Consider the following 144,179-nt stretch of genomic DNA (forward strand, 5'->3'; position numbering starts at 1 on the left):
GGGGAACAACACACTAAAATGAATAAAAAGCAGGTGTAACTCAAAAGAGATGTCGCATCCCACCCTTTTATAGACTCTGTATATCTGATTGAATTCCTGAGAGAAAAACAAATATTTCATGACTTACATTCCACACGTGAATTTACAACTGAAATGAGAAAATCTAACATAACACAAACATATTACCTTTCTAAATGTGTAGTAATGAACTCCAACAGGCATTCTCTCAGACAACTCCCTAGAGATACCAAGGCTTTGTATAACGTTTTTTACTCATGCGGCAGCTACTTTTCAAGACTCCAAACAGACTGGATATCTAATCATTGCTGCAGTTCCCCTTTAAATGTATAAACTGTACTTTCATCACCAAGTAAACTGCCTCCCTTCATCCAAGCATGCAAGTAGGTAAGGCTAAACAATTAGTTCATAGAAATTGAGGTTGGTTAATCAATCAATGTTTGTGGATAACGTCAAAAGAATACTACCTTTTTCCAGTACCTCTCTGAACAATCAGTTTAATAAATAATAAGAATAATATGTAAACATTAAAAAAAAATCTAGGAGGAGAGCGACGTTCCTAAATCTGTCAACTTCATTACATCATTATGTCTGCTTCAACTTTTAAAACACTCTATTCACTCGACATGTGTAATATATATATATATATATTTTTTAACTTTTTATTTTAGTTTTTTTATAAATAAACAGCCAGACAGACAGCACAATAGTAGTTGGCAAACAAATTAGGATGACAACAATGGGATTCTAGTTCGACACGATACAAAAAAACAAAGACAAAACAAAAAAATTAAACAAAACAAAAAAAAAAAAAATAAAATAAAATAGACTGCGACAGGAAAAAAATCAACAACAAAAAAGAAAATCTAAATCTAAAGGCTCTAAGTCCATTATTAATAACTTAATGCAAGAGTAAAGATCAAAGAATGTACACAAATGGAACAAAAAGACCAAATATATAAAAAAATAAAATAAAATAAAATAAAATAAATAAATAAATAAAACATAGCACTTGTTGGTCAGTCAGCCGCCCACTAATTACAGTTGAACACCACAGGTCCACCACCCTGTTGTACAAAGACATCCGGCATGTCCAGCTCCTGTATGTACTTGTAGAAGGGGTTCCACATCTTGTGGAATTTCCCCAGGGAGCCCCTCAGTATGCACCTTATTTTCTCGAGTTTGGCTGAATTTAAGACTTCTTTTAACCACAAGGTGTGTGAAGGGGATGTTGGAGACTTCCACATGAGCAATATCTGGCATCTGGCTAGTAAGGTAACAAAGGCTATGAAGGCTGACTCCAGAGAAGAGAGTGGCCATGTGGGTGGGGTTACACCAAACAGTGCGGTCATGAGCGATCGGTTTTCCAGTGATTTCTGACAGTGATCTAAAGATGTCAGTCCAATAAGAGTGTAAGACCGGACAAGACCAGAACATGTGTGCGTGACTCGCCGGTGCTTGGCTACATCTGTCACAAGTTGGGTCCACCTCCTTATATATTTTAGAGAGCCTGAGTTTAGTAAAGTGTGTACGATGCACTACTTTGCACTGAATCAGTCCATGTCTTGCACAAATAGAAGATTTATGTAGGCTACTTTAGCGAGTGCTTTTTCCCAAAGTTCTTCAGAAATCTCCTCCCCAAGATCTGTTTCCCAAAGAGATTTAATGGAGTTCAGGGTAACCAAACGAAGAGAATAAATCTGAGCGTAAATACACGTCATCATTCCCTTCAGAGTAGGTAACGGCCTAAGGAGTGTGTCTAGCGGCGAATCAGTTGGGTGATTAGGAAACTGAGGAAATCTATTATTAACAAAACTGCGAATCTGTAGATACCTGAAGAAATGTTGCTTAGGTAGTGCAAATGTATCAGATAGCTGTTAGAAAGAGGCAAATGTGTTGTGAATATTTGGTTTTTGAATGTTTTAACGCCTTGGTTAAACCAAATAGTAAATGCGCCATCTACTAAGGATGGAGGAAAAACATGGTTTGCAGTTAAAGGGGCTAGTGTAGAGTATGTTTGGAGATCAAAGAAACGTCTGAACTTATTCCAAATGTTCAAGGTTGCTTTGACAATTACATTTTTAGTGTAAGCAGAGGAGGGGGTCTTAATGAGAGAGTGAGCCAATGCTGAAAGAGATACTGGACTACAGGAAGCAGCCTCCATTTCAAGCCAAACAGGCGGAGAGTGCTGTGAGTCAGACTGCAGCCAGGACTGTATTATTCTCAGATTTGTAGCCCAATAATAGAACCTCAAATTCGGCAGAGCAAGTCCACCCCGCGCCTTTGGTCTCTGTAAAAATTGCTTGCTTATCCTTGGGGTTTCTTGTTCCAAATAAAGTTAGAAATAATAGTAACTAGTCACTTTTTCTTTATGCATATTTTACTAATCACTCCCATTTTAAACTGTATTTTTGTTTTACTCTCCTATAGTATGAGTTGGAATTATTTGTTTTTTTATAATGATCATATAAAAGGTGTGCCTTGGAAATACTTGTTTACATGAGATAACTTAGACTAAAGTCAACGATCTAAACACTCAGAGGGTCCTTTACCTCCCTGAGCTGACGTTATGAGATGTGTCTGACAGGAGAGCTCTCTCTCCTCCTACTTGTTGTAGAGACAACTCCTTATGTACGTTAGCGCTCGCTCTCTCTCTCTCTCTCTCTCTCTCGCTCACACAAAATGCGCTCGTGCCACACACACAGCCGAGCTATGACACTCAAAGACCCAGAATAACTTTTAATGCTGTATCCTGTTCTTTTCGATGGCTTTATTGTATTATATAACACTGACAGATGAACAGATCGTCACTGGGTTTACAACTGAACACACAGCTACGCACAGAACGCAGCATGTGCACGGCTCTGAGAATCTGCCTTGGTACAAAGCAGCAGTGAAAACACGGTACGGATTTTCATTGATTTGGGCATTCTCTCAATAAGCAAGTAGAATGGATTTGACAATGACGCACTGACACAGCGCTCTACAAAGAGCACGGACTTTTCACGTGGTAAAAGTGGGGGGGTCTAAACTAATCATTTTAAAAGGTTGGGGGGACTTCTCATATATTGGCTGCGACGCCCACAATACTGAAGGACTTGCATACGCCAGATATCGACATGTCTGCTCGCGCGCGCGCACACGCGCACACATATATATATACACACACACACACACACACACACACACACACACACACACACACACACACACGAAAAGTACTTCATCTCATATCAGGTAACCTGGCCCTACATTTTCTGGGAGTAAACAACTCCAATAAAAGTACTTCAGTTCAGACAGACTAACATCTGATGCTAAATCCAGCACAGCAGCAAGTAAGCAACTAAACCACATCAGAAACTACAAACATAGCTAACAGGTTGTCCAGTAAACAGTAGCGTAACAAAGAGAGAAGGGGGGTGTATTTAACTAAGACTACAGTTCCGGAAAAATAAAGAGAGCACTGTGGTGACTCTAGTTAACCATAATTCACTTTTGGGTCACAGTTCCTACACGGACCTTGTTTAGTGTAACACCGTGGATATAGGTTGCCAAGCTAGAGCTAGCAAGGCACTCAACTTGACTCTCATCACTGAGTACATGTCTGATATCACGCCTCCGACTCCTTCTTACCGGCACTACACTGGTGACCCTGCATTTTTCGAGATAGTTTCCGAAAAAAAATGGAACATGGCTGAACGAGATGTTTTCGTTAAGCTGCCGGAGTTTTGGGAGCATGCCGCGGAGGCATGGTTTGCACACGTGGAGGCTCACTTCGCTTGCAAGCATCTCCACGACGAAGAGCTGAGATATTACCACGTGGTGGCTTCGCTGGGGGTTTCAGCCAGCTTAGTGGGTTTCATCGCAGCACCCCCACGCCTCGACAAATACGAGGCTATCAAGGCTCTTCTCCTGAAGACATTTGGTTTATCGACGAGAGAAAGAGCCCGCCAAATTATGGACATTCAGGGCCTCGGAGATGGCAAGGCATCTCAGTTGATGCAGAAGATGCTAAGCCTGCTAGGAGGGGAAGATACCCAGATTTTGTTCATGGAGATGTTTCTTCAACACTTACCTCCCCGGGTCCAGACGGCGTTGGCCAACACACCCATCACGGAGCCCCGCGCGCTGGCCGGAGAAGCGGACCGTTTCTTCCTGGTTACACGACAGTCTGGTGCGGAGGCGTTGTCTGTGGCGCACAGCGGCCCTTCGGCGGGCAAGAAAGCATGGCGGAGGCCGGACACAGCGGCGCCTAGTCGGCGAAGGGATACCGGTGAGTGCTTCTACCATGCACGTTTCGGGACGATGGCAAAGAGGTGCATCGCTCCATGCAGCTACAAGCCTCCGGGAAACGGGGGTGCCGACGCTCAGTAGTGGCTCTGAGTGTCGGCGGCACGGGCAGGCTCCTTTTCGTCAAAGACAGTGTTTCAGGGAACCTGTTTCTGTGCGACACGGGTGCGCAGCGGAGTGTGGTTCCCGCGTCGAGAGAAGACATCACTCGAGGCGGGCAGGGCCCACGGCTAACAACGGCTAACGGCGGGCCCATTCGCACGTATGGATTACGGCTTATGTGTTTGTGCATCGGTGGACAGCGTTTCAGCTGGGAGTTTGTAACAGCGGACATTTATTTTCCTCTTCTTGGGGCGAATTTTTTGTGTGCTCATGGGCTGTTGGTGGACATTAAAAATAAACGTTTAGTGGATGCCTTAACGTTTTCTTCTCTCGTGTGCACACTCGGCAGCGCAGCGTACGACGGGCTGTCGGGCTCGCTGTCGGGGGAGGACATTTTTCTCAGACTTTTGGCCGAGTTTCCTGATCTGTCGCTGCCCACTTTCTCCGCACTCACCACCAAACATGGCGTGGAGCACCACGTCACCACCGAGGGGCCTCCAGTCTACGCCAGGGCCCGAAGGTTGAACCCTTCTAAGCTAGCCGTAGCGAGGGCGGAATTCGCAACCATGGAACGCCTGGGCATCGTCCGCCGTTCCAACAGCCCTTGGGCCTCTCCTCTGCACGTTGTGCCCAAGCCGAACGGCGGTTTCCGCCTGTGCGGGGATTACCGCAGACTCAACGATGCCACTACACCTGACCGCTACCCGGTGCCGCACATACAGGACTTTTCAGCGCATCTGGCCGGCACGAAGGTTTTCTCCAAGGTGGACCTGGTGCGTGGATACCACCAGGTGCCCATGCACCCCCTGGACATTTCCAAAACGGCAGTAATAACGCCTTTTGGACTCTTTGAGTTCCTGCGGATGCCTTTTGGGCTCAAGAATGCCGCCCAGACGTTCCAGCGCCTGATGGATTCGGTGCTGCGGGACCTGCCGTTCGTGTTCGTGTACCTGGACGACATCCTCGTCGCCAGCGTTTCAGTGGAGGAGCCTCCGGACCCTGTTCACGCGGCTCAGCGAACATGGATTGATCATCAATCCTGCAAAGTGCCAGTTCGGGGTGTCTGACATTAACTTCCTCGGGCACCGCGTCACCAAGGACGGTGCAACACCCCTGCCGGCGAAGGTGGAGGCTGTTGCGGCTTTTCCTCGCCCGCTTACAGCCCGGTCGCTGGCTGAGTTCCTGGGGATGGTGACTTTCTACCACCGTTTAATCCCCCGGGCCGCCCACATCATGCGGCCATTGTATGAGGCTCTGAAAGGCAAGACCCCCATTCAGGCGATCGACTGGACAGCAGAGGCGGAAGTCGCTTTCACTGAAGTTAAAACCGCGCTCAAGCGGCTTTGCTGGCACACCCTTCATCCACGGCTCCTATCTCCATCACTAAGGATGCTTCGGACTACGCAGCCGGCGCGGTGCACGAACAGTGGCTGGACGGAGCTTGGCAACCGCTCGCCTTTTTCAGCAGGCAGCTGACACCGAGGGAACGCAAGTACAGCGCTTTTGACCGGGAGCTCCTGGGTCTTTATTTGGCTGTGCAGCACTTCCGTTTTCTGTTGGAAGTTCACGGCGTTTGTAGACCACAAACCGCTCACCTTTGACATGGCAAAGGTGGCGGAGCCTTGGTCGGCACGTCAGCAGCGGCAGCTCTCCTACATTTCGGAGTTTACCACGGACATTGAACACGTGGCTGGCAAGTCGAACTTGGTTGCCGATTGCCTCTCCAGGGTCGTCATCGGAGCCGTCCAGCTGGGCCTGGATTATGCTCGTATGGCGGCGGACCAGGTCACCGACTCCGGCGTCCAGACTCTGAAGACGGAGAGCGCTGGGCTGCGCCTGGAGGACGTGGTGTTTGGCGACGCGGGCATCACCCTTCTGTGCGACGTCTCTACGGGCCTGTCACGACTGGTCGTCCCCGCCAACTGGAGGCGTCCTGTTTTCGAGGTGGTGCACGGCTTGTCTCACCCTGGCGTTAAACCTTCGGTGCCCTTGGTGGCCGCAAAGTTTGTCTGGCGTGGGCTGAAAAAGGATGTAAGAGCTTGGGCCGGGGGGTGCGTGGCTTGCCAACGCGCTAAGGTGTACCGCCACTCGAAGGCCCCTTTGGAGCGGTTCCTAGAGCCAGAGAGGAGATTTGATCATGTTAACATCGACCTGGTAGGTCTGTTGCCCTCCTCTCAGGGTTTTTCATACCTCCTCACCATGGTGGATAGGATGACCCGTTGGCCGGAGGTGGTTCCTCTTGTGTCGACTTCAGCCGCTGACGTGGCTAGGGCTTTTATCGCGACGTGGGTGTGTCGTTTTGGCACCCCGTCAGACATTTCCTCGGACAGGGGCTCACAGTTCACTTCAGGGCTCTGGGGCTCGGTTGCAGACAGTTTGGGGGTCAAACTGCACAGGACTATCGCTTACCACCCCCAGACTAACGGCCTCTGCGAGCACTTCCATCGCTCTATGAAGGCGGCGCTCAAGGCCGGCCTTACGGACGGTAACTGGGTCGACAAGCTGCCCCGGGTGATGTTGGGACTGAGGACCGCGCCTAAGGAGGATCTGCAGTGCTCCACGGCGGAGATGGTTTACGGTCAACCCCTGAGAGTCCCAGGGGAATTCCTACCCAAGGCAGCAGTTCCTTGGTCTCCTAAGGCTCAACAGGTTTTCCTGCAAGATGCGGCGGAGGCTTTCGTTCCGGCTGGGCACGTTTTCATCCGCCACGACGCGCACAGGGGCCCCCTACAGCCCCCTTACGATGGGCCTTTCCGGGTTTTGGAGCAGGGGGACAAGCACCTGGTGGTCGACATGGGTGGCAAGGCGGAGACCGTCTCGGTGGACCGGGTGAAGGCTGCTCATTTGGACTTGGAGCAGCCGGTGGTGTTGGCCCGTCCACCACGACGAGGTCGACCCCCGTCTTCGATTCCCGCTACATGTTTGAGTCCTGTGGTCCCGGTTCCCACTTTGCCAGGAACCGCACGTTCAGGAGTTGTTTTGCCTGAGTAGAGGGGGGTCGGCCTGTTGTTCCTCCCCGCCGCACGGACTTTGTTTATCTGTGAATTCTGGGGGGGCTTGTGTGGTGACTCTAGTTAACCATAATTCATTTTTGGGTCACAGTTCCTACACTGACCTTGTTTAGTGTAACACCGTGGATATAGGTTGCCAAGCTAGAGCTAGCAAGGCACTCTAACTTGACTCTCATCACTGAGTACATGTCTGATATCACTATTGCTTGATGGAAAATAAAGAGTGGAAATCCATCTTAAATACTCCGCCTCCGACTCCTTCTTACCGGCACTACAGCACTCAAAATGTTTCTTAAATTTCAATCTCTACATGTTTGGCAGCCATTCCTTACCAGTGTCTGTTGAGATCAATGTTGTCTGTTGTTAATAGAAAAAATAAATAATAATCACACATACCTATAAATAGTAAACTAGATAATGCTGCAGTGGTCTCCAGAGCTGCATGTAGAGGAAGGCACCTCTCCTGTCTAACCCCCTGATCCCACCGGAAGCGTCTGCGCTGCGGTGTTTTTAGCGATCGCGGCCACTCTAGTCAATGGGTGCTATTCCACCAGACCCGCTGCGCTGCGCCGCGGCTCGAAGCATCCCAGAAGCTCCTCGCCGCAAGGAATTTCTAAAATATAGGATGAATCCTATTTTTGACGCGGCGCAGCGCAGGCAGGAAGTGGAACATTCATCCGAAAAATATTAGTGATGTCGTTGGCTGTCCAGCCTCTGCTCAGCCACGAGGTGAAGAAAATCACCTTGTTTTCTTCTTTGCTGGTTGAGGGGGTGCACCCAAAACCGGCTCCTTCTCCTCCCCCCACCCCCCGTAGTCTTTCAAGTAGGAGAATACATGCCAGCGTTCTCCTCCGGTTTACAGGCACTGTAAATTATGTATATATAGAATAATTATGATGATGAATGTATATTTTTTTACCACTAAAATACAGCAACACATCTCTGATTCATGTCGTTTATTATTAACTGTGTCTGTTGTCTACAACACAACAAAATAGGAAATAACAACAATAAACACGATTTAAACAGACACAAACATAAACCATGCAACTACGTAGCCTAACTACTTGTAGAAGTACAAATGTCCAGGAAATATTCCAAAATCAACAACAACTGTGAGGCTGCACACACGACGCTCCGCGTCCGCAACGTTTTGAAACGCGCCTGGTGGGTTATGACGCAGGAGGAGGTCGCAGCGCAGCGCGGCGCAGCGCAGCGCAGACGCTTCCGGTGGGATCAGGGGGTTATATAGTGGTGAAGTGGACAATAATCATACCGAAGTATTTCCCACCGGCCTTCAGGTCCTCCGCAACTTTAGATGGTTAGTTAGCTAATTAGCTGTTTTGTGCTAAGCTAGCCACTCAATGCAGACATCATTTTCATAATTAAAAGTCAGAATCCCTCCTCTCTCCTCTCAGTGCGAAGCTCTCGTAGTCTGTGAGTTGGCCTGCCACACCATTTCATTTGGAGTTGCTATGTAATTGAGTAAAAGGGATTTATTTTTCAAACTCCAAAACTCCACTCTCCATAACAGAGCATGAGAATGTTGTTCCTTGCTGATAACTTAACCCTGTTCAAGTCAAGACATTCGTCTAGTGAGTGCAATACCGTGTTTCATCAACAATTCACGGTAACATTTTAAGGGGCGCTGTTTCACTCTTTGTAAAATACTCTGAAAAAAGGGGAGAGATGGCAGCACAGAATAATTAACCATAGGCCTACTTATTTTAATTAAAACGATAACTACGGTCTCAAAAAACAGGGGAAGGCTTCCCTTTGCCTCCATGAGAAAACGCCACTGATTTGACCTGCCCCTTACTCAAAAAGAGATGGGCAACTCAAAGTTAACATGGACAGCACACTTCCTTAAAATAGAACCTTTATTATATAAAAATGCTTTTGATACAAAATATGTCACAAGTGTAAATTATACAAAGCATTTTTAACTGAGACAACAAATACAGGCTTTAAGGAGTTTTACTGACACAGTGGTTTGAGGCGGGGCCTTCAGCCCTTAATATGAAAGAGTTCCTGCTGACACATTTAGACATCTTTCACCAGACTTCAGCTGTGATTCCCCTGCAGAAGAAAGTACATCAGCCAACAGCAACAAGTTTACTGCAAGTTACAACAGTTCCAAGCTCCGATGTATGTGCTTTATTAGCTCTTCTGGACATCAGTCCGCTCCAGAGAAGACACAATTTTGACTTCATGCTACACTCACAGAGCGATTGGTATTTAGTTCCCCATCACACATTACCGTGTTACACAGATGGCATCAAGGAAAGCTTAGAGGATGGCCCCTAAAACCATCTTCAGATAATCAAACCTGCCTTAAGGTCGGTTTACACAGCCCACACCCTCCTTCTTCATTTATATCCAGGGGAATATTAATGTTTTTTTTATCGTAAGTGCATTAAATGTTTTCCCACTTTTCTAGGTTCTGTGTTGATAAGATATTAATAATAAGTGCTAGATTTCCCTTAAAAACACAGTTTTTCTCCTAATCGCTGATTAAATAAAACAAGATAAAGGTTCAGTGATTCTCATTAGCTTCTGTCAGTCCTCAGGTGGAACCACACATTCAAAGAGATAATATTGTAATAACATCAAATTCTAGATTTAGACCTAGAGTCAGAGTCATTTGCTGACGCTTTTATGTGACTTACATACACGTCTTTAGTGTACACATTTCTATGGGAGTTATTTAGGGTTAAGTATTTTCCCCAAGGACACATCGACTGCAGGGGCTAGCAATCAACCTACTGACCTACTGGCACTCTGACTGGACCATTTACCCCCTTAACCAGCGTCACCCTTACTATTTGGAGTGAAGTATATACATTGTTTTCCAACCTATAGTTGACATGGCAGCAGCAGTGATTAGTATTTCCAGAGTGAGTTGAGTTATTGTGTCCAGACAAAACAAACGTCTGACATTGTGCTTAGCTCACTGTAATGATTGGGCAGGGCTGGATGACGAGGCAAAGATAGATTAAGGGTCAGAAAGTAATGATCACGAGTCAAAACTTTACATGTTGGTTTCTTGTGTGGGAAAGCTTTATATAGGAGGTGATGAGCTGCAAGGCAGCAGGAGCTTCAAACCAAGTGCCTATCTGACGGTTCCTAAATCCCCTTTTTAAACCCTCTGCTGTGATTGGACAAGTGTGGATGTGTGGGAGTGACATCACGATGACTCTTGGGACAGCTCTGAATAAATGTCTCAGCCGGTACTCTTTGTATTTCCAAAAAAGACTCCTTCAAACCAAACATGGCGAGCGACACAAAAAACATACATATTGATCTACACACAAACAGAAATGCCAATAACAAAAGTCGCTATAAGAATTATTAACTGTAAAATAGCTTCATGTTCTAATGTCAGTATGAGAGTGATATTTTGGGCTTCTCTGTGTAATTATAGTAACTGATATAGTATGAACACAATAGCAGCAAACATACTTTTGGTAAACGGGACGATAAGGGTAGAGAAAGTGATGGAAGAGGTTCACGACGAAAAGCACAATCATTGACTTCATTACACACACAGTATGTACAATAGCTTTACATGTTGATATTCATTTGGTATGTTGGTGATGTGACGGGACACAGAGGGGACTGTCTCGACTACTAATTATTCACAATGTGAAATGTGAGGGATTTCAAACAATGTACAAAAGATTTTTGGCCCTGTTCCATCCATCCACTCCTTCACTCACACTTCTACGCATGAATTCAGTCATCATCTATTTCCTACATATGTCCATGTTTCATACACACATCCAGCATGCATACACCCACTCATCAGTGTGTCCCTTGCTTTGTGTGGAGCGGTGGATTAGCCAACTGAATAAAATAGTAAAATAATTCCTCTGATTTATTTTTCGTTCATATTATTTTAACACTATGTACAGTCCTGTCGCTGGTCTGCCAACAAGGGAAGGGAGGAAAGGCTTCCACACAACACTGGCACTCTGTGAGGGGGGCTGTTCAATGCTTTTCAGGAGCAGCACAGGCCACGAGTCAGGTTACTGTGTGAGGACAGATGGAGGGCTTCATATTTAGTTGAAGTGAAAGATGGAATGAAAATGTAAGCGGGAGCTGCTCTCATAAACTCCTGCATCAGGGTGGGGGGGGGGGGGCTTTGAACCTGCAACCTGTCCTGACTGAGTGAGTGTTCAGAGCTCCGATAAGATGAAGGTCACCCTGAAGGCTCCAAGATGACTGGAATGATGAAATGACAGATGTGGGACGTGGGGACCTTGAGCAAGGCACGTGAGCCGTAGCAGCTGATAAAGGCAGTGGGGGGGCCGCTCAGGGAGGTTGGCACGTGAGTTCTCTCCCTGGGAAAGGGGGTTCAATTGAGGCCAGTTCTCTGCACCCTGCCTCCTCAGGGGGCTCCTGGGCTGCTGCAGGGTCACGAGGAGTCGGTGCAGGGTGAGGGAGGGGGGGGGCACAGGTGGAAGTAGGAGCGCTCGGTGGAAGGGGAGGGGGGGCAGCTCTCCTCAGCTGACAGGTACTGGGAGCGGGGGGTGGGGGGCGGTGGGTAGGGGTCCGAGTCCGAGTTTAGGTCCATGTAGTACTTGTTGTGTTTGCCGTGGGCGCCGTGGCCCGCGGCCTTCCAGCGGCCAGCTGAGGACGCCAGCCCGGCCGGCGGGTGGTGGGGGGTGTAGTCGCTGTCACAGACGTCCGTGCTGCAGGGGGTTGTAGGGGGGGCCGCACCACGGACTGGGTGGTAGGGTCTAGAAATGAGAAGAGACAGAGTGGGTTAATATTACATTTCATCTACACTCAGTGTATCTCAAACTACACACTACAATATGGATCGAATGTGCTGAATCATGGTTTCAGCTCTGTTGACCTGGGGCCAGGGCTCTCGACTAACTTTTTTCACCATCCTCCCGGAACCGTCCCGAAATACAATCTAAGCCATCCCGAAATTAATGTGGAACGTCCGAATTTAAAATATGAGTTTTTCTACATTATCATTAGTTAAAATCATTCAAAGTGACCTTTAACATAAATAAAACATCATAAAAATCATTAGATGATAACTCATCAACCTTTTTATTTGAGTAAATCAGTCAATCACATGAACAAAGGCCAAATATATTTAAACAAACACACAAACGAGAAAATTACTTTAATATTGAATCAAATCAAGTCCCATCCAATTAACAAAAAAATCCAACACTCAGGAGACCTTTACAAACTGCCCAGCCCCCTCGCACACAGACGGGAGAGAGAGATCTCGTCTGGATTGGAAAGCTCGAAAATACATCATAGACGCATGTTGTAGTCTTATTGCATATTAGAAACAGAGTTGGCAAAACTAAAACTGCGATATAATGTTTATGTAGCAATAATACATATGACATATATTTTTTAAATGTCTCCAGTACCGATGAAAAGTCAGATAACGTCGGAGCTTAACGTTACCACTGTCTTCAATAATTCCGGCCCGGGCGGAGCCCGTTTAGGACCGGGGCTCGGTACCCATCCATACATGGGGAGAAGCGCAGCATATTGCTAAGGACTAAATATGATGGGGGTTCTCATCTCAGCCTTATTACCCATAGGGGATGAAGTGGAGTAAGTAAATAAAGAGGCCGGCGCTCCAGGGTCTGGTTCTGCTGTGCGTTTTTGTGATGTAACGGTAAAACATTTCAGAATTCCTCCACGGGATACCGTTGTCATTTTACATCACTCAACCCGCGAAATACACACACTCAGTACATAGCCTACTGTAGCTAGACCCGCGAATTTGCGGGCCAGGAATTCGCGGGCACAGCCAGCTGTGCGGCTGGCTGACAGCCGTGTGTGTGTGTGTGTGTGTGTGTGTGTGTGTGTGTGTGTGTGTGTGTGTCAGGTTGCTAAATGTTTTGTGCGTGTGTGTTTATGTTGACAAGGAGGTTTAATAACTGTATGCTACACAAAACGTGCAGTCGGTTTCATTTTCGTCGCCGTTTGTAGTAGAGTTAGCAGGGTATTTTTATTTTAACTCTCGTCCCAAATTCGTCCCAAAATTATTTTTTATCCTCCCCGACACTATTTTTTTCGGCGGGACGTCCTTAAGCTCGAGCCCTGCCTGGGGCCATCCCATTATAATCAGCAGAGGTGGAAGAAGTACTCAAGACTTTTACTGAAATGAAAGTATAAATACTTGTAAAAATACTTTGTTACAAGTAAAAGTCTTTCCCATCCAATGATAAGAGTTCACATGTCCAAGCACCAAAAAGTGGGATCAGTTAGTTGTTCATATTTGCAGGAGTTATCGAGTCAAACCTCGATCCAGCTGCCTCAAATGTTTGATGGTGAGTGTGATACGGTGTGTGTGAGACTGTGAGTGTGTGTTACCTGTACGATCTGGTGGTGGAAGGACTGTTGGAGGAGTAGAAGATCTCTGTGTTGTAGAGTGAGCGGTCAGTGGCCGGGGACGGAGGAGGGTTCAGGATCTGCAAAGGACAGGAACATATGTTATTGTGTGCATCTGTGCGTGTGTGTGTGTGTGTGTGTGTGTGTGTGTGTGCATCTGTGCGTGTGTGTGTGTGTGTGTGTGTGTGTGTGTGTGTGTGTGTGTGTGTGTGCGTGTGTGTGTGTGTGTGCATGTGTGTGTGTGTGCGTGTGTGTGTGTGTGTGTGTGTGTGTGTGCGTGTGTGTGTGTGTGTGTGTGTTTGTGTGTTAGGACTCTCCCGAATACAATTTTTCGAGCTCCGGATATTCGGTAGTAATCAGCAGCGAATATTCAGATATTCGTTCCGCGTGGGGGGGGTGGGGGTGGGGTGCGTAGTAATCAACAGCGAACCGCTTCGACGCGAGTATCGCGATTTATTCACGGCATTGTTTTTGTTATTCTACAGTATTGTTGTTTTATAGTTATTTGTTAATGTATACAACCTAATTTGTATTCTTTGGAATTGAAAAGGATATTGCATTGTGTGTGTTACTTTCGTTGCAGTTGTATATGTCTTCAGTGTAATTTGGCTTGGCTTCCTATTTTGTATGGACATGCTTTTATTATTATATTATATAGGAGAGTTAGCGCTGTTGACAGGAAGTTGTTGTTGCTATGGAAACAACGTGACGGAACGTTTATGGTTAAGTGTTAGCAGCCTCCGAAGAGGCACAAGCTCTTACGTTGATATTGGAGATTTCAATAAATAAATAAAGAAAGAAAGAAAGAAAACGAATATCCGAATAACGAAAATGAAACCCGAATAGTACTCCAACGAACGAATATTCGGATATTCGGGTACAGCCCTAGTGTGTGTGTGTGTGTGTGTGTGTGTGTGTGTGTGTGTGTGTGTGTGTGTGTGTGTGTGTGTGTGTGTGTGTGTGTGTGTGTGTGTGTGTGTGTGTGTACCTGAGGGTAGAAGGCTCCCTTGTTGGAGGAGGAGCTACTGGAGGAGGCTCCGGTCACATGGTTCCTGTCATAGAGAGGAGCTCCGCTGCTGCTGCTGCCCATCAGGCTGACTGAACTCATCATGGACTTCCCACAGGAAATAGCTGCAAACACACATTTTAATATGAATAATAATCGTTATGTGTTTATTTTCATTTTTTGTCAATTATTTTTTTGGGAGCGAATTCAACAGGGCTTTGCTGACTCAGGCCTTGGGTACTAATACAAATCCTAAGGTTTTGTTTTCTGTTTATTTTTGTGTCAACTTGTTTTATTTTTTTCTCCAGATTGTTTTCAAAGTGCTTCGCTGACTCATGCCTCGTTCGGGGGCCCTAATAGTCCTTATCATTTCAATAATGGCCCTTTTCAGAGTTTGGTGAAAAGTTTTGTATACATCTGTTCTTGTTGTTATGTGTGTGATCCTCGTTGTTGCTATGACCGATTGGTTTCCTTGTTTTGTTTCGATTATTTTTCTCTAGTTCATGCCATTGAATCAGAATCAGAAATCAGAAACAGGTTTATTGCCAGGTAGGTTCACACATACGAGGAATTTGACTTGATGTCATGGTGCATACATAATATATAAAACAAGAAATCTAATATAAGACAAAAAATCTTTCAGGACACCGTAATACAATATAGTTAAATAGCAATCAAATAAAGCAGTCATTTACATGGAAATAGAATGCTATGAATGAATTATAGGATATCAAATTGTGAGATAGAGTTGAACTGTTATGGCGTCATACAGTGGTGCAGTGACGAGTCCTAAAACCTGGAAGTGAGTTAGCATTTCACCACTTCCGCTTCCCTCGTCTCAGAGCCAATGGGATTTCTCCATAGCATTTTGGAAAATATCTGGAAATAAGGTCTGTGGTTTAAGAGACGGATCACGTTTTGTTCTACGACATTAAATCCATCAGCAGTGACCCCACTGGGGATTTTTTAAGAGTTTAGGTGTCTGAAAAACGATGGTTGTTACCAAGTGGCTGAATAGGACTACAGAAGTTGTTGAGGCCGTTGTACGTCATTACGCCGAACACGTAAACACTCCCGCTAAGTTTGTTTGCCCTGTTCTGCTTGAAAGCAAGTACCTGCGCTCTTGCAAACTGTTCAAACAAACACTTCAACTCGTACCATTTAGAATCTGTATTTTTGAATATGGATCTTAAGTTGGTGTGATGGTGAAGTCGTGCGACCCTGCTGTAGTTCCTTTATAGCATAATGTTAGCATTTTGCTTCTGGCCATTAGATTTATGATTTGAAAAGTATAAAAGTAGGGTCGACATGTGGATATTATCCGGCTGAACAAAACGTGCATTTATCAAAAAGATTCGTTTTCCACAGACCTTATTTCCAGCTATTTTCCAAAAGCCTATGGAGAAATCCCATTGCTTTTTTGTCATGGGAATACATGCGCAGCTTACTTCCGGGTCGGCCAAAATAATACGTCATCCCTGCACCACTCTATTAGGAGCTACAATAAGCATGATAATAATGAACATTAGCCACCTTTAGTTTAGTGGTGGTGACACACCTGGAGATTATCATGCTGAACAAGTCCTGCAAGTGTCATAAATGTGTGTTTGCCACAGATATCATTTTTCTGCAATTTTCCGAAGTCCAATCGAAAAATACCATTTCTTTTTGTGTATGTACCCCATGCAATGCTAACTTCCTGTTAGCTAACATCCTGGTCTACACATCTGTAATCACTGCAGCACTGAATCGTAAGCTATCGTAGAAGCCTTGTGATCGTTTTGAGAGCAATGGTAGAACTGAAGTTATATCATTGTGTGGTAGAAAATAAAAAACACCATCACTGCTGCTCTGGCTCTGATCTCACCTTGGAAGGGGCCATGCTGCGAGCTGCTGGGTGCGATGAAATTGAGTGGCACATGGGGCGTCCCACTGATGTACTCATGAGGGAAAGTTCCACTGGGGCCCTTGTAGCGTCGACACACCACCCGCTGGCAGACAAAATAGGCTCCCCCGATTACAAAGACCAGCAGGATGATGGCGATGACCGGGCCGATGGTGTTGGGCCCTGTGTTAGGGACAGAGGGAGGAGACACATACTCTACAGGGAGCAGAACCAAAGAGACAGAGTTAGGGACAGAAACAATACACGAGTGTTAACACTATAATACTTTGTATGAGTATGTTGATGTGTTTACCACAGGCGAGCTCGTCGGAGCCGTCGGGGCAGTCAGAGTAGTTGTCACACTGCTGCTTCTTCGTGATGCATTGGTTGTCTCCGCAGCGGAACTGGTTAGGAGGGCAGATGGCTGCAGGAGGAACACACCAGGAGATCTACGTCAGTTTTGACTCATGAAAAGGTCTTATACGGCAACGTGTTGGAGAAAAGCCTCCAGCTCCATTTCATCAACAGTTATATCATTAAAGATTGATATATCCAGTAGGGCTGCAAGCTAATTTAAATGTTATCAGAATCGCTAATCGCATTAAGTAATTTTTGGCAAATGTGAAAATATCTAAATAAAGTGTTGTGGAGCTGCAGGGAAGTCCTGTCTACAAACGGTATTCCACAGTTTTCATAAAAAATCCTTGGTACAGATTAGGGCTGAACGATTAATCGATTTTAAATCGAAATCGCGATTTTAAATGATGCAGTGTTGTTCTTCTTGTGTGTCAGTCATCAACACCAATCAGAAGTGCTGTGCTCCACATGTACCAGTCATTGTTAACCAATCAGAAGTGGCCCATGATAGAAGGTGATAGACAGATAGATCCAATCACCTGCCAAGTAGTTTTGAAATACTTTTCCAAATGGCTTCCAATGGAGCTCTCCTAGATGGTTTGGTGAAACAAACCATCTGAGTCAGGTTAGTAATGCTCCATCACATGTTTTACATCTATTACAGGGTGAATCTTAAACTGAAGCTTGACTTTAAAGCAACCCAACGGAAGTTTCATGTAAGTTTAGTTCTTTCACTTGTAGCTCGGGCTGCGGGGGTGCTAGAGACGGGAGTACGTTGATACGACCTTCCTAGCCGGAGTTATGGCCGCATTTTACAATAAACATCCGTTGGGTCGCTTAAAAACAAAAATCGCAAATCGAATCGCAATATCTGTAAGAAAAATCGCAATTAGATTATTTCCCCAAATCGTGCAGCCCTAGTACCTTCCCCTTCAAAAAATGACACTTTTTATAATTTAATTAAAAGTATCTGTGAATGATGATTAATTCCTTTTTTAATGGAAGTCTGTCAAAGATGAAGACAGTCACTTGCGGAGTACTTCAGGGTAGTTGTTTGGCACCACTTTTATTTTCTATTTTTACAAATGACCTACCATTAGTGTTAGAAAAAGCCAAAATTGTAATGTAGGCAGATGACTCAACAATATATTATGCAGCATCGACTATAAGAGAGTCGACAAATGTTATGAATTAAGATCTACTACTGATATCAGAGTGGGTCAAAAATAATAAGTTGGTACTTAATGCTGTAAAAACTAAATCTTTATTAATAGGATCAAATCATCAGTTAAAAGGTGAACCAAAATTGCAACTACCGGTACATTTAAACCATATTCAAGTTGAACCGGTCAAGGAGACAAAATTGCTAGGTATAACCCTGGATCATAAATTATCTTGGTCTAAACAAATTGATAATGTTGTATGTAAAACGGGAAGGGGTGTGTCACTTGTAAAAATAATTGTAAAATATTTGCCAATGGATGTCAGTAGACAAGTTCTGGATGCTTTGGTTCTGTCGCAGCTTGATTATTGTTTGGTTATATGGTCTAGTGCTGCAGAAAAAGACTTAAACAAACTACAAGTAGCACAAAATAAGGCAGCACGATGTGCACTGCAATGCTCCTACAGAACCAGAGTACCTGCAATGCTGGAGACACTGAAATTGGTCAGACAGAGGTCAACTTATATTTTGTTACATTTTGTCAGAAATATTACAGTGACTCATTCACCGCATATATTATCACAAAGGTTTATAGCGCAGCATGCTCAACATAACTATCAAACACGACATACAATACAAGGAAGGTTTGTATTACCCAAATCTAAATCAAATATGGGACAGAAAACAGTCATGTACAGAGCCATGGCCAGCTGGAACTCTTTACCCGTCCATATCATTCAGGAACCTTCTCAAGTACATTTCAAAAGGTAGCAACATTTTTTTTTAAGTATTATAAAGTACATTTGAACTGTGCCTGTGGCTATGTATGCATATATTATTATGTACATGAAATTAGTTTACCGAGAGTTGCAACTGCAATTATAAGTAATTCTTTTCAAAATCCTGCAGCCTTTGCTTAGTGATTGCTAACGGTGTCATATTAAAAACATGGATTGTACATTTTATTAACTATATTGTAATGTATAAACATGTACTTATAGTGCTCTCCCAAAAATGTATAACTGGACTTACTATAAACAAAAAGTAAACAGTACAAATAATATGCAGCTGTTTTTATAAAAGGAAACAAGTTGCACTAAAGGAGCATTTTTAGTATTATTCTATGGTTATTATAAGAGTGTCTTAAGGAATACTTAAAAAAAAATGCTGATTCTAAACTTTATTTATATGTATTAGTGACAAAACCACTTTATGGATGAACGTTTACTGAGCTAACATTCTCAGTTCCAGTGTGTCCTGGTGTGAACCTACTCTCACAGTCGTGCTCATCAGAGTGGTCGGCACAGTCAGGTTCCCCGTTGCAGCGCCTCTGAGCGTCGATGCAGCCTCCTTTGTCACACTGGAACTGATGGGAGGAGCAGACGGGGCAGCTCTCCTCGTCGCTGCTGTCGTCACACTCTGAGAAGCCGTCGCAGCGCCAGGCCATGGGGATGCAGTCGATCTCTCCTGTGGAGCAGGTGAACTGCTCTGTGGAGCAGGTGGGGGGCTCTGACAGAGAGAGAGAGGGGACATATTATGAGGCTACAGAGATCCCTCTACAGTCAGACAGGCAGAGGGGACAGGAAGTAGTTTGGGTTGGGCCTTAAACAAACACTTCAGGAGATAGTGTCGGAAAGACTGGAAAAGTGCTATATAAATGAGGTCCATTTACAATTTACCACATAGTTGCTCATTACACAGGCTTTTATCCATCTCTGCGGTTTATTTTCATGTACACGAAGAGTATCTCCTTAATGAGGACATTATCCCCCTCCCGGACTGGACACTGGCGAGCCTTGGGACTTTATGTGTCAACATCAGAATGATTTCAGCGCAAAGGAAAGAGAATGTGGAGCGACCCTGGTATGGACTGCACGATAATTCTGAGGGTGTCTTTGTGTCTCACCTCCACAGTGCAGCAGGTCCTGCAGTAACACCAGGTGCATGGGACAGGAGCAGCGGGGGGTGCCGTCTCCCTTAGCGATGCAGATGTGAGAACAGCCGCCGTTGTCGCGAGAACATGGGTGGGATGCTGGAGAGAGGAAGAAGTCATTACAAACTTTCCTGCCAAAACACAAACTGAACAAAGCCCCACTCAAACAGTCAATCAATCAATTATTTTGTAAATGTGAGTAAGCGATGGGGGTCCGTACCAAACTCATGTGGGTCCATCTCCTCCACAGCATGGATGGAGGTCAGGTAGGAGATGCGGCCCTGAATGCGCGTGCGCCCGTCTCCGGTCAGTTTGTCCACCCTCTCGATCATCTGCTGCTGCCGGTCGATCCAGTACAGGTGGTCTCCCAGCACAGTAACCCCCGTCGGCTGCAGGATGTTGGAGTCCTGCAGGACGATGCGATTGGCTCCTGGAGTAGATGGAACGATGTCATTAGAATAAGAAAATAATTCCACCAATTCAATTAAATAAAAATAAAAAAGAATACTTCTGCTATTTGTTTTAAACTATACTAATATTATTGATAAGGATCTTTTCAATTATATATGTTTTTTTAATTATGATGAAGTTACGCACAAAGCGGATCATTTTGCGTATGAAAAAGAAACATGTCATGCCCTCTGACGATGGAGACCTATTTGTTTAAACAAATTAGATGAAATAAATCATAAAAACATTAAACAAGCGCAATGCAAAACAAACATTCTGTCATACTGTCTGGCAAAATAACTGAGTTTTTTTTATGATTTTGTAATATCTCCTTGCATATTTTAGATATTATATATTATATTTGAATATATATATATATTTGTATTTGTATATTCTTTATGCATGTGTGAAGCATCCTCCTCAGTTGCACAGAAATTGAAATATCCCCTAATGTAGGCTGTGATTCTCTCTTGTCTAATATGTATCTCATCCTCTTGACCAGCTTTCATTTAGTGGACAGCTTTGCCTTAGAAAGAAGTTGAATTACCCTTCAACTTAATGTGAAACCACAGCGCTGCTCTGATGACAAACAGTCAGCAGCCGCACACCACTATCCCTGCTGACACTGCTCAACTTGCTTTTTGATTTTCTACTGCTTCATGTTGAGTTATTAACAACAAGGGAGAACGCAGTGAGAGCAAACCTCATAGAAACAGTAAGATGGTTGAGAGAACAACACAAACATGTTCTTGAATGAGGCCCAATGATTCCAACCACAAATACATCTCTCACATTTTTGTATTGACATTTCTTATTGCTAACATATACTGTTTGGATTTCTATGGCTGTGGTTGGATAAGCCAAGTAAATAAATACAGAGGATTTGTTACATGAACAGTGTCACCAACAGAATACTTTTCACCCGCAATGCAGTGCTGCAGTGCCTCTGTGTCCCTTGGTCTCAACTCAACAAATACTATCGATCTGTTTGAGGCCTGGCTTCACTAAATCTCAAGTTTTGTTTGCAATGTAGCTGCGTGTGTCTATGAATAAACCATGGGAGTGTGGTCTTTTCATTTCAGTCGTACCTGCATCTAAATCCTATAACAGAAAAAATGTGTTTGAACTGTAACAGACAGCTGACAGTCTACTAAAGTTACAAACAGTGTCAAACTATATACAAATATCTTTCTTCACTTTATTTAAATGATTTTTTGTAATCTAACTGATAGCGATTGATGCTGTTGATTCATTGGATGGACTATTCATTGTTTCTAAAGGTGCTTATTTAGACATGAGACCGACCTGTTAAAGTGACATAAGATTCATTTAAATGGCTCAATACATGTAACCTATGTTTTTTCATATCATTATTGCGATATAATTGTTTATTCATCTTTAAAATTGTACATTGGATCCATCTTTCAGTTCATCACATGGCTTGGTTGAACACTTAATTGTGATTGGTCAATTTGGACATTCAGTGGTCTGCTCTTTTTTGTTAGCAGACCGCTGCTAAAGACACCTTGATCAGTCATTGATTGTGCCGTCATATTAATTGGTAGAAGGAAGCTGTGGCAAAAAAATCCGTTCTCGCTGCATATTACTTCACTTTTTTACATATTTCATCTTATTTAAAAACATTTTTTAAATGTAATTGAGTATGCGCATGTTAACATACTGTATTGTCCCTTGCTTGTCATACTGTGTAAATATTCATCATTTTTGGGAGTGCTTCACTTAAGTCATTGTATCGGTGCATTAACATGCTAATATTTATTTACTTTATTGGATTTTTTCTGTTGATGGTTACCTGTCAGGTCGCTGCTCTCGATGCGTTTGAGGTCTGCGTCGACCCAAAACAGTTTTCCCATTTGGTTGTCCAGAGCCAGAGCCACTGGCCTGATGAGTCCGGTGGTGAACAGAGACTCTCTCTCCGTGCCGTCCAGAGAGGCTCCTTCGATCTTAGCCGAGCGGTCCTGCACTGTGGTGAAATACATGTACCTGCAGGGGGGTGCACACAAGTTAGTTCACAGTAATACATTTCAAATCCCCCCTTTAGATGCATTCATTTTGTTTTATCTTTGTAAACCAACACATATAAGCTCACCCTTTCTCAGCGTTGACCACGATGGCCCGGGGTTTATCGGTGTCGTCCTTCAGGACCACGCCCACCGTGTGGCCGTCCATCCTCTGGACGTTGATGGTGTTGGTGGTCTCACAGGACCAGTAGATGTGGCGGCTGTAGGGGTCCAGGCTCAGGTCATGGAGCTGGTTGTCCGCTGGCTGAACACTGCTGCTCACGATCATGGAAGACTGGAGACACACAGCGAGGACACAAGTTCAGCATCTGACTCGTTGTGAGTTTGGGCAGGCTCTGTCTTAAAGTGAAGATAATCTATTAAACTGCATCTACTTCATTTTTCTATGAAGCTGTTTAGGGTTATGTTTCTTTCAGACAAAACATGATTTGCTTGCCGTTTAGCTGAGTGCACATCACAACGTGCAGTACCCAAAGTGAGGAGGGAGGGGGGGCTGTGGGTCAGTGGGCATCTGACCCCCTCCCTGTGGCGCGCACTGGGCCCATAAGGGGCTGGAGGACTTTTTCCCCCTGCTTTAAGGCAGGAGGGGGGAGCCCTCCACGTCATAGTCCATACACGCTCTTCACGAGGTAAGCGTGTCTGAGTGTGGGACATGGGGCACTTGCGCTCTCCCCGTGATCCTTAGGGACTCGGGAGAGGTGGTGCATAGTGAGCCCATACAGGGCTGGGGACTCTCTCCGTCCGCCTATGGGCAGGGGGCGGAGAGCCCTCAGCGCTGTTTTCCGAGCACACTTTCGCGAGGTAAGCGCGTCAGAATGTGCTCTGTCAGCCACAGCCCCGACTTCTCCACGGTTACGACCGAGGGAGAGGTGAGTGAGGCGCAGCGGCTGCTAACCAGAAAGCTGGTCAGAGACAGTGAGATAGAACAGTGGTGTTGTTGGACGACAGCGCGTGTATACAGACTGAAACGCCTGTGAGAGATATAACGAGGGGTTACGTATGGTAACCCTAGTTATATAAGCACAGGCGGAGCCCTCTACTCGGGGCACTGTCTGTCCTATGCCGCTCGCTGAAGAGAGGTGTAGGATTATGGTCCGGAGGACGAGGCCTCCTTTTATACGGTGAGATGCACGCGCATTCAGGTAGGCCCGCCCGGGGCCGGCTACGTTTATAGAAGTTTCAGTGGATGAATGCTTGCATGATATGACCAAGGGGTAGTACCCATAGAGTCCAGTAGAGGGCTCCGCCTGTGCTTATATAACAAGGGTTACCATACGTAACCCCTCGTTTCAGACCGGTGTCTAGTTGCATCTGAAAGGACTTAAACATCTTTATAGAATGTTGTTAACAGAGCAACATTTATTTATTTACTTATTTAAATTAGGACTGTCAAACGATTAAACATTTTAATCAGATTAATCACATCTTAAAAATTAATTAATCATGATTAATCACCATTCGAACTATGTCCAAAATATGCCATTTCTTTATGTAGGCTATATTGTTGTGGGAATGGAAAGATAAATGAAAGAAGGCGGATATATCCATTTCACATAGCCTACAGTATGTATGTTTATTATAACATTTTTCTGTGTGTCAAAATGAAAGACAGCACACACACCTATTAATCATCAAACCGTGGGGTCTTAATTCATGACGTGTTGATTTCTATCAACGGGGGAGTACTTCAGGAAAGTCGACGGGGGGGACGGGGGGCTAGTGGAGTACTTCGTGACCACAGAGCGTGAACGTTGTGATCAGCTGTTTTAGCGCAGTTCTCCAATGAAGGGGGGGAGTCTCCCTCCGCAGCCGGTTGGCGTAGTTTTGGCACAATTCCGTTGTACAGACCGACCTTAACAGCAGCCCTGTCTGTGCACACGGAGACCGACTCTGTCGTCCGGTGATCTAACCGCCTTCTGGAAAAGCTTCACAAGTACGTCGGTACGCAAATGCGCTTTGTGACACAAGTAACGGTACGCATTTCAGATTAGGCACATAACCTGCGTACCAGTTATGTTCACCCCTGTACTACAGCAAAAGTATTCTCCGTCGGGACTTCCTGCAACAACACCACGCCGTTATCTTGATTCTGATTGGCCAGAAGACATTATCAAAGATGTTCTATTGAGAAGACGATCACTACGTGACAAAAGTTTTCAAACCCGTTTCTGGTCTTCGGTATTTCCAGACAAGTGGCTACTCAAATCAATCTTACTAACTGCTGTCTGTGCAATTCTCGGCGCGAGTTGGCGGACTTTATTTAGCTTACTTTAACATCATTTTTCATGGTGGGGCTAAGCCATTTCTTGGTATGGGTGTAGCCTACCTCAGCCATACCCTGGCGCTGCCACTGGTGGGATGTATGGGGCGGGCCATTCTGCACATGCGTTAAATGCGTTAAATATTTTTAACGCAATTAATTCAAAAAATGAATTACCGCCGTTAACGCGATAATTTTGACAGCATTAATATAAATATATGGAGTTTAACTTGCCAGGGGAAGACATTAACCCTTCGACAGTCATCCTACTGGTATGATGACATTTAGTCTGTGATACTACGATAACAGGCCGAATAGATAAGGTAAAATAATTAACGCAGCCATGCCTTTGTGTAAGATTTGTTTTGGCAGAGTTTGAAAACAGATGTCTATAATTAACATAACAAATATGTATGTATTTACCATTAGACTATTTGCTGATTGTCTATCAAATTAATCAATTCAATTAATACAACCTGTAAGCTCAAGTATCATAGAATTGTCCAAGTGGGTGTTTCAACACTTGATGCGATTTATATTTTACAGTAAATCCAACTGATAAAAAACAGATTATTCCACCATTAGTTTAGGTCTCAGTGAGGAGAATCCTCTGTTATCCACTTTGTTTGGTGAGGATGATCATTAGCGCTCTGAGGGAAATTCTGTTGTAGGCCTCATCTTCAGCTTATATGTACACTTTATTATTGTTGAAGGACTTGTGTACTGTTAGTTTGCATGTTTCAACCATGGCAAGTATCTCAACTCAAGGAAAAACATGTTGCTGTGTGAACATTCAGAGTATCGGGGCAGTGTTACCATGGCTCCGTCGTCCCGGGCCCTGCGTATGTTCTGTCGTCCGTCCAGCCAGTACACCAGGCGGTCCAGAGGGTCGTAGCTGACCGCCCGGACGTTCCTCAGCACGTGGATGGGCAGGATGATGTCCGGACTCTGCTCTCCCAACACCATCCTGCTGATACTGGCCTTCTGACTGAAGAGCAGGAAACTGGAGGGGGCTGCAGACAGAGGGGCAGAGAGGATGTGTGAGAGATGGAGAAGAGAACACAGTGTTTTTTATTATGGCAGTTTGCCATATGCATCTTGTGAAATACAAACACGCTGGTTCAAAACACAGAAGGCAAAGTCTAAACACACACAAACACACATCATCCCATCAGAACTGCTAATACTGCTCTGAGGGTCCCAAGAGCTGAGGAAGAGTATTCTGTGTGTATGTTTTATACATTTTTGTGGCTTGGTGTGTGTGTGAGACTGAGATCGGGAAAGCTGAAAGTCTGCAAATCTTCTGCTTCAGACTGAAAAAACACTTGTTTCAGCTGCTTCTTGGCAACAAATAAATATATATATGTTCACTTATGCTTATATTTTACACTTAGAAAGGTTTGGCTCAGTTGAAGCCAACGCAGAAGCATTAACAATAATTTGACTTATTTAAAGCTAAAGTACTTAGGATTATTGCTTGTTTAAAATGGTATCTGGTCACTTTGGATAAAAGCATAAACTAAATCAAATGTAATGCAATGTGTGTGTAGACCTTTGCATAATGTTTGCCACCTGTTTGGAAAGAGGAAGCTGAGGTTATTTACTTAACCTAGTATTTTATTTCTGTTGCAAACTCTCTGCAATTATTTGAATCACAGCTTTAGTTTGAGAACACCATTTCAACTGACACTTGGAGGAGACTTATTAAAGGAGGGGATGTTTCTTTCCCCGATGATGTGATGCAAACACAGGTATGGTGAAAAAAGAGAGAACTATTCGAAGCAGAAAAAAAACTGTGTAATATACCACCTGACAAAGGCCTGTGCTATAATGCTTCAATTAACTGGCTATTCTTTATAATATACTCAGATCAATAGGAGACAGAGATGTTAAGTTATAAATCAAGGGTTTTTATTATTATTTACAGCAGGGATGGGGAACCTTTTTCCTTTCAATTTTTACAACATCCTCCGAGGGCCGTACAAATTATTGAACTCAACCTCTGCTTAAAAAAATAAAATCACAGCCCATTCATTTCGCCTTTCTTTCATGTTGTGCAAAGAAAAAGCAATCTCTTAATCCAGGTATCTCACCATGACTCATGTATGCATGCATGTGCACGGTTGTGGCATGACCACCAAAACAGAAAGATATGGACACAAGATGTGTGTAAATTAGGGATGTGCATCTCCATCACTGTGGCCGATGCGATGCGCATCTCGATACGTTGACACGATACGATACATTAACGATACATTTGAAACACCAGGCGATGCGATACGATACGATTCAGCTCTGTAGCGATACAGTTCGATACGATTTGATTCAACATTATGCGATTCGGGGCGATACGATGCAAAAATAATGATACTTCAATATGGTACGACAGAGGATTTTTGTTTTATTCCTTATATGCAGCAAATCATACATTAACAAAAAAGTGCTTTACATATTTGGTACTGCACATCCCATCATGCCGTTCATTTTTTTACCTTTAAAAGCTCTCCAGAGTACAGTACAATTGTGTAACACCACACAGTTAAACAATGTAAGGATGCATTGCTCATGATTAACAATGTGCAAATAACAGCTACCATAGTGCAATGCCCATACAGCTGCCAGCCTGATGTGCTTAACACTCATTCATAGGCTAACTCACCATTGAGCAGACAGCAGTGGGTTCTATATGAACAATAAAGAATACAAATAACCTTTCACAAACAGGTATTTCATAACTGCTTACAGTAAGGAAGACATTTAAATTATTATTGGCCATCACAGGCTGCTGTAAACTAAACACCACTCTCTCTGACAGAACAACTCACTGAGTGATTTAACTCATATGTCTAACTTTCAGGTTTCTCTTTTCAGCCGCAGACCCCATGTCGCCTCTTTATGTGCGTCGCTAAGTTCCTCGAACTACTTGTGTACTTTAAAGCGGCTCGGCATCGTTAACAATTTGCGAGCGATTTTTCAAGTTGACCGTCTTTAGTATATAGTGCCGCGCACATATACCATCAGGATGTTACTGAAGGGGTGAGGCTGCGGAGTGATACTGTGTGTATGCAAGTCCGCATCTAGGACGGATCTATTTATCATGGCTGTAGACCTGTTAAGTAATAAAGATACCTCATACAAAGGTCTACGGATACCTTATTACTCTCCATGACCTGCGGTCAACTATATAGCATAAATGACTATTACACCGTCTTTCTTGAACAATCCGAAGTGTTGCCAAACGTTTGATTTGTAGGTATTTTTCGGTGCGCTGTGTTTCTCTTTCTCCTCAACTTCCGTGTGTGTTGATAACTGAGACTCTCGGCCTCCGTAGTGGCGAAGCAAATATCAAAGATCGTCTCTGCTGAGCGTTGACAAGATGAGGGGATTTTATATGAATGAATCGTTTTTTTACCGATGCAAAGACGCTACGCAATCGATGCATCGCGAGTTCAACCCGGTTCAACCCAAACTGTAGCCGATGCGCACTCTTTCAACCGGTGCACTCGCATCTTGAACGTTTATGCCGGTGCACCCGCATCTTGAACGTTTATGCCGGTGCACCCGCATCTTGAACGTTTATGCCGGTGCACCGATGCGAATCGGTGAATCTTAACATCTCTAGTGTAAATGTATTTAGTATCCTATCCATGTGAACATGATTTAAGTGTGGGGGGGGGACCTAACCTCCTCTAGGGGGGGTCCGGGGGGCATGCTCCCCCATAACGAAAACTCTTCGGTTCTCCACGAATTACACAAGTCACCCAAATCAGCGTTAACAAAGCGGGAGGCGCCGAAAAGCGACTAATTTGCATCACTGTTTCCCGTATTTACAGACAGAAAACATGCTTGAGTTTCTCTCCTCTTTACTTACAGCTGCAGTTCCGTCCGTCGGGGTTCAGAGTGTAGTGGGAGGCGCAGCGGCACTGGGCCCCAGCGGGCGTGGCCAGGCAGAGATGGGCACAGTTACCGTTGTTATGGGAACACTCGTTGGTGCCCTCCTGACGGGAGGAGTGGAACACCAGGATGTCCAGCATCAGCTCCAGCTGGCCCTGAGGACAGTGAGGGAACAACCGTGAATGCCTTAAATATAGTGGTGGGAAGTAACAAGGTACATTTACTCAAGTACCATACTTAAGTACTATTTAGACATAATTGTATCTTATTTGAGTATTTCAATTTTATGTTCTATAATTTGACTCCACTACATTTTGGAAGCAAATATTATACTTTTTAGTCCATTACATTTTTTAACACTGAAACTACTAATAACTGAACTGTACTACTAATATATAAATACTACCTAAAATTGGCTCCTCATTGACAAATTACTATATCAACAAGATCTGCCATGTGTTTGTTAGTGATAAAAAACAGGATAATATAATATTCTATGATAATATAATACTTGTAATGAAATATTTTAGGACAATGTTATTAGAAAGTACTTTTTCCAGCAAAAACATTCCCCTCATATAAAATTAACAACCCAACTGTTTAAGTGTGTCCCCCAGATTTTAAATACAAGTTTTAAAAGAGCACGTAATCAGCAAATAATGGTAAAAGACATATTTAAGCTAATACCTGCAGCACCACAGTGCGGTTGAGTCCACTGCGTTTGTCTGCCCGCTCGATACTGCGCAGGTTAAAATCGGTCCAGTAGATAAAGTCCCGGTACTGGGTGAGGCCGAAGGGGTGAGGCAGGTCGTCCACGATGATCTCCCTCTGAAGCCCTGCACAACATACCACAACATGATTACCCCTGCTCTTCAATATCAAAACATCAAGCAACGCTTACATCATCCTTAGGGATTCGTATACACTTACACGTAGTTTATCTGTGTGTACAACATTACACGCAGCTAAACTTTAACTGAGTTACCTCGTCAAAAAGCAATGGGATTTATTCGGAAAATAGCATTTAAAAACAGTCATTAAAAAGCAAAGATAATAAAATAAACATTAAAAGAAAAAATACATGAATAAAAGTTACAGTGCAGTTTAAAATATGATCCTTTGCTCTTTACACTAATTTCTTGCCCTATTCTTTGTTTTTCTCCTTTCCGATAGGGTCCCTGACTCCTATTTTAAACACTTCGATAGGGTCCCCGACTCCTATTTTTAACACTTCGATAGGGTCCCTGACTCCTATTTTTAACACTTCTTAGGGTCCCGGACACCTAAACCATGTGCACAATTGTTAAAAGCAGCGGTAAAAAGATAAGTCTTCAGTCTGGATTTAAAAGTAGTAAGAGTTGTAGTGGACCTGCAGCTTTCTGGGAGTTTGTTCCAGATATTTGGAGCATAATAACTGAACGCTGCTTCTCCATGTTTAGTTCTGACTCTGGGGACAGAAAGATGACCAGTACCTGCAGACCTGAGAGATCTGGATGGTTCATAATTTAGCAGAAGATCAGAAATGTATTGTGGGCCTAAACCATTCAATGCTTTATAAACCAGCAGCAGTATTTTTAAAATCTATTCTTTGACACACAGGAAGCCAGTGTAAAGACTTCAGAACAGGAGTGATGTGATCCACTTTCTTAGTGTTAGTAGGGACTCAAGCAGCAGCGTTCTGAATTAGCTACAGCTTTCTAATAGGTTTTTTAGTGAGACCTGTAAAGACACCATTACAGTAGTTGAGTCTACTGAAGATAAAAGCATGGACAAGTTTTTCCAAATCCTGCTGTGACATTAGTCTTTTAATCCTAGATATATTCTTTAGGTGATAGTAGGCTGATTTAGTAACTGTTTTAATGTGACTGTTGAAACTCAGGTCAGAGTCCATGACTACACCTAGATTTCTGGCTTTATCTGTTGTTTTGAACATTTCAGACTGAAGTTCAACGCTAACTTTTATATGTTCTGCCTTGGCTCCAAAAACCATTACCTCAGTTTTATCTTTGTTTAATTGGAGAAAGTTCTGACACATCCAATCATTGATTTGTTCAATGCATTTACTCAGTGTTTGAATTGGAGCATAGTCTCTTGGTGAAATGGTTATGTAAATGTGTGTGTCATCCGCATAGCTATGGTAAATTATTTTGTTTTTTTTCATTATCTGAGCCAGTGGTAGCATGTAGATGTTAAAGAGAAGAGGCCCCAAGATGGAGCCCCACATGTCATATTTGTCAACTCAGATGTGTATTTACCTATAGAAACAAAGTTTATTCTGTCCTTTAAGTAGGAGTCAAACCCATTTAGAACTGTTGCCGAAAGTCCCACTCAGTTTTCCAGTCGGTCTAGTAATATGTTGTTGTCAGCAGTATCAAACGCAGCACTGAGATCTAATAATACTAACACTGAAGTTCTGCCACTGTCTGTGTTTAAGTGGATGTCATTGAAGACCTTTACAAAAGCAGTCTCAGTGCTTTGGTTTGGATGAAAGCCTGACTGGAACACATCAAAACAGTTATTTAAATGCAAGAAATTACTCAACTGTTGAAAAACAACTTTTTCAATGGTTTTACCTAGAAATGGGAGGTTTGATATGGGCCTGTAATTGTTCATTACTGAAGCATCTAGATTATTCTTTTTTAAGAGCGGTTTAATGACTACAGTTTTCAGTCATTAAACCACTGATCATGTTTTGTTTAGCAGGATAATCTCTACATTTTAACATAGTTGTGTGATAATTGAAGCGTAAATGTTATCTCCAGACGTAAAACGATTTTGTTAGGCTAAAAACTAACTACATAATTTTCGCATTACTGCATGTCACCACCACTATGTGGATAAAAAAATCAAACCATTCCTTGAGGTATTTTATTTCTTGCAAGAAAGTTCAGTCAGTCCTACAGAGAGCATACGGTCAGCAGAGTGAAAGACGAAGAGTAGAGTTTGCGTGTCATATTTAAACGCAGACAGGAGAAAAGGGGGGTTAAGCCCCTGTCAAACTGTCCTGAAATTGACACCAGATGGACACACGATAAAGGAAATGTTCAAATTGGGCTCTGATTGTAACAACATCGGGCTATTCGTGAGGGCATCTTAAGCCATCGTATGACCGCTGATGGAGTTTCTCAGCAACTTCGTGAGCGGTGGCAAAATCTGCCAAAAATCGCCGAAGGACCTTGCGAAGGTTCATTTTCGTGTTGAATTTGTGTGTCCATTTTGCCCTTCGTAAGGCCAGCATGAGGGCATCTTGTCAAATCGTGTCATCTTCATCTTTACTTTGTGTGATCATCGGTGCCATCGGGCATTTTTCGCCTCACGAAGACAATACGAAGGAAACAAGAAGCTAACCGATTGTCTTAGGAAGGCAACACGACTACGTGAAGCCTTCGCAATGCCGTCGTGTAGCCATCGTATTATAGTACGATGACATCGAGATTGCATTTATTGCACAACAAAATCATATAAACATATTATGTAAATAACCCAATTTGTGTTCTGTGAAACTGAAAAGGATATTACATTGTTTGTGTTAATTTCGTTGCAGTTGTATGTCTTAAATGTAATTTAGGTTAACTTCCTGTTTTATTTAGATGCTTTTATTTTGAAGGCGAGTTTACGGTGTTGACAGGAAGTTGTTGTTGCTATGGAAACAACATGAAGGAGATAAGTAATATCTTCTTATCTACATATAAAGACGGAGAAAGTAAAGAATAAAGTGTATGTTTAAATGTTAGCAACCCCCGAAGAGGCACAAGCTCTTACATTGAGTCTGGATACATTCTAAATCAGTGGTTCTCAACTGGTGGGTCGCGACCCCCCACGGACCCGTTTGCCAATCAGAATCAAGATTGTTGCCGGAAGTCCCCACGGAGAATAACTCTGCAGTAGAACTCTTCTTTATACATCCATGGGTACAACTTCAAATAAAAGTGAACACATAATGAAATATGACCCCTGGTTTGATGATTGACAGGTCACAGAACAATGGGAGCTATCTACCCTTAACCACAATTTAAAGTAAGTCACACAGACTATCTACTCTTTACTCTTCTCTTTGTGTGGAGCAGCAAGCTGTCAGAACAAAGTGAAAAACAAACAATGGCATAAAATATTATGAATATGTCGGGTAGTAATAGATTAATTTATTTTCTTCTCAGAGTGTACCAGAATGCATAGTTTATGTTAGTATTTTTAAAAATCTCCTGGGGGAGAATCCCCCCAGACCCCCCTGCTGGAGTTGGGTTTTCAGCATGTGTGCCTTTTTATATAGTTCAGCTTTGATTCCATCATCTCATTAAACCTTTTTTAAAAGCATACTTTAGTTCTGTGAAGGGATATAAGGGATATATGCACTGTACTTCATATTGTATACTGAAAAGCGTATATACAGCACGTTTTTTTGTTGAATAGATTTGATTGCTTCAAAATGTTGGGTCGCGATTTATTCACCAAGTAAAAAGTGGGTCCCGAGGCCTGACCAGTTGAGAACCACTGTTCTAAATCATCAGTAACGTCTACGACCATATTTTCGTGTGTGGTTTGGGTGCCATCGTGTGGCCTTCTGTAGGCATCGTACTTGCTTCGGCTGTTGCTTGGCTGTTGACCAAGTTCGGGGCCATCTTCGTGCGAAATTCACAATTCCATATTCGTGTGTCCATCTGGTGTCAATTTCGGGGCAGTGTGAAAGGGGCTTAAAGTTTAGCGATTATGAAAGAAGAATTGTGGAAGTTAGGGAGGCAGTATCAGGAAGTTCTCAGCTCAACAGAAGTTGAAGGTCATACTGTTGGTGCACATAGCACAACTAACAACATTGCAACAAATCTTCTTGATGAGAACATTTCTTTGTGTCAATTGTTTTTAGTGACAAGCTGACAAAAAAATAAAGTATCGAGCAGAGTGAGGTCATGAGGCAGAGGTGTGTGTGTGTGTGTGTGTGTGTGTGTGTGTGTGTGTGTGTGTGTGTGTGTGTGTGTGTGTGTGTGTGTGTGTGTGTGTGTGTGTGTGTGTGTATCTGTGTCCACACCTTGCATGTTGGTGCTTTCGATCATGCATGTGTCGAGGTCGGTCCAGTACAGTCGATGGTCCACATAGTCGATGGTGAGCCCGTTGGCCCGGCCCACTTTGTCCACCAGAGTTGTGATGGTGCTGCCGTCCATGTAGGCTCTGGCTATCCGAGGCCGACCCCCCCACTCCGTCCAATACATGAAGCTGCAGAGACAAAACAACACTGGTTCAGTGGGACACACGCACAAGCTATCCAATCATCCAAGTTACTGTGGTTCTTCTTTCCAATACTGGGTTGTTCATGCTCAGCTCTCTGAATATATTTTGCAGATGTCTGCACAGACTTAGACTTAGACATACTTTATTGTCATTTCAACAAGACACAGAGTGTACTATTAAAACGAAATTTCGTTGTACTGGCTTACAGGAACAGGACAATATAAAAACTTGCTAAAATTGTACATATAAATAAATAATAGTGACGTGGTGCTGATAAAATTAAAGAAAAAGTGTGCGTTTAAAATATAAAGACTTACTATACATATAAATAAAATAGACATACTATATAGAAAATATGTGCGCAACAACAGCCCTCCACTTTCAAATATAATACACTGTACTCTGTCATATACTGTCATATATTCATTGTCCTAAGTTTTTTTGTATATTTAAATTAGGTGTATATACTTGTCTATAGTCTTTTTTAATACTAAATAGTTTCTTAAAAATACTTTCTTTTTATAATTGTTATATTCTTGACCTACTCTCACAACTTTTTACAGCATAATACACCAAAGCAAATTGTATGTGTAAACGTACCTGGTAATAAACTTGATTTTGATTTGTATCCGTTACGATATTTATTGGATCATCTAAACTTAAGCAGGAGTTGAACCGGTTTCCACTTTGTATCTTTTGTTTGGTTAAGTTCTGTGTAAGAACACATCTTTGTTGTCTTTATTAATGAGTGAGCATGGTATGTGGTCATAAAATGACATTGGACGCCTCCAGGCACGAGTGTTGACAGCTCTATGCCGTGACATCATTAAGATACCACCGGTGAATTGAACACGCTGGCACATGACTTACCACACACACACACACACACACACACACACACACACACACACACACACACACACACACACACACACACACACACACACACACACACACACACACACACACACACACACACACACACACACACACACACACACACACACACACACACACACACACACACACACACACACACACACACACACAGACAGAGTGTCTTGGGGAGTTTTGGCCAGGGATGAACAGAGATCAACAAACAGCTATAAGAGCGTCCTCTCTCAGCTGGAGGTGAAGGGGGAGGGAGGGAGGGACACTGGCTGGTGTACCTACATACCAACAGTGTGACATGGCTCCACTCTCACTCCCTCACACAGAGTGAGGAGTCACGCTACATGAAGTCATTGTTTGGCACCGCAGCCTTGAAAGACCCGGACCTCCAGCATCAAACAGGTGTCTCGCAGTGACTAACCTCCACACACTGCTAGAGATCTTTGAATTAGCAATATTTTCCTTTTTTTAGTCTTTATTTTAATTGTTTCTTTATTATTCTTAGATAACTATATTTTTTATTTAGATTATTTTGTATTTCTTTTTTTAGATTACTTCTACTGAGTTGGTCATCTTTTGTTAGGTTTCAAATGACTTTATCTCAATAATTCTGTTGCCCATGTAACCTTATTGTAATGATGTATTTATGTAGACATGCTGCATGTGTGCTCATATGCTTTTATTAATAATCAAAAGAAAAAAGATATAAGGGACGCCAAGTGCTCAGGCTGTAGAATTTCCATTAAATCCCACTCATATGTGGAGCAGCTTTTACACATGATGGTTGTGTTCCTACCCGTTGGCTGGGTCCAGGGCGAGGGAGCGCGGGTTGTCCAGCGAGCGCGGGTTGTCCAGATCCTTACAGACCAGAACCTGCCGATACTGTCCGTCCAGCCGGGCCACCTCGATGCGGTTAGTGCCAGTGTCAGCCCAGTAGATGTTACGACCCATCCAGTCAACCGCCATGCCTTCTGGGTAATCCAGCCCGAACTCTATGACATGTTCGACAGAGCTGCCATTCATGTACGCTCTGCTGATAGTCTGAGAGGAAGAGAACGGAGTACGTGATTAATTAACAAAGTTCAATATAATCAACTGTTTAATTGAAGAATGGAATGTAAACAACAAACATAAAATGTGTTCTGACTAGGGATGGGTATCGTTAGGATTTTATCGATATCGATACTGCTTATCGGTATCGGTATTTTTCGATACTCTTATCGATACTTTTCAATAATTTGGAGCTCAAAATTATAGACATGAATACAAGCTGTGAAGATTAAACAGTCATTTTATTGTAATTTTCTTGCAGAAATAACTGTATAACTTATACATTAGCTTCTCAGAAGCAGAAAAAAAAAAAAAAATCACTTAAAGGGGCCTGGCTTGCCCTGTCATGCTTTTTGGGGTTTTCCCTCAGACAGAGGATGAAAAGAGGCATTTTTTAACATTTGTAAATCAGTTACATCTTCATCCAGACATTTCAAACTGACAACCTAGCTCGACAAGAGACCCTTAAAACATTGTCCAACAGTGACATCATGCAAAACTGTGATATGAAGAAATTGGTAAAAAGGCTAAGATGGCAAAAAGATAAAGGCGAGTACGTATATTATTCTGGATTTTACTTTTAAATCATCACAAAATAAATGATGTGCTGAACTGAAACATGTCAAAATGTGTCTGAAGGTTTAAACATAGAACAACGTATTTGAGCTTAAAATATGTCAATTCCTAGTAAACAACCAACAATTGCTGAACCATACATTGAAACGTTGACCTTTAACAACATTTAAATGCAGTTTTCCAATTCCCAATGACATCTGTAAGTTTAACTGGTTTATAAAGCATTCAATGAAAGGCCAAATTATTATAGGTGTAGGAGCTCACATTCATACACTGTCAGTGTTAATGAACTAAAAAAAGACAAGGCGATGTGCCTGCGAGCCTTCGCTCAGGTCTTAACGGTATACCGATACCGTCCAATCAGGTACCGGTATTTACTTAGTACCGGTTCTCGGTACCCATCCCTAGTTCTGACTATAATACTTAACAAATACATTATACAACGCTATTCATTTTGAATACAATCTCGTAAATCAAACAGTATTTGTGTTAAACTTAAACTTTTCACGTTTCTCCCGCTCACCTTGGCCTGTATGTCCGTCCAGTAGATTCTCCTCTCAGAGACGTCAAAGTCCAGAGCAGAGGCCTCTTTCACTCCCGTCAGAGGGATGGCCACGTCGTTGCTGTTAGTACCCAAAGAGATACTCCTGATGTTGTCCCTGAAAAAAAAAAACATTTGGCAATTTTAATGCCAAAGACCTCACCTAAACGACAGAGGCGTGCTAAGAATTCCAAACTAACAGTTTTGAGATTCAGAAAAAAATGGATTTGAAACCAAGGCCAGATTTATACAATGAAGGAATTAAAAGACACAAAAACAAAAGTGTAGCTCAATATTCTTCAACATGTACCCATGAGGAGTAATCATGCTGTTAGTAGAGCTGCTTCACACAGGCACAATAATACAAATTGTATCTTAATTGCACTAAACGCAATTAGTTATATTTTCAAAATCGCGCCGCCTTAACAATCAGGTACATAAAACACAAGTCTAAACATGTATTGGTGCAAGTCAAATTAAAGCTGATACCCAGTGGGTGTAAATGGATACTGGATTACTAAAGAAGGGGTGTTTTGGTTTGGACATGAATGTGCATTCGAGGAACAACAGAAAAACACATGTGCCTGTGTAGACAAGTTGTAATAATCACAACTGCTGGCACAGAACAAGACAAGTATGAGTGGAAAGTACCAGACCAGGGCCGGTGTCAGTGTGAGATAATACAAATAAGAAGAGATTGAGAGGGAGATGACATTGGTAGTCAAACTATGTTGTTTGGGTGTTGTCCCCACCCTTGACGTTGTTATTTGATTTTTAATAGGGATGCTCCAGTTACACATTTCTCAGCCAATGTTTTTCTGTTTATTTGTTTCCAAATGATTCCACTTTTTTAACAGGAAAACAAATACAAAATATAAACTGCCTTTCAGCCCTTCATCACACTAACCTTAAATGAGCACACATTTCCCCAAACCTTTTGTGGGAAATGACTTACTCAATTAGATAGCCTATATTAAAAATACGGAATGTTTTTGTATGCGTTTATAAGGGCATGCAGTATAAATATAAACAGACTGTGGGCTCACTTTTTATGTCAACACACACAAAGTGGATGAGAGAATTTGTTTCCCTGCAGTCAATGCAGATGCCCCTTTTACCCATTAGGCATTGTGCTTAAAGATCCCATGTCATGCTTTTCCGGTTATTACCCGTCCCCTTGTGTGTTATGAAGGTTTTTATGCATGTAAACGGTGTGCAGAGTCAAAACCCTCAAAGTACACCCTGTAACGAGTAAAACTCTAACACAGAAAATACCTCCCCAAGACGCCTCGTTGGAGATACGTCATTGTCCATATTTTACTTCCTGGGTATCGTGACGTAGGAATGGCCAGTAGCCGCGCCCAGAGCTATGACGCGATACGGTCATGCGGTACCCAGAACCAAATGGACCAATCCGTGGAGCCGTTACGTTACGTCCGCGGAGCCGTTATGTTAAGCCGCTGATTGGTCCAAATTGACCAATCCATGGACTCCCTCACACTAGGGCTGGGCGATATATCGAGTTTACACGATACATCGTGGATTGCACTCCATGCGATGTCGTAAATGACCACATCGTGAACATCGAGTATTATGTTGTCAAATCAATTTCCCGCCGCGGCCAAAATGAGCTTTCCTTTCTCCCTCAAAGACACAGTCACACACGCAGGCACACACGCAGGCCCCGTCTAACTTGCACACAAACATTACACACATGCACAGTGACAGAGAGCAGGGCTCGACATTATAAATGGCCCGCTGGCTCGGAAGCACTATTTAGACACCCCGGGCCAGCATAACGTACTTTCCACTTGCCCGCTCGGGCCACTAAAAATATTGCTTAAAAAAAATAAAATTGTCCAGTGGTATAGGTACTTTGACAAGCAATTTTGTTAAATTGTTTCGTTTATTAACGCTACAACATAGCGTTTCGTGAGGCGGTTGTCGTTGTTTGGTGAAAGGCAGCAGAGCCAGCGCGAGCAGGCTCCCGTTTGCCCGTGAGCGCCGGGCAAAAAACTATCTTCAAATAAAATAAAGTCACCGGAGGAGTTAAAGGAGAGTGACAGGGAGCATGAGAAGAAGAGGGAGAGAAAGTTTCAGCCAGCTTGATCGATGGAGTTGGCTTCTAGTGGTGCAGCGACGCGTCCTAAAACCCTTTTATAATCTATCGATTAGAGTTATGATTCGAAAATTATAAAAGTAGGGTAGACATGTGGAGATTATCCGGCTGAAAAAAACGTGCATTTATCAAACAGGTTTGTTTTCCACAGACCTTATTTCCAGCTATTTTCCAAAACCCTGTGGAGAAATCCCATTGCTTTTTTGTCGAGGGAACCAGCAGCTTCCTTCCTGGTTTAGGACGCGTCACTGCACCTCCCAATATGATGCCAATATAAACAAGGTCTTCTGTCGGCTCTGTACATCAATGCCGACCTATGCTGACAAGTAAGTGAAGAGTAGAAAATATAAAAGGTATTGGCTATAGGGAAATGTCCCAGCAGTTTAGGAGAATGAAGGTTATAATCTAATCTAATACATAGCCATTACATGTCTAATTCCTGATAATGACAGGAAGACAGAAAGCGCATTATACTACTAATAATAATAATACTACTCATAATAATAGCAGACATTTTTGAACAATGACCACAATATCATTATTTTAATAAACCAAATATGAACAATTGAGGAAAATGAGGAAGAACTGATGATTCAAATGTTGTAGTACAAGTAGTAATGTAGTTAGTGCATAAATTACTATTGCAACAAATGTGTTAATTTTCTTCATTATTAGTCGATTTTTTTTAATGCAGACATATGTTGCAGGGACTACTAGAATCATCATACTGGCGTGACTGTAAACATCAGGGGGTTAAATAAAAAGATTTAAAAAATAAAAAAATTAGAGGACATTTCAGAATATCGCGATATATATCGTAAATCGCAATATAGTCAGTAAATATCGCGATATCATTTAGAGACCATATCGCCCAGCCCTACCTCACACACACCTCAGTGCAGGCAGCTCTGCTGATTTCTCCTCCCTGGCTGCAGGCTGATAACAGACAGTTAGGATCGCGTTGAAATTCTCTCTGCAGACCCATTCTTACAGCGTTTATCAACCTTTTTCTTAGGCAAGGCAAGGTAAGGCAGGGCGAGGCAAGGCAAGTTTATTTATATAGCACTTTTCTGTACGCGACAATTAAAAGTACTCAATATCAAGCCACACTTATTGTTTTTACTTCGGCTGTGACTTTGTCTGTGCTCAGGACGAGTTTGGCTGTGTTTCGCTGTCGCTAAACAAGGAAACAACACCTCCACAGAGCTAAGCGCGATTCACAACGTCTCGACCAATCAGAGCACACTGTGCTCAAAGGGAGGGTGGGGGCTGGAGCTATTGGAGCTACAACGAGCCGTTACAGGCAGAGAGTGAAAGTCAGTGAATACACGTAGTTTACAGAGATGCTGTTTGAGAAACCAATGTGAGTTTGGAAAATTGCACAATGTAAATCTATTCTAGTAGACCTCAACAATGGAATTATGATCAGTGGAAATGGCCATGACATGGGACAAATATGAACAAATACATTTGACAAAGGTAGATTTTGTTTGTCTGCCTTGAATAGACAAACTTGTTGGCAAAGACTGCTGCACTCTTCTGCTAATCTGCAGACTGAAACGGCAGCGCCACTACATAAAATCTTTGAAATTAGAAAACATTTTTCTCAGGGAAATGATCAGAAATGGGCACACACTCCAGAAAAACCTTGCTATAAGGTTATAGCGAGATCGCCTCAAAGAGAGGATGGAGGAGATGTGTTGTGAATGACTTCAACCGGGAATGCTTTAAAAAGTCAGATGGCCCAGAAAAACAGATTAACATCGGCTGCCCAAAATGGCGCATGACAATTTAAAAGTATGGCTAACATCGGCCAATGTTTGGCTGATGCATTGGTGAACCCCTAGTTTTTACACATACTTTAGCCGCGTTCACACCGGAGTACTTTTCCCCGTACTTTTTGGCTGGGCGAATTGCAAACCACGCCCCGTAAAACTCGGAAAAGTTTTGTGAAGCCGCCATTGTATTTGTGGCATTAGCATTATTAGCATTAGCCCCGCGCACCAACGGAGAGAGACTAACTTATGGCAACACAAAAAAAAACATGGGAGCGGTGGAGATGAGGAGGTGTCGGCATTCTGGCGATTTACTCGAAAGGCTTCAGTCGAAGCTGCTGGGAGTCCCAGCAGCTTCTACTGAAGCCAGTCCCCAACTCCGGGGACTTCCGGCCGGGGACTTCAGGAGGTAGTATACGCCGTGAAGTTGTTTGCGGCCTGCCAGTAAACCCAAAGCAGAAGAAGAAGAAGTGACGTCAGCGGCTCATTTGCGTAATCTTCCCTCGGGGAAAAGTACTTCGGTGTGAACGCGATTGGTACTTAGTGCCCTGGGGTTATAAGTGCTGAGGCACTAAGTGCCGGCACTAAGCACAGCAAAGTACTGCAAAGTACTGCAAAGTACTGCAAAGTACGTGGTGTGAACGCGGCTTTTGTTATGTATATAAGCAATTTGAATTGCTCATTTAGCAGGAACAGTAGAACAGCAAGCTGATCTGTTCAGCTCCACTGCAGGCTGACGGGTAGGCGTACCTGTTGGTGAAGAGCAGGAAGGCCTCCGGCACCACGCAGGTCTGCAGGTCCGACAGCAGCTCCATCCCCATGGGACAGGCACAGTTCACCGCCTGCCGACACCAGAAACACAGGTGGCTGCACCCGCCGTTATCCTCCGCACAGCCATTCGTACCTGCATTTAAGAAGGGAACGTTTTAACAACTATTTCATTCAGTTTCTACTCTTATTTTCAGTCTGAAACCTGTCCTCCTTACCATACGTCTCCATCACTTTTGTGGCCTTCAGGCCCATTAAGTCTGGCAGCTGATCGATGATGATCTCCCGCACAGCCGTGACTTTGTGCACCCTTTCGATGCTGCGCCTCTGCCAGTCAGTCCAGTAGATGTAGTCGCCCAGCAGAGTAAAACCAAAGATGTGAGGCAGTTTGTCCTCCAGTAAAATATGTCTGTTACTGCCGTCCACATTGATCACCTGAGGAGGAACAGAAAGAGAAAACCTTAAGAGACTTTTCTCAAGGATGGAGTTTATATTTATACTCATTCTTACACCCTTACATTCATAAAGAAAGCTATGAGAGATTATGATTTGATTTTAACAATTGTAAGGAAAAAAACAGGTCCTCTAATGTCCCAAAGACTGTGGTGACAACTTTACTGAATTGTCCTTGAGCAATAAATCCAATCTACCAGCTCAATGGTTGCTATTCTGTGGCTGACCTGACCTTTGACCTCCGGGGAGGGGACCTTTCCATCCAGAGAGTAATAAAGTGCACATATGATACAGAGACTGTGAAAGAGAAGTGCAGGAGGAAACAGGATGGGGAGAAATATTGATTGATGAGGCAGAAATCAGAAAACAGGAATATCCACAGGAAGGTATGTGTCCAAATGTGACCAAAAGAAACAGGACAAAATAATGGAAACACGAGCTGAGGAGTGATTTTCAGCAGAAAGGGCAATTCCATTCATTTTACCAATAACATATTTCTTTCTCTGCCAAGAACTGCCTATGTGAAAACCAGCTAAAAGTTCATCTTCACAGGTGTGTCGACCGAGAGGGACTTTTATGACCGAGAGAGCTCAGATTGACGAGTAGCATTTAGAAAAATTTTTCAAGGGGTTACTAAAAAGTGAAGCAAACATACATTCCCATTTCTATTTTGTACATCCTAAATTCCTTTCCTAGTCTCCTTCCAGAACGAGAAAAGGAAAGGACCAGGAGAGAAAATTGTACTCTACCCCAGAGTCCTGCACGGGTCTGATTTTCAAGACCCGCTCCCGCCCTGCACCGTGCAATACCGAACCTGCCCCGCTACCCGCACATATTGCCAATTAGTTCCGCAACCCGACCCGTCGGCACAAGATCCGCAAACCGACCCGAACCCGCATATCCTATGAGCAGTGAAAACATGCAATTATTAACACACGCAGTTGCGTATTTGTCTCAAAAAGCGTGGGATGTTGGTTATTTTCTCCATCTAGGATGACACCAAAAGCCTCCCAGACGTTGGATTTCGCTCTTGAGGAAGAGATATTGAAAATGCTGTATCCTCCGGCTTCGCCTCAGCCATTTCGAATGTGGCGCGCTCAGCAGCAGATTGATGTGCTGCAGATGTTATGACTATGCGCTGTCCCGCTTGAGAGAGGTCTGAGGATTTAAACATTAAAATAAATTATTATTATTTGTAATATGTTTATTATGCAACACCCGCGACCCGACCCGCCAGTCTGAGATCTCATCTTTTTACTAACATGCATTTCACTACGGGCTGCAAATCACAGACAAGCTGATTACCTAGTTAGCCATCCAATTTATACAATTCTACTAAAGAAAGTGTATAACAATTACCAAAAATGTATTGAGTTGTATTGTGCCATACGGGTTCATGCAGTTATGAGGGGTCCTCACCTCCCCATCTGAAGCTATTATGCGCTAATGCGGTGCAATTAGTGTAAGCGCGCCACAGTTTATTCGCCACCGCGAGGTTTCCGGCGCTCGTAGTCCACTAGCACCCCCCCGCTCGCGACACAGATTGGACAGACGGCCCTCATGTGGACTTGGCCATATTAAAAGTTGCTCCCAAGCTGAAAAAGTGTGGGCACCCCTGGTATACAGTATACTTTCAGTTATACTATCTGCACAATAGAAGTTGATTGCACTGGCAAACATCCTGTCCCTATTGAAGCAGTTGAATTGAAAACATGACTTAGATCCAATGAAATAAGATTGATGAATGCTGTTGGAACAGTGCCACACAAGGTGCTCAGACAGCTGAAGGGCAGAACGTTGGTCCACAAATGAAATAGCTACAACCTATGAATACAAATGTAGCTGTAGGGTCCTGCCATGGTTTGTACTTTATTGCTGCTGTATGTCACACCTTTATTAACCTTTGGCTGGTGAAAAACTTTCCAACTCAGCAAAATGCAAGGACATTGCTCCTTTCAACCAAACTTTTCATGTTCCTGATGAGTAGGTACTTTATATCATGTCATCTTTCACTTTATAGAGTTATATAAAAGTATATATAAATATAGTCAGCTCTTTAACAATCAAAAACACTTCTTTATGGCTGTCATTAGCAGGACAGGAGGAGGACAGACAGCCTCGGCATGTCTCCAGGTGTCATTTAATAAAGAGACTCTATCAACTGATCTCAGATCACAACGCAGAAGGAAACCAGGACGGAACAAAAGCTGCTACGTAAAAGTCCAATAATAAAAGTAATTTACAATATTTTGTAAAATTGCCATTACCATTGTCAGTAACAGATGAGTGTGTGTGTGTGCATATGTATATTGGTCACAAGGCATCTATTACTAGACCGCTGAAAACTGATACTGGCACTTCTGCCAACAAACCCCCCGCTGTGTGTGTGTGTGTGTGTGTGTGTGTGTGTGTGTGTGTGTGTGTGTGTGTGTGTGTGTGTGTGTGTGTGTGTGTGTCTGTGTGTGTGTGTGTGTGTGTGTGTGTGTGTGTGTGCGTGTGTGTGTATGTGTGGTTATGATTGTGCATGTTTCTACGAGCCGAAAGTGAGAGCTGCAATTGACAAGGCTGCAATTAGAACTTGTGTCCAGCCCTCCTCCTCACCGCCTGTGCTATTACTGGACTGGCGTCGACTGAAATAGACACACACTTTTATTTTAGACACACTACAGTCATCTGCAGCCCCTGTGAGGGTGTGTGTGTGTGTGTGTGTGTGTGTGTGTGTGTGTGTGTGTGTGTGTGTGTGTGTGTGTGTGTGTGTGTGTGTGTGTGTGTGTGTGTGTGTGTTTGTGTGTGTGTGTGTGTGTGTGTGTGTGTGTGTGTGTGTGTGCGTCTGCCACACACTGACTGACTTTCTTCAGCGTGCCATTCCAGAGATTTAGAAATGGCAGGAATTCTGCTGGACGTTTTGAGACAGTACAAATAGATACGTATATGAATATGGTATGCTTAGTGCGGTGCGGTGTATAGCAGGAAAAATGATGCCAGAAGTTGGATGATAACAGGCTTTTTTTGAAGTGAAAGCACAAGGAAAGAAAGAGTGATTCTTACACGTGGTGAAATCCCAGGCCAATCTATGAAATGGAAGTGTATTTATCTGTCTGTCTGTGGCCTGGTACATGCAGTATGAGGGTATAAGGCCATGTTTGGACTGAGCAAAGGGCTGATTTTGCTGCAATGCAAGGCAGCATCATCCAATCAAATGCGGGCAGCCAAAAGAAGGTGAGGTAGGTATATATTCAGATTTTAAAATATTTAGAAACGGGACATTTAAAAAGGAATGAAGGAAGGACAAAAGTAAGGTTCATATTTGTAATTAATTTGACTTTTCTTTTGAGAAGTATGACTGATTAGATAATGTCACCATGTTAGACTGTGTCATTGTCATTATGTATCACTACATTATGCCTGTGGGGTACACTGAACTTGTTAGTTGTGTCATTTCAGTTTCTATGATTTCTATGATCTACCACCTTTTGTTTGTATACATTTCTATTTTTTTTAACTCTAAAATGGTGCAACTGTCACCAAACCTTATTTCCTCAGGATAAATAAAAGACTGGCTCTGGTAATGATAACAAACCTGTGGCTAGTATAAAATCAGTCCTTCTTTTACACTCTTCCATTCTGTTTACTACCTACAATATACAGGACTGTCTCAGAAAATTAGAATATTGTGATAAAGTTCTTTATTTTCTGTAATGCAATTAAAAAAACAAAAATGTCATACATTCTGGATTCATTACAAATCAACTGAAATATTGCAAGCCTTTTATTATTTTAATATTGCTGATTATGGCATACAGCTTAAGAAAACTCAAATATCCTATCTCTAAATATTAGAATATCATGAAAAAGTATACTAGTAGGGTGTTCAACGAATCACTTGAATCGTCTAATTAACTCGAAACACCTGCAAGGGTTTCCTGAGCCTTGAAAAACACTCGGTTCAGTAAACTAAATCACAAGTATGGGGAAGACTGCTGATCTGACTGCTGTCCAGAGGACCGTCATTGACATCCTCCATCAGGAGGGTAAGACACAAAAAGAAATTTCTCAAAGAGCAAGCTGTTCACAGAGTGCAGTTTCAAAGCACATCCACAAAAAGTCTGTTGGAAGGGGGAAATGTGGCAGGAAACGCTGCACAACCAAGAGAGATGACCGCAGCCTTAACAGCATTGTGAAGAAGAGTCGCTTCCAGAATTTGGGGGAGCTTCAAAGACAGTGGACTGAAGCTGGAGTCCAGGTATCAAAAGTCACTGTTCACAGACGTGTCCGGGAAATGGGCTACAATAGCCGTATTCCCATGCTCAAGCCACTTCTGAACTCAAGACAACGGAAGAGGCGTCTGACTTGGGCTAAGGAAAAGAAGCACTGGACAGTTGCACAGTGGTCCAAAGTCCTCTTTTCAGACGAAAGCAAGTTTTGTATTTCATTTGGAAGTCAAGGCGCCAGAGTCTGGAGAAAGGCTGGAGAGGAGCAAAATCCAAGTTGCTTGAAATCCAGTGTGAAGTTCCCACAGTCAGCGATGGTTTGGGGAGCCATGTCAGCTGCTGGTGTTGGTCCACTGTGTTTCATCAAGCCCAGAGTAAATGCAGCTGTGTACCAAGAGATTTTAGAGCACTACATGCTTCCGTCTGCTGAAAAGCTCTATGGAGACGAGGAATTCATTTTCCAGCATGATCTGGCACCTGCCCACAGTGCCAAAACCACCAGTAACTGGTGTACTGACCATGGCATTACTGTCCTCGATTGGCTTGCAAATTCCCCTGACCTGAACCCTATAGAGAATATGTGGGGTATTGTGAAGAAGAAGCTGAAAGACACCAGACCCAACAATGCTAATGAGCTAAAGGCCGCTATTGAAGCATCCTGGGCATCCATAACACCTCAGCAATGCCACAGGCTGATTGCCTCCATGCCACGCCGCATTGATGCAGTAATCCGTGCAAAAGGATTCCCAACCAAGTACTGAGTGCATTAATGGACATTTTCAAATGTTTGATTGTGTTTTGCTGTTATAAATCTTTTTTTTTTACTTGGTCTGAGGAACTATTCTAATTTTTTGAGATAGGATTTTTGAGTTTTCTTAAGCTGTATGCCATAATCAGCAATATTAAAATAATAAAAGGCTTGCAATATTTCAGTTGATTTGTAATGACTCCAGAATGTATGACATTTTTGTTTTTTTAATTGCATTACAGAAAATAAAGAACTTTATCACAATATTCTAATTTTCTGAGACAGTCCTGTACTTGTATTGACTGAATGTTTGCTGTTTTGATCTTCATTCACATTTGTATTGTTTTATTGTACGGCTGTTTCTTAGCATAGCATCAGACTACTACAGAGAGCATTTTAGCCTTCAGACACTCCCATGACTGTAAAGAAGGATTAGTTGATAAGAGCTGGACAATGATTTACACTGACTTCATAAAGCATTTACTCAAACAAACTACACATTTTGATTTATTTGTTCCTTTCATAGCTCCCTTTGGTTGCTATGAACCCGTAGATAATGCCTAGAATAAAAAATGCAGCATTAGAATGAGTGTCGTTTCTGTGAAGAGGGGCAGTGTATCCAGCTATCTGTTTAGTGAATACTCATTTGAATATCCATTCAGGGGGTGGGGGTGAGCAAACAGAAAAAATAGACCATTCACTTTGATGGGCCTCTGATCCAAGGGAGGTTCCTGACCCCTCGACAAAAAACCTATTCATTTATCACTGTGACACAATTAGACATGGCCATCCCAGTGAAAAGATGGAAGGGACAGCCTCTCTGTTCCCTCTCCTCCTCTCCTGCCTGTTCTTTTTCTGCTCTGGCTTTTTCAGGAAGAGTTATGCTCTGGGATTTTCTTTTTTCATTTTGGGTGTGAGAACATCTCATTTGTTGATGGACACTGGGGGACAGAGGACAAAAAGGCCAAAAGAGAGCAAACAGAAAAGTAACAAAGGTCTGATCGGACACGCAGGGAGAAGTCAGCGCGGCGCAGGACAGTTCACATACGCTCCGCTCTGATGGACATGATGAAACACACAGGCTGAATGGAATCCTGCCCAAAACAGGACGCTTGCACAGTTTTTCACCCACAGCCCAAAGCCCCACACACCCAGGGTTCAGACCTCTGACTGCTTATTGTGTGATGTAGAACTCCAAGCTGTTTCATTGACTACTACTTTCATTGAGGAGTAATAAACAACATAATTTCAAGTTTTGGGAGGCTGTTAGTGCACCGATGAAGAGCTCCAACAAAAAACAGTTTTCATGTTGCCCTGCTCTGTTAATAGGGCTGCATCATTAATCCAAATTGTCACAATATGGACTAGTGCAATATCCAAATCTCAGAGGGCGAAATATTTGGTAAAAGCTAAATATATCCAAATATTTGAACACAGTATTCTACATATATGATAACAAATAAATACTTGATTGGTACAGATCTTGTTAAAACAAATATTTTATTCCCTCTGAATGTTTTATTCCTTCTGAGTCATTTCGCAGTTGAAATAACATTCAAAATAATCGCAATACGTTTTTTATTCAGAACTTTGCTCTAATTTTAATTCAAATGTGGTCGGTCCTTAAAAATTGAAAGTGGGAAAGTCGAAGCTCCAACCCCCAGAATTCATTCTATTGGTCAAGAAAACTCTCCTGGTGAATTTTGTCCTCAATCTGACAACATGTACCCCTCCCTTCTCCACCTTGAAGTGTAGCCTCAGTTGCAGCACCGTGGCAGCCCAGCAGGAGCAGGAGCACTAAGTCGGACTATGTATTTGAGGTAGAAAGACATTTTGCTTAAGATGTTTGTTATAGTTTAATACATTTAACTGTCTAATGAGGTAACCATTTATAAAACTCCATTGCAATGATTTATCTTATGTTGTTGTTATTCATTATTCACTGTTTTGTATTGTCTGCACTTGTGAGAAATTATTTACACTGTCGCACTTAAAAAAAAAAAAAATAGAATCGGAGGGATGTCATTTTCTTATTGTTTTTACTTTTTTGTATATGTATATTTCTTTTAAATATTTATCTTGTTTTTTATTTCATAGCTAGTTTCTTAAACAGCTTTTTAAATGGTTCTATATTCACTCTTTTTTTTGTAGAACTTAACTTCTTTTATCATGTTTATGTATGCACCATTTTAAACCAAAGCAAATTCCTGGTATGTTCAAACTGATTCTGATCAAACAGATGTTCATTAACATTTTGATAAATAATAAAAATGTATTTTTTGTTATTAAATGTTCCTTAAGGAATCAAAAACATTCAACTTCTCAAATGGTAACATATCTATTAGCTAACCCTTATCTTAAAGGGTGCTGGTCTGTGGATGAAAAACACACATCATGACACACACCCATAAACAAACAGCGCTGCTATCTGTTTCCTACATTAGCAAACAGAGGAGGTGAAGACACCCTGGGAGTGTTTACTTATGTGTGTGGGTGTTTCATAATGGAGGAATGTCTCAGGAATGTGCAACCTGAGAGCAGCCAATGTGTGACAGATGATACACGCCAGCCATCCAAGAAAAAGACGGCTTGATAATAACAGCAGCCACCGTGGAGTCCCTGTGGCTTTTGACCGGGGCGGAAATGCACCTTTTATCTACAAGTCATCTTTAAAAGCTAATACATTTGATTTCTACGATGATTTTATTCAAACGAATCTCCTGTCCAACATATAATCCAATATAGTTTGTGTTGCTAGTGCTACTTTTAAACAGAACCTTTCCTGTTCCTGGTTTCAAGATGATCAATCATCTTTATTGAGTTTTTAAATGACATGATTTACATGTACAGTCACTTTTATTATTATTTCACTGTGTATTGATCCTGATCCAATTCTATAGTCTTCTTTGCAGTCTTCTTTTTCTAAAGAAAACCAGTATTATGTCAACCTGATGGCCCATCAATCAGTTAATCAGTGTTCAACATCTGTGACACACTCCACACCCTGAAAACTATATCACGGACCATTGACACACACACGCACACACACACACACACACACACACACACACACACACACACACACACACACACACACACACACACACACACACACACACACACACACACACACACACACACACACACACACACACACACACACACACACACACACACACACACACACACACACACACACACACACACACACACACACACACACACACACACACACACACACAGGACTCCTTTGTTTACTTGCGTAATATAGTGACATCACTATGTAACGCAATTGCTTCAATTGGCTAGCGACTCAACACATTGTACGTGATAGGCTGAGGGGCGGGACATCTCTAAGCGGTTGACCAATCACAACATAGTCTGCCAGCTAACCAATCAGAGCGGACTGGGTTCTGGTTTCAGACAGAGGGTGAAAAGAGGTGCTGCAGCACAGTATGCGAAACATTAAAGCTTGGAGACATGTCACAGTAGACGCACTAAATATAAATATGGACCTGAACATAAGCATAATAGGGTCCCTTTAATGTCAAAAAGTTTCTCAATGAGATCCTAAATGTAGCAATCTTAAGTAATCACAATATCTTGAAAAAAATGAGGAAACAGATTTGACTGTCTGGAAGAATTTTATGTTTAAAGACAATGGTGAAAGTAACAAGCACAGATAAGACTATCAGTATGTTATCAGTTTTACCCTGCTGACACCTCTAAGTTAAGACAGCAGCATATAACCATCACATACAATGATTCAGGAAGAAAACCCAACTACAATAACATTATATACACATAAAGTGTACAGCTATTTTCTAGTTCACATCTAGAGAGGTGTGGCTCATGAGCGCTAGTTCGGAGACCCTACTCAAAAGGATTTTAACCTCTGATCTATGGTTTATTATTGATCAAATGTAATATATTGCTTAGCTCTACTCCACTGCTGCTCTGTTGTAAATCTGCAGTACGCAAGCTTACCTATATAAATACCACATTTACATTTCAAATCAAGGTGGAAATGTACACAGAGTTTTAAAGATTTAATAATTTGTCAGTGACACAAAATGTAAGTTAAAAGTGTGTTGCATGAACACATGACTGTTGCCACTAGGAACTCTTGTTAAATATCTTTGGACTCTCTTGCCTCTACGTGTCTTCACAGCTCTAATTTGTAGTAGCATGGAGATTACACTTTCAAATTGTTTCCCTTATTATTTTATGACCCTGGTATAACTCGTAGTAGTATAACATCTGCTTTTATTATTACTGTCTGTTGCTTTGTAAATAAGGGACTTAAGTTTTTGTTCAAATGTTTTTGGGTTGTTATTGGTTGGAATTTGTTGTCAGAAAAGGTCATTTTAAGGATTTAAGTAGCTGCAGTTGTATAGAAAGTTAAGTTGACCTCTGTTGTGTGTCATCCACACGGGACACAGCAGAAACAAGAACAGCCACAACACACACACACACACACACACAGACAGACAGACAGACAGACAGACAGACAGACAGACACACAGACACACAGACACACACACACACACACACACACACACACACACACACACACACACACACACACACACACACACACACACACACACACACACACACACACACACACACACACACACACACACACACACACACACACACACACACACACGAGCCAGAGGCTGATCTCCCTGAGGAAATGAGACACGCAGCTACTGTCAGTGTGGTGGTAGACAGGGAGGAGAGCAAAGAGCAGGGAGACAGACAGAGGAACAGGATGGAAGGAACAGGGAGGAGAGCTGGCAGCACACTCTGGAAACTCTGAGCAACAACAGGTGTTTCTGTTATTTCTCTAACCTGAGAGATAGAAACACACAGAAATCAGGCAGGATTTATGAGAACATGTCAAAGCTGCATCAATCAGTCATTGTGTTATGACCAGAAATACATGGAAACCTCTTAACTTGCAGGTTGGTGATTCTGGTGATTGATACAGGGCAGTATATGAGATTATTGGCAAAATGGCAAAATCTGATTTATTTTTGTTGAGGGAGCATTTGCGATGACCTTCAACAATATGTCATGACTTCTCCACTCTATAGGCAATGTATAATATACTGAATTAAGTTCAGGAGGCTTTCACTATCAATGTAAAGATACAGTACTAATAGCTGTATGTTTAAGATTGCTACTGCATGTTGAGTAGGATTGAGCCCCCACTGTTAACGCCCTGTAATCCTCTTTGAGACTGACTGTAATAATGGACAGTATAAACAATCTTGACTAGACTTGATCTGACTTGCCCTGATTTTCTCAGTTGGAGTGTTGGCAGGACTCTTGCTATGTCGAGGTTGTAGTCTGTTATACAAGTGTCATATTGCACAAACACTATATGAGCTAAAGCAATACTAAACCCACTTACTATAGTGTTCTTAAAATAGTTCTCTATCTGTGTTTTTTAAATCTTGTTTTACTTTTATGTACAGTCGGGGTTAGACATTAAGTGTCAAATTCCACAGGCCCGTAACCACTGGCCCGGAGCATTCGTCCAAAGAATCGACTAATAATGAAGAAAATGAAAACATTCGTTGCAATAGTAATTTATGCACAAACTACATTACTACTTGTACTACAACATTTGAATCATCAGTTCTTCCTCATTTTCCTTAATTTTTCATATTTGGTTTATTAAAATAATTATATTTTGGTCATTGTTAAAAAATGTCTGCTATTTGTATTATCATTATTTTGAGTATTATTATTTGTATAATGCGCTTTCTGCCTTCCTGTCATTAGGAGTTAGAAATGTAATGGCTATGTAATAGATTAGATTAGTACCTTCATTATCCTAAACTGCTGGGACATTCCCCTAAAGCCAACACCTTTATATGTTCTACTCTTCACTTACTTGTCAGCATAGGTCGGCATTGATGTATAGAGCCGACAGAAGACCTTGTTTATATTGGCATCATATTGAAGCCAACTCCATCGATCAAGCCAACTTTCTCTCCCTCTTCTTCTCATACATACTCCCTGTCACTCTCCTTTATCTCTTCCGGTGACATTCTTTTATTTGAAGATAGTTTTTTGCCCGGAGCTTGGCCGGTTACCGCGAGTATAAAAACATGTTGGCGAATGGTTACGTGGCGCGACAGTCTGTAGTGAAGGAGCGTGCTCCCGCGCACGGGAGTCTGCTGCGCTGCGCTCTGCAGCAAACAGCTAATTGCTTTTCACCCAACAACGACAACCGACAACCGACTCACAAAATGCTATGTTATAGCATTAATAAACCAAAAAATGTAACAAAATTGCAAGTTAAAATACCAATACCACAGGACTATTTTTTTTGTTTTTAAAGCAATATTTGTAGTGGCCCGAGCAGGCAAGTGGTAAGTACGTTATGCTGCCCGGGGTGTCTAAATAGTGCTTTCGGGCCAGCTGGCCATTTATAATGTCGAGCCCTGACAGTATATGCACCACGACACCAAGTGAAATTCTTCGACCGTGTCAACCTACCTATTACTAAACCCGTTTCTGATTCTGTTCCTCCCATGCCTACACATAACTTGTGTAGTTCAATCCAACTCTCTTGTATACAGTCATACAGTTTAAACAAGACGTACCACTTGCAAGGATGAGCGGCTTGCCTGCATACGTTTCAGGCTGTTTCAACTTGACTGTTTTAAATAGTAGTGTTTTTGTGAAAATGAATGTGTGCAAATTAGTGATTGAGAAATTACCAAATCAATACTTGTTCTCCCTTTCTTCTTTGTTCACTTTGGAGGCACCAAGACAAACAAAGTTTTCATCAAGAATAAAACCTGACCGGACTGGAGCCACGTGCCTGTCCCTGCCATTGTGTTACGGCGTATAGAGATGAGAATGCATGTTTATCCATATCATTACGGTAAAGGTTCCTCAGATTGGCCAAATAGCTGCACCTTCCTTTCAATGAAAATGTCTCTACGACATTGTTTTTGCTTCAAACCTAGGATGGACACATTTAATGGGACCTTGACTTCAAATGAGTGAATACACTCTTTTAAACCCAATAAGCAGTAACACTGGTGCCACAATGGAAGAGAGGCCGTCCAAAGGTTTCTACTACTGGAGACCTCCACACTGATACTACTCTCTCCTTAGATGCTGCACAAAACACAATAGGAACAAGAACAATCAATCCATTTAACTAAGTCAATATAGCCCCACTTTAGGCTTCATGTGCACTGTCCGAAAAAAGAAGGTGGGAAAGTAATATTCAGCACCGTCAGATCAACTATACCAAAGGTCTCAGAAACTGGGCCAAGAAAAGCCTGGGATTACATTAAATTACATTATTACACTGCTTGGAAATTGGCTAGCACACGCTGCTAAGCATAACATGACCGTTGCTAAGGAGTATCAAGGGACAATGTGCAGTCATATCAATCCACGGAAAGATGTCAGCTGTGGACAACAAACATTAGTATTCATCCATCAGAAAACACCATGGAGTACTTTTTGAATTAGTTTATGGTTGAACTGTCCCCAGAATGAAAAATAAAAACAGTGCAAGGAAAGGAAAGAGGTTAAGGACAGAGAGCCGGACGTCAGAGAAATCAAGAGAAGAAGACAGACAGGAAGAAAACACTGTATTGGCTCAGGAAGTGTTTAAAGAGTGTTCATGAAATAGAACACTTTAACAGACTTGGACAGTTACAGAAAACCTTTATCAGTGCTGCATTCATTTTAAGTCACGTTGGCGTGCCGTGGAACAGACTCTTTTCCTTTTAGCGGATGCAATACGACCACTTTTAAGTCAATACAATAGTTTTAAATCAATACTGTGAGTCAACTCGTTGGTTTAATGTAGTATAGCAAAACTCAATTTGACTTCTAGCAGCAGGAGTTGTAATTCATATATTCCTCAAGCATCTAGCATCCAGACGGGGTTGCTCAAAGCAGTGAACAGCCAACGTAGTTTTCTTGCTGCCTGTCAGAGAGTTGGAGCTGATGTGTGTGTTTGCCTGCTCCATTATAACCACTGCCAGTGCTTTAAAGAGAAGCGCCACCATCTCACAAAGCTGCCACAAATCGTCTTTCACGGCCCTCACAGAGAATAAGGCATCAGGGCAGCACAGAGGCCAACGTCCACACAAAACTTCATTTTGATCTTTTATCTAATTGATCCATTCAGCTCGGCCCCATTTGCCAGGCAGCTTCAAATGGGGAGAGAAAGACCTGATCCAAACCACTGATATGCACTGTTGTTGTACGAAGAACACTGACATAAAAAGTGAAGTTCAATGTATCAACGTCAATGTGATGCATTTGTAGATTAATTAATGTTCTACTGTTATTCCACACACAACATGTCCTACATGGCAGCACATACTAATACAGGAAGTAAGTGAACACACATTTGTTGAGAATTATTTGTAATATTAACAGGATTCTAATTTGTTCCATACTCATTTTCTTTCAGTTGAATTATTCACCTGTAGAAGAACTTGGAGCGTGTCCAACTCATCTCGAAGCTCCATCTCTGAGGCCCTCGGCTGCTTTGGCAGATATTTTCCCTCTCTGAGGTTTTTATGTGCTCCTTGTTTTCTCGTTGCATGGTTTCATATTTGTGCCTCGTAGCCTCCATTTCAGCGTAGTACTTTTCGGTTGTGGTTTTGAGTTATTTTCCAACATTTTCAACTGCAGCTTTGTGGACCCTCTTTTGAAGCTTCATGTTTTATCGAACCAATCCATAAGTTCCAGTGAAACCTATGGATGCTGTTCCTGACTCATCTCTGCTTTCAGGCACCTGTCAGTTAACAGCTCTGAGTCAGTAAGAAACTGACGTTTTTAACCGCTAATGTAGTTATAAGCTGCTAGAAGTTATTCTGTAGAAGAGTATGTTTATTTATCAGGCTCTTTCCTATGTTTGCAGTGGGTTGGGTTATGGTTTGTTTCATTTCAATTTTATGTCAGATTTAGAAAAAACTAAATATGGGATGGCTTTTCCCAGATGACAAACACAGTCAAAATCATATCTTATCTTAACTGTTGTTGTTGTTTCACACTTGAGTTTATTTTGTTAGAATAATAATTGTGTGGGGAATTTTAACATTATTTAGGAGGATGCTTTAAATAAGCCCAGTGGGTTTTCTGCCTTTCCTGCACTGTATATCATTTTGTACCTGTTATTTTTGTGTATTTTCAAATTGTGCATCAAATTAAAATAATCAAATGCATCAAAATGATACTTAAACTCAGCGCTTGTATCTAATAACATTCCACCATGGACAGAAACACACGTCGCAGTTGTTGTTGTTGTTGTTAAGCTGGACCGCTACAGAAACAAGACACAGGCAAGAAGAGTTGCTATTGAAACAAGGTGCAGGGCCTTAAGCAGGGGAAACTCCCTCATACAGACACCTCCTTCTCTCCACCTCACACACACACACACACACACACACACACACACACACACACACACACACACACACACACACACACACACACACACACACACACACACACACACACACACACACACACACACACACACACACACACACACACACACACACACACACACACACACACACACACACACACACACACACACACACACACACACACACACACACACACACACACACACAAGCAGTTACCATATGGCTGAGCAGTGTGATTGAACCGTACTACACACGGTCAATCTGCATAATCACAACAAAGCAGCCGTTTTGTTTGAGTGCAGAGAAAGCAACACATCAGTCAAAGCCGCTAACACATTCACGCACACACACACGCACACACAGACACACACATACTCCTATTTGAGGGAGGGGTGGGGGGCAGGGGGTGCGGTAACTTCAGAGGTTTTTTTTCACAGTGGAGGGGGAGGGGTGGGAGTTTGCAGAGGGGGGAGTCAGATTTCTTTAAAAGAGACTTGAAAACACGATGAAGAAAGAGACAGAGAGGGAGAGAGCATTCCTCCAGGGTTCTTGGAGAAAGTCTTCGGTCTGCCTCGGTCATTTATCATTCCCTCTCTTCTCTCTCTCAAAAGGTAAAATGCTGGGCGCTGTCTAGTTTTCAGCTGGCTCCCTTCACACACACACACACACACACACACACACACACACACACACACACACACACACACACACACACACACACACACACACACACACACACACACACACACACACACACACACACACACACACACACACACACACACACACACACACACACACTAAACTAAATTTAACATAACTTAAGACAAAGACAAGTTGTGAGTAGTGTCTCATAATTAGAAACTAATATAAATAAAGTTACAGATTTCCATGATCTTATTTTTTGCTTTAGTTCCAAAGATAGTGACCTTTAACATGTATTGCTTAGAGATAAATCCAAGTATATATAAATCAATATCTCCTTCTAACATAAGGACATACACACATACTGTATACACTCTTTTTACAGTCATGTTTCCTTTCTTTATTTATTATTTTATTGTTGATTTTATTATGTCTTGTTCTATTATTTTGCCATCAATAATACAATCATATTGAATTTGTATTTTTGAATACTATATTCAAAGCAATGAATCAATGATTTGTTGTTGTGTGGTATATGTGGTCACACAGACACTTCGGTTGTTTGTGTGACATTGTATTCTTTTAGCTGTTATTATCTACTGTGATTAAGCTCTTTAATGCAAACTCATTTCTGGGAAAGATGGACAAACTTTTAGAGATGGAACATACTCAAGTGAGACAAAAGGCAAAATAGAGAATATAAATGCAAACACACCTGAGTGTTGCTGAGCTTTGTCATACATTTTTTATTTAGCCAGTAAGAAGGTCATTATCCTTGTGTTACAATATTTTGAGCAATTGGTTAGGCAAGCGTAACGCTCTAATAGCATTAATACTGAAAGGGATAATGGACAACTAAAGCAAAAATAAGACAAGATAAGTTGCTCATCTCCAGTAATACCATAGTTTAGTCATCAAGGTGTACATTCAGCAAAAGGGAAATGTATTAAAATTGTACAGTAGCCTCGTGGAACAAGAAACTGTGAACCAAATCACACTCCACACGGACATGAGAGAGACGCAGGCACACATACAATAGACATTTCTTAACACCCAGCACTCATTTCTTTTCACCGGCATAAAAACAAGGATGAAACGTGTAAAAAACCCTTTGAGGTTGGTCCTTTCACCCTGACAGAGAGAGAGAAAAAGAGAGAGGGGGGGGGGGGCAGAGGGAGCACCCACCCCTTTCCAATTGGTGAGCATTCAGCCAGAAAGCTCAGGCATTCACTATTTTGTTCTAGTGTTCTCTCTCCTTCTCTCTGCAGCTATGAAAATACCACTAGTAAACTTGTCCAATTCCGTAGAAACAGCCACCACATCACAGAGAAACAATAACCACACAACATCTGAGACAGGAGTGTGAAATAGTTTGAACAACTAAACTGAGTAGTAAGAAGCTGATTAACCTCAAAGGAAAGAGAGAGCCGAAGAGGTCTCTCTTTAGTTATTGAAATGTCTAAAACATAGACAGTGTGTGATATTGATAGAGAGAATGGAGAGCACCTGCTTTGAAAGAGCTCTGGAAGCATTGGGAAGTGGGGGAAGGGCAGCGAGAACAACCCCCCCCCCCAGTCCTCTACCTCTCAGACTGGGCTGAACTCCACACTCTTACTGCTTTCTCAACCGAGTACACTAATACATTGTTGGGAAAAATTGAGATAGTGCTTAGATATTAGTAGCTATATAAAGTGACTGGTGTTTTCTCAGCACTGGTTGTTGTAAGGTTTCAGCGTTAGAGTTCTGTTAGTTTATTGTTTTGTGTTTATTCTTGTGGCCTTGCATTTTATTTTGATGTTGACTCTGTCCTCTCTTTTCAGGTGTCTACACTTCCTGTCGTTGTGTGTCACCTGCCAGCTTGATTGTGGTCTCCTGCTCCTGATTGTTTCACCTGTGCCCCATTAACCGTTGTGTATATGTATCCCTGTTCTCCTTCTCCTTTTGTCTTTTGTCTTTTGTCGGTTCGGTACATTCAACACAATGCAGCAGAGCCAAGCCCTAACCTATGATTCTGTATCAGAGTCCTGCATCGGGTCGGGTACCTGACGGAAAAACCAAAAGAAACCCGCAAAAAAAGTGATTCGCGGGTGGTATTTTTCGCTTTTTTCCAGGTTCGGCTCTGGGTAAAACAAAGATGATGCGGGTCGGGTCGCGGGTGTTGCATAGTAAATATATTAATAATAATAATAATTTAGTTTAATGTTTAAGCGAAATCCAACGGCTTTTGGTGTCACCCGAGATCAGGGGTCGGCAACCCGCGGCCCACGGGCCGCATGCGGCCCTTTAAGCCCTCTGCTCTGGCTCCTTTGAGCTTAGACAAAGATAAGAAGGAAATAAAATAAAAGTATTTGTAGGACTATTTATATTTTGTTGCATGGTTGAAAATGTTTCGTATCTTGTATTTTGAGGTGATACTGTGACACATAAATAAAAAACAAAACGGTTTTAATTAGGTCAACTAAAATATGCGTCACATCCTGCTACGGTCCCGCGCGAGCGCCTTTTCCTGCAGGTGAATAACCTGACCCCCGGCTCGATGAGCGAACTACGGATAAATCAAAGAAAAGTACCGGAGGAACACAGGATTTAATTCTGTGTGGACGGAGTTATATGCTTTCACAGCAAACGATGCTGGTTTACTGGTATGTTTGATATGTAGAGAGAAGTTGTCAACGGTGCTGCAGCCTTTACATATCGAGGAACAACACGGGAGAGGAAGACAGCTGACAATCTTCAGTCATAATTCAATGGGGTATGTAATTTATTTCAGAAAACACTTTTTGTTATATTCCATGGAATGCTCTTAACGTCCCGATAGCAATGAATATATTAAATGCTTTGACAATAAATACATACAAAAAATAATCTCTGGAAGCCGTAGCGCTGTAAAAAGCACAACCAATCATTTTAGCAAAATGATTGGATGGCCTACCTACCTGTCAGCCTTCCATCTGTGCCTTTATATATACAGTCTATGATCTGTGCACAAACTTATCTCGTGGCCTCATTGATGATGCGCGTTCGTGTGTGTTGGAGGAGGGACTCTGTAAGAAAGTCTATTTTTTCCGGTTGTGTATTTTCAAATTCTAGCGCACTCGAGCTGGTTTCTCCATTCTTACCTACCCTACCTTTAACTCTTTTTAGGGTGCAGCTATATGTTTTATTTATTTCAAAGTGGGCCCATTTTAATAATATATTTTTTTTCCTTCAAATGTTCAGAGTACTCCCCAAGTGCTGTGTTTAATTTATTTTAAAGTAGGCCTGTGTATTATTTTTAATTCTCCTTATAGGAGTTCTTTGTTTCTTATTAGAGGTTAACAGTTTTATATAATGTAATAAATAGCCTAATACATGCAAAAAAACTGTAGTTTTTGTCTGATATAACAATAAATACAACTTTATTAGCTATCAAGCTATGAAATATGTTTTGCGGCTCCAGACAAAAAAATGTTTTGGAAAAAGGAGCAAAATGGCTCTTTTGGTCAAAAAGGTTGCAGACCCCTGCCCTAGATGGAGAAAATAACCAACATCCCACGCTTTTTGAGATAAATATACAACTGCGTGTGTTAATAATTGCACGTTTTCACTGCTCATATATATGCGGGGTCGGGTTGCGGATCTTGTGCCGACGGGTCGGGTTGGGGAACTAATTGGCAATTTGTGCGGGTAGCAGGGTGGGTTCGGTATTGCACGTCGCCGGTGCGGGGCGGGAGCGGATCTTGAAAATCAGACCCGTGCAGGACTCTGGTCTGAATCACTCCTGCTCAATGGAATAAATGACAAGATGACAGCTGTCAGCATGGAGTCATTTCTTGACGTGTCACTGCTACGTCTCAAACAAACACACAGCCACTATTTTGACATAACATGTTTTAGCTCATCTTTCAATCATTCATGATCCGATATTTTTCACTTAAGGGATCTTTTTTCAGTCAAAAGAGTCAAGTGTTAATATTGGAAGAAGACAAACATGTTTTTGATTGTAGCCCCTAAATGACCTTCTTTCCCGTGTCTCATTAGAACAAATACACAGTCATTTGACACTGTCAGAGAATGTGCAACTCGTCAGAGGATGTATCAGAAAGGCTTTGAATTGGTGTTGTCTGCTGTGTGTCTTGGTGGTTGAGTCTTATTGTGAGTATGAAGGTTATGGATGTTAATTGGTGTATTTCTGTTAAAGTTTTGAATGGGACCCCCCGGGAAGCATAGCCACTGTTGCAGCACAGTAGCTAATGGGGATCTAATTAAACAAACAATCAAACAAAGGAGACGAACCGGACCACATGGGAGCTGACGACAACCACCTTACACAAGGCTGCATGAGGCTGTCCAGCTATTGCATAACACATCTAATGTATCCTCATTCCACCTCATCTTTTCTTGATCATTTCCTCTCTGCCCTGTCTTTCAGTGAAACCATGCATAGATGTTTTGAAGACATACCTCTATCTTGTCAGTTTTTGCATCTCCCCAGTAGAGCTTTCCTGCAGCGTGATCTATAGCCAGTCCATTGGGCCAGCCCAGAGAGCTGTTAAGCAGAACCAGCCGCTCCGTTCCATCCAGGTGGGCCCGCTCTATCTTAGGATGTTCGCCCCAGTCCGTCCAGTACATAAAGCTGAAAGAGACAGAGGAGGCAATGAAAAAAAATGCAAAGACTTCTTGTACAATTTACACATTTTCCACTGAGTACATTACATTGTACCTGTTAGACGCTTTTATCCAAAGCGACTTACATACTCAATACTGCGGACAATCCCCACAGGAGCAATTTGGGGTGAAGTGTCTCAAGGACACAACAACATGCTGACTCTAGTGGGGTTTGAATCTGTGCCCCCCTGATCCCAACACCAACGCACTAGTCCACTGCCCCACACGGCTCCGTGCATAAAATCTATCCTTCTCGTACTTCACACTCACAAGATTTTCCATCGCTAAGCTAAAGAAGGCTAATTGTTAGAAACAGCAGTTTTTATGACACATAGAAGATTCGGATATTCAACAGAAGGGAATTTACTGACGTATTTTATGTCGGAAAAATCGTAAAAAGTCTCTTCAGCTTTTGTTAATCATAGATCTTATTTCAGGCATCTAACCAAAAACACATTCAACTTTGTGATGAGGAAACCGGAAGTGGTAAAATGCTAACTCATTTCAGGGTTTTAAGACTCATTCTCATTCATAGACTGTGGTTTCTCTTTTAATTCCCAACATGGGCATCTAAATGTTGCAAAAAATTGTCTACACTAGCTTTTGTTCGTTGGCCTAAAAGAAGTAAGTATTTGTAAGAGGTTTTTCTATATATATTTTTTTTATCTTAATGTCCACTCTCCCCAGAATATATACCCCATGCATAAACAGAGGCTAACCGTACCCATTGACGGGGTCCAGGACGATGGCTCTGGGTTCATCCAGATTCTCAGAAATCAGAATTTTCCGAGACGTTCCATTCAGCCTGGTTACCTGAAATGCCACATTAAACCAATTAGTCTTCAATGGCGATATATGCATATACATACAGGTATAATGTGTTTGGTCGAACAGCAGTATTGTAGATATTTATATGTTGCTTAAACACTGGTTTTAAGATTAATATAACTGGTGGAACTGTTGTCGTGTAAAGATGTACCTCGATCCGGTCAGTGCCAGTGTCGGTCCAGTACAGGTTTCTGGCCACCCAGTCAACAGCAATGCCATCTGGGTGGTTGATCTCCGTGGTAACCAGCATCATGGCATTGCTGCCGTCAATGTTGGATCGGCGGATGGCCCGAACCTCATCATCCGTCCAATAGACGTAACCCTCAACTGGGTCATAGTCTATAGCTATGGCATGGCGAATGTCATCGACCTGCATGAGCAGAGGAACAATGATAAATACCTGAAAGAGAGTGTGTGCGTATGTGCGGTTGTGTGTGTGGGCTTACCTGTAGCACTATGTCAGTGAAGTCGGGCAGGTCCAGTGAGATCCTCCGGAGGTCTGTCCTTCGAGCCAGCAGCAGAACCTGCTCTGCTCCTGAACAACAGACACGTTTGATTCGTTGTTAACAGTCAGTTCATATTGATTCTAAGCTGCACTTATTTTCAGTCAAAATTGGTCACAGGGGGGTTTGTGCTGAAGTAAATTCAGCTCTGAGGCAATTGGATTTACTGATATGAACACTCGCACAGTGGTGATTTGTACAATTGTAGCCATAAAAAAACACATTTCAGTTTTGTTTTTTTAAAGATGATTTGGCTGGATCTCCAGTGCCTTCATTATAGAGACCGAACTGAAAAGGTGAGACAGAAAGGATGAAACGTGTAAATGGGCCCCAGGCTTGACTGAGCCCCAGCACATGGGATATTTCCAAACATATTTTGTTACATTTTGGAATTTTAGAATTAAAACAAAACAAATAATTTTATAAATTCCCTCCTATTTTTAATTGAGGAAATGTACTTGACAAATTGCTGGTATCGTAAGTCATGTCTAATAAGGTCTTAATATCAGACTAATGACCCCTAATGATGTTGTTGACAGCTGTGCACTTTGGTTTTGGAGCTAACATTAGTTCTACACACAGACTGACTGAATGGACTGCTTCCCTGCTCTTAATCAGGAGGTCTAAGTCAAGAACCTTGGAGTGACCTTCGATAGCACTTTTAAATTTGATGAACAGGTCAGCAGCGTAGTTAAAACCTGCTTTTTTAAAATACGACTATTGGCTAAGACCAAGTCGTTTTTATCTTTTAAAGAATTGGAAAGGGTTATCAACGCCTTTGTAACCACAAGGTTGGATTACTGCAACGGTCTGTATGTGGGTATGGACCAGGCCTCAGCTAGTGCAGAATGCCGCTGCATGTCTTCTTAATGGCCACAAAAAGCGTGACCACATTACCCCAATTCTGGCCTAACTGCACTGGCTTCGATTTTAAACTCCTTTTATTTGTTTTTAAAGCACTAAATGGGCTGGCTCCGGCCTATATAGCTGAACTCCTTCAGCGCTACACCCCAGCCGGAGCCTTAAGGTCTGCTGACCAGCTACTGCTGGTAGTGCCCCAGACCAGGCTCAAAACCCGAGGGCACCAAGCCTTCGCAGCAGCTGGTCCCAGGCTCTGGAACACTCTGCCCCTCCATATGAGGTCGGCCCAGACTCTAGGAGTTTTTAAAACAAAACTAAAGACTCACTTCTTCTCCCTGGCCTTCTAGTCCGAGCAGAGTATGACCACGGACAATTCCCTGTGTTGGATTTTTATATTTGTTGTGGTAATTTATTGTCTTCTGTTTTTTGCGAATGTAGTAATGTGTTATTTGTTATTTGCATGTACAGCACTTTGGTCTCGACCCAAAATCGTTTTAAAATGTGCTTTATAAATAAAACCTGATTTGATTTGATAAGTGTAGCGCTTTTATGCCAATATGCGTTTGTATAATGGGCTTAGAAACCAAAATGAACGAGTCCAAGAAAAGGTCTTTTAACAACAACAACAACAAACACACCCACGATTAAACAACACCATACTTTACATGTCTAAATTGTGTATAAAGTTCAAGTATCAATAAACATGTTAACTCACTCCCCTTCAAGTAAAAGTAGAATAAAGTCATGAGCAGTCAAAGACGCACCACATTATTAGATGACAATTCTGACAAACTACAGTTAGAGCAGCCTAGCTAGTTTTCACTACATTATATACAGATATCTGAATGTGACGAAAGTAGAAAGTTCTGCGGTATCATTATGAACTCCACTAACAGAAGACATTTTTACTTCCATTGGGATATTGTACAATATTTCAGAGCTGTTAAGAAGAATTGGAGGGATGAAACCCTTTTTAATGGTCACACATGCAGAGCACACAGCACACACAGTGACATTTGTTCTCTGCTTATAACCCATCCTAGTAGTAGGATCAATGGGCAGCTATTGTACAACGCCCAGGGAGCAATGGGAGTGAGGGTGGTTTCATTCAAAATCTGGTTTCATTCCCTTATCTCTGCTTTATTTGTGACATTTAGCATAATACGAACACTTTGGTGGAACAGCCCACAACTCATAGACATCTGACATGTTTTGACATTCTTTAACAAGAATATGTATTTTATGAGCTTATCAGGTGTTGTAATAAGAGATTAATATTAAAGCTAAGTAGTAACTGCATCGGTGACATAAATGTACTGGATTCTAAAGTGCTTCCTGGTAATATATAGTGAAATAGAAGTATATAGGAGTATGAAAACAATAAATTAAAGCACAAGACGTACCTGAATATACTTGTTTTCTCCACATCCTATCTAATATAAAGAAAATAGAGCGATATACCCCAATAATGATTTCCTACAGACAAATAAAGTCAAAGAGAAAAAAAAGATGTCTCTATCTGTGGTGAGAAACATAGATTTAGTATTTTCGCTTCTCTCCTCTTTGCTCCTTCCGGCCTGAAAACAAAGGGCTCTGCTGTCCTGAGGGAGCCTGCACTGTGTTCTGGTTGTTGGTCCAGATATAACAAGAGCCAAACTCACCTCACGGGAGACAATTAAAGTGTGTATTTTTCTCTCACACCTCTGACTCTGCAGAGCTCGCATTGAAAGCAGTTTAAAGTGTGTCTCTCGCTTTCTATTCCCTGAACTGCCTTCTTTCCTGTCTTTGTCTCATGTTTCAGATCAGTACACCTGAATCTTAAGCCAAACATTCGACTGTAAAGTAATAATACTGACAGTTCAAGTAGATCTATTCAAAATTTAAAATATCTGTAGTTAAAGGGGCCCTATTATGCTGACTTTCAGGTTCATATCAGTATGTAGTGTCTCTACTGGGACATGTCTCCATGCTTTATTGTTCAAAAAGCTGTTTCTTTTTCTCATACTGCCTGTGCTGCAGCACCTCTTTTCACCCTCTGTATGAAACCACACAATCAGACCTATCACGTACAATGTGTTGAAGCGCTAGCCAATCCAAGCTCAAGTGCTACATAGTGATGTCATAATGTTAGAGAAGTAAACATAGGAGTCCACTGGAGGTGTTTCAGCAAAAAGGGAAACCCAAAAAGCATAAATGGGACACTTTAAAAGTCTCTGCTACAGAACATTATAACCCTAAAGGCCCTGACACACCAAGCAGTCACCAGAGAACTCGCCAACGCCGACTGTTGCGTCGGCGAGTTTTCCTGCGTCTTGGCCATGTGTCGCACTGGAACACACCGCAAAGACTTCAGCCGAGCACGTACGAACTGCGCATGTGTGAGTAGTGTGTAGTAGTGTGTATTCGTCATTCAAAAGAGGCAACAACCGGAAGACAGAGAAGAAGAGCAGACTACGTGATACAAACAAAAAACAAATAGCGTGTGCGTTCCATTTTCACTCTCGTCCATCGAAAACATGTTTTGTGCGGTACTGGAGCTATCAGCCATTGGAGTGTTGCTTGTGGAAGACATTCTCAAGCAACCGTTTCGCTTCTCATGCACTGATTCGCTAGCTGAACAGCCAATCAGAGTGATTTCTTTGTCACGGCCGATGTTGAATCGGCCGTGCGTCGGCCATGAAAGGCCAAATAAGGCGTGTCACGGCCGACGGTGCGGGACACACCAAATTGAGTTTTGGCATCAGGGCACGCTTCGTCGTCCGACGAACGAAAACGACTGATTTCGGCCTGGTGTGTCAGGGCCTTTACCCTAACCCAACCTAACCTAACCCTATAGTACATAATCTAAATATCTACACTAATGTCAGATAGCTCAGATATCAACAACACATAGTTCTCCAAATCCTGTAAATGTTCTCCCTCTCTTTTCCAGCTGCTCTTTCCCAACCCATCCAATTCTGGCATCTCTCAGCCTTGGCACCAATCAGATTTGACACAGAAAGTTGTTCCATCCTTACCTGAATGACAGAGGCCAGGGGGGATAAATGAAGGTAAAAAATGAAAAGGAAGGAGGGAAAGCATCTGTGATTCCCCTCTCCTCTTCGGCTTCACTTCATTCTGAGACACTTAGGGACCCCTGACAAACAGTCACACGCAAGCGCACACACACAAACGCACGCACACACACGCTCCGCTGCCAGCGTAATAACAAATGCCTTCAATTTAACCAGCCAAGCAAAACAAATTAGGAGCATGGACACAAAGACTCACACACACACACTCTGACACAATAGAGCATTGTTTTTTTTTATTGTCAACGGTGGCTAAGTGATTGGCTGGCATGTTTCATTCAAATGTATTACATTCACATAACACAGCCTAGCAGACAGACGCACTCGAACACACTGTTGTGTTTTCGCAGAATAAGGCTCTATTGTTTTAGAATCGTGGGAATCAACATGGCGGCTGGTCAGTTAGTGTCCCACTCTGCTATCATAGAGGTCACTCTTACTTGTTCTCAAGCTGATACACTCCATGCTGTATCACTACATGACTCACCATAGACAAAAACGAATGCATCCACGGATAGGGCTGGGTTTAAATAGAATGTATCAATTCTAACCATCTCACCCGCTTATCAATCCTTTTAAGCTTTAGTTGTTTAACATTTGTAATACCTCTATCCACTGAAATCAGTTCCATTAATTAGGTGCTTTCACACCGGAGTACTTTTCCCCATACTTTTCCCGTTTAATTCCGATAGTGCCTGGAATTCTGCGTTCACACCAAAAAGAGTACTTAGTTCCGAAAACTTTTACTCCCATTTGTAGTGAAAAACTTATGGCAACACAAAAAAAAAGTGTTGTCGGCGTTCTGGCTATTTACTCGGAAAGCTTCAGTAGAAGCTGCTGGGAGTCCCAGCAGCTTCTACTGAAGCGAGTCCCCAACTCCAGGGACTTCCGCCCGGGGACTTCGGGCGGCAGTATACGCCGTGAAGTGGTTTGTGGCCTGCCAGTAAACCCAAAGCAGAAGAAGATGAAGTGACGTCAGTGGCTTCATTTGCGTAATCTTCCCTCAGGGAACTTACTCCGGTTTGAACGCGATCTGTACTTAGTTCCATGGGGGTACTAAGTACGGCAAAGTACTTGGTGTGAAAGCGGCTATTCTAGTCCCGTTCCGGGGCTAGTTTTCAGTTAAGAACCAGTCTGCTTTACCAACAACGATTGAATTGAAAGAATAACTATAGTAATACAAATTATGAATTGAAGTCAATGGAGAGAGAAAGATTATCTTTCGATCCCGTTTGAATTGTGCCACGAATTACACATATGATGTTTGTCAATTTAAAAGATAATTTTGCAATTAAAAAAAAAGAAGGCATTTTTGTAAAACTGTGAAGTAACACATTTGTTTGTGTGAAACGCTCAATTAACTACATCTTTGGTCTCGCAGAACAACACACGTCACCAAGATGGCCGTCACTACTGTCTTGTCAACAAAACGATTGACAACCCTCACTATCACCACAAGGAAACACATCCAGAAGAATGTCATGCAAAGCTGCCTGCCTGCCTTCCTTTGATTCTCTCTGAACTGCCTGGTCTTTTTAATGTTTAATGTCAACCATTTGTGCAGATAGCATGAAGTACAAAAGATCAGCGATCGCCGATGCTAGCGTTAGCGTTAGCATTTCTCACCCGTGCTTAAATTGTGTATTATAGAATGATCACACCGGTGACAGTACTCTTCAAAGGGTTCACGAAATATGACTACTACTCTTACTGTTTACATTTTGGGTTACTTAATGTTACTTCATATTAAGGCTAATAAAAATGACAAGGCTGTAATGCTAACTAACGTGCTAGCTACTAGCTAGGTAGCTAACTTGATCCAGCCACTCCTGGTCCTTTCATCAGACGGGAAGCGAAAGAACGAGCAAGACCCATTGCTAGTATGATAACAACCTGGTACTAAGCACACAGGCATCTTGTTAAAGTTATCTTATCTTAGCCAGCGCCATATAGATAGATTCTATCTATATGGCGCTGATCTTAGCTATCTCTTAGTGGAGGAAAACAATGGTGACATCACTTACGCGACTCTGGGATTTGTAGTCTTTCTAGTTGCGTATTTTTCATAGTCTTATATTTCAACAGTTTTACGACAAACTGTGACTTTTTTGACATGGAAATTATTTTTTAAGATTGACAAACAACATAATGTGTAATTCATGGCACAATTCAAACGGGATCGAAAGATACGTTTTCTCTCTTCATTGACTTCAATACATTATTTTTCCGAAATAAGGTCCCATGGACCGGAAGTAGATGGGCGTGACTTCGCCACTCTATAGCAGTGCTGCTCTTGCTCCATCAGCGTTACCTAATGGCACCCTTAAAGTGGTAACCTCTGTATAATTGTCACACCAGTAATGTCCCCTAATGTATGTTTCCCCATAGATGTTCAGTTTAAGTTAACATGTAAATAAAGGATTGTATAATGTGAAGTTTCTCTCGTATTACATGGATGATGTTAGCCTAGTTACTGTAGCCATTCTGACTAATCAATAACAAGATTTAGAGCCATAAAATGGAGTAATACTTGTATTATTTATTGTTTAATGGAAGAATATGATCACAGGTTATATAAAACTCCATGTTGCGGAACATAAACCGGGACTACTTTAGCAATATTAATTGTTCACAAGAAATGCTTTGAATCAGTAGGTACTTGTTGCTATCATTTCTAGCAGCATATCTATAGATGGGGTATTTTTCACTATGATGGATCTTCTGTTATTGTCGTTGTGTATTTATTAATTACACCTGACAACTGTAATAAAAAACAAAACACACCGTATGCCACTAAAGCAGAAGTGCTAGGCAGCTGTTACGGGTTGTCAGAATGCGACACACGTTGTGTTGCACACATTTGTATATTTGTATTTTGTATACCTCACATGCTTTGCTTGAGCCTTTGTTTTCAACATTTGTAAGTTATAACTCCATTGACAAATAATCATATCCTTAATATCCGTACAAACAAATGAATAATGACAATAAGAAACTGTTAGCAGTGCCCTCTCACAGGGGCTACCAGTGGCTGATGAAAGAAGACCCCTACCTGGTTTGCATGTCTTCCCATCTGGTTTAAGCTGGACTCCAGTGGGGCAGGCACAGCTGTAGAAAGGCTGCACTGGAGAGAGCAGGCAGAGATGACTACAGCCTCCATTACTGTCACTGCAGGGGGTCAGGACTGCAGTCACACATCAGAGACAGAGAGGGAGAAGTGAAGAAGAACATAGGATTAGCTCATGTAGTCAATGTCTCATTATGTATCAATCACCACAGAACAATGATACCACTTTCATATAAAGGCTTGATGGTATATTGATCTTATTTCACAATTCACTCACTGTTAGGCTGCCGGTAGGCCTCCAGGACCTGGATGTCCATCGGAGAGTATATCCCACTGAGGATCTCTCTGGTTTTATCTCCACTGTTTTTGTTGCAGGCGTGGATGGAGCGGGTCTGCCAGTCGGTCCAGTATAAGGTCTCCTCAGACAGTGTCAGGGCAAAAGGGTGGGTCAGGGTGCCCTCCACCACAGTCTCACTGCAGGAACAAAAAGAACCACAGGATTTGTTCCATTAATAGTACTTTTACACACTCAACACGTGCCATCAATTTGAATTGGACAGTAATTGTATTATTACTTGATTGATCATGAATTGCTTTCAGTCGACAGAGGGCCTAACCCTATTCCTCAAACCCACAGATGCACATGCTTGCCCACCAATGTGTTTCGGAAGACCAGATGCAGTAACCAGCTTAAGCTTAATAACACAAACAGCCTTTGGCACTAAGGTTAGCTGTACGACAACGCAATATTATCATGATTAAACCAATACCCAAATGGTGCAGCCTAAACACAAGATTAGCTTCAGCACCCAACCCACCTCGGGCTGGGTATAAAACAACTATAAAGTTGTGAGACAAAAATGATGCTCTTGTCAATACCCTAATTATCACCCAAGACCTTTCCGTGAAATGATGACAGAAGAATATCGGCAAAATTGTATGAAACCATTGTATGATTATTAGATGTATTCTGTAGAAGTGAAACTACACTCTAAAAACGAACTCAGGCGACCTTTCACCTCCACTTATTTAAATGCATGGTTGCAATAAAAATATGAGTTCATTGATTTGGATAAACATTTTAAGATGCAAATATTAATTTATAAGTTGTGTTGACGTAATAATGTTGGTAAATACATCAACTTAATATTGTGTGTAATTTGAACTCTGATTTCTGCGTTAATTGACTTAAAACAAAATTCAAGTTGTAGTAACTAATGCAATTGGCTTGATAACTTAATTGTTTTACACCTTGAGTTAAGGATTTCAAGTCCACTCCCACTTAACATGCCTGGACAAGTTCCGACAGTTAAGACAAATAAAAATATACAAAGGACATTTTAAGGTGAGTGTCATCTTTTGTCATTCAAATACAGTAGATAGCGTTGTGGTTGCACTGTATAGGCAAATTGCTGTTTGACCAAATTTAGCAGCCTTTGAACTGTGAATAGTTATGTGAGAGGATACAAAGTAGTAGAGGCTACTGTGAGAGTAAAAATACTTTGGTTACTATTGTGATATCGCTTTTTATTAAAAATGAATCTCGGTGAAGAAGATTAAGGACATGCTTCTTGAGGTAGGATCGTTATTTAGAGTTGTCATTGAAATGCAAGTTGTTGGCAGTCACCCATTCAGAATATATTCATGTAGGTAATTTCTTTTTTTCCTTTTTCAAAAATAGCACAATACAATTGAAGTACTCAGAGAACTATAGCCATCCGCTGCCTTGTCGTGTACCTTGGAGAAAAGGAAGATACGATACGATACGATACGATAATACATTATTGGTCAGATCAAGTCTGAAATTTGACTTGCGTCACAGCAGCTCCATGTCCAACATCAAAAGACAAGTATCCAGACACAATACATGAAACACGAACAACAAACATTTAAAGGGAGGGAATCCTCATGACACACATTTTTAAATAATTATCATCTGATAAAACAGACCAGTCTCTGCAAGTCTTTTTTTTATTTTTTTTCTCCGATGACGTTATCAGTGATTTTAAGCTGATTAATTACCGAAATAACATCAACCCTCCTTACCCCAAGTGAAGGAGTTGAAGTATCTCAGGGTCTTGTTCTCGAGTGAGGGAACAATGGAGCGTGAGATGGGTCGGAGAATCGGAGCAGCGGGAGCGGTACTGCAGTCGCTTTACCGCACCGTTGTGACGAAAAGGGAGCTGAGCCAGAAGGCAAAGCTCTCTGTCTACCGGGCCATTTTTGTTCCTACCCTCACCTATGGTCATGAAGGATGGGTCATGACTAGGGGTGCACCGAATGGGAAATTCTTGGCCGAAACCGATACCGAAAATAGGAAACAGTTGGCCGAAAACCGAATGCCGAAAGGCTGAAAATGATTAATAGAAATATATATATATATATATATATATAAATATATATATATATATATATATATTGTATACATTTTTTACCAATGTTGTTTAGCTACCTGATTATGGAAAAAGACATGATTATGGTAAAACTTAACTTAAATAATAATCACTATTATGGGTCCATAAAACATTTATTCAGCACTTTTGAATGCATACAGTACATTAATTCCAAGTCAAGTGCATTTTCTTTTCTCTGTAGGATAACTACAACAAAGTGCATTCAGAACAAAGCCAAGGTGCTTTAAAACTGCATAAACATCTAGACCAGTAGGCCTACAACAAAATAGTGTAAATAAAGACTGTAACAGCCAGGCCTTCAACAACAACAAATGCACCTATAAGTTTGGTAACCTAACGTGTTGTTGTGATGACGTAATCAAAACGCGGCGACAAGCACGGCGCGCGACCATGCTCGCGGCTGGCTCACAGCCAACATGTCTGCCGCTTGGAGATATTTAAAAATATCAGAGAGAGAGGTGCGGATTGCGATTTGTAAAACGTGTTCAGCTGACATTTCTCGAGGGGGTGTAACTGCAAAGACTTTCACCACTTCCGGATTACTCCACCACTTGAAATCAAAACACCCGGACAAATATGCGGAGTATGATTAACGTAACCCTGTTCTCTGACATTCGGTGATATTTTTTCGGTGCTAAAACCCTTTCGGCCGAAAGCCGAAATGGCCTTTTTAACCATTTTCGGCCGATAATTTTCGGTGGCCGAATATTCGGTGCATTCCTAGTCATGACCGAAAGAACGAGATCGCGGGTACAAGCGGCCGAGATGGGTTTTCTCCACAGGGTGGCTGGTGTCTCCCTTAGGGATAAGGGGAGAAGTTCGGTCATCCGGGAGGGACTCGGAGTTGAACCGCTCCTCCTTCGCATCGAAAGGAGCCAGTTGAGGTGGTTCGGGCACCTAGTTAGGATGCCACCTGGGCACCTCCCTAGGGGGGTGTTCCAGGCACGTCCAGCTGGGAAGAGACCAAGGGGTAGACCTAGAACCAGGTGGAGGGATTATATCTCTTCGCTGGCCTGGGAGCGCCTTGGGATCCCCCAGTCAGAGCTGGTTGATGTGGCCAGGGAAAATAAAGTTTGGGGCTCTCTGCTGGAACTGCTACCTCCGTGACCCGACCACGGATAAGCGGGAGAAGATGGATGGATGGATGGATCAACCCTGTGGGCGGCGCCATGTTGACGAGTCACATGACTTATTTGACCGGAACTGACGTGAACTCTGCGTCTGGTGTTGAGGACAAATTGACATATGTGCTTTGTTCATGTTGTTTACTCTAGTTACTCTCCCAATTCTATTGAAATATGCCTCATTGTATCGCGAAACATTGCCACAATTCGGATAGGAACAATCCACGGAATGCTCCGTGAATGCTCCGGAATGCTTTCTTTATTTGATTGATTAACTACTATGGAATTTATTCAACTACATTGTACCATTATTATGTTAGGCAGGGCTGCCAACACTCACGCATTGAGCTTGAGAGTCACGCAATTAACCCATATCTCACGCACTCACGCCACACTTGCCTTTCCTCACGCTAAGTTTTCGTCCAAAACAAATATATATAAATATAAAAATAAAGTGAAGGAACAGCAAACCGAGCGGTCTACGAAATGAGGCGGTCTTCTGGCTTAGTCCAGTAAAGTTGGAACGATATTGGAAGATTCTGATTTCACGGATCAATAACTCATGAAAACGTTATTCAGACACAAATGACGTCTCCTAAGTACCGTGGTAAGGTTGACAACGAACTACAATCACATTTTGTAAAAAAAAAAAAGCCAATACGCGCAGTCCTCCGAGCTCGGCACATTACATTGGTCTCTATCCGCAGCCGGAGAAGAAACGAGTGCTCTGGCCGGGAAACGATAGAACAAGCACGTTTCATGCGAAGACCTGTGGCTGCAACCCGGAGCAAAAAAATTGCGTAGCTAACTAGTAGCGCTAGCTTTAGCTAACGTTAGCTAACGAAACGAACTGCCGAGTAAAATTGGAAAACACTGGTAATTAATTATTCTATCATTTGTAGAACTACGGTGTTAAAACGAGAATTTCAAAAATACAGATTCTAATGGTCAGATATAGATATACAGATACTAAAGATAGGCATGTATGTACTTGCTTTCAAGCAGAACACAGGGGGAAAAAAACTTAGCGGGAGTGTTCACGTGTTCGGCGTAATGACGTACAACGGCCTCGACAATTTCTGTAGTCCTATTCAGCCACTCGGTAACAACCATAGTTTTTCAGACACGTAAACTCTTCAAAAATCACCAGTGGGGTCACTGCTAATGTATTTAATGTCGTAGAACAAAACGTGATTTATCTCTTAAATTTGTGTCAACCACAGACCTTATTTCGAGCTATTTTCCAAAACCCTATGGAAAAAATGCATTGCTTTTTGAGGAAGGAACCGGAAGTGCTAAAAATGCTAACTTACTTCCGGGTTTTTGGACGCGTCACTGCGGTTCTCTATTATACAGCTTATTACTACCAAACTCACCACACACATCAATAGTCTCCTGTTGGTCATACTACAGCAGAGAGTTTAGAAGAATATGCTTTTGAATAATTGTGGGGAATATTTATAATGTAAAATCTTCAATAAATATGGCATCATCTTAAATAACTTTACTATTATACAGTATATTTCTACCAAACTCACTATTTGCATTGTACATGAACGTTTCTTTTTTCGGCTCACCAAAAAAAATCTCACTCCTAGCTGAACTCAAATGTTGGCAGCCCTGTGTTAGGACTCCTAGCTTACATTGTTCTACAAAGAGTGCATTCTGTAGATATGCTTTTTGATTTATTTTATCATGGCTATACTTAGTAAAGTTTTGGTTTTGAAAATTATCTGTCATTGTCCTTCATGTCCTTGCCATGTAATTGTAGACAGAATCCATTTGAGACGCTTTAGAATGAACAACCATAAACTTCTTATTGAATATGGTCGATACACAAATACTCCTGTAAATGACAGGCTGTGCAAACATTGCCATGAGATTGAGGATGAAAATCATTTCCTCAATCTCATGGCAATGTTTGAATGTAAACGTCATTATAAAACTTTTGATAAAGTCAATTCAATCTTTAATCCAGAACTTCCTAACCAAATAAAATGTCTTTAGTTGATATGTCCATTAATAATAATAATAATAATAATTGTAAAGTATATAATGCTAAGAAGAAAGGGCTGTACCCGTCAAATTTACCCACCTTTCATTTATTGGTTCAACCAAAGAGGTGCGTTTCACATCCTTCATGGCAACCAGTGCTGTTCTCAATACAGCTTTTTCTAACACCACAGTGTCGAATTCCCTGTGTAAACATATGCAATCCAAGTCGTCTGTGAACAGTTTATTTTCAAGCTCTTCAAACTCATGACAACATATGTTCATAAGAGGATTGTCCATGGCTACACACCGATCGCAAGTACACCATTCATGTACAGGTCTCCCTACTCGTCCCCCGAAATCAATTGCACGAGTAAAGGGATCGTCTCCGGCAAGATCACCGTCCTGTTCATCCTCATCGTCACTGTCCCTGGATTCCTGACGGTTCTGGCCACTTGGCTCGAACCTGTATGGCTGAATTCCCCCATCCAGTCTCTCCACATTGCTCAAAACTTCTTCCTCGGCTGACGAGTCCGAACTCAAATACTCCGCCATGTTTTCGTCGAATGAGCTGTCGTGTTTACAAAGTGAACGCATAGATGACGTCACGACCTAGTTTTTCGGATCATGTGACTACTGAAAATGGCCAAAATGGCAGCTGCCTGACGGAATATACAGGTTTTGATAAAAAAGAGCTATAAAATCATTATTTACCGGGGAATATCGCTGATTTCTTCTGGGTATGGTTTAAACATAATGTTCCACTAAATACTGAAGTTTTTATTAACTATCTAATGACTGGAGCCTTCCTTTAACATAACAGCACAATCAGTGAGAGAAAACATGCTCAAAGAACCTTCAGCGTGCATTTGATCTGGGATTTAGCTCTGTATTTACTGTGAGGATTGACTGATGCACGAAGGAGTGCTTCAGTCTGACTTTATTGAATCGTGGGACCCTGTATCTCCGATTAGATGGTAGCAGTTAATATTCACTGTTCAGAACATGGTTTGGGTCAGAGATGATGTTGTTGGACAGCCTCACTAGGTTGTTATGATAGGCTGAGTCATAGAGTCTCTGACAGGGTTGACCAACAATCTTTGAGCAGATTTTTAACAGGTGGAGCAGTTTTGATTTTAAAGCTGCTGACAAACATTTGTACCAGGTAGTATTGCAGTTCTGCAGAATAGACATGATCACAGATGTAAAGAACAACAGAAGAATTTCTCTGCTCGCCCCAAAAGACCTAAGACGGCGGAGAAAATAAATTCTTTGTTTTGTCTTTTTGCACAGATGTTCAATGTGATCCTTCCATGACAGCAGATGGTCAATCATTACACCCAAGTATTTGTATGAAACTCCCTGCTTGATTTTATCTGTATGGATGACAATGGGGACTTTATGGGAGTCTGATGGTGAACCAAAAATGATTTCCTCAGTTTTCTTGGTGTTGATCTCAAGAGCATTGTTATCAGTCCACTCAACCACCTGATTTACAGCCTCTTGGTGCAGCTCAGGGTCGTCTGTGTTACTGAGCAGAGATATTATTGCAGTATCATCAGAGTACTTAATGATGACTTGATTTGGTGTGGTACGACAATCATCAGTGTAGAGAGTAAAGAGCACAGCTGAACTCACACAGCCCTGGGGGGCCCCTACATTGGTTGTGATGGCAGATGACAGGGTTTTGTTACCCTTCACAAGTTGCTCTCTACTAGTGAGGAAAGCAGCATACCAGTAAATAAGGTATGGATTTACTTCCATTTTGGCAATTTTTGACACCAAGATGTCTGCTTGTATTGTGTTGAATGCTGATGAGAAGTCTAGGAAGAGGGCTCTTGCATAGGTGTTGCGTTTATCTAAATGTTTAGTGATGATGTGAACCAGAGTGGCCACAGCATCTTCCGTGCCGCACCCTTGTTTATAGGCAAATTGGTATGGATCCAGTTTGTCTTGTGTTTTACTGATAAGAAATCGGAGCAGAATTATTTCTAGTGATTTCATAATCACTGAGGTGAGGGCTATTGGTCTGTAGTCCTTATGTTCTTTTGGGCATGGAATTTTGGGCAGCGGTTTGATGTGTGAAGTCTTCCATGACAGGGGGATGGTGTGCGTGTCAATAGAAGCCTGAAAGATGGGTTGCCACACTGGAGCCAGCTCAGTAGCAAACTTCTAAAGCAGAAAACCGCTGCACCCATCTGGCCCAGCCGCTTTCTTGGTGTTGGTGCACTGAAATGTTTTTCTGACCTCTTCGACACTGACGGTCATTTTGTCAGAGGAAGCAGGTATTATGGTTTCAAGCATTTCAGTGCACTTTGCAGAATTATCCAGTGACTCAAAACGGGTAAAGAACGTGTTTAGTTTGTTAGCAAAACAAAATTCATTGTTCGTCACAATAGGTTTAGCTGAGGGTGACATTCCTGTCATGTTTTTCATGGTGTCCCATACCTTTTTGGGGTTTTTGGCTTTAAAAGCATTTTCCAAAAGCTCCCTGTGTGCCAGTTTTGATTCCTTCAATTTGACTTTCAGTTCTTTCTCTGTCTGTTTAAGTGCTCCATAGTCTTTGTTTTTGAAAGCTATTTTCCTGGTATTTATAACGGTTTTAATGTCCTTAGTCACATAAGATTTATTATTTGGATAGATTTGTATTTCTTTAGTGGGTACAACTAGTTCTACACAGAAGTTGATATAGTCATTGGTAACAGTAGTTATTTCATCTAGTGAACCTTCCTGAAAAATGTCCCAATCTGTCCAATCAAAACAGGCTTTCAACTGTTCCCTTCTTTCATTTGTCCATGTTCTTATTACTTTCTTTTCCGGTTTACTTCTCTTCAGTTTGGTCTTATACACTGGTATCATATTCACAACATTATGATCAGAGTTCAGTATTGGTGGTCTACATTTAGTCACATAGGCTAATATATCTTAGCAACGTTCAGCATGGGTTTTGACAGCAAGAGGTCCTTTTCAAGGAGTTTAGCGACGTAATTAAAAATCTTGAAATAAAATAAATTCCAAGGAAAAAAGCGCTGCTCTCTGTCAGTTACATTTCGAAGCATATTGCACTTTTGGCCACACCCCAATCAATAATATCTTAGCAACGTTCAGCATGGATAGGTGTTGACAGCAATGGCATGCAAAGGATTGTGTACAATTTGAAAAGTGGCTTCTGCTCTTCACTTAACCAGTTCAAATATTGTATGGAACCTGCAAAAACGATGAGAAGATACACTAAAACTTGCACGGTTGTGATTGACCAAATCTGTCCACATGCATTTTAAACACTAGGTAAAGTACTCAAAACCACCTCTGTGTGTCTTCAGGACCACATTGCCATGATGACACACACATGCAGACTCAATAGATGAAAACAATAAGCGTTGCTTTAGCAGCTGGTAATAATGAGTGACAGTTTAAAAAGTATGCAATTACCTAATTCATTATCTCTTATGCGCTGACCTATTATTTAATGTGCTTCAAAAGGATATGAATATCGCCTTCATCAGTGACCGGTCCACCCCAGGATCTGACCATACGATGGCAACCATCGTGGTGGAGGGAAACAAATTAATGAGCAAGCATTCTGCGTTAAATGTGTCCATACTGTTTGAAATAATGACTGTCGGCAGTGTAAACATCTTTGTTACATCTTTTGTAAAATTGATGTGTGTGATCTGCAGATTGGTGGCCATTGAGAGTTTGTTTCTGTAGTTTTACAAAAACTTTACAGATTGTACATATTTGGCACTGGTTTTAAATACGCAAAGGCCTCTAACTTTGTTGTGATGGCAGCATTTATCTGCTGTGTCCCCATTTCCAATGGTAATATGGCTAACTATTTGTGGGCAATTTAAATTTGTGTTATTTATCTTTTTTCAAGATTTAAATTAAGCTCAGCGCAAGTTCTTTTAGGAAGACTGGGTGTATATACATTCACCCCGCAGCTGCATATAATCAGCTCATCACAGGCGTTCTCTTTAACCTATTACATTTCACCTCATTCTCCAGCAGCCAATCAACATGCTGCAACCAAACTATAAAATGGTTCTCCTCTCTCCTGCAGTCAGCTGTGATTTCAGGTGTTCATGCACCTTATCATATGGCATGTGTCAATAAATGTTAAAACTAAATGAATTCTCTCCTGATTGAAACATCATGTGTTGAAATAAACAACTGCAGTTAAAAATAAAAAGTGAATTGCCTAATATTTTTGTTGTGGAATCAATTAATTTCTTTCTTTAAAGGCAAAAACATGAAAAAGCTAAGAAAAAAAACTATTGAATACAATATATTTGGAGCAACTTAATTTATAAATGGTTGTCAACTTAAAAATGTGTGTTCACAATGATGGTGATTAAGTACATACAACTTTAAATCCCTTTTAAATCATGCGGTAAAACAAGTTGGAACAACTTAATTTTTTGAGTAATCAACTTAAAAACGTATATCCCGAATGAGGGTAATTAAGTACATACAACTTAAAATTATTTTTAAATCATGTGGTAAAACTAGTCGGAACAACTTAATCTTTTGAGTAATCAACTTCAAAACTTGTGTTTATGCTACCAATTATTAAGTAAGTGGTAATTAAAAACACCTCTGATTGTAGAGGGAAAGCCTTCTCCCCTAACTCAAATAACGTTGTTGCTTTAAGAAAAATTTCATTAGAAGTTGTCTTAACTCAATAAACATCGATGCAAACTGTTGCGTTGATTTTCTTTGTTGAGCCAAGGCATTTGTTTTTAGAGTGTCCACATTCCTGCAATGTGGACTTCTTTTATTACTTTTATTATGAACACATTTATAATATCATGCTGACTGGAAAAGGTATGCTCCCTCTTGATTCTTGGGGCCAAACTACTACAAAGAGATGACTTCTAGAGAAGTGTCGGTCGGAGCAAGTCACAGATTTGCTCAGGAGAGTGTTTCTTTCCCTAAAACACACGTTAGAATCACTTACAGGAAAATGCACTCACACAAACGCAGTTAGGCACCGGATCAAAGGAGTTTTTTATTTCGAATATCAACACACTCGAAACTGGCTTTCATCAATCATCATTTTAGCCCTGTATGTGTGTGTGTGTGTGTGTGTGTGTGTGTGTGTGTGTGTGTGTGTGTGTGTGTGTGTGTGTGTGTGTGTGTGTGTGTGTGTGTGTGTGTGTGTGTGTGTGTGTGTGTGTGTGTGTGTGTGTGGGTGTGTGTGTGTGTGTGTGTGTGTGTGTGTGTGTGTGTGCTGTTAAAGCAGAGGAGGCTGCCAGCAGTGGTTAAAGGAAAAAAAAGAAAGAGCAAATTTAAACATCTCCAGATTTCAAAGCTCTGTTCAGCTTTTGGTGTGTGTGAACGTGTTCGTGCAAATTGCAAATTAATTGGAAAAATGGCAAATGAGTATAATTTGAAAGCTGTGAGAAACGTATGTAATGCCTGAGCTGCATGTGCACAGGTCTCTTACGTGACTCTTTGAGCAGCTTGTGTCCAAGAATATCAGATCTTCCTAACGTACTTGAACATATCTTGGCTGAAAAATGAGTGCCATGGTTACATAAAATAAAGCTTTTCGCAGAATCAAGTAATAAGAGGCAGAATGAATGTGCTGCTGTCATAGGAATAAGCTGCTTGCTGAGCATACCGCATTATTTCAACTGTGTAAAGCATTTTCCCTTAAGTTTGGTTTGGATTTCAACCTCTACACCACATTGTTACAACTGAGCATATTACCTTCAGGTAGAACATAACGCTAGACTAGCACGTTTCTAAGAAGGCAGAGGCTGTCATTTTTGTACAATGTGTGTTGCCGACTGGTTAAATAATAAGAGGTTAAATAAAACATAAAGTGTAGAAACGTTCTGTTTTAAAGAGGCCCTATAATGATATTTGGTGTTTCCTCTTTCTGTGCAAATTAATGGTCTGCAGAGGCTAAAATCCCAGAGTTCCCTTCAGAGGGAGTTTATCCTTTTTGAACATTAAAGCATGGAAACATGTCTCAGTAGAGGCACTAAACACACATTTGAACCTGAAAATGAGCATAATAGGGCCCCTTTAATACTATTTTAGGGAACTTAGTTGACAGCAAACAAATGTCCTGCTAGTGGCAGTATATAAAAGACCGTGTGATCAGCTCTTACAGTTATAATAACCAGCAAAGAAGAATTTGCCCCATTATGGCGCCCCTTTACATTATTCTAGTAAAATAACACCTCAGTCAAATATCTCAACCAACTGAAAGTCATTTCAGCTAAAAGTCACAACTCCAATGTTACTAGGTCGAAACATAGTCACAGAGAATGATAACATGTGAAGAAAGAACTCCAATAAAGGAAAGAAGGAAAGATTGTGCTGTTAGAGGGACGCTAAGGGAGTGTGTGCTGCTGTGTGTGTGTTTTGACTGGGGCCTCCATACCACAGCTCTATTTGTGTTGGACAACTCTCTCACTCCCTCTCTATTTTGCTTTCATTCTGTCAGTACAGATTTTGTTCTCTTCTCCTCCCTTTCTCTGTTGGAAAGAAGTTAAACAGGGTGAAAACCTTTTGGCTGATCTCCGCTAAAGTTTCAAGTGGATCCTGAAAAAGTATTATTAAACAGTAACAACTCAAGCTCATTTTATTTCCATCGTAATCAAAAAGGCAATGTAAGTTTGTCCATTAATAGTAGCTGTTAATAGAGAGCAAGTTAGTTGCAGCAAAACCTGACCCAGAGAGAACGAAAACAAAGCAATCCAAAGTTAAAGAATAAAGTTAGCGCTCTAAATGTCATCGACACAGCTCCTCTTCTGAAATGTCTGTGTTTTCCTCATTTGACCCCCTGGTCTGTCCCCGGGACAACAGTACAGCAGTGACAATGACACCTTAACTGTTACATGCTCTTACAGTATTGGATGACATCATTCATGTCTATGGAAAACATAGTTCCTCTTTGGCAGGGCAGAGGACAGAGCCTCCTCCCAGCGACGTATATTAAAAAAAATAAACCTGCTTCCGACAATTTTCCCCCACTTTTGATTTCATTATTTGTTTCTAGGCGCTATGTAGATACAAGACATTGTTCGTCTACAAATACATTTTTTCCTGCACATTGCACTAGGATGCTGGGGATCGAACCACCAACCCTTCAATTTGAGGCAACCATATACCTCCTGAGCCAAAGCCGGCCGGCCCCTAAAATAAGTTTAGGTAACCTTAACTTTAAAATATTGGAGGAAATTGATTATAGTCATACTAAGGAAAAATCATTTACATTAGGATTCCAACACCTCGGCAGGCCCCTGAGTAAAAATGTCTCCTCTCAAGGTGCTTGAACAGAAGTCATTTTGCAACTATATTCACCCTCCCACCAGAGTCCTGCATCGAGTCGGGTACCCGATGGGTGACCCGCAAAAAGAGTGATTCGCGGGTGGTATTTTTTCAAACATTTTTTTTCAGGTTCGGTTCTGGGAAAAACAAAGAAGATGCGGGCCGGGTCGCTGGTGTTGCATAATAAATATGTTGAAATAATAATAATTTAATTTAATGTTTAAATCCTCAGACCTGTCCCCCGCGGGACTGTGCATAATCATAACCCCTGCAGCGCATCACTCGGACTCGAGTGCCGATTTTCGTGACTCTGACTCGACTTGTACATTGACGCTCTGACTTGGACTCGTGAATGCTTTCCCCCACGATGACTCGGACTCGACTTGTACAATGACGCTCTGACTTGGACTCGGACTCGGGCAAGTTTTCACTGGAGTCTGATGTCCTCTATCCTGGCGTGTGCACCTGTGAGGCGAGTTCACGGACTGGGCCGAGCTATTCCAGTCCAGATATGTCTAGAAACACACCACGCATTGTGCTGTATGCTTTCACACATTCTGCTTCCACATTGGAAAAGAGCAGCTCAAAATGCTTGTTATGTGGAAAAAATATTGAAGAGAAGGCTCCGTAACACATTACTCTAAGGATCGAGTTCAGACATATAGGCTGTCTTGAACACTATCATCAGAGTAACGTGATCTAATCAATAAATAAAGATTCAGCCGATAACACAAAGCACATGGCTACTTAACATGCAGAATGACGTCATTTTGCATGCGCCATGTGCTTTCTGGGGCTAAATCTATATCAGTAAACCGATTTAACCGGTAAAAGTTCCTTCAAAATAAGAGTCCCGATCTTATTACTATAAAAATAAAAGTGCAAAACGAAAACTTTACCATAGGAAAATATTGGCATACAAATATAATCACTTCTCTAAAAGGTAACTCATTTGAAATATATTTAGACATATTAAAGGTCATTTACAATAATAATAATATAATATGAATATTAGTAATAAGCTTTATATTTGTATAGCACCTATTACAAGAATTGTAGCCAAACTCGCTTCACAGCAGTTCAATAGACAGATTAATATAACATGACAGGATAAAAGCAATGTAGAGGAGCAGCTACATTTCAACACATATATCCATGAAGGTTAATACATGAAGACTTGTGACTCGGACTTGACTTGGGCTCTTCTTAGGTGACTCGGACTTGAACATAGGTAATGATGACTCGGACTCGACTCGGACACTCCTTGGGTGACTCGGACTTGGACTCGGACTCGAAGAGTGGTGACTCGAGAGTGTCTTTGACTCGTTAATTGGTGAATTGGCTACAACACTGGTGTCATCCTAGATGGAGAAAATAACCAACATTCCACGCTTTTTGAGCCAAATACGCAACTGCGTGTGTTAATAATTGCATGTTCCCCCACCCACCCACCCCCACCCACCCACCCACACACACACACACACACACACACACACACACACACACACACACACACACACACACACACACACACACACACACACACACACACACACACACACACACACACACACACACACACACACACACACACACACACACACACACACACACACACACACACACAGGGCCTTACCGTGCGGATCCGTCCAAGTTGGCTCTGTGAATGAAGCTGAGTTTGGCGTCTGCCCAGTACAGCTTCTGTTCCACCAGATCTATGGTCAGACCGTTGGGCCAGTATATCTCCGTCACCACAATCACTTTCCTGTTCGAGACAGAGGACATAAAAAGGTCATTCCATTGCTGCTTTCATTTTGTGATGTTCTTGTAGAATTGTTACTGCTTCTATAAATCTGGCTGCACTGGGGATACTCTACTTTAAACGTATAACTGTGTTCAGTTGGCTTGGTTCAGGGTTTTAAAAGGTTCAGTACCTGTTGCTGCCGTCCATTCCGGCTCGCTCTATCCTCGGCTCCTCTCCCCAGTCTGTCCAATACATGTACCTGTAGGGAAACGGCGGAAATAGTTTAAAGGTCTCATTTCATGGCCATTTCCACTGATCATAATTTCATTGTTGAGGTCCACTGGAATAGATTTAAATTGTTCAATGTTCCAAACTCGCATTGGTTTCTCATACAGCATCTCTGTATAGTATTGTCTATTCACTCTCTGTCCTACCCACCTTGTTGGAGCTCCTGCCCCCCCCTCCCTATGAGCCCACTGTGCTCTGATTATAATTAATATTATAATTATAATTAGTTAATTAATTAATTAATGATTAATGATTAATAATCGGTATTGGTATCGGCCTTGAAAAAGCAATATCGGTCGATCCCTAGCGTTCACACCAAGTACTTTTCCCACAAAGGTTCCTGAGAACTACAATTTAGTTGCGTTCACACCAAAAAGTCCCAGGAACTAAACTAATTTGAGATAACCTTTTTTACCCCCTTTTCAGTCCCTGCTAGAGAGCAGGGACTTTCGTGGGAGAAAAAGGTTCCTGTGTCTGATTGGCTGGGAGGAATGCAAACCACGCCCCGTCAAACTCCCAAAAACGTTTGTGAAGTATTAGCATTAGCATTAGCCCAGCGCAGAAACGCAGAGAGACTAACTTATGACAACACAAAATAAAACATGGGAGCGGTGGAGATGAGGAGGTGACGGCGTTCTGGCCGCTTACTCGGAACTAACTTACTAACTCCAGGGACTTCCGGCCGGGGATTTTGGGCGGCAGTATACGCCGTGAAGTTGTTTGCGGCCTGCCAGTAAACCCAAAGCAGAAGAAGAAGAAGTGACGTCGGCGGCTTCATTTGCCTAATCCACCCCCAGGAACTAATTTCCGGTGTGAACGCGATCTGTACTTAGTTCATGAGAACTAAAGAGTTCTCAGGAACCTTTGTGGGAAAAGTACTTGGTGTGAAAGCGCCTCTTGAACACAACTTTTGATCAGAAACACAGCAAACGTCTTTGCCGTTTTTGGCTCTGTAAAGGTAAGTTGTGTGTTGTCTGGATTTGCCTTAGCTGCGGTGAGGGCTGATTCAGAGACTTGATATTACCCTTGTGTTTTGTTTAGCTAAAAATGATTAATATTGTCTGATAGCCTGGGGCGGACTGGCCATTGGGAATACCGGGAGTTTCCCCGGTGGGCTGGTGATGTGTGTGGGCCGGAGGGCCAAAAAAAAAAAAATCCTACCGGCCCACATTTGTAAGTGTTCCGGCCACTCCCTTTTTCTTTTTTTTGCTTAACTAAATCCTACCGGCCCACATTAGTAAGTGTTCCGGCCCAGCCCAGCCCAGCCCAGTGGGGTGTGGCCCACTGGGCTGGGCTGGGCCGTTTTGATAGGCTACCTTTTTTCTATCTATCAGTTTCAATTTCACACATCAGGCCCGTAGCAGCTGTCACTGCGCAGTGAACGATCAGGAGTGAGTGACTGAGAGACCTAGCTGGCAGTTGCTTACAGATGGATAAACAAGCTCCAAAGCGTAAAGACATTTTTGTATAGTTTTTGTATACAGTATTGTAGCGAGCCCTGGGTTCAGAGGGAGGGGCTTGCATAGGGAAGGGGGTTGGCAGGGAAACGGGGTTCAGGGGGAGTGGCTGTACGGCTGTACCCGTAGGATAGAAAAGTGACGTCTGACTCAGAGGTTGCGCAGCTGTGGAGAAGAACGTGTTGCCCACATTCTGTTCCTGAGTTTAGGCTAGTTAGCTAGCAGGTTTATTGTTTTGGGTGCAGTCACTTTTGCCTCCACTTAATGTTCAAATAAATGTTGAAAGAAAAAGTTAATCTGTTTACAGTTCTGTTTTATATGGGTGTTGAAGAAGAAGAATTGGGACGGATGAAACCCTCTTTAATGGTCACACATGCAGAGCACACAGCACACACAGTGAAATGTGTTCTCTAATTTTAACCCATCCTAGTACCAGGAGTCTAGTACTAGGAGCAGTGCGCAGCTATTGTACAGCGCCTGGGGAGCAATGGGAGTGAGGGGGGAAAGGGGATATCCGGTGCCTTGCTCAAGGGCACCACGGCAGGGCAGGAGGTGAACTGGGACCTCTCCAAGTAGAAGTCCACACTCCAAATGTAGGTCTGGTCGGGGACTTGAACCGGCGACCCTACGGCTCACAGTCCAAACCCCTACTGACTTCCATAGATTTAGTCCCTAATTTTGCTCTAAAAGTGCACCAGATTGATGCATTTAACTTCAACATTTAAAAAAAAATCTTCCCGGAGGAGCTTGCCCCCGGACCCCGCTAGAAGAGGTGCCCGGACCCCCCTAGAGGAGGTGAGGTCCACCACCTGCCGACACCCCCTGTTTAATGGTCTCATCCACATTGAGGATGCTTCCTACGCCCATGTGTCAAGTCAGGCCAATTGGGTCAAAATGTTATTGCATCAATGATCTGTAAACGTTAAAATCACTAAATATATGCTGTAACTATTTTGCTCTAGGCAACTCAAGGGCTCAGGTAATGTGATTACTATATGAATAATGGTCCAAAATAACATAAAATGCATAGGGTTTTTTGTTAAGTAACATACTTTCGTCGCTGGGCCAGCCGATACATGCCGCGCATTAAGTGGGCCTGTCTGTCAATTATTCCCCGGGCTACTTTTTCCCCCCAGTCCGCCCCTGCTGATAGCTGAGCTTCTTCCCGTTAAGTATGACACATTCATAGTTTGTTCAATGTTAAGAAACCCTCAGACGCTGTTTCTTGCAAAATATTGCATTTTGCCCCGGTTTTCTTTTCTTTTTTTCATGGTTTCCATGTCAAATGTTATTGTTTTACTCTCCATTTCTGTTTCTGTTTCTGTTAAATGTCATGTCATTTTCTTCTCACTCATTTATTCAATTTTACAAATGTTTAATTTCCAGGCCTTGTTTGGGTAATATATATCAGTTTAAATATGTTAACATCTACAATGTGTATAATAATGCATTTTTAAGAAATGGGTTATAATGCATTTCATAAGTGAAAGACCTAAAAAAATAATAATCTTGACTTATATCAGAAGATGCATGTTTTTGACCTGGCTTCCCTGTATAATATCATCGTTGCCACTGTTCCTTGTGATGTTCATCTTTAAGCAGATGATTTAATTCCATATACCACTGACCTATTTTATACATCTAATACAAGTTTGTTAAACTAATTGTATGCTATTCTTAAGCTTACCAAAAGTCATATCCAAATTTGTCAGGGCTCTGAAAGTAACTTTATTTGTTCTCCTTTCTCCCTGCACCCACTGAGGTTCATTTACATTATGACCAACAGATATGTCAACAACTCCAAACACAGACACACCCAGTGGTTATCGTAATCTATAGACATGTAAGCTAAGGATTCCAAATGTTACCGGAGCTGACATGGTATTCAGTCTGTTTACAGTATGATGGATACATAACGATTGAGTAATACAGGAAAAAGACAGTGTTTAAGTTTGCAGTACATGTAGCCTGAACTTAGGTCTGTGGACTCATTGAACCTCTGGTTACAGTTCAGAATCGTGGTTGGAGACTACTGTACCCCAAACCAACACACACATTTGTTAAAACACAATCATAAGTCACTCTGCTGTACTGTATTCCAACAGGACTCAATAAACCCACAGCAGTAGATCTACCGTCTGCGGAGCAGGCTTTGCTGACCCAACAAGTAGTGTGTAAGAGAAGAGCGAGGTCAGTGTGAGGTGAAACCATGGCGACAGGACAGGGTGCAGAGCAGGCCTTCTCTTCAACCATCGGCTTTGATCATACTCACGTCTTACTCTTATTGCACCCTGGTACTCCAGCTCAGGTGTGCCACGCTGCCTGGAACATTGTTTAAACTGTGCTGCTAATATATTTTAAGACTTTCATTTAAAGACTTAGAAGATGTTTTCTCTGTTAGTCTCTTAAAAACATACAAGAGGTGCTAAAGAAAGTGACTTTTCCTTTAATAAACAATCTAAGGGACACTTTTAAAGACACCTCATTAACCTGTGTTAACCTGTGTTAACCCTGAGCCTGTTTTTCAGGTCTCATGCTCTAAAATGACATTCCCAGAACAAATGTCCATATCTTCCCTTCTAAAAGGGTAAAATTAATCATCTTTGTTCTCAAAATAATGATAAACCTGTGAGTTGGATGTAGAAAAGTCAGAATCAATATAGATGTTTTTTATTTTTAAAGAAAATTCAGATTGAACATAGTAAAAAACTGTAAATTATAGTGTCCGTCCCAAATTTATTTTTTACTTATAGTGAAAACTACCCTTGGATGATGGGTTTTTAGACTAAAAGCTTTAGGAATCCAAAGTACAACATATAATAAGTACCCTGTATCAAGATTGATGCAAAACAAGTGAAAAAAAAAAACCTTTTTAGAGAGGTTTAGCAAAAAAAAAACACTTCTGGGGTAATTTGGGTGGATTTTCCATATCTCTGGCCCCCCTTTGTCGATTTTGCTGATTGACATCTCTTTCGAATCATTAGAGCCAATAGAATCGAAGGGAGGTTTCCCCACAAACACACATGGTAAAACTAAAAAGGTGTGGGCTTCGCGCATGCAGGTTTGCACCAGAGTGAACCTATCTCTAGCTCTGACATCTGGAAACGGAAAAGCAGATTTATTTGCTTATGGATTATCAGAAATCATTTCAAAGGGACACGGACACATTGGATTAACCTATGGATTAACTTCAGCAGCGTTTTTATCATTTTAATGCCATTGAAGACCACTTTTGACCAGACTACGACACAGGTAAGCCATGTTAGCGTTTTTAGCTACCTAGCGCCACATGTTTTGATGTCTGTTTTTGTTTATAAAGTCGCGAGTTCGTATCATTGAGTGATAATGTCTGTACCCATCGATTCTGTGTCATCTCACAATCAGATCGATGTGTTGGATGTGCAGAAAGGATAAATAATAAGGTTTTATGGGTGAGTTTTGGTGCACTCATCTGTTAGCATTTTTCGCTTGTTGCTAATTCAGAGGCTCAGCGTTAGCATTGTTTTTTGTTTGTTTTTTTAAATAAATAAAAATGATCAGTTAGACGAGTTTCTTCCCGTTACATGGATATAAAACATTTATAGTTTATTAAATGAACATGCCCTCAGAAACTGTTTCCTGCAAGATGTTGCGGAAGGGCCCCGGTACCGGGGTCTCTCGGGCTTAACAGGTCCTTTGTCTTTATCTTTATGTCAAAGGTGTTACCGTTGAGCGGGGTTCAGAGCGATTGCCCTGGGCTGGTCCAAGTCCATCCAGAACAGGACCTTCCTTGAGGTGCCGTCCAGGTTGGCCACTTCGATACGATTGGTCTCCGAATCTGTCCAATAGAGCTTTCTACCCAACCAGTCACAGGCCAGCCCATCAGGACTGTCCAGCCCCGACACCACCACAGTCTGCCCAGTTCCCAGAGCCTCTTTGAGGGCTGCAACACAAAACACACACAGAGTGAGAATGTAACAGGAAGGGCTGGCCTTTGTGAGTAAATCTTCATTAAGCAGCAGAATCAACACAACACGCAGGATGTAGTCTTACAGTTTGATGACTGATTCCAGTGCGTCTGTTTGATGGCCTCTTCACTGACATCTGTCCAAAATATCAGGCCCTCGGAATACAGGAAGTCCACCGCTGCTGCATCCTCGAGGTCACTAACTACGATGGCCGACTCACCCCGCACGCCCTCGGCATCGACCAATCGCACGTCACGCCGGTTGGCAAACAGGAGGAGAGGTGAGCCTGAAAAAGAGTTTCAAAAGAGGATCAAGTAACACATTGGTTCACACTCATATATATTTATAAACGTTTCCTTAACCCCAAAGTATGCGTTTCAAATTCTCATCTAGAGGGCTTTTGAATTTTTGTGTATGGCCCGTTCATGGAAAACTTTGGAATTTGCCCAGTGGCTGAAAGGAAGGACACTTTTACCCTGCTTGATAAAAGATAAGCTATTTAAAGAGGTTTTTATCACTCTCTTTACAGTTTCTGAAAAACTATGACATTCCTAACTTTAATCTTACGAGGATGGCTTTATTAAAGCTATGAAGGAAATTGATTATTTGTCTTGTGTTTAATGTGTTTCCTTTATTTACCTCAGGGGCAAATTAATGATTTGTTTGGAATATTGGACTATGTTACTGTTGTTATCATCTTTATCTCAGCTTGTTTTTGAATATATGGTTAGACAGCTTAAAAGCCTATCATGTCTGTTACATGACTAACTAGGCTGCATCTCACAAACAAACATGGCAGTGTACAAAAAAACACTGTAGAAAACTATGTATGCATCCAGCCACAGAGAATGGAACCAGCATTTCCATTTTCACTGAAGCCCCTTTAGACAAAACAACATGTCCTGCTGACCCTTATGCTGTTCGTGTTGTAGCAACAGTAAAAGAACAGAAAAAGTTGGACAGTACATCCCAAGAACAAAGCTCAAAAACATAAAACCTCTAACATGTTTGCCATCTGGCAACAATCAGCAGCGAATAGAGAAAAAACATTTTGTATGCACAAACAAGTTTTACAATAATATTTCTGTCCTAGAACGCTTCATAAACTTTCCCCAAAAAAGTTGGACGACACGTATAGGAAATGTTAACGCTCACTAATCAACATGGTACGAAAGCAAGAATGTGAACGCTAACAGAACGCCTGCAGAGTATGTATATGTCAGAGCGCAGATTACTGTGTGTGTGTGTGTGTGTGTGTGTGTGTGTGTGTGTGTGTGTGTGTGTGTGTGTGTGTGTGTGTGTGTGTGTGTGTGTGTGTGTGTGTGTGTGTGTGTGTGTGTGTGTGTGTGTGTGTGTGTGTGTGTGTGTGTGTGTGTGTGTGTGTGTGTGTGTGTGTGTGTGTGTGTGTGTGGTAGCTGTCACACAGAGCAGAGCCTCTGGGGAGGCTTGTGGTTTTGGCCTGGCAGGGTGGCAGAGCTGCTGCGCTGTGGTTTGGCACAACATGTCTACTGTAATCCCAGCATTAAGACACACGGCCTCTGTCTGTGTGATGCTGTCCTAAAACAACACCAGGTCATTAAAACCTAACATTGAATTGAATTAATGAATCATTGATTGAACAATAAAAAAGTGATTCTGCAGTGTATATGTGATGAACGGGAGGAGGAGGAGGAGGAGGAGGAGTGGAGGATTTTGTGGAGTTGACTAGGCTGGTCATCGACTGCAAAACGGACACTTTTGGAGTTGTTGTGAAGAGGAAAATGGAATAAACTGATAGATATGATGGATAATCCGGACTGCCACAAGCTACGGGACAAACAGCAGAGCTACTTTTCTAACACTGATTCAGCTCTGCTGTTACAGGGACCGATGCAGACAAGATGTCCTGCCAACAGCTATAACCCTCCACAGTTTCTTTTTATAACCAGATTCCACTCTCATATACTCTTTATATGACCCTAAACAATTTGTTTATGTTGCACTCACACTCTACTATACCTCATTGAATTTAAATTCAAATGTAATTTCTTTATTTTAATGTATTGACATTTTTTCAGGAATACTGTTCATCCCTCCAGTAGAGCTCCTCACTACTGGAACACATATTATCGACTGAAAGAAAATGTCTATTTTAAACTACTTGGTTTCAAATAGTTGTCTTACACATTTCAATAAGCAGTTTGTATAGGTCTTACTGTGCTGTATGTTTTGGTTTTGTTCGTACAAGAAGACATGCAATGAACACAGGCACTATAGAGGTAACTTCCATCTATTAAGCTAACATGATCGCAGCAATATGACTTCACAATCATGCAGCTATAAAAAACTAATGAAAAGGCTGATCTATGAACAGATCAAAAGTCCATAGGAACTGACACATATCAAAATAAATGTCAGGATATCAGAGAGAGGGGCAGAGCACACATTGGGGGGCCCTTGAGGTCACCTCTGGCCTAACAGAGACGCTCCACTGAGGATTAGTGCTGCTGGCTAACCTCCTCGGGGCAGCTGGTGAGAGGAAGGGCCCCTGCATGCTGGATCCAAACATTGCACTCATGGTAGGGCTGCTCAATTCATCGTACTTTAATCACAATTATGATTATGTCTTGCAACGATTACGAAAACAACGTAATCTAAATAAAACGACTATTTTTGTATTGTTATTGTGACTTTATTTTTTTTTCAAATATTTTTATTTTTTATTGGTTTTTCAGTTGAATTATACTTAAAGTTCAGGGTAATCAACTGTTAAAAACATACTGTTCACATTTTTTTTCTCCAATAAATTGATGTTTTCAAAGTAAATGGATAATCATTTTTAATAATCTTGATATCAATTATTGACCCAAATAATCGAGATTATGATTTTTGCCATAATCGAGCAGCCCTAACTCATGGAATACATACACGTGTTTGTTCCACAAGAAAAGGATCATACCAGAACTTTAGGAAATGACCTCCCAACATAAATGTGCAGACAATTTGACATATTTGCCTTTATGTTGATTTTCTGTATGAGAAAAACCCCTTCAAACAAGGCCCAAGTCTGGAACCAGTTCTGCTACTAGGACTGTCCCAAATACAATTTTTCCGGCTCCGGATATTTGGTAGTAATCAGCAGCGAATATTCGACCCGCACAGGGGGGTGGTAATCAGCAGCGAAACGCTTCAACACGTGTATTTCGGTTTATTCACGGCATTAATTTTGTTATTCTAGAGTATTGTTGTTTTGTAGTTATTTGTTAATGTATACAACCCAATTTGTGTTCTTTGGAATTGAAAAGGATATTACATTGTGTTTGTTACTTTCGTTGCAGCTGTATGTCTTAAGTGTAATTTGGCTTGGCTTCCTATTTTGTATTTCTATTTTTGAAGGAGTTAGCGCTGTTGACAGGAAGGTGTTGTTGCTATGGAAACAATGTGACTGAGATTAACGGAGAAAAAGTCATATCTATATATAAAGACGGAGAAAGTAAACGATAACGTTTATGGTTAAGTGTTAGCACCCCCCGAAGAGGCACAAGCTCTTACGTTGATATATGTCTTAATGTCTTTCCTTTGTTGTAAAGCACTTTGAATTGCCTTGTGTTGAAAAGTTCTATATAAATAAACTTGCCTTGCCTTGCCTTGATATTGGAGATTTCAATAAATTCAAATTGGCAGCCGCAGCGCGATAAAAAAAAACGATATCTGAATAACGAAATTGAAACCTGAATATTACTCCAACGAACGAATATTCGGGTACAGCCCTATCTGCCACTTTATATATAACAAATGAAAGCATAGAGAGAGAAATGAAACCCACATGCCAAGCCAACAGCATTGACCAAAACCCTACCAAGCTCTTACAACATGTAAGCAAATGTGTCAAATAGTGGTTTTAAAAATGTAAGTTTGTCTTTTTTCTTCATAAATGTACTTCAACCCAACTATGAAAAAAGACACACAAAACATTCATGTAATACTAAATGGTGTATATGAATGTCTGGATGAAAAGGCATGACTTCAGCAGACAGGTCAATCATACAAGTGTTGGAGTTGGTCTGATAGAGGTTTTTCATTTAAACAACTGGCCTTTTAACTTCCTGTTCGTCCAAAAAAAAGGTAATTACTACATCTAATTGTTATTCTAACCAACATTGGTTGTTAAATAGATGTAATAAATAGAAAATACGCAACATATTTCAGCTAAACCTACCAACTGCTATTAAATGTTGTTAAGTGAAGACAGATGACATCACTGCACCTGGCACTGTGTTGTGTGTGTGTGTGTGTGTGTGTGTGTGTGTGTGTGTGTGTGTGTGTGTGTGTGTGTGTGTGTGTGTGTGTGTGTGTGTGTGTGTGTGTGTGTGTGTGTGTGTGTGTGTGTGTGTGTGTGTGTGTGTGTGTGTGTGTGTGTGTGTGTGTGTCAGCACATCGGTGCAACAAAACACAAAGGAAGAGACCAAAAAACTACATTTGAGTATGTCAATGGGATTAACAATCGAAGTACGAGGGGGGGAGACGCGCCTTCAGCCTCTGTGTGTGTGTGTGTGTGTGTGTGTGTGTGTGTGTGTGTGTGTGTGTGTGTGTGTGTGTGTGTGTGTGTGTGTGTGTGTGTGTGTGTGTGTGTGTGTGTGTGTGTGTGTGTGTGTGTGTGTGTGTGTGTGTGTGTGTGTGTGTGTGTGTGTTTGGGGGAGGAGGTCGTAGCCTACTGAGGTGGCAGCTTGAAAAGAAAGAAGGGTCCCAAAAGAAGTTTCTAAAGTGTAGGCAATGCACTGCTGCACCCCTTTCTGCGCACACCCACCCACCCACCCACCCACACACACACACACACACACACACACACACACACACACACACACACACACACACACACACACACACACACACACACACACACACACACACACACACACACACACACACACACACACACACACACACACACACACACACACACACACACACACACACACTCTCCTGCTTTGTTCTGCTTGGAGTAAGAAGGCTCCCTCGCTTTACATCTTATCAGAGTCCATCTTAACAGAACTCTGCGTGCGTGCGTGCGTGTGTGTGTGTGTGTGTGTGTGTGTGTGTGTGTGTGTGTGTGGGGGGGGGGTGCAAGGAAGGAAGACATTTTCTTCACACCTCCCCAGTTGGGACAAGAAAAATTTGTTGGACGGGCGCAGGGAGCATATGTATGCAGCCCGTGTGTATGTGTGTGGGGGGGGGGGGCCCTAGGGAAATCAAGGTAGATTGCCACAGACTTCCTCTCTCTTCCACCTCTGCTCCCATTCCTCCCTCTCTCCTCTCCTTCTCCCTTTGTCCTGCCTCTCTTCTTCTCTTTCCCCTCCCTCAGTATGTTTGGGTTTCAAACCTGTCTTGTTCTTCTCCTTCTGTCCTCTTTCCATCAGGTTTGTATCAAATCTAAAGAGCACTACGCTACTGGAGGTTAGACCTAGAGAGTAACGCCAACAGGAACAAATATTCATATTTTTCTCACTCTTTTTTTTTTCCTGAGCTCAGTCACCAAATCTCTCCCCCTCCCCTTCAGCCCCTCATATTTGCCCAATTTATTTTCCTGCCAAGAGCTTACCAACAACATTTGTGTGCATCTTTTTTATCTGTAGGTATCAAATCTCAAATCTCTGTTTTGTGTCGCTGTTGACGACACAAAACATGATTTCTCCCAATTTTAGACTTCAATTTATAAGCAAACTTCTATGAAAGGTAAAACAGTGACAGGTGTAAAAACAAGGCTGTAGACGTATTACTACATTTCCTAATGAATAAAAAAGCAAAATGGGTGGAAAGTGCTAAGAGCTGCTCTGTTCTCAGTCGACCTCCGGCAGGTCTCGCCCTGTTTTGTTGAGTTTGGAGTGTGCCTCCATGCAGACAAAAGAACAGCCTCAGTGCATGCACTGAATGCACTGGTCCATATAGTTCAGGCTAAAGGAGCAGAGTGTGGACATCACCTATTGGCTTTTCCCAGCAGTGGAAAGAGAGAATACTCAGGTTGGCTGGGCTAACAGTGTTTTTGTGCGACCCGCCCACCCAAATAGAAGATCCCCCACCCAAAAAGAAGCTAGTGGAGCTGGGAATCAAACCTCAATAGTTTTTAGTTATAAACAAAATATGTCCAATGTATCGCTGCCCGACAACAAAGAAACACTCAGTTGACCTGTCTCTTTGAAGCACGAGCAGACAGAGGCACAGTCAACTGATTTATTTCTACCAGGTGATGTCATGTTCCGGATGTTGGTCAAAGGAGATAGTAGTGAGGAAGATCGGGTAAATGACATGTTTGCACAAGGGCAGAGTTTACTTTATTCCATCATGTATTGTTGTTATTACTGGCTGCTACTTCACAACCTCAGACTCTTACGCCATCGTTAAAGAGACAATCAATTGTATGCAATATACACTTTTTCTACCATTTACTCAAATGTGTTAATGGCTGCTACTTTACTTCATCAGTGTTACATGTTCACTTTATCTTTATAATGCTACTTCTGACCATGGATGTATACTTTTACCTATTTACTTAAAGGTGGGGTAGGTAATTTTGGAGAAACCAGCTCGAGTGCGCTAGAATTTGAAAATACACAGCCGGAAAAAATCTGCAACTTCCTTACAGAGCCCCTCCTCCAACACACACGAACGTGCACATGACCAATGAGGGCACGAGATAAGTTTGTGCACAGATGGAAGGCTGACAGGCAGGTAGGCCATCCAGATACTTTAGCCGGGCTGGCTCAGATGATTGGTCATGCTTTTTACAGCGCTACGGCTTCCACAGATGACGTTTTTTAAGATATTCATTGCTATTGGGATGTTAAGAGCATTCCATGGAATATAGACAAAAGTGTATCTCGAGCCGGTTTCAAACTTACCTACCCCAGCTTTAAGTAGTGAACTAAGTACTATTTTTACTATTTTATTATACTGAACTTGAGTATTTTCATTTTATGCTACTTTATCCTTCTACTCCAAAACAGTCAAATATTACACTTTTTACTCTTATGTGTATTTAACAGTTTATAGTGACTGTTAACTTAAAAAAACATGATAATGATAAGATGCAGTACTGTACTAATCAATTCCAAAAATGTACTCACATTGGATCGACACTGACAAACTACAATATTAAAATGCTCCTACATGTACTTAGTGATACAAAAAAGGATGTTATATAATATTCTATAAGAGTATAATGATGTGAAAAGAGTCATTTTACTTTTACATGTTGCTGATAATACTTCTTTACTTTTACCGGAATATATTAAGAACACAGTATTTCTACTCAAGGTGACAGTTAATCCATTTTCCCAACAACTAAACAAACTCTTAATAAATACTTTCTTATTCTTTAGGGGTTTTATTTCCATGTCCAATGTATTCATCAGCGTCAAATGATGTGTAAACAATATTCGTATTTAAAATAGTTTGCATTACCAATGCATTGTAATATAAAGTGTTTCAATACTGGTGCCAATACTCCTATTTTTCCAAAGTGATACACACAAACACAAGCACACACATTCGCTCACACACACTCCTGTGAAGTTTGTCTTGCCATGTACTGACACTTCTTTGGTAAATTTGGCCAGTGGGTGTGAAGTGTGTGTCCATGTGGTCACCTCAGTGCAAAACGCAGGACTTCACTTCCACTGGTTCATATGAAGGCCCGTTTCCTGCGCACGGTTTGGGTCAAACTTAAGCATTAACTGATTAGACAGACAAACATTTGAATTGTCATGATCCCTATGACCAAACAGAGCTATCAAGCTTTGCTGCCTGTTTTCATGGCAATATAGTAGAGGAACAAATCCAGAAAAAATGATTTAGTTTTTGATATACCCCTACCCAATGTAGAACAAAGCAAAAAACATGTTTTCTCATTACTGTATTATGCCTACTTTCTGAATTGGATAGTTATATAAACATGTAAATGCAAAATTAGTTATTGATCTCTTCTTGCAAAACCCAAATATAGTGAAAATGTAGGCTTATAGTGTCTACCCTGTACAGTATTCTGTGGAAATAATTATTACAAAGTCAACAAATTTGGACAAGATGTCAACAGTCATACAATTACAACATTGCATACAACATTAAACATTAAACAGGGATATTAAATAATGAAAAAACAGTGGGGTGCTATGTAGTTAGGGCCACCTCCTTTTTTAGGGGCCTCAGTCCCCGTGCTTATATAGTAGTGCCTGGAGTTTCTGAAAGTAACTTGATGTCCTCCCATCCAGTTTGTATGCCTATGTACATTGTATAAATAATGTTGTCGTCCTGTTTGTGTGTACTGTGATTTACTTACTAACCCTATGCAGAAAGACATTTGTGGTTTGTGATATTTATCTATTTAAATAAAACTAACTTGACTTGATTTAAAGTTCATCCGAGTCATGCTGTTTTGAAGAGGGAATGGAGGTTGGACTGAGTTCACTAGTACCATTGTAAATAGTAGCCAATATGGGTTATGATGCTTTGTAAATCATTGATAACTGACAAAGTTTGAATGATAAAGGGACATAGGGTTGAAGTTTGTTGTAGCACTTTATAGGTTTATTGGCTATTAGGGACGGGTACCGAGCTCCGGTATTAAACGGGCCCCGGGGCTGAATTATTAAAGACAGTGGTACCGTTAAGCTCCGACGTTATTGGTCTTTTTATCGGTACTGGAGACATCTAAAACACATGTCATACATATTATTGCTACACAAACATTATATTGCAGTTTTAGTGTCGCCAACTCCGTTTGTAATATGCAAAAGGACTGCAAAATGTGTCTATGATTATTTTTTGTAATTTTCAATCTTTCCAATGCAGACGAGAGATCTCTCTCCTGTCTGTGTGCGAGGGGGCGGGGCAGTTTACACACACACTCTGCTACATGCAGCAACACACACGGCGGAGATGGCGGAGAGAAGCGCTCTGAGGTGTAGTTAAATGCAGGGATTCTCCGATCGCCAATTTTGGGGCCGATCGCCAAAATCACTATCGGCCGATCACCGATCTGATCGAGTGGGCGGGGCCTATGGGGATCTTCCATTTAAAGTGATGTTTAAAACTCAGTTAATGGGTCTCATTCACTGGCGCTTCCACAAACAACAAACAACATAATTATTACATTCGAATTAAGTACATTATTCAAGTTTACATTAACTTTGGATAATAACAAGGGAGAAATGAGCGGAAGCGCTCCCTCTCTCCCTCTCTCTCTCTCTCTCTCTCTCCTGACAGCCCGTCAGTATCTCATGCAGCTCACTGATCCAGTAATGAGTGACCCGACAGTGAAGAATAAATATATGTATAACTAGTTTAGCTTGTTCCAGAGGTAGATAAAATATCTAAGTGTGTTAGGTCTAACTCTTAGTGTGTGTTGCTCCGCTCACCGGTCCGTCACAGCGGGTGGATCTGCAGGATTTCTGCTTCACACACGTTGCATACCGCTATTTTATTGTCTTTTTCGGACACCTTAAAATAATGCCAGACTGGTGAAGCCATTTTGGAGAGCTTGTGTTGCCGCGCACAGAGAAAAGTGTCACGTATTTTACGTCATGCGATCGGCATTTTTAGAGAGCACCGATCGATCGGCAGAGAGTGAGTATCGGCCGATATCGATCGGTGGCCGATCGATCGGAGCATCCCTAGTTAAATGTTACCCGTCTCGTTACCAAAAGTGCAATAAGAGTTTAGCATGTAAGGGCGGTAACACGAGCAATTTGTCTAAACATTTAGCAAAAGTGCACCACATTCAGACGGAGGAATTCACCGGGTTCGACTGTCTTTCTAGTAGCTCTGTAGCCCCATCCACGAGTAACGTTTCCACTAGGGATGTCCCGATCACCTTTTTTTGCTCCCGATTCGATTCCGATCATTTGATTTTGACAATTTGCCGATACCGATTTTTCCCGATCCGATCTTTATGCAATGCATTAAGAGAAAAAAAAGCATTCAAGTTGTCCCTTAAGGTTCTTTTTTTATTTAAATTGGATATTCTATCCAACATGGATATAGCTTCTTTCTTTCACAGCAGCATTGGATCAGTTCAGTTGTGCAGCATTGAATCAAAACAAAATAAAGCTTTCAGTACTCGTTAGCTTACTGCTACAATTAGACACTGCACCCTGCCCACTCTGTAGCCAGATTTGAGAGAAATAAGCAACCAGGTCTATGAAAACAAGCCCCAAAGAAGCAACACATACATGATGTTCTGTAATTTGAAACCAAAACTAAGGCCTCAGGATGACTTTAAGACTTGAACATGGTAATTTTTGTTTTGTAACATTGAATACAACATTTAAAAAAAAGTATTTACATTTTTTTTTTTTAATCCCGACCCCCGATTTTTTTCCTCCCGATTCCGATCTTTTGAAAATCACGTGATCGGCTCCGATCTCCGATCACGTGATCGGATCGGGACATCTCTAGTTTCCACGTCAGGTGTTATGTATGCTAGCAGCAAAACACGGAGTTAACTACATTATGCAAACATGGGTTAATGATTAGAGGTACTTGAGTTATTTATTTTGTTAAAGTTTCAGCTATTCTGTTTACAGTTCTGTCATCATATTATTTAATACCATTTGTTAAAACACTGTTGGTTCTTTTGATGGGAAATACTATGTATTTAATTTAAATAAAAAGCAATCTTAATTTTGTCAACAATTTGTTTAGTTAGTATACCTTTTTTTTTCTTCAAAAGAACCGATGAGAGAACCGTTAAAGGACCAAACTGATAAGCGGTATCGATTAAAGTAGTAGTACCGTTAAAACCTCAACGATACCCATCCCTACTGGCTATAATACTGTTATTCAGTGAGTAACATCTCACACCATCAGAAGTGTGATACATGCCTTTCATCATTGGACGTGATGTAGGCCTGTCGCGATAATCGATAAATTGACTTATCGTACGATAAATAAAAATGGACTCGATAACTTTTCTGAGCTCGATAAATTGCCGTTTACATGCGTGTTTGTTTACATAAGGATGTGACCAGCATTTTAGCTAGGAGCGCTGTGGCTGCCAGACGTGCTGTGGCTGCCGGCCATGCACGCTGTGAGGGGCGGGGCTGACACACAGCCAGGTCAGGACACTCTGTGTGCACGTACAGCAGCGTAGCAGCCAAATTAATAATATAGCGACAAGCGGGAGACAACGTGTGACTTACTCACAGGGAATTTAAAGTGAAATGGAATTGGTTACAAAACCTACACATCTCGATTCTCCGGTGTGGCAGTATTTTGGATTCAAGCCAAATCAACGAGGCCAACCTACGGACTTGAATGATCCGGGCGGTGTGTCGCATTTGTTTAAAAAAGGTAGCGACAAAAGCAGGCAATACCACCGCATTTTAAACTACACCTAAAACACAACCACTCCATTCCGTTTTCCCAGCTGGTAGCAAACACGGCAGCTGGAGATGGAGAGCCCCCACCTTCCCGACAGTTTACAATCAAAGATGCATTTGCCCGGCAATGCGAACATGTTGGTGTTCCTTGCTCAAAAACTTCGAAAAACAGATTTGGATATGGCCTGTTGAGGCATCTGGGTCTTTGTATGGACAGTGGACTGTACACTTGACTGTTGTTTTAAGGAGATTTGTTTTGCTTGTGAGACAATGTGTGCTCATATTGATTTATTTATATATATATATTTATCTATCTATCTATATAGAGATGGATAGATAGATGGATTGAGAGCTCTGTTTTTCCAGCCTGAGTCTATTTAATTTATTGTTTTGGTTGTGTGTGATTTAATTAATTTATTATAATTTAATTTATTTGTTTTATTTATTATATATCATTTATATATTTTAATATTATTTCACATTTCATTTGCAATGTTGAATGTTCAATAAAAGTTCTGTTTGAAAGGATGTACTTGAATTATTATGATATATTATCAGTATGTCAGTGGTCTAAAATGGTCTTACAATGGTGCCGACAATATTATCGTTTATCGCAATAATTTCCAGGAACATTTATCGTCCAACAAAATTATTTATCGTGACAGGCCTAACGTGATGTTCTTATTCAAAACATTTAAGATGTTTAATAATAGAGGGAAAATATGGATGTCACTTTCTGTAGGATATTATGCAAAATGATAAAAACACAAATATCCTCAAAATAAAAGCAAAAGCAGCCATCTAAATGAACAACTTTAAGAAACTGAGCATGCGCAGTGACAACTTTCAGTATGATGCAGTTTTCCAACTTGTGTCTGCAGAAAACTGAGATTCCTCATCTAAAGGCAAAGGCTATGAAAAGGAGAAAGGACTTTTCGATTGTTCCTTTTAAAAATGAGAACCCATCACCCAGGCATACGGTGTTGGTACACCCCTGACAGAAAGTGATGTGTGTATTGATTATGTCTTAAGAGTGTTTCTATACAAATGTCTTCATGTGTGTTTGGGCGCTACAGCAGCTCACTTGGACACACTGTATACATTTCCTTTGTTTGTTTTTTTCAAATAATTTACACACACCATAACTAACAAGGTCGAACTTACATTTTTTGGGTTATAAGTTTTGTAAGGTATTTTTTTAGCTAGTAATGTTTCTCTATTATACATTAGTACTTTGTATTGTGAATACTTTGTTTAGTGTCTGGGTCTCTTTTCTAAGCTTAATATCACTTATTGGGGTGTCCCACTTCAAATATCTTCCCTATGGCTTATGATTGTACTTATATGTGTATACTGTTTGTGAATAAAATACATTGACTAGCAAGCAGACTCTGTAAAATGCTTTGCATATTACAGTTATGAGTGGCGTCAAACTGATGTTTCATCAGACTACTGATGTGCACCATGAAGAAGACTGACTTCAGACTGATACAATGCTGACAGTTAACTGAGGGAATAGCATTGGAAACTACTCCTCCTACAATTAGGAGGTACAAATTCACAAGCTACCCTGCCGTATACAAAGTCATTCAAACTAGCTGCACCTTTACCAGCTTTGAGAACACTTGAATGATCAATCATTATAAAACATATCATATATTATTCTGAAAAGGTCCAACCTGCATAAGGAGTACATTTAATGTTGTTACTTTAAGTATATTTTGATGGTAATACTGTTGTACTTTTATTTGAGAAGCCTTTTGAATGCAGGACTTATAACAGAGTATTCTTACACTCTGGTACCTCTACTTTTAAGTACTTCTTCTAAAGTAACTAAAGGTATTACATTACTGTAGTGAAGTTTAAGTACACGATATACCTCTGAATTGTAGTGAGGTAGAAGTAGAAAGTAGGAAACGATTAAAATAGTCAAGTAAAGTACAAGTCCCTCAAAATTCTGATTCTAGCCTTAAGACTTGATGAAAAGCCTCGCATCCATAAGAGAGGAAGCTAAGCCCCGCCTCTGGCTGGACACTTTGAGATTAAATATTAGGACCACAAACCCGACAGTGGAGAAAGTAAGGCTTATAAAGACCTAGACCCAAAAGGAGGACATATTTAGCGAGTCCAGCAGCATTTTCTTTGCCAATAAGACATTCCGGCTTCTTTTTCACTATCAAAGCAGAACGTCTGCGTGACACCCGACACCGAGCAGGAATGGCTGGAGCTGCCGAGGCCCGAGAAAATAGCCCAGGCTGCCTCCAAACTTCATTTATTCCCCGACACATCAAGTGTGTATCTACAAATGTTGTACAAAGCATGAGGAACACTTTAGTTACACCGGGGTTATCCTCCAGTGTGCCGCACGCACCGACGCACAGTTTAGACACTTTCATTGTGTTGTTGTACCCTTGGGACATAAAAACCTCAACTTCCAGACAAGGAATCACAGCGAGTTCGTCTCATTGTGGGGACCATTGCAGGGAGCGGAACACACACAGACAACTCAGGGCTGCATGTTGAGTGTACTACTATGTTCTTATCAATTGTCCTTGTTCCCTGAGGATCCATGTTGTGAACAAAAAGTAAACGTACCGTCAACCGCCGACAGCAGGCAGCTCCACAGCAGCAGCATCAGACCGCCCATTTCAAGTCCCCTTCGCGTTAAATCCATAACTCCCACTCCATTTTCGGATATTTACTCCTTAATTAAGTTGTAACGCTCGTGTTCACACATCGGCCGGTGTTCCTCTGTGGAAGCAGATACGTGTCTGGTCTGCATGCGAGTGAGTGAGTGAGTGAGTGAGTGAGTGTGTGTGTGTGTGTGTGTGTGTGTGTGTGTGTGTGTGTGTGTGTGTGTGTGTGTGTGTGTGTGTGTATGTGTGTGTGTGTGTGTGTTTGTGTGTGTGAGAGTGTGTGAGCTCCTCTCTGTCGACTATACTTTTTTTTCCCCCCTGTTAATGCGCTCGCGCTACTTTATACTTTGGACTGTCGAGCTCGCGCACGAAGAGAAAAGGGCAGGAGGACGTGGTGTGACGTCATCCAACACGAGGCACCCAGATTTTTATTATTTTGCTAAATTGACTTTTGTGTTAGTGTTACATCTGTGTATTTGATGTAAAAGATAGGCTGTTCTTTAGAAAAAACGTTGCCGGGCCCTCGTAAGAAACAGCTCAATTGGTGATTGTTCATGTCTATAATGAAACAACAATTCAATTGTTAATATTATTTCTATATAGCCTATACATTTCAATATATTTGTGTGTACAGGTTTGGGGGGGTTACTTTAAAATGTATTTATTTACAATTACACGTTACATCTTTAAAAATATATTCAGTAACCTCGTCTAAGTATCATATCATTAAAGTCATATTACCTGATTATTATCGTTTACTTTTGGAATACCTTGATACCAAATGCAATGCAAATAAATATCAATTAGATGTGTTTGTGTATTGTGTAAGTCATACTTTAGAAGAGAAGAAAACAGAGTTAGCAAATGCATTTTTTTTGCGCAGAAATAAAGATGTCCGAGAATGCAAGAAGCTGTCTTTGTAGATTTGACTTACTGCTGATAAGACCCAATCACCATACAGAGTGTTAAACAGTCTGAAGACAAAGAGGATCAATCCCTCTTGTACAATGTGTATTAATGAAGGTCTGTGAGACAGGGGGGGGCTGACTGTCAGACAGTTTCAGGTGGAAACAGAAGTTCAATTAGAGGCTTCTACAGAAAGGGTAGAAGCAGAAGTTCGAACCCCAAATTGTTGCATCTTATTATCGCTAACTCACCTTCTTGCCACGTAGATATCTATCCTTCCTAACACCTGTCTACCCAGCTCTCCACTTATGTCAGAAATACTGGTACGGAAAAACAAATCAGATATCAAGATTTCCCTCCTAGTTGTCAAAGTCACTGAATTAGAACTTCATAACAGAACAAATTAAACAAAGAAAGTGAAAACTGTAAAGCAAATTATTTAACCAGTATAGGCATATTCCACTACAGAACAGTATAGCTTACGAAATAAAAATCTGCTTCTTTTACAAAAACATGATATGCTCTTACTGAAGAATAAGGGTTACTGACAGCATGTATCTCTAAAGTCGTTTCCTCATAGTGAAGAAGCCTCAAATGATGGCATAACTCTGAACAAAGCCATGATGAGGACAGGATGGTCTGTCCAACGGGGTTACCAACAAGGGAGCAATGTAGGGCAAATCGTTTGTGGTCATTTAACTAATTGACTATAATGCTCTTAATGCTTCTCATTTTTGTAAAGCACTTGAATTGCCTTGCCTTAAATAAACTTACCTCCTTGCCTAATTGTTCCTAATTGTATAAGTGATACATAACGCCCTGTCTTGTAGAGCAGTTCAAAATCTAGTTAATAACTTCAACATATTTTGTTTGAAAGGCAAACCCCAACTGTGTAAAGGGAGAGCTGAGCAGCAATATCCAACAAAAACTCAGATATGACCACAAAAAAATGGTGAATCAACTTCTCACTATCAAACCTACATACTGTATTTAGATCTTTTAATCTTCAAAACATTTCCAACAATTACATTAAATTAATGCAGACATTGGTTGGAGCTACAATTATTAACATACGTATCTTATGTCAGATAATAATAATATAAAATAAATATGGCATTCTAAAAAGCTACGTCTTTGTAAATGCATAGGGTGTGGTATAAGAAGAATCCACTGTATCAATCCCTACAGGGAACATTCAGTGATCTACACCGTTAGTCCATCCATTTCATAGTACTAATACACACCATTGAAAACACACATGCATAAACACATGCATTTTAACGGAGAGATATCAGAACTGCCATCTTTATCGCAAGGGGGCAGGTAGGGGTTTAGTGCCTTGCTCAAGAAAACATTGGCAATGCCAAACTGGCACCTCAGCTAATAGTCCACACTCTGTGTTGTTGGTCCGATCCAGACTTGAACTGGGGACATTTCCATCCCAAGCCAAGTCCTACAGAGGTTTGAATTCCTGTAAACTGGTTGAAAGTCCAGAGATTAGAGGAGGAATGATCAAAAATGCTATAAAGTCCAAAGATTCATGCTGGAAGTGAAAACTTAAAACACGTTACAATATCCTAATTCTGGAAATTGAAAAGAGAAGTGGTTTAAAGGTCAAAGATGGGTTCTGGCAACAGTTAAACAGGGACAATGTGTTTTCTGGGGATGCAAAATGGATGAAAGAGAAGGATGAAAGGAATATAAAAAGGGTAGAAAAGTGTGAAAAGAACTATAATTCCACGGGAAGACTAGGGGTCGAGGAATGTGAGAATTTGGTTAGGGATATTGCCAAATATCTGGAACAAAGTAAATCCAGGCTGAAGACTTTATTTTTGCTGCTGCTTTTTATTGAACTATTCACATCTTACACTGAACTGTAACTTTTATTCATGTACCTTGTTATTCATGTTTTATTATTTTTGCTTTTCAATGTTTATAATGTGTTTTGCGGCGCAACACTATTTCTTAATACTTTTAATGTCTTTAATTTTTGTAAAGCACTTTGAATTGCCTTATGTTGAAAGGTGCTATATAAATAAATGTGCCTTGCCTTGCAGACTGAGCTACTGCCGCCCTCAAATAAGTCCAATATAAGTCAAATTCCAAGTGCCTAATTAAAGGTAAAAACGATTTGATACATTTATTCAGAAGCACAACACCAGAAGGCAGACGTATCAGCATGTTTTCCTTATTCCCACGCAATGAATCCAGATGATTCAAAGGGGAACCCAGCACATGCAGACACATATTGGAGCACTATCGGGATTGTTCTGACCATAGAAACATAATTAAGTGTGTGAACCACGAGGGGAGTGTACCCCCTAGTGTGTCCTTTTGTGAAGTATCCCCCGCTGCACTGCTGCATTGATCATTGCACCTCAAAAAGTGTTGTACACACTACAGAAACACACTGTTTACTTATTCATACAGCCTAAACAAAGGTTCAGTCAGAGATATAAAGTACATAACATCAATCCAGACCCTCCTATAGCAAACCGTCATGTTGCTGCTTCAAGTCGAGTTACTTCATGGAAAGAGAAACCTGATGCGTGGCATTTCATTCTTTTGGACACATTCAATCCCGTAAACTCAGATGTTAGAGCACACCCTGCCAAACAGAGTAATATCAATCAGTTAGATAATGCCAGAGAACAGAAGAAGGCTTTGCTTATCCAGCTTGTGTTGATTTGAAACACCTGTTTGAGCTGAAACTGGCATCACAAAGCAGCCAGCACAAACTGCTTTTGTGCTGGCTGCTGAAAAATCAGTTATGATGCTGAATATTTCTTGTCTTCCTTATTCGTGACAAGATCAAACTATTTGCGATGTGATATGCAAATCTGGCAACGCTGGCTTCAAGGATTCTCTTCATCGTTAGATGTTTTACTTTGTTAAAAGGATTAATACTACTGTGTAGAAATTGTTTGTTAGAAGTGAAATTCCTGCATTCAGAATGTTACTTAAGTCCAAGAGTGCTCATTATAAAGAGGGGCCATTTTAGGAATGATTTATTACTGAATTACAGTATATTCATGTCTTCATCATTTACATGTTGCAGCTGGTAAAGGGTGAGCTATCTTTTAAGAGGCCATATTGTCCTTTTTGGTTTTCCCTTTCCTGTAGTGTGTTCTAATGTTTTTTGTGCATGTAAATGGTCTGCAAAGGCTCAAATCCCTGTTCCCTCCAGAGGGAGCTTCTCTCCCCCCGCCTGAAACCCCTCCATTGGACTCCTTTGTTTACATAGTGACATCACTATGTAACAATTGCGCTTCTATTGGCTAGTGCTTGTATGAGCTAAGGGGTGGGACATCTGTAAGCAGTTGACCAATCACAACAGCGCCTGCCAGCTAACTAATCAGAGCAGGCTGGGCTCTGGTTTCAGACAGAGGGTGAAAAGGAGGCTGCAGCACAGGCAGTATGAGAAAAATATAGAGCTTATTGAACATTAAAGCATGGAGACATGTCACAGTAGAGACACTACATACTGATATGAAGCTAAAAATGTGCATAGGGTACCTTCAAGAAAGCTTACCTCAGTCCTGTCAGAGCCAAAAACAGAAGCATAAATAATAATATCATGCTTTAGTTGAGCTATTGGTAAGAGTTGTTATTTTCAGATAAACAAATTAAATACATTGTCATATATTGATACATTTTGTATTTTGATAAAGGATAGAAACTTTGAATGTATAAAAAATCTCTGATAGTTTTCTTTTGAATGGTTCAGGCTACTTTCATTTAAATCTTTCCTGCGAGTTATGTGACAAAACTAAATAAATGTCATGTCTAGAAGCAGGGTTAGGTCGAGGAGTTAAATGGGCAACACATAAAACATTTTCTTTAACTTACTGTTGGAGAGGGAGGACTGAGCTTTCCATCTATCAACTTGTCACCTCAGAGCAAAACATATTGATTGCTCTGAACTGCATTGTTCTTCACTGCAGTACGTGAAATAGATTTTCCATAACATCTCCCAAGAATACACCACAACAGCAGGAAATCCTTAAAAATGAGGTGGGAGATTTGGCCAATGTCTTTTAGCACTGGACAATAAGACAATAGGACAGACATTATGGCATCAAAACAGAAGACACACACCACTGCTGCACACTGATGGAAAGGGAGATGAAATGTCCCAGATCTGTGTCTTTACACACACCTAGAGCTAAGCCAAGCCTGGCATTACTCTTGTTCCTCTGCTCCAACTGGCCTCCACTCCAAAGGCTGTGTAAACTCAAAGCACATGTTCCCGTCCTCTGCCTCTCCATGTACATGTGAGACACTTATTCCACATCATAGAATATCCAAAACAGAGCAGGTAGTGTTGTTTAGGAAAGTGTGGTATAAGCTGTAGTTATAGTGGCACTCTTCATTGTGATTCTTTAGAAGGAGCAGAATGAATGTGGAAAACACTACCTTTATATTTGACTTAAGCTTTCAATAATTGTGCTTTATGTTTCTTTTTAGTGTGGGAATTAAATTACATTTGCTGACCACAATCTTTGTGTAAAAAAGTAGAAATGCCAATGGTTTAAACCCCACCGTTTATATTTGACTTAAGTTGTATCATTAGTGAATTGTGTGGCTCTCAAAAGTAAAAGTACACATGATGAAGTGACTCCCTCTATCAAAGTATTATCAAATATATCTCAATTAAAGGATAAGTTCACAATTCTCTGTCAAAAGCCAGATTCCATAATTACATTACTGTGTATTCCTCCTGTACACACATGGCATTTGAACGTATAGTGTGTATAGTATTAAGGGGGATCTATAAGCAGAATGTATTAATCATTACTATGTAATATTGACTTTCATCAGTTAAACAATAATATGTATTCATAGAAATAAAAATGGACTTTTAAGGGTATTGGTAGATCTTTAAAAAAGATTATGGCTATAGTAAATTGTATTGTGGTCTGTGTATGTATTTGACATGTTTTCTTCTCTTTCTTTTAATTTCCTAGTAGGCTACTATCTTATTATTTCAGCCCATGCCTTGTACATGACTTGATTAAATATGTACCACGAGACATGCCCTCCTGCTTCATCTAACTGTTTACTTGTACCTTGACTGTACAGTAATATGACATTATTTGGAAAAAATATATTGTGATTATTGTATAATCACCTTAAACTAAGAATTGATGTGTCTTCCTAAACTTCAAATGAGCCCTTTGTTGTGATCACTTATTAATACACTGGGTTACATAATTCAGTCATGGAACTGCAGGTTGGGGGTATTGTTCCGCACGGACACTAATGCCTACTGTACCTCCGGGGTATATACTCTGTCCCCCTTCCTTTCTCTTTCTCTTCTCTTCCCGGGCTCCGACCCAACAACATGTGCATTTCTGCTGCTCAATAAAGCCAGCTTTGTACCTTCATTGCACCGCCTCCGACTCCCTTTCTCTCGGGCACTACACCATCATATATACTTAGGGAACCGGGCCTCTCTCATCTCTCTCATGTTTCAACAGCCGCTGAGAATGGACCATCCCACAGCCGTTGCTCCTAAAGATGTGTGATGGTAAGGATGGCTTTTGAGTAAGGTGAAGAACCTGACATCGTCCGACCGGCCCACTTCAGTAACGACCCATTTTCTTTTCACAAATTCAGATCTCTCTTCAATCGGATTTTAATATCTTACAGAACTGGTTATCACACAATAAACTACTGCTTAACAAAACAAAATCTTATACCATGGTCTTTGGTACCAGGCAGAAGCTCAAATCCAAACCTAATGTAGTAATAACATGTAAGGATGGCACTTCTCTACATAAAGTTGATAGCTTTAAATATCTTGGTGTATGGCTAGACTCTGAACTTTCATTTAAACTACATATAAAGCATGTAATACAAAAAGTCAATTACGGAATCAGTGTTTTACACCACTCTCGCAATTGTTTTACGCTCAGTATCCGAAAGAGAATTGCTTCTCAACTTATTCTTCCGATTATGGACTATTGTGATGTTGTCTACCAAAATGCACATAAATCAGATCTTGCTCCACTCAACATAGCCTACAATAGACTATGCAGATTTTTTCTTGGTTGTGCTTTTCGTACACATCACTGCATAATGTATAACCAACTTAAATGGCCTTCTTTAAATGTAAGAAGACACATGCATTGGCTTCAGCTGATATTTAAATGCATTTATCTTAAATTACCCCCCTTATTTAAAGCAGTATTTTGTACCCTACTCACCAAATCATCAAGTTAGACATTCTGTTCAGATTTATTTCTCTGTCCCCTCTGCAAAAAAAATTGATTGGCAGAAGAGCGTTCATGTTTAAAGCCCCAACTGACTGGAATACTTTACCTGCTGCTATTAGATCTCTTGCATCATTGGGTATATTTAAACATGCATTATTATCTCACTTTCAACTGGTCTGTACTTGTTATTAACTGATATTGATGAGACTGATTTGCTCGACTGTCTCATTGTAATGATTGTGTGCATTGCTTGAATTTCACTTAACAGACTGTATGTGGTTTGTCTTGTGTGTCATGTTTTGCATTTTGTCTTTTTGTTTATGTATGCCTGTAAGTTGTTGCTATTGTCAGGACCCCCTTGAAAACGAGATGGTGCATCTCAAGGGGTTTATCCCAATGAATACACATTTCTATATATATATTTGTCCCGAACATCCCGATGGCCAGTCTGCCCCTGCCGTTAAAGCAGTTTAGTACTTGCTGCTCGTTATAGCAGTCTTGTAAAAGAAGGTCACACATCATGATTTCATGTATAAATAAAGACCACTTTCTAAAGCCTTTCTAATTTACAGTAAGTGAGGAAGACATAATCCACCATCCTTGTTCAAATGCATGTTCTTTGACTTTTACAATCTTAAAATCATATGAACGTATAGAGGAGGGTAGAAAGGTAGAAGAGGTTTGAATTTTCCTTCTTTTTTTTTTGCTTTATCTTGTTTAGTTATTAAAATGCTTTCATCTTTTATCTTTTAGGGTAGCAGTCACTTTACTTTGTTCTTTAGAAAAGGAAGTTAGGAAGTTGAAAAATAGCATTTCAATGTAGAGAATACATTTCAAATGAAAGGCCTAGCAAGTAGCTGGGGCGATAGTGTAACTTAATGGTAGCAACAGTAACATATAGAATGTAGTAATGAGAGTGAAAGTCGTTTTTAACGATTCACGTAACATAAAAATGTAGCAGCAGCGTTGGTAGGAGCAGTCTAGGAAGTAAAAAAATGTGGTCTGCACTGAGGCCCAGGCTTCTTTTTCGTATGTGAGTCCTGCATCTGTACTGCTTTCCAACCCAAAACATGCACTTTAGTTTAAAGTGGATCTATCATGCTATATTTAAAATATATATTGTAGGGCCATACCTATATAAAACATGTTTGTGAAGTTTTTTTTTCAAAATACCAAACAGATTATAGCCATGCCTCATACTGCTCAAATCCCTCTTTTGCAGCCCTGTTAGAGAAATGTGGATCTTGGGTCCTTAGCTTGAAAAAGAAGAAGAAGAGGAGGCGGAGCTAATGCCTGATCAGAATTCTACCGGAGATAAAGTTGAATTCTGTTGTGATAAAACGCCATCCTGTTTAAACCACGTCAAGGATTATTTCTGAAACAGTATGGAGCTCAAAGGCTTTTTCTCTTGCGGGTTTATCACACGGTGAGTTCTTTTTTTTATTTCCTGCTTTTTAAAACACATGTGCTCTACAGTACAGGTTAGCTCTGAGTCTTAGTGAGGCTTGCTAATGTAAACAAAGACGAGATTACGTCCAAAACACGTCAGGCATTGTTTCTGATAGCAATTTTCTGTGGGTCCGCTGCCGATTTGGACGTCAGATCGGCAACAAATCTGTATCCGCTCGTTGCACACCCGTTTTTAAAAGTTTTGGGAATGGAGAAAAAGAGAGGGGGTTTTATTTTCTGACGCTGCGTGAGTTCCCCGACGCACCGGGGACACATATTTATGTATAAAAGACATCACAAAGTGCATTTTTCATGATAGGTCCCCTTTAAGTGAAGTTTCTTATTTGCCGTAGAGTTGATTTCTCTCGTGGAGATTGCTGGAGTCCCTCAGGGCTATGTGCTTAGCATCTTTCTGTTCACCCCCGACAAGAACAACTTCTGTTATGAGGTTTGTGGAGGACACTATTGTCATTGGCAGGATTACACAAAACAATAACACTTCATACAGAAGTTTACATGAGTGGAGCTGTGGTAGAGCAAATGACATGGTGATCATCACACATTCACACGTTTTTTTTTTAAACAGCTTCAAGGAAACTCAAGAACGCAATATTACCCGGCCAAGTTTTTGTCAACTTTTAAAGAGGAGCAATGGATAGCCTGGAAACATAACCAACAGAGCTGGGATGTGCATGGCTCAGAAGAACAATGGTGCCCATGTAGCATCAATGAGGTTCCTGCAGTTATGTTACTTATTTGACTGTTAACCAGGCCGCATCACATCCTCTTCTTTTCATTCTGTTTCTATGCCGCCAGCTTGGAGTTGGAATGCTGTAATGAAACATTTTTTCTCTCCCCAGTCACCTGTAACCCACAGCCGCCGGCCTCTCTTTGATCCACACACAGCTCTCTACAAATATCACAATCATCTCTGCATTGGTCTGCGTTATTCGCTCTATAAAGACGGAGGCTTATGCGTAATATAGCTGAGTGTAACAAATACCTTTCTCTTTCTCCGTGGGTAATAAGGAACAGGTGAGGCTCCCATCGGTCTGAGGCCGCCGCGAGGAAAGCTCTGTATGAAACTACAGCTCTATCCAGCACATAATCCCACTGCTTTAAGAAACTCCTGCATTACATGCAGGACAATATTACATTGAGTAAAATACCTCTTAAAGAACATGTGAATTGAATGGCGCTTTTCCACTGCAGGACCTAGCACAGCTTAGTACGGTATGGTTAGGCCTTGGTAGGCCAGGCTCCATTAAAGTTTAGGAACTGGGGTAGTAACTATAGAAACACAGTGTAGGCGGGGCGATCGGCTGTTCGTCGGGCGGAGCGACACTGCGTAAAACTGCCGTGACGTCATCTTCAATGCAAACCACAAAACCAAAACATCAGCCGTTAGCTGTTAGCACCCAGAGCTCACAGCTCCTCATATCTGTTCAAAAACTATACAAAAGTTAAACAAGTACAAACCACAGACTGTCTGTGTCATGGCGAATACAGTCGCAGGTTTATTTATGTCTGTAGGCCGTTGTTGTGAGTGTGGACGGTCGGAGCATTTACAACGTTAGCTTAGCCAATCTCCATTTAGAAAACACTCATTTTAAAAAGGTGTTTCGCCTGCCGTCTGTCTGCAGACTTGTCAAAGCATTAATTCATGGTTTTTACTAACCGGTATCAGTATGTTGTTACTTCGGCATCATTTTGAAACATGTATTACAATTAAATCACGGTAAAATTTGTTCAATTTGTTGTAGTTGTAGCCCCCTTGCCAGCGATTCTCTCTCACCAATCAGCAGTCGAGAGTGTTTACGTCACTAGTTTAGCATATTCAGCCCGGTTGTTGGCCCGGTAAGAACCTTGTTTTTGGAGGGCCAAAAAAAAGGTGAATAAGTAGCCCTGAGCCGAAACTACCCCTAGTGGAAAAGCACAAAAAAAACCTGCTGCAGTTGAAAAGCGCCTTAAAACTGCAGCAGAGAGCAGTTAGTGCTTTTCATTGTTCTAGTATGTTTTTGTATTTGTATTCATGTTTTTGTTTATAGATAGAAATTCAACAAGCTGCACAATGTTTTCTTAAGCTTGTATCCAAAACTAGTTACACACCGTAGATACCGTAGACTACATTATAGGGTTAAGTAACTTGCCCAAGAACAGTTGGGCAGCCTGGTTTCAAACCAGAGACCCTTTTTTTGTTAGAAGCCTATTTTACCCCCTTCGCCACTGTTGCCCAATCTCCAGTTTTTGCATAGAAATTCAGGGGTGGAAAGCTAAAGCTGACAAAACAAAAATGAAGCACCAGAAATATATTTCACAAATATTAATACTGAACAACTGAGCACCTTTTTCTTCCCTTATTCGTCCCACAGCGCGGAATTAATATAGCAGCAACACGACGGTTCAGATAAAACGGCAAATACAATTGGTAGGCTAACATACACTAAGATCGATACAATTAAATATGTAAAAAATCAAGAGTAAAAAGTAGGAGCGGCAAAAGTATGTGAGTATATAAAGTAGGTGATTTGGAATACAGTTATACTAATAATTAACCGTACGAAAGTGAAATGTTATGCCCCTAATATGGGGAAAATATAAGACAAAGGAAACAGAGACGATGTTAGCTTGCTTCAAGTCTTATGTATTATGCCCGCCAACAACATGGTACACATAGCACGCTGTATAATACAGAACATGGATTCTTGATATAAAACAACCACTAACAATGCGCGTACTGCAAACATACATCCAATTTAACACACAAGATGTCACTTTTTAAATGCACAGTACAAACATACATATCCAAATTAACACCCAAACTCCCCTTCTTGGAGCTAAACTACACTATCATAGCTAACGGCGCTCGCAAAGCTAGCATACACAGCTACAACAATTACAGAACCTAGAGAAACCCTCCAAAAATACCTCTAACAACTATCACTATTCACATTAATATTATACACAGTCAGTCTACATATATAACGTTTCTCACGGATGAACTCACCTAATATGGGGAAAATATAAGACAAAGGAAACAGAGACGATGTTAGCTTGCTTCAAGTCTTATGTATTATGCACCCGTGGCAAGCAACACGCGCCCTCTGCTGGACAGACCCGGAAGGTCATCAACCATGAATTATATCTATTACACACTCCCCTTCAAAACAGATGTCGTCCCGACATTCTAATCCACAATATTATGCCTACATGTCAGCAACATCTATAACATTTATTAAACACATACCACGCTCACTGTTCAGTCTGGCAAAAGTGCACACACTCAATTTACACATTTAAGCCCTTGGCTTAGTAGAAAGTCCATCATTGTATGACAAACATATGTTCACAAGCTCTCCGTTTGTTTTTGTTTTTTACAGTCCCTGAATGTATGTTGTGTGTGTGAGTGCTCTACTTCTTGCTGCATATGTGACCAGAAGAAACGGTCTCGAATATGCATTATTTCAGGCTAAACATGTTTAGTACATTTACCTATAAAGTGCAATGTTACAGTCTGGAACTCTTTTCATACATTTGTTTTTGACCTCCTTTGTCACACATAGTTTCAACATAGTCCGTTGCTACCTTGTTAACAGTTCTGCCTGTGCAGCATGTCCAAGTGAACTACACTCCTTGAAAACAGGTGAGTGAGATATCATTGACTGTAACAGTGTCATGTAATGATATATTGTGTGAAAACACAGCCCATAAATGTATCTCATGTCAACAATCACTTTGAATGTGACCTCTGCCGTCCATTTTCCTTTTTATGTGTTCTTTGAGTGTAATGTATGTGCATTTACTCAGTTCAATGGTGTGCAATGTCACTACCCTCATATCCATAGTACTGCTGAAAGTGGTATGGCGGTACAGTGTGTGTCCATGGCACCTTTAAGTTTGTATGCAGAGGTGGTGCTTTTATGTTGTAGCAGGCTGGTGAGCCAAGCCTATCATATGTGAAGACCTTTGGTCGTCTGCATTGTCGTCGATGCCCTTGAAGCTCCTTACTACTGGGGTCACTTTGAGCAGGTGATGGGACAGCATTCTCCACAGGTAGATCCTCAACGTAGCTGTCATTCTCCACAGGTAGATCCTCAATGCAGCTGTTTTCAACGTAGCTGTCATTCTCCACAGGTAGATCCTCAACATAGCTGTCCTCAACGTAGCTGTCCTCCCCCTCCGGCAAGTACCCAACTTCGTGTGCCATTTCTTGTTCTTTCTCTGGCTCAGCTGACAGGTTTTCCTCAGAGTGTATGCATTCAAGCTCCACAGGTGTACTAGTAGTACTAGCAGGATTCACTGTCTCAGGTGGGCATGGATTTGATTGCTGCTTAAGTGGTGCTAGATAATACTCATCATCCTCTTCCTCCTCCCCTGTTTGCTCCGCTTCCTCATTTCTCTCCACACTCTTTCTCTTTGCACGTGGCTGTACTTGAGTTTCCAGCGGCAGGTTGTCACATGGGAGGAGAAGATTACGATGTAAAACCCTTGATCTCCCTGTCCCTCTCTCAGGTCTGAGTTCATAAACAGGGATATCTTGACTCACTTGACGCACAACTGTGTGAATAGCATCTTCCCAGTGATTTCTCAGTTTGCCAGGACCACCGCGAGGTGTCATGTTCCTGATTAATACACGATCACCAGGCTGTAATACTGAGCTTCTCACCTTACTGCCATAATGTGTCTTGCTTCTCATAGCAGCTTTGTGAGCATTTTCTCTTGTGATCTCGTATGCCTCCTCCATGCCCTGCCTCCACTTTTCCATGTAACGATGATGATTACTGTCCCCTTGCTCCACGGTCAAGTCGAACAGCATATCAACTGGCAACCGTGGAGAGCGTCCGTACAACAGGTTGAAGGGTGAGAAACCTGTTACATCACTACGAGTACAGTTGTAGGAGTAAATCAGTTTATTTAGTGAGTCTTTCCAGTTAGTCTTTTGTCTCTCTGTGAGGGTCTTTAACATCTGGAGTAATGTTCGGTTAAACCGCTCGACCTGTCCGTTTCCTTGTGGGTGGTAGGGAGTGGTTCTCGACCCAGCAACTCCACAGTACTTTTTCAATTGTGTGAACAATTGGTTTTCAAATTCACCACCCTGATCATGGTGTATTCTTGTCGGAAAGCCGAATCTCAGCACATAGTCGTTAAAGATTTTTTCTGCAACTGTTTTTCCTGATTTGTAAGTCGTGGCGTAGGCCTGGGCAAAACGTGTAAAGTGGTCAACAATTACAAGAATATATTCATAACCACCCTTACATTTGTCAAGGTGCAAGAAATCAATTGAGACAAGCTCAAACGGTTGAGTGGTGACAATGTTCGTCAGTGGCGCTCTTGTCTGACGGCTTGGTTTCTTGTGCTTGAGGCACACACATCTCCTCATGACATAATCTTCGATTTCTCGTTGCATGTAGGGCCAGTAAAACCGGTCCCGTACCAAAGATGTAGTCCTGTCTGCACCTTGATGGCCCATTTCATCATGGAGCTCCTTTAATACTGTACTTTTGTGCTTTTCTGGAAGCACAAGCTGTGTTCTGTTTGAAGTTCTCCTGTACAACACTCCACTCTCATTCATCTCCAACTTGTCCCACTCTCTTAGCAGACATAAGATTTGTGAACTGAGTTGTTTGAGTTCTGAGCCTGATGGCTTCTTTTCTGCCAGCTTGTACTGAATCACTGCTCCAACATTGGGATCATTTCTTTGGTCATGTTTGATCTGTCCTATTGTCAATGGAATGATGGATGCGTCTACAGTTAATGCTGCACAACTTAATGAGACACCCATGGACCATGACACACTGGATTCATCCTGGTTCTCCACTGCTTGTGTAGCTGCTCCAATCACATCATATGACATTTCCTCTGTACACTCATCCATGAATACTTCCACGTCCAAAGGCATTCTGGACAGACTGTCAGCATCAATGTTTTCCTTACCAGGACGGTATTTAATTATGAAATGGAAGTCTGCCAGTTCTGCTACCCATCGACAACCTGTTGCATTCAGTTTGGCAGTGGACAGTACATATGTAAGTGGGTTATTGTCACTGTAGACGGTGAAGAATGGTGCATAGTATAGGTAATCACGGAATTTTTCTGTGATTGCCCATTTGAGGGCAAGAAACTCTAATTTGCCTGAGTATAGATTGTAATTTTTCTCTGCTGTTGTTAAAGTACGTGAACCATAAGCAATCACACGAAGCTTTCCATTTTGCTTTTGGTACAATACTGCCCCCAATCCCTGGTTGGAAGCATCGGTATGGAGGACAAATGGCTGTGAAAACTCTGGGAAACCTAGAACAGGAGGCTGCGAGAGACAGTCTATCAACTGTTCCAATATTAACTGATGCATGTCAGTCCATTTGATGGGTGTGTTGGATGAAACTCCTCTACTGTTTCTTTTTGTTTTCGTTTTTTTCAGCATTTCAGTTTCTGTAGGTGCTTTAAGCAGGTCATACAAGGGACAGGCAATACGTGAAAAATCTTTGATATACTGCCTGTAATAACTTAATAGTCCCATTATTGCTCTTAACTCACCGATAGTTCCTGGGTGTTTGTTTTTCAGGGCCGTTACTGCAGCAGTATCGGCAGGGTCCACTCTATTTCCCTCAGCAGACACAATTCTTCCAAGGTAACGTACTTGTGTTTTAAACAGGTCACACTTTCTGGGCTTTAGTTTTATCCCATGCTCCCTCAGCCGTTGCAGCACCCTTCTGACAGCATTGATATGATCCTCAAATGTCCTGCTAAACACAAGAACATCATCAAGATATGGCACACATATTTCATCCCTTAAGCCCTCCAAGCACTCTTCCATGCAGCGCTGGAATGCTGCAGGGGCATTCATGAGTCCAAACGGGATTCGTACCCACTCATAAAGGCCCCAGGGGGTCACAAAGGCTGTTAGGTGTCTACTGTCTTTGGCCATGAAACCCTGGTGGTATGCCTTACCCTAGTCCAGCAGTGAAAAGAGTGTGTTTCCTCCCAGGTTATCCATAATGTCCTGTACTCTGGGGATGGGATGGCGATCTGAGTGGGTTTTCCTGTTGAGCTCCCTGTAGTCAATACATAAACGTAGAGTTCCGTCCTTTTTTCTTACGCAGACGATTGGAGAGGAGTAGGAAGACATGGACTTTTCAACCCACCCTTGTGCTATCAAGTCCAGTAAGTAATCTTTCATCTCCTTGTATAAGGGTTTTGGAACAGAGCGGTAGGCTCTTGACACTGGCTCAGCATCTTGTAGTGAAATCTTCATTTGCAAGTTTTCCACACAGCCTATGTCGTCATCAGACTTGGAAAATGAGTCTGATTCTTCTCTTAGCATCTGACTGACTATTTGTCTCTGGTGTTCATCAAGGTGAGTCAAATCCACAGGAGGATCCCACTGCTCATGCACAGGGGGGCTTTCACTGGAGATCTGGGCGTTGACATGGTGGATTGATGCAGCAGGTTTTTGGTCTGTTTTAAATATGTTTGCAGGATATACTGATCTGACTGACTGTACAGTTCCAATAATAGTTCTTGCTGCCATCGTAATGTCATGATTTGTTGTGTTTTGCACACTAACAATAATTCTTGGGACTGTATCTGCCTTCACGGACACAAGAGTATCACAAAACTCTAATCCTTCAGGCCATTGTGGGTTCTCATTTGGCTCAAAAACCAGAGTTTTATCCTCTTTGAAAAATGGAGCCTGTACTCGACACTCGAGTTGAATGGAGTTACGTTTAGGCACACTAACTCTCTCATTTGCTGTTCTTACGTTATAGTCACATGTCTGTCCTACACTCACAGCATTAATAAAGGCTTTTGCTTTGTTTTTTCGAAGATGAGGAAAGGCCATTTTTACTGCCTGTACAAGCTTCTCTTTATCCCCATGTCTTTTCTGGCCTGGCTGACTGGCTATCACAAGGTGCTCAATGACATTAAAGCCAATAATGGGACACTGCTGTTGGTTACCTTTTAGCACTAGCATGGGTATTAGCAACTCGGTATCACTTGCAGTAAGTTTAAAGGACACTTCAAGCCAACCAACATATGGCATTTCTGTACCATTGGCCGCTTCAATTTGTAAAGAGTCTATAGGGTCAATTAGCTCTGCTACATCTCTTAGCGGTACATCAGTTAGATGGCTTTCTTTCCATACCTCATCTATAGCACAAATTTGTGAGCCTGTATCCCAGAGGGCCTGAGTTTTCTGTTCGTGTAGGAAACACCTGATGAGGCACTTTTTCCCTACTAACTCTCTCACAGTAGCTGTTTTTTCTTTTGCAATATTTTGTTTGTGCTTGGATTTGTCATGTGACTGTGTCGCTTTCTTAATACCTGAACATGTGTATGTCTTACAATGCCTTTTGTGTGCAGGCCAATGGTTCTCCTGACATTCTTTAGAACAATACAGTGTAATTTTGCAAGTTGAACAGTATTGTAGTTCCCTACTCTTTTTCTCTTCATTGCAATTTGCACAAGATTGGGACTTATCTGTGTGGCCGGTTGCTGCATGTCCCATGGGAGCAACCCCTCTTAGTTTAAAGGGCTCCGCCTAGTGGGTCCCTCTACCCTCTGTGCCTTACAACCTGCTCTGAAATGTTCACTGCTTCCACACCTAAAGCAATGCTGACAGTACTCTTCGCCTGCATGAGTACAGGAAACACACCTAGGTCGGGGGCGTGGTGCTGGGTAGTATCGCTGCGGTGCATACCCTTGTTGAAACTGAGCCGTTTCTCTTACTCGTGCCGGGTGGAATGCCGGTCGGTACTCCTGCACTGCTGCTGGTGGCTGCTGGTGGTACACGCTGTTGGCATTGAATTCAGCCCTATAGGGAGAGGGTTGTTGGGGTGAAAACACAGGATAAGGGGCGGAAATATTAGCTGGTTCTCTGCTTGGTGAGGGATGCTGTGGGGGTGCAGATGTGGCCGTTTGGATCGTTTCTCTGATTTGGGAGACCTCAGCTCTCAGGGCTTGCAACAGCACCATGTCAGAGCGCATTGCTTTGATTTCTGACAGCAGATCAGTGGGCAGAGTAACTGTGTTTTGCTGGCTGGTGCTTTTCATTTCCACCGGAACTTCAGTGGACTTGACTGTATTCACATTTGTTACTCGTGATGGGGCAGCAAGTTTCTTTTTATCCTGTCTCTCTTTTTCATTGGTGTACGCAATGTTCACTTTCTCCAGCAGCAGCTCATCCGAAGTACTTATCTGCATGAGGAGAGGCTGCAGGTCACTTTTAATATTGTCATTCTGTAGACCAGTCAGGACAGTATGCATGAAGAGACTCTGGACTAGTGCTGGGTCATATTTTAGGTTTGACTCGGCTTCTTGAGAAGCAAACAGGATTTTCTGTCTCATGTCCATAGTTCTAATCAGGAAGTTTTGAGGCGTTTCTTTACTACTCTGAACCTCAGAGGTGAGTTGTTTGTATAACTCTGTGGCACCTTTCTCCTGGTAATGAGACCTGAGAATTCGGCGAAGGGCAGGCAGTGTAAGGTTTTCCTTCCCTTCAAGGTAACTCCGTAACTGCAGGCCTGGTGTGATGGCACGGATTACAGCATCAATGATCTCTGACTCTGGGTAGCCCTTACTAAAGCCATTTTCAATTTGTCTGGCCAGACTAGAAAATGTGAGCCTATCCTTTTGTCCTGGCTCGCCTATTTGGCCTGCGATCTTAAGATCTTTGCGCCACATAGAACTACTGGGGAGTACTTGGGCCAGATTTCTTTCTGGGGGGCTGAACCCGGCAGGGTGGTTCATGCTTGTGTTCATTAGGTCATGCATTGCATTTTCTTTTTCTTGTAATGACAACCTTAGTGCCTCTACCTCCTTCTGGAGATCTTCCCTTTTGACACTGTCATGTACATTTGTTGTAATTTTGGCTTTGTCTATGATATCCTGCACATTAAGAAGTTCGGACATGCCTTCATCCTCTAGCTCGGCCATTTCTTCACGTTCATTATGCTCTGTGACATGAGAAATTAATTGACTGCGAGATTTACCAGTCACATGCACATTATCCGGTCCTGAAATCTCCAGTTCATTGCACACTTTAATCAGTTGTTCTACAGTCAGTGTATACAATGCACCTGTAATGTCCAGCTGCAGCTTCTCCAATTCAGCCTCCATTGTATCAGAGAAGTGGGCAGAAATAGCAAATGAGGGTTTATCTTACTTAATTAGGTTTTTTTGCTGCTCCCTAGTGGTGACTTTTCACACTTCAGGATGCAGGTTACCAACGTTGTCTGAAAACGACCTCGACTGCCTTTCCAAGCTCCTTTCTCCGATGACTGGGTTGTTTAAGGGGATGATTGATCAGAGGATTCCACTAACAACTCAGGGATGGTCCTCAAATCAAATCTCCCAGCAGCGCCTCCAAATGTTATGCCCCTAATATGGGGAAAATATAAGACAAAGGAAACAGAGACGATGTTAGCTTGCTTCAAGTCTTATGTATTATGCCCGCCAACAACATGGTACACATAGCACGCTGTATAATACAGAACATGGATTCTTGATATAAAACAACCACTAACAATGCGCGTACTGCAAACATACATCCAATTTAACACACAAGATGTCACTTTTTAAATGCACAGTACAAACATACATATCCAAATTAACACCCAAACTCCCCTTCTTGGAGCTAAACTACACTATCATAGCTAGCTGCGCTAGCATAGCTAACGGCGCTCGCAAAGCTAGCATACACAGCTACAACAATTACAGAACCTAGAGAAACCCTCCAAAAATACCTCTAACAACTATCACTATTCACATTAATATTATACACAGTCAGTCTACATATATAACGTTTCTCACGGATGAACTCACCTAATATGGGGAAAATATAAGACAAAGGAAACAGAGACGATGTTAGCTTGCTTCAAGTCTTATGTATTATGCACCCGTGGCAAGCAACACGCGCCCTCTGCTGGACAGACCCGGAAGGTCATCAACCATGAATTATATCTATTACATATACTGCACATGAGCAGAGGTACTTTCTGGACCGTTGAAGTTAGTGGAACAAGCTGAAGACACAGCAATCAGATATTACCATGTGCTAAAGTAAATATAACAAACATGTTCAGCAACATCTAATCCATCTTTTGCCGTTATGTGGTTTCCAACGATAACAAGCTCTGTAAGTCTAAAGCAACCTGCAGAGCTGTGATAATTCTCTGTGAATTCATCACTGCGAGCAACCCCTCCCACATCACACAGACATTTGATCAGTGGCGGCTGGTGGAATATATTTTTGGTGGGGCTGTTGATATAGTGAGTAAAACTATTTTTTGGGGAGAAATTACCCCTTAAATTGGAACTTCTGGTGATGTAATGGCCCCATAAAATCGTGGTTCTAGGGCCAGGAACAACCAGGCTGAGTCCGGCTGAGTATGCTAAACTAACTGCGGTCAAGCCAGCCTTCACTCGGGAAAACCTAGTGAAGCCAGCCCTCACGTGATGTTGCGGTGCGCGAATATCCTATGCATTACGGCCCATCTACACTAAAGGCATGAAAAAATCTTGAAGCTGGGCGTGTCTGAAACTTGGCGATTTTTTGCGAGCAACCAATCACATGAATCTCCCGCCCCCGACATACAAAGCAATAGCAATGTTAAAACGAAGTAAACTGGATATAAACTCTCCAAACAGGCGAAAAAACTATCAGTTTCACCCACTGTCTCTGCCACCTCCCTCCATGCCTGGTTCCTCCGGTTTGTATCCCGGTAAATAGTTCCGGTCGTAAAGAACCGGCTGATTTGCTACCGTAATATCTCGTTTGGAATATGAGGAAATGAACTGCGGTCTGGCTCTCCCAGCTTGCACGCGGTTTGATTGGCTGAGCTTGCACTGGCGGGATTTGCATAAACGGAATTTGATTGGCTGATGCCAAGCATCGAGCCTCAAAAGTTGAACATTGTTGAACATCAAAAGTTGAACATTGTTCAACTTTTGATGCCGATAGATGCTCGTGATGCTTGCAAAGCCATGCCATGCTCCCCACAATGCAGTTCGGCGAAGATTCAAAATCTTCTACGTCACCCCATTCAAGTGAATGGGCGAAGCGTTGAAAGCATTTTTTGATGCCTGTAGTGTAGACGTACCGTTACGGTAGAGTAAAAAAAATCATCCCTCTGTGTTTAGATGAGAATAAAACAGAAACTGTCCAGTATCAAAGACTCATTTCACTTCAAGGTGATAGCAGGACATCCCATCTAGTCACTCAGAAAAAATCAGGACATTCTGATTTACAGTTTTAAAATAAAAGACCTTTGAAGTCTCATATATGAGCTAACATCCCTGTCCCCAAAGGTCTTTTATTTTGAAACTGTACATCAGAATGTCCTGATTTTTTTCTGAGTGACTTGATGGGGTGTCCTGCTATCACCCTGGAGTGAGATGGATCTGATACTGGACAGTTTTTGTTTTATTCTCATCTAAAAACAGGGATGATAGCTTATATATGAGACTTCAAAGGTCTTTTATTTTGAAACTGTAGATCAGAATGTCCTGATTTTTTCTGAGTGACTAGATGGGATGTCCTGCTTTCACCCTGAAGTGAAATGGGTCTTTGATACTGGACAGTTTTTGTTTTATTCTCATCTAAACACAGAGGGATGATTTTTTTTTTTTACTCTACCGTAATGCATAGGATATTCGCCCACCGCAATATCACGTGAGGGCTGGCTTGACTAGGTTTTTCCGAGTGGAGGCTGGCTTGACTGATTGATTGATTGATTGATTGATTGATTGATTGATTGAAAAGTTTATTAACAGCTTGTATATTGGGTACAGTGCAGTACAGCTCAAAACATACAATTGTTAAGGGGATGCAGACCAGAGAAAGACTTTCGTTTTGTTTACATCAGGGTCCCCCATTTCCAATTCATCATATATGACCGCAGTCTAAACTAGAGAGAGAATCGCTGTCAAGGGGGCTACAACTACAACAAGATGAACATATTTGACCGTGATTTAATTGTAATACACGTTTCAAAATGATGCAGAAGTAACAACATACTGATACCGGTTAGTAAAAACCATGAATTAATGCTTTGACAAGTCTGCAGACAGACGGCAGGCGAAAAACCTTTTAAAATGCGTGTTTTCTAATGGAGATTTGGCTAAGCTAACGTTGTAAATGCTCCGACCGTCCACACTCACAACAACGGCCTATACAGACATAAGTAAACCAGCGACTGTATTCGCCATGACACAGACAGTATGTGGTTTGTACTTGTTTAACTTTTGTCTAGTTTCTGAACAGATATGAAGAGCTGTGAGCTCTGAGTGCTAAGAGCTAACGGCTGTGTTGTTTTTCTGGGGAGCTCATTGAAGATGACGTCACGGCTCCGCCTACACTGCGTTACTATAGATCAGGGCCAGTGCCGTATAGATAGAAGAGTTACGAGAGCAGAAGTCCAAAAACGGTTTTCGTCACGTGGTTCATGCAGACGAGGATCGTTCCCCGGAAGTTCATGGCAGGCAATGTGAATGCATTGATAACAGGAGATAGAACTACGATTTTTGGTAATTATTAGTGAATAAAGGTTTTGATTTGCAATATTTATAAAACAAATCGATATGTGTATGTATTTACATCAATATGTTTTAAAAAATAAAATAGAATTTGCTAATATTAAGTGATAATAGGATTAGTGTGAACAACTAGTTTACATGTTAGGCTAACAGTGCCTTGGTTAAAGAGCCTGTTGCTGTTTATAGCTTTGAATTCTTCAAAACCAATATTATCTTCCTAAACTTGTATGGTAGTCAGGAGCATCACTTTCTAATGTTTGATATATTTAGAGGGAGGGGATCTAAAGGAATGCTTCAAAATTCAGATTAGATTCATTTCTACCATTTTCTTAAATTCATGGTAGTTTCAGTAATCCCATGGTAATTGAGGACACAAGTTATCTAAATGACTAATGTCATCTTTATGGCTTTCAGAAAGGACAGGAGACCGACAGGTGACTATCAAAGGACTAGCAGCAGCAGCAGCAGCAGCATGATGATGATGTTAAATGTGTTGTTTTAGGAACATCCATTGCAAATACATGGAATTCAATAAACATTGAATAGCATATCATGCAGTTTGTCTGTGCCTTTTCCTCCGTGTTGTCCTGGTTTGCTGTGCTGCCTCCTAGTCGCCACCATGGTTTGCTGTGCTGCCTGGGGATGCTCAAATCGCTCCGAGAAAGGAGTACGAATGTACGGCTTCCCCACTGACACAGAGCGGAGGAAAAAATGGCTTGCTCAAGTCAGCAGGAGCAATTTCACGACCAACAGCAAAAAAATATGTGAGGATATTATATACAAACACTGCATTTGCACTTTTTCACAAAACGAAAACCACACCATTGGGAAAGCTTAATGTTTTGTTTAATACAAAAAAACAGGGAAAGGCTTGAAAAATACAGAGCTGAGACTCAGGGTGCAGGGTGAGGGTCTCAATGCAGGTATTCAGGCTCCATTGAATCCCCCTCTGGTTCTTGTGCTGAAAGAGGGAGTAACAGACAGGAGAAAGGGTTATACACACCTATATAGCACACCTATTGGATGGGAAATTGCCTTGGGGAGATAAGGTGTGGCCTTTGTTCCCAACTGAAGTTATGGAACTTTATTATTTGTGAGTTTAACAAAGTATGACAAATGGCATCAGTAACAGATGTGATATGAATTTATATAAAGTTGTCTCACATTCTTGGTCATATTTTATATACAGTATGTAATGAGTATAACATGTCCAGTAAGTATAAAGTGTTTCCTAATACTGTGTATTTAACCACTATGGAATATGTATGTGGGCAGACAAAGCTGAGTTGTTCTGTGTGTGAAGTAACCTCAAGTCACTCCGCAGGCACATTTTGATGCAGACCAGTTTGTCAAGACAAAAAAGGGCAAGACTAGGCTGAGAGCAGAGGCTATACCCACCATCTTCGTGCATCGCCCTGTGGTCAAAAAGAGAAGGGCCCCTGCACCACGATTCACCCCGGGACCTGTATCTAGAAAGCCCATAGCTCATGATCACAGCTATAGTGTGAAAGGTGACACAGGTATAATAAGTATGAACTCTTAGTAACAAAAGTCATATTTCTTATTTTTAAGTGGTATAATATTTTAAATGTTCAAAAATCTACAGTGCCATGTCTTCTACTTACATTAGTCTCAAAGATTGAGGGAAGAAGGGATGAGGAGACTGAGAGAAAGGAAAGTGAGGGTGAAGAAAGAGAGGACATGGCTAGTGAGGAGAGACAGGGAGGGTGGACACCACCCACTCAGCCAGCAGCCAGTCAGCATACGAGGGAACCAGCAGCCAGTCAGCATACAAGGGAACCAGCAGCCAGTCAGCATACGAGGGAACCAGCAGCCAGTCAGCATACAAGGGAACCAGCAGCCAGTCAGCATACGAGGGAACCAGCAGCCAGTCAGCATACGAGGGAACCAGCAGCCAGTCAAACAGATCTATTAAAAAAATTAAAGAGAAAATTAAAGAGCCAAGAAGGAATCACCAAAAAAGCAAAGTCTGCACTAAGAAGAATCAGGAAGGAAAATGCAGCTCTCAAGAAAACAATGAAAATTAGGGACAACAAATATAAGAAAACGTTTTAAAAAGACCAACCTAAGGCATTAGGCAGACTCACCACAAAGGGGATGAAATGGAGCAATGAGACAATTAAGAAGGCTTTAAAAATTCGCTTTGCGTGCGGACCAACGGGTTACAAAACTCTGCAGGAATTACAGATTCCCCTTCCAGGATTAAGGACACTGCAAAGAAGGATGCAATGTGTTAAGTTTGAGCCTGGTGTGTAACAGCTAACATCAATGCCCCTCCACCCGTAACATCAATGCCCCTCCACCTGCCAACATCACTGCCCTCCACCTGCCAGCACCCAGCCAGAGGAGCGCAAACAACAAAAACAAGCAAGATGTCCCGTCATGTACCTGGACATTTGGGTTGGCAAAATGGAGTAAGAGATGGACTTGAAAAACCTTGGTGGCTCTCTACTCATGTTGTTACAGTTGTCTTGGTTGCAGCTCTCAAGTTCTTTTTTGTTGCCATTTCCACATCTTTAAAAAACATGAAATAAATGAAGTGAAATCAACCTCTTCTCTGGAGAACAAACTTTGATTTCTCTGTCTTGTGAGTTTGCAGTTTTGCTCCTCCACCTGTAACATCACTGCACCTCCACCTGCCATACAGTAGGTTACTAACAAGATTACTTATATAATACAGTGATAGAATACATGTTTAGTATGCTTACTTATATAAAACAGTAGTATTAAACTTACCTTGTGTTTTCACTCTCACTTAAGTCCCTCTCCCTTTGCCATCAATCCAAAATCAGCTGAGCTGCAACATTATACAGACAGGTAATAATCAACATAATCACAAGGACACAATATGGCTCTGCTAAAAACACTCACTCTTACACGCACCAAAGTTATATTTATCTAATATTTAACTCCCTCCACTCCCGCATACAATCCCTTTTAGAAGACCCTCTTCTCTAATTCAACAACGTTGGACGAAATGACATTAAGAGAACGGAATTTACAATTAAAAGGCTGTTCAACGTGTGTTGCTAACTTGATCCGGAATCCTAGCTTTATCTGTTATCTGTAAACGTTCCCTAAATCTACTAATTTAGGGATAATCCACTGACATCCTTTAATACACATGTTAATTTGAATCAGATGTACTGATAATATCCACAATATAAATCTTTAAACTTCTTCTTACCTTTAAAAGTCCGTCACGAACGGTCTATTATGCTGCAACTCTACAGCTCTGCTAGCCTTGGCGCTAACTTCCGGGGAACGATTGAGAGGCTCCACGATCCGCCATTGCTGTAAAAAAGTGGTCTATTGGAGTGAACGGAGATGACGTAACTCTCAGTCTATACGGCGCTGATCAGGGCTATTCAATTAGTTTGGAATGGGGGCCGGTTGATGAAAACGATCCAAAGCAAGGGGCCGGGAAAAAAATGGCTTGAAATATGAGCAATCATATTAAGAGCTTCAGATACAGTAAATACTACAGCAGGTCACCCTTGAAAAAGAGATCAATGATCGCAATGGGATTCACCTGCATAAATAAAGGTATGAAATGAAATGACTACAACAGCATTGTGGAGTGCATATATTTTGTTTAATTAAATCAAACATAGCCCCAAGGCCTTTATAAATGGCAAGTTCAGAACTCAGTACATGTGAAGCTAATATAACCATCAACATCATTAGATTTAGATTAAATGATCGAATAATTCAGACAAAATAGCAATTTAGGGCCATACACAAACAACAGTGCATATTATGGTATAATAACAATAAAGACAAGTGAGCCGTACCACATCAATTGCTTAATTAAAAGCAAAAACAATTATCAAAAGACTTGTATTAATTACCAAACCACAACACACAGCCTTTTAAAACTCAAACCTTTTTTGATTAACATAGTAATAACTGACATACAGTATGCAACCAACTTGGCAGATATGTGCCATCTAATGAGAGAAATGGCATTTTTTCGATTTAGCAAGAGCAGGGAAGTCGGGAGTATACGTTGTCATGGCAATACGCATACAGTGATGCAGATACTGGTCAGTGAGGGATGCTCGATTATTAGTTTTTATGGCATTCATGTGTGAGAATGCCGATTCGCACGTGTAAGTCGAGCCAAACATTGTGAGGACAAAAAGTATAAGACCCCTTGAATGAGGGAATTTCTCGTGGCTTACTTCATGAGTCCAGAACTTTTCAGAACCTGCCAGCTGAAATGACTGTCGCAGGTCATCTGATGACTGAATGTCAATGAGTTCGAGTTGTAAAGACGCCTCATTTAATGTCACAATCAGCTCCTTTGCTTTCAGTGCAAACTCCCCCTCTACATTCACAGAGAAAGGGTCCTTCACAAATCTCATCACTTCAGTCCGGAGACTAAAATGGTCAAACCTCGCGGCAAAGTTGGTTTTCAATGCGTCCATAAATCCAGTCATCACCTTGGTGATTTGTAAACCTGCAGTGCGGATGGTTGGAAAATGGAGCATTTTGCCTGGACATAAATCCGCAAAAAAAAGTTTGAGCTTTTTTTGAAATGCATGGAGTCTCTCCTCAAGTTGTGTAACCATTTTATCTCTGCCCTGCAGCTCCAAATTGAGTTGGTTCAGATGTTGGAAAATGTCGCTCAAAAAGCAAACAGCAGCGTAAAACTCATAATTCTCTATCAGACACAGAAAGGCGTTGGATTTTGTATGTTTTGAATTGCGGAGAAACGCCATGATCTCCTCCTTAAGTTCACAAAATCGTTTCAAGACGTTTCCTTTGCTTAGGCATCTAATGTCACTGTGCATGAACAAATCATTATATCGAGCTGACATGTCTGACAACATCTGGCGGAAAAGGCGGTGCTGTAAACTAGAGTTACAACGAATAAAGTTAATAATCGCCATGACAGAGTCCATTGTGTTTTTTAACTCACCACTCAGTTTTGCGCACAGGAGGCTTTGGTGGATGAGGCAATGAAGCGATCTCAGCTGTGGAGCCACATCTGCCAGCCTAGCGGACAGTCCCTGTGTTCGCCCCGACATCGCAGGGGCCCCATCCGTTACAAGCATGTTAATACGATCCAATCCCAACTTGTGCTCCTTGAAAAACGAAACCACTTTGTGGAACATCACCTCACCGGTCGTGTGTCCATCCAAAGGAATTAATCCAAGTAGATCCTCCCGAAAGAACTCACCATCAAAAAATCTAACATAGAGGCACAGCTGTGAAACATCGCTGCTGTCAGTGGATTCATCAATAGCTAGCGACATAACCTCCGCCTTTCTCAGTTTGTCCAAGAGAATATCAAAAACGTCCGATGCAAGGGTCTCCACTCTCCTTGATGTTGACGTGTCAGAAATCGGAATGTTCTTAATTGAGTTAATAACACTTTTTCTGATTTTCTCATCTGCAACCACTTCCTCAATTGATGTAAGCATACACTCTTTGACTGTCTCTGCGTCCGTAAAAGGCCTTTTCTTTTTGCCTAATATCCAGGCCACTCGTAGGGACGCTGCGGTAGCTCTCTCTTGGTCAGTGCAAGCCCGAAACAGGGAGCTACGTCTTTGGTCATAGCACGAAGTTAGCCCCAAAATCTTCTGGCGGCGAGCATCAGAGCCCGCTGGAAAAGTGGCGTCAAAGTTGGCGTGAGCTGTCTTAAAATGCCTTCTCAAGTTGTACTCTTTACACACCGATAAACACTCATTGCTGATTAAACACACGGGCCTCCCACTGACATTTACACACAAGTACTTATCTTTCCACTCGCTGTTGAATTGCCGGTTTTCGGTGTCAACCTTTCGTTTTTTTAACGTAGAAAGAGACATTTTGATATCCAACTATGCTGACCAGGTTTGATTAATCGTACCATTGGCGCGAAACCGTCGAAGGTGCGCGAGCTTGTAGTGAAGGGCAGCGCGAGCCGCGAGGACGCGCGCAGAGACGCAATAAATGACAGGAGTTGCTCGTAGGTGGGTTCGAAACCCGAGCCCGCCAAAGTTTTCAGGCAATGTCTTCCCCTCTATCTCTCAATGTAACACCCTCTCAGGAATAAAGGCACTCTGGCCCAAAAAAAAAAAATTGAAATGAATTTTTTTTTTTAATTAAACTTTTATTTTAATTTTTTTTTACTTGTTAACATTATACTCAAAGGGCCAGTAAATATCACCGGGGGGCCGGATTTGGCCCGCGGGCCTCCAATTGAATAGCCCTGCTATAGATACTACCCCAGTTCCTCACGAGTCTAAAAAAAACAACTCACGTCAACGCACGTAAGCAACGTGGGCGCCAACGTGAGCGCTCTCGTGACCAAAATATTTGACGGCGCTGATTGGCTAAAATTAGGTTTCGGCGGCACAGTTTACTATTGAGACTTTTGCAACGTGCTGGTTCCTGCTGTTTGGCTCGGGGGCAGCGCCCCGTAATGATAAACTAATGCCAAGGGCAAGACCAGGCAGGAAACATGTGACTTATCAGTAACTTTAGACATCGTAACACAATTTTAAACAAGATTTTATTGTAGATTATACATTTTACTGATACCAATTGTATGATATTTACCTTGTTCATTAAAAATTAAAAATATAAAATACATATATTTTTGAAATATATATATATATAGGCCTATATATATATATATATATATATATTTTTTTTTTTATTTAATATTGAAAAAAATAATAATTGTATGTGGGAAGACGTGGGGCGGCGCCCCTAGCGCCCCTATGGGCCGGCCGCCACTGCATTTGATCTATTATTGATACAAAGAATATTGATAGGTGTATAGCTTTAAATTCAACTGCATTACTTACAGAGCAGCAATGAACACAATACCAACTAATAGGTCACCTCCCTCTATATTTGTTATGTGATTGTTTCCGTCTTTCTAAACTGGTAAAACAAAACACAACAGGAGTGAATCAATAATGGCTAATTATTATGACATGAGTGGATGAAGCACTGAGCTCTTTTACTCAATATACTTATTTTATTACTGCATCATAATTAGTGATGAACACATACATTGATTCCAATTGATCATTTAAATGTTGCAGTTGGTGGAGCTAACTTTCATGACTTTATACTTCCAGGTATCTTAATCCACATTAGTACACCTTATATTATAATTTGAGTTATATTGTCTAATAATGATATAAACCTAAAAGTAACTGATGTTGTCAAATAAATGTAGAGTAAAAATGAGAACATTTGCTACCTGTTGCACTATATGATCCTTTACAGTCAAGCACTCTTGTCATTTGCTTCTTCTTGTGGCGTGATGTGTCCACTTGCAATTACACTACTGCAATGTATACTATTAGCAGCTACTTCAATACTCAGAATGTAACACCACTGTCGATAGGAGTCCTTTATTTACTTCAATTTCATAGTGACAACATGTAACACTCGCGCTTCTATTGGCTAGTGCTTCAACTTATCATACCTGATAAATTAGTAAGAGGGACATCTCTAGGCACTGACCAATCGCAACAGAGCTGGCCAGCTAACCAATCAGAGCAGACACGGGTAGATACATACTTTTGTACTCAAGTCAGGCCATTTTGGCTTCATGAGCCACTGAGCAACTTTTATAGGAAAAAGTGGGGGCCCCGCCTCCACCGATGTATCCAGTTATCTTTAGACATCCATGGCTTGCAACAGGCAGTATGAGAAAAATAAAGCGCTTTATGAACACTATAGATAGATAGATAGATAGACAGACAGATATATAGATATATAGATAGATGGATGGAGAGAGAGAGGGATAGATAGATAGATAGATAGATAGATAGATAGATAGATAGATAGATAGATAGATGGATGGATGAATGGATAGATAGATAGATATTGATTCTTGAAACTCTTCACTCCTGCAAGGTTAAGTTGTCCTCTTTTGTTTTTGTGTCACCATCTTTGTAGGATTTGGGCTGATAGGAACGAGGAAAGAGGGAACAAAAAGCACTTCTGGTACCAGGCCTCCCTCACAGGGCGCTGGCAGGGATAGATGTTGTTCTCTTATCTAAATTTAGAAATGATCAATCAGACTGAACCATCTGGGCTAGTCGACTGTGGGGCAAACCTCCTAATGAGAACTTGGATGAAGCGTGTGGTTTTTTAGTTATAGCAGAGTTTCTCTGAGCACTGGGTCAGTGTGTCATCTGTCAGCTGGTCTCAGATCAGATCTGTTCTCAGTGCAGAGGCAGGCAGCCTGTGCGCTTTAAGGTTCCTTGTTTCCTCAATGTCCCAATTTGACAGGTTTGTGTGTGCAATAAATGAATTGACTTTATTGTGTGTGCTACTCTGCACGTGTTGTTAGTGATGTTGAGGGAAAGATCCAAACCTTTCAACTTCCCTTTGATACTAATGCACCAGAAACTGGAGATGCTCACAATAATTTAAAAAGAAGAAATGACAGGGACCAGCAGAATTTGACAGTATTGAATATATGAATAGCCTAAGGAGCTCCGTCCCGCTCTATATTGACTGATCACTCCCAAGTCTTGCACACAGAATCTAAGCTCCTTCTTTTGGGAACCAAGCTTTCTTTAAACAGCTTTGTTCCAGCAGCCATCACACAACTTAGCTAGTTGTAGCAGCATCACACAGATGCTATGGAAGCTATGCTTATTTATTTTTATTTTATATAAACTTGCTGGATTGTTCATGTTTGTACAAGCGGTTTTTAAATGGTTTTGAATGTGATGGAGCTTGAATCAGAATACATGTATTCGTCCCACAGAGGGGGAATGTACGCTGTTACAGCAAGTAAAGGGCCAAAGATAGCTTAATATAATTAAGAAGCACGCATGCATGCAAAAAAAAAAAAGTATTACAGTATTACACAATTTAGTTTACAATATAAAACATACACAATACACATCCAGTACCAGTACAGTTTTGACATAGCAGCCAGAACACAGGGATTTTACCCTTTGCAGACCATTTACAGTACATGCACAACAACCTATACAACACGGAAGGGAAACAACAACAATAATGGGGCTATTCTGTATATTTAGTTATTTCACTTCAATAGTTTATATGCAGGACTTTGACTTGTTCCACAGTAGTTCGAAACTGTAGTAATCTGATCTGCACCTCTGCCCACTGCTTGTCCCACACATTAACAACAATGAGTTATGGGTCTTTGAAGCCGACTGAGGTGCCAAAATATTGATTGGAGACACACACCAGAGGCCTGTACTATGAAGCTGGTTCAACCTAACCTGGATGTTTGCGTTAGCCGGTTGGCCTAATCCAAAACATACGCGCTCTCGCTAAACTGTACTACGACGCGGGTTATCAAGTGGATCGCTCAAGCCAGCCGTGTCCTATCTAGTTAGGTGCGCGTTCACATGAAAGGGGTGGTATTTGGAGCATTCGACCAATCACAAACATGGAGAAGCATACTGACAGCGCAGCGTCATACTTCCTGACTGAAAAGTGAACTTTAATATTAGACATATGAAGAAGTTAAACTTTAAACATCCATGACTTAAACACTTTATCTGGGATAAAAGCCACATAGCTGCACCTGCAAGGAGAATACAGCTGGTAAAAGAAAAATTGTTTGAATGCGAATGTGGCGGTGTGGTGAGGGTAGGCGTTTAAAGTCGGTTGCGGACAACACCACCTGGGGGAGTTTCGCCCCCAGGAAATTATAAAAACTAAGTCTAATACTGCTAAGGACAATCAGGTTCGTTTTACACCACGGGCAGAGACAGTTTAAGGGTCAGAATACAGTTTTATTAATAATATACAAAATATCTAAACACCACACACAATACATTTTAATAAAATACCCACTGCGGGGAAACGGACAGGGCTTGGCTTACCACGGCGGCAGTTAACAAAAAGGGGAGTAAGGGGTCCAAAATAAATCACCCGTGACACTGCACACCACTCAAAACCAGTGGTGTAGTCTACTTTTTTGTAGTGGGTATACTGTAATAATTGTATTCATCCTGTCTCGAAGCAACACCTCATGAACACCATCACACTTAGTAATGCATAGACTAGTCTTGAGACTGGTTATGTGTTATCAACATGTCAATGTATTATAAGCATTTTTATGTGACTTTTAACTGCCAGAGACATTAACAATAAAAAAATAAAAGAATGAACAATGATGGAAAAAGCCCACTTATCTTCTAGGGTTGAACAATTAATCGACATTTTTATCAAAATCTCAATATGGCCTACTGCAAACACTGTCTCTGACACAGCTCTCACCAAATTTCCAACTAAATCCTGTCCACCCTTCTCCGTGAGCTCCTGGGCTTTTTTGTGTGCTCTGGACGTCTCATGTCGTCTAATCTTGTTTCTCAAAGAGGCCAGAGATGTTGATCTGCTTGAATCTGAGGACTGGATCTTAAAGTGCACCCACTCCTCAGACATAGACACTCGTTGTTCTGTGAGGACATCTGTTGATTTTGTAGCGCTGCAAAGAGCAAAACCTGGAAATAAACAAAACCATGACTAATTAGCATAATACAAGTTTTTACCACTAATATCTGCAGAAAAGAGCCAAGATTTACTCAAAAGTATTTAATAAACTGCTTAAAATATTTACATCATGGCTAACAAATGCATGAAAAGCAGATAAAAGGAGAAAAATGTTCCACTTTTTCAATAGCTAATTATTTGACAACTACTGATAACTAACATATAGTAATATAATGGTGCAAATGTTTTAAATGCACTTTTAACATGACCATGAATTAACTCTCATTTGCATAGTCACTGACTTTATGAATTTCTGTTGTTTAGATCAGCTTTCCTTTGCATGTCTGCTGACATTTACCTAACTTTCTGTCCCTCCACTCTAACCAAGGATGCCTGTTCTTACATTCCAGCTACTGTTACGTTAATGATAACCATGCTAATTCCACTTACCGGGTAAATTTGCGGTAGCGCCGGGCTCGTTCTCTGTCACCTTTAGGACAGCCGCCTGACCTGGCTCTTCTTCTGTAGTGGTAATAGGGGAAAACTTCGGAAAACATTAAAATATTTTCGTTTGTTTTCGTTTCATGTTTGCTTCCTGTTTAGCACTCCGCGAACTTGAATGATGGAAGGATCAAATTCTGATAACGTTAGAGAAACGTGGGGTTTGTCAGAGCCGAACAAAGTGTGTTGCTGTTGCTTAGCAACAGGCCAAAGGCGACGGAAACCCCAGACGTCCAAAAGTATTAACACAGAAGGGGGCGAAAGCGTGAAAGCGAAATCACAAAATGATGTTGTTACGTATCATCGCTCATTTTTAAGAGGGCATACGGAAATCACTGGCATTTTCTAGTGGGTATACGGCGTATACCTGCGTATCACGTAGACTACACCACTGCTCAAAACGGATACGTGAAGAAAACCACTGCCACCACCAGGGAGTCAGCCGCCTCAGGCCCACAGCACCTGTCCGGCACAGGATAAAAGGTTATAATTCTGACAAAAGGATAAACAAAAGAAAACAACAAAATACACCAAATCTAAATGAATGGAAACAACAAATGAATAAACAAATTAAGTCAAATTAAAGTAAATGTAAAGGACAGCAAGGAATACACAAATTAAGTCAAATTAAAGTAAATGTAAAGAACGGCAAGGAATACACAAATGTAATAATAAATGTCCTTATAGTCGTGTATTATGACCATTCCCTGACACCAAGAACGGCTCCCGCAACAGGCCAGAGCAAGCAGTCTGGGCCTGTCCACAGCGAGGAGCGAAGCTCACAGAGAGCCCAAAACTCACAGAGAGCCAAAACAGCAGCACGGGACGGGAATGAGGACCAAAGGTGGGGAGCGAGAATAGTTAGAACACCCCTGGAAAGGGGATTAGAATTACAATAAAATCTGTATGAAAGTGACGGTTCAATTTATAATATGGGGGAGGGTCTCATACGTACCTCCCGGTGCAGCCAGGCGCAGCCACAGAGCCGACAAGGGAGGGAATGAGACCCGCAAATCCCACGGCCAAATCCCGCTGTGACAAAGAATTGATAAGGCAGGGGAACTACAGCTGCAGATTTAAAGAGAGCAGACAACGGCACTCACCTACAGTGTGCAACGCCGCTATCCCGGAGCCTCTGGCGGAGCAAATGCCTCCTCTAACGCCCCGGACGTCAGCTGCGCTAAGATGGGAAAGTGTCAGCAGTGTGCAGCTTGTGACCATGAATAAATGACAGACTGCACAGTACTTTACCTGTCCGGTAGAGAGTAGGACATGAATGTTGCCACGCCAAACAATTTGCGTTACTACGCCAAGCTGCAGCCACCACAGGAGAAGCGGAAATGGGAGGGACCCAGTTTGGCACCTCAGCTTAAATAGCCGGTGCGCACAATTGGTGCGCTGGCCCGGTTTCAAGCAGCGGCACAGAGGGAGAAGACCTCCGGTCACACGTACAATAAAAGGTTTATCATATCACTGCCCCGTCTAAGACACGAGTGCATCTGACTTTATTTGTCTCGAGTGTTTTGTCAACTTAATGTGTTGCTTAAAATAATACTGCATACAGTATGTGACACTGTGAGTGTTGCACGGCCAGATACGGCTCAGCTGACTCAGATAAGGAAATATATGATACATTATGATGTGATTTGCCACGGACTGTACTTAATGTTACTCTGATCCGGTTACTTATGTTGTGGCAGATATTTAAGTAAGCTTTCTTAACGCTAATGTTATAATAGTCAGATTGCTCTGAAGATGGGAGGTGATATTCTATTAATGTTCACGTTGACACAGTCGGTGATTTTTGCCGGCCGTCTTTCCTGTATTTCCTTTCTCCTGTAATATGACTTTAAACTCCGCACACTGAGCTCTGATTGGTCAGCAGGCAGTGCCCGAGTTTTCCCTGAAGTTAGCCGGCTAAGCGAAAATCCTGCTTCGTAGTATACCCCCCGCTGGCCCGGTGCCAAGCAGCGGCACAGAGGGAGAAGACCTCCGGTCACATCTACCCTCCACTTTTGCATCGTCGACCCGACGATGGATACGGGAAGGCTAAAGCTAACGCCAAGGCCTAAAAACAGCGAACTGGGAATTGGATACAGGGTCTGGACAAGCTGCATTGTCCTGGGGACCAGTAGATCGAGGAAGATGGTGAACGTTTGAGTGGTGGCCAGCCGTAGGACGGATAGTTCGACGCAAAGTCTGATGGCTAGTACTGGGCTGGTCGGTTGCCGATGCTGAAAGACCTGGCAAGAAGCAACCCGCAGGGTAAGGCATTTCCTGAATAGGCCTGACCTGCAAAGGGGTTGTAACGGAGGGACAAGTGGCACCTGGAGCCACTACAGGTAGAGAAGAGTGATTGTCAGGAACCACAAGCCATAGGTCGCTGTCGGTAGAGGGGTCATCTGTCAAAGCGGTCAAGACAGGTGGAGAAGGAGGCCGGGGTGGAGAAGTGTCGGTTTCAGGACGAACCACAGCCTTCAACATGTCCCGGTGGACATTTCGGACTCGTTGTGGGTCGTTCACTGTGGCAACAGTATAGACTGTTCCTTTACCAGATGGCGCCTTCACACCCTGGTGGACCACAGAGATCCTGGATTTTATGTCGCCCTCTAACCCCATGGTCCCTCAGGTAAACCACTTGGCCAACTGGGAGATGTGCCTCCCGGACTCGCTGGTCATGCCGCTCTTTCCGGTGGCCAGCAGCGGCCAACCACCGTGCTCAAGAGCACCCTCGAAAGCAATTCTGAGTCTGGCTTGGTGTGCGACCACCCAATCCTGTACCCCACCAGGTACCGGCTCCTGCACTCGACCCAGGAGAGCTGTTCCGGGGCAGGTTAGCCGCACAGCATAATTTACCATGGAGATCTAGCCTGCTAAAAAGAGAACCAGCTTCGTAGGACCGGAAAACCCGAGTTTTCCCTGAAGTTAGCCGGTTAGCAAAAATCCTGCTTCCTGGGGGGTATACTACGAAGCAGGATTTTTGCTTAGCCGGCTAACTTCAGGGAAAACTCGGGCACTGCCTGCTGACCAATCCCAGCTCAGTGTGCGGAGTTTAAAGTCATATTACAGGAGAAAGGAAATACAGGAAAGAGGGCCGGCAAAAATCACCGACTGTGTGAACGTGAACATTAATAGAATATCACCTCCCATCTTCACAGCAATCTGACTATTATAACATTAGCGTTAAGAAAGCTTACTTAAATATCTGCCACAACATAAGTAACCGGATCAGAGTAACATTAAGTACAGTCCGCGGCAAATCATATCATAATGTATCATATATTTCCTTATCTGAGTCAGCTGAGCCGTATCTGGCCGTGCAACACTCACAGTGTCACATACTGTATGCAGTATTATTTTAAGCAACACATTAAGTTGACGAAACACTAGAGACAAATAAAGTCAGATGCACTCGTGTCTTAGACGGGGCAGTGATATGATAAACCTTTTATTGTACGTGTGACCGGAGGTCTTCTCCCTCTGTGCCGCTGCTTGGCACCGGGCCAGTGCACCAATTGTGCACACTGGCTATTTAAGCTGAGGTGCCAAACTGGGTCCCTCCCATTTCCGCTTCTCCTGTGGTGGCTGCAGCTTGGCGTAGTAACGCAAATTGTTTGGCGTGGCAGCATTCATGTCCTACTCTCTACCGGACAGGTAAAGTACTGTGCAGTCTGTCATTTATTCATGGTCACAAGCTGCACACCGCTGACACTTTCCCATCTTAGCGCAGCTGACGTCCGGGGCGTTAGAGGAGGCATTTGCTCCGCCAGAGGCACCGCGATAGCGGCGTTGCACACTGTTGGTGAGTGCCGTTGTCTGCCCTCTTTAAATCTGATGCTGTAGTTCCTCTGCCTTATCAATTCTTTATGTCGCAGCGGGATTTGGCCGTGGGATTTGCGGGTCTCATTCCCTCCCTTGTCGGCTCTGTCGCTGCGCCTGGTTGCACCGGGTGGTACGTATGAGCCCCTCCCCCATGTTATAAGTTAAACCGTCACTTTCATACAGATTTTATAGTAATTCTAATCCCCTTTCCAGGAGTGTTCTAACTATTCTCGCTCCCCACCTTTGGCCATCATTCCCGTCCTGTGCTGCTGTTTTGGCTCTCTGTGAGTTTTGGGCTCTCTTTGAGCTTCGCTCCTCGCTGTGGACAGGCCCAGACTGCTTGCTCTGGCCTGTTGCGGGAGCCGTTCTTGGCGTCAGGGAATGGTCCTAATACACGACTATAAGGACATTTATTATTACATTTGTGTTTTCCTTGCCATCCTTTACATTTACTTTAATTTGACTTAATTTGTGTATTCCTTGCTGTCCTTTACATTTACTTTAATTTGATTTCATTTGTTGTTTCCATTCATTTAGATTTGGTGTATTTTGTTGTTTTCTTTTGTTTATCCTTTTGTCGGAATTATAACCTTTTATCCTGTGCCGGACAGGTGCTGTGGGCCTGAGGCGGCAGACTCCCTGGTGGTGGCAGTGGTTTTCTTCACGTATCCGTTTTGAGTGGTGTGCAGTGTCACGGGTGATTTATTTTGGACCCCTTACTCCCCTTTTTGTTAACTGCCGCCGTGGTAAGCCCAACCTTGTCCGTTTCCCCACAGTGGGTATTTTATTCAATGGCAAGACAGGCATGGGCGTAACTGAATAGATAGAAGAAGTACAGGCATGTGTGCGTGCCCGCCATCTTTCTGCTGCGGACCAAGCCCTCTACATATTTGATCATTTGGAGGGAGAGGCGAAGGAGGAGATTAAGTTTCGCCCTAGGCTAGAGCGAGGAGACTCAGACCGAGTGTGTACACCATCTTAAGGGAGCTTTATTGTTGTGCTCAGTCTTTTGTCACCTTACAACAAGCTTTCTTTTTCTCTGCACCAACTTGAAGGTGAAACCCTTCAGGAGTTTTCCTTAGCTCTCATGGCTTTAATGGCTCAGGTTGAGCAGCATGCACCTTATGGGATGCCCAATGCAGATGTTCTCCTTCGGGATCTGTTTATTGAGCATGTTCTGGACAGTTCTCTCCGCCGGGAGCTTAAACAGCTCGTTCGTCGCCAGCCTACCGCCACCTTCTTGGAACTTCGTGGCGAGGCTATTAGGTGGGAAAGGGAGGGTCTTCCAGGAGGTACTAGAGGGCGTAGCTCCTCTCTGCCATCAGCTTATGGTCTTCAATATGGAGTACAGGGTCGCTTCCAACCCCCCCAGGTTCACTTCCAACCCCCCCCCCCCTCAGGTCAATCCACCTGGGCCAGGGTTGAGTGAGTTGATGGATCTTATGAAACGTCAACAGGAGCAGCTGAACACACTTAACCAGACTGTAGCCTCCCTGCAGATGCCTCGCTTCCAAGGCCAAACTTCTAGTAGTGGTCCTTTAATATGCCGAAGGTGCCAGCAGCCTGGACATCTTGCTCGGGAGTGTGATGGTGTGCGGGCTCCCACCCAACATCGTAGTAATTCTGTTGCTGGCGTTATCTCCAGTGCTTCTCTTTCTGCCCATCCCTCCTACCAGTCGGAGAACTGAAACCCACTGAGCTGCCGAGCCACAGCTCAGTTGGGGAGTCTACAGGTTCACTGGAAATTGCCGCAGCTGACTTAATTGGCTCTTGTCCAAACATCAATGTTATGATCGGAGGTGTAACTGTCCCGTGCTTGGTGGACACTGGTTCCATGGTGTCCACAGTCAGAGAGTTTCTTTTTGGAGAAGTTTGCACCATGGGGCCTTGATCGCCTTCGCTCTCGTCACTGGTTACAGCTGCGAGCAGCTAATGGCTTAGCCATTCCATACATTGGCTACTTGGAACTTGATGTCAAGCTGTCTGGCAAAGTGATGTCCCGTTGTGGGATCCTGATCGTTAAGGACCCCCCTGGTGCTGTATCTCCTATCCCTGGAATCCTGGGGATGAATGTGATTAGTCGCTGCTCTCGAGAGCTCTTCGGGGCCTTTGGCTCTTCTCTTTTTGACACACCCATCGTGTCACAGGCACCTGTTGCTGTCATCGCAGCTCTACAGGAGGTCCACTAGTCTCCCGCTCAGGTTCCAGGGAACCTCACTGGCATTGCGAGGGTACGGGGAAAGCATGCAGTGCGCATACCTGGAGGGGTGATGAAGCTGGTTGCTAGTACCTGTCCTGAACAGCTTTCTGGTCAAAGTGCTCTGTTTGAGCCCCCAGAGTCGGGCTTACCAGCTGGGCTGCTCGCCTCCCAATGCCTCGTACAGGTTTTGTCCGGGGTACCGCATACGTCCCTGTGGTCAATGTGGGGACGACCGAAGTTCTGCTTTACCCACGTACTAGTCTTGTTATCTTGAGTGCTGCCCAGGTTGTCAGCCTTCCCGCAGGTGTGACTGAGGTGGGGTTATCCTTTGCAACTGTTTCCTCTCAGACAGCTGCCCCCTCAGTGCACGATAGGTTAGATACATTGGACATGTCTTCACTGACTGAGCAGGAAAAGACAGGCGTAAAGTCTTTGTTGTTCATGTACCAATCTGTCTTCTCAGCCCATGATGGAGACTTGGGCTGTACAACTCTCATTTCACACAACATCCCCGTACTTGATGATGTGCCGGTCCGGCAGAGGCACCGCTGCATCCCTCCATCGGAGTACGAAGCAGTGAAGGCCCACATTAACCAGCTCTTGGAGTCCCAGGTCATTAGGGAGAGCTGCAGCCCCTGTGCATCACCAATTGTTCTGGTGAGGAA

The 144,179-nt window shown here is 41.9% G+C and overlaps 1 protein-coding gene and 2 long non-coding RNA genes across 3 annotated transcripts; 1 reads left to right on the top strand and 2 right to left on the bottom strand.

The window, feature by feature from the left end:
• Window positions 1–9,287: 9,287 nt before the first annotated feature.
• On the bottom strand, window positions 9,288–104,757 carry lrp5 (low density lipoprotein receptor-related protein 5). Its single transcript, XM_079680039.1, has 29 exons — window positions 104,390–104,757; window positions 90,529–90,729; window positions 90,202–90,418; window positions 84,942–85,010; window positions 84,644–84,772; window positions 70,468–70,664; window positions 70,176–70,307; window positions 63,135–63,223; window positions 62,840–63,058; window positions 62,585–62,673; window positions 61,657–61,828; window positions 41,947–42,163; window positions 41,711–41,864; window positions 37,049–37,184; window positions 35,696–35,940; window positions 33,809–33,993; window positions 29,473–29,621; window positions 28,763–28,940; window positions 25,708–25,904; window positions 22,700–22,905; window positions 22,403–22,593; window positions 20,360–20,569; window positions 20,113–20,238; window positions 19,479–19,715; window positions 17,001–17,111; window positions 16,670–16,903; window positions 14,785–14,927; window positions 13,779–13,876; window positions 9,288–12,163 (listed from the first exon to the last, which is right to left on the bottom strand). The coding sequence occupies exons 1-29, from the start codon at window positions 104,466–104,468 to the stop codon at window positions 11,839–11,841; spliced, it is 4,935 nt and encodes a 1,644-aa protein (XP_079536165.1). The 5' UTR covers window positions 104,469–104,757; the 3' UTR covers window positions 9,288–11,838.
• Window positions 104,758–126,872: 22,115 nt separating this feature from the next.
• On the top strand, window positions 126,873–127,949 carry LOC307038550. The gene is made up of 2 exons (XR_013808026.1): window positions 126,873–127,300; window positions 127,861–127,949. It is a non-coding gene; the product is annotated as an uncharacterized lncRNA (long non-coding RNA).
• A 92-nt stretch (window positions 127,950–128,041) lies between these two features.
• LOC307038549 lies at window positions 128,042–132,643 on the bottom strand. The gene is made up of 3 exons (XR_013808025.1): window positions 129,745–132,643; window positions 128,645–129,354; window positions 128,042–128,465 (listed from the first exon to the last, which is right to left on the bottom strand). It is a non-coding gene; the product is annotated as an uncharacterized lncRNA (long non-coding RNA).
• Between the last annotated feature and the right edge of the window lie 11,536 nt (window positions 132,644–144,179).

Source organism: Notothenia rossii (genome assembly GCF_949606895.1).
Source record: "Notothenia rossii genome assembly, chromosome: 5".
Taxonomy (NCBI): Eukaryota; Metazoa; Chordata; class Actinopteri; order Perciformes; family Nototheniidae; genus Notothenia; species Notothenia rossii.

What these genes read in the sequence shown, in the direction of transcription:
- lrp5 (XM_079680039.1), bottom strand. Translation starts at nt 104,468, where the DNA reads ATGGATTTAACGCGAAGGGGACTTGAAATGGGCGGTCTGATGCTGCTG. An exon ending in CAAAAACTGACAAGATAGAG is followed by an intron (nt 42,164 to 61,656) that starts GTATGTCTTCAA and finishes GTTCCTCCTCAG; the next exon opens with GTGATCAATGTGGACGGCAG. An exon ending in GTGGTCAACGCTGAGAAAGG is followed by an intron (nt 22,594 to 22,699) that starts GTGAGCTTATAT and finishes ACCCCCCTGCAG; the next exon opens with GTACATGTATTTCACCACAG.